The sequence below is a fragment of the Saccopteryx leptura genome, chromosome 9 (assembly GCF_036850995.1).
Source record: "Saccopteryx leptura isolate mSacLep1 chromosome 9, mSacLep1_pri_phased_curated, whole genome shotgun sequence".
In the NCBI taxonomy this organism is placed as follows: Eukaryota; Metazoa; Chordata; class Mammalia; order Chiroptera; family Emballonuridae; genus Saccopteryx; species Saccopteryx leptura.
Window position 1 is genome coordinate 72,197,985 of NC_089511.1, and position 119,169 is coordinate 72,317,153.

At 52.8% G+C, this 119,169-nt stretch overlaps 1 protein-coding gene across 2 annotated transcripts; it reads left to right on the forward strand.

Annotated features, from left to right (window-relative positions):
* Positions 1 to 13,559: 13,559 nt before the first annotated feature.
* Positions 13,560 to 98,377, forward strand: UNC5B (unc-5 netrin receptor B). 2 transcript variants are annotated; one of them, XM_066348423.1, is made up of 17 exons: positions 13,560 to 14,098; positions 80,839 to 81,063; positions 84,965 to 85,108; positions 85,576 to 85,679; positions 86,963 to 87,143; positions 88,031 to 88,198; positions 88,896 to 89,060; positions 89,241 to 89,273; positions 90,791 to 90,985; positions 91,297 to 91,686; positions 92,303 to 92,387; positions 93,227 to 93,395; positions 93,507 to 93,740; positions 95,184 to 95,333; positions 95,904 to 96,068; positions 96,542 to 96,723; positions 97,554 to 98,377. In XM_066348423.1, the coding sequence occupies exons 1-17, from the start codon at positions 14,020 to 14,022 to the stop codon at positions 97,717 to 97,719; spliced, it is 2,835 nt and encodes a 944-aa protein (XP_066204520.1). In that variant the 5' UTR covers positions 13,560 to 14,019; the 3' UTR covers positions 97,720 to 98,377. The 2 variants fall into 2 exon arrangements, with proteins under 2 accessions (XP_066204520.1, XP_066204521.1); XM_066348424.1 differs by lacking the exon at positions 89,241 to 89,273.
* Positions 98,378 to 119,169: the final 20,792 nt, after the last annotated feature.

The window sequence follows — 119,169 nt, forward strand, 5'->3', positions numbered from 1 at the left end:
CTAAGTGGCTCCGTTGGTAAATCTACCAAATATGTTAAAAAAGGAATAATATCAAGCTTACACTCCTTTCAAAACTAGAAAAGGAGGCCATACTTCCCTACTCATTTTATGATACCAACATGATGACCCTACACCAAAACCTCACAAAAATATCACAAAAAAATGACAAATTAATGTCTCTTATGACATCGATGAAAACATCCTTAATAAAATATTAGCAAATCAAATCCAGAAATATATAGAAAGGATAATATATTATGACTAATTGTGGTTTATTCTAGAATACAAGGCTAGTTCCACAATTGACAATAAGTCATCATTATTTACCACATTAACAGAAAAACAAAGAAAAATACATGATCATCTCAATAAATGCAGAGAAAGAATTTGACAAGACCCAATACCCATTCATGATATTTAAAAAAATCTCAGCATAGTATAAATAGAAGAGAAAAGCACTTCCTAAATATGATAGCAGACAACTATGAAAATCCAACCATTAACATCATATTTGTGAAATATGAATACTTTCTCCCTATGAGTCAGAACAAGTGAAAAATGTTAATGTGACCATTTCTATTCAATATTGTATAAAAGGTTTTAGTAAATAGGGAAGAGAAATAAATACAGTTCGTAACAATTGGAAAGGAATAAGTAAAAGGAATTTTATGTATATATGGTATATGTATAGAATCCGAAGGAACTGAGACTAAAACAATTAGTACTCATAGGTGAATTTATTAAGTCACAAGGTCACTATGCAAAATCAATCATATTTATAAATAAAGAATTATAAAATGAGATAAAATCATTTTAATAGCACAAAACCCATTAAATATACAAAAATAAATTTAATAAGAATGTACAAAGCCTCTACACTGAAAACTATAAAAGAGTGCTGAATGAAATTAAGAAAATCAAGAGACATGCCTATTTGTGGATTGGAAAACTCAATAGTAAGATGCCAATTCTCCCCAAATGAATCCATACATTCAATACCACCTTATCAAAATCCAAAAGTTTTGTTTTGTTTTTGACAGAGACAGAGAGAGAGTCAGAGAGAGGAATAGATAGGTACAGACAGACAGGAAGTGAGAGAGATGAGAAACATAAATTTTTCGTTGCGGCACTTTTAGTTATTTATTGATTGCTTTCTCATATGTGCCTTGACTGTGGGGCTACAGCAGAACAAGTAACCCCTTGCTCCAGCCAGTGACCTTGGACTCAAGCTGGTGAGCTTTGCTCAAACCAGATGAACCCTCACTCAAGGTGGTGACCTCGGGGTTTTGAACCTGAGTCCTCCACGTCCCAGTCCAACGCTCTATCCACTGCGCCACCGCCTGGTCAAGCCAAAAGGTTTTTTTTATGTATGAAAATTGACAAGCTGATTCTAAAGATAATGAAAATGTTAATGATCTAGAAGAGCCAAAAGAATATTGACAAAGATAAACAAGGTTAGAGGTCTTAAAGGTTCACTGTAAATCTGTAGTATTAGAGATGATGTTGTACTGCAGTAAGAACGGACAGATTAATGGGACAGAATGGAGGATCCAGAAATAGATTCACACTTATATAGTCCATTGATTTTTATAAAGGCAGCCAAAGTAATTCAATAGGGGAAGAAAAGTCTTTTTTTTTATTTTATTTCTCAGTTACAGTTTACATTCAATATTATTTTGTTTTAGTTTCAGATGTATAACAAAGATTAGACAATCATATGTCTTACAAAGTGATTCCCCCAAAATTTCAAGTACCCACTTGGTATCATACATAGTTATTCCAATATTATTGACTATATTCCCTATGCTGTACTTTAACATAATAGCTTAGAAATAAACCTAAACTTATATGGTCAATTAATATATGACAATTAATATACAACATACAATGGGGTAAAGACAGTCTATTCAATAAATGATGTTGGGAAAATTGGACAAATAAAAGCAGAAAAGTTAAACTAGACCACCTTCTTTTACCATATACAAGAAAAAACTCAAAATGAATTAAAGACTTAACTGTTTAAGACTCAACCATAAAACTCCTAGAAGAAAACATAGACAGTAAAATCTCTGACATTTCTCTTAGCAATATTTTTTCTGACATATTTCCTCAGGCAAGGGAAACAAAAAGAAAAAAATAAGCAAATGGCACTACATCAAACTAAAAATATTTTGCACAGCAAAGGAAACCATTAAAATGAAAAGACAATCTACTAAATGGTAGGAAAGTCTTTTTAAAAAGATGATGCTGGAACAACTAGATAATCATGTGGAAAAAAATGAACTTGAACTTCTACCTCACACTACACATTAAAAATAATTCAAGATGGGTAGATGTAGGGAGGTCAAGAGGTATAAACGTACAGCTATAAAATAAATAAGTCATGAAGATACAATGTTCAGCATGGTGACTATGGTTAAGAATACTGTATTGCATACTGGGGACCATCAGGTTATGACATAGTTCCATTCCTACGACAGTGACATAACCCGAATTTTGGTGTACTGTAAGTCGAAACGCACCCTAGCCTAAGTCACTTACCTATCCTAACACAGTTGTAAAATCATAATCTAGAACATAAAAACACAACTGAGCCACAGAAAAAGGAAAAGAAGATAAATACACTGTACTGCACACTGTACTGTAGTAACAGAAAAAATGACAAAAAATAAGTGTAAAAAAATTGTTACCATTATTTCTGTAGTTGGCTTGCACACTGGAAGGGGCATTGCAAGGTGGGAGAGAGTGACCTATTGGGAGGAGGAAGCTGGAGAGGCAGGAGAACCTGCAGAAGGTGCTGGAGACACTGGGTCAGGTGAATCAGGATTGCCTAAGGAACATGCAGGAGACGCTGGAGATGATTCTACCTGTACTACAGGTGTTTCATCTCGAGAAGCAGCTGATGTGAGGGCACAGGATCTGTTGCAGACCTCTCTGCCTTCTTAAAGAATTGTTCCAGGCTAGTCTGGAAGGTTGATGAGTTCTCTTCCAAAATCTGCCTATAGCATTGCAAGGCATCCATAACAGCTCTGTAGGCCTTACTGAATCTGCCATCACTATACGACACTAACAGCGTAAGCCGAAACACTCACGTCTCAATTTTTTTAAAGTTTTTATGGGAGTGAGCATCGTAAACTCTAAACATCGTATGTCAAGACTGTCGTAACCCAAGGACCCCCGTACCTGAAAGTTGCTAAGAGTAGATCTTCAAGTTCTCATTGCAAGAAAAAAAATGTAACTTTGTAACTTTGGGTGGTCATGGATGGTAACCAGACTTATAGTGGATCATTTTGCATTGTATACTAATACAGAATCATTCTGTTGTACACCTGAAACTAATATAATGTTAAATGTCAATTATACCTCAATTTTAAAAAGATGCATAGACTTAAACATAAAGGCTAAGTACCATAAAACTTTTGGAAAGAAACAGGAGACTATCTTTATGGCACAAAATGTAGTAAGTATAAAAGGAAAAATTGTAGGATTGATTTTTATCAATTAAAAAACTAAAACATTAGCTATTTGTAACACATTGTTAACAAAATGAAAAAGCAAACTACAGACACGAAGAAAATATTTTCAATGCATGTCTGACAAAGGATGTGTAATCAGAATATTTAAGGAACTCCTACCAATCAATAATGAAAAGACAAACATCTCAATAAAAATTGGGCAATAGGTTTGAACGGAGCCTTCAGAAAAGAAGGTATACAAATGGCTAATAAGCATATAAAAAGGTGATCAGTGTCACAAGTCATCAGGGAAATGGTTTAAAAAACTAAATTGAAGCCCTGGCTCTGCTTAGAGTATTGTATTGATACACCAAGGTTTCAGGTTCAATCCCCAGTTAGGGAACATACAAAAATCAACCAATAAATGCATAAAAGGGCAGAAAAACAAATCTTTCCCTCTCTTTCTCTCTCTCTCAAAAATTAAAAAAATTTTAAAAAAACCTAAATTGAGATACCACTTCACACCCACTGGCTAACATTAACGAAACTGACAGTGTCAGGTGTCTGGTGAGGATGTGGAACAATTGGAATTCTCATATATTGAAGGTGGGGATATGAAATGTTACAGTAAGTTTGAAAACAATTTAGGCAGTTTTCTATAAAATTAAACATATACTTTTTTGTTGACCCAGTAATTTCACCCTTGGGTATTTACTACTAAGAAATGAGAACATACGTCGACACTCATACAGATTTGTTCAAGAATATTCATGGCAGCTTTACTCATACTAGACTAAAATGGAAAACAATCCATATGTCCATTATAAGAGAAAGAATAAACAAATTATAGTGTGTTCAAATAACTATTCGGTAATAACAAGGAATGCAGTTCTATGACCACAACACAACAACCTGGAATAAATTTCAGTCATTATTCAGAGCAAAAGAAGCCAGTCACAGAAGATGACATATTATCTGATTTCATGTATGTGGCATTCAGGAATGAGCAGAACTGATCTATGGTGTTACAAATCAGAACAGTGGTTGCCTGTGCAGGGTGACAACTGACTGGGAAGAAGTAGGAGGGAATTTTTTGATATGATGTATATCAGGGGTCGGGAACCTATGGCTTGTGAGCCAGATGTGGCTCTTTTGATGGCTGCATCTGGCTCGCAGACAAATCTTTAATAAAAAATAATAACGTTAAAAATATAAAACATTCTCATGTATTACAATCCATTCATTTCCTATCGCTCATGTTCATGGTTGCGGATGGCTGGAGCCAATCACAGCTGTCCTCTGGGACAACATCAAATTTTTATTGGATAATGCGTAACGTCAACGGGTCATTGTATGGCTCTCATGGAATTACATTTTAAAATATGTGGTGTTCATGGCTCTCTCAGCCAAAAAGATTCCCGACCCCTGATGTGTATGTTCATATTTTGATTGTGATCAGGGTTACTAGGTGTTATCAAATGTTATTGAACTTTACACTTAAGATCTGTACATTTACCATATGTAAATTTACCTCACTCAAATTTTTAAAAGGAGAGAGGGAAGAAGCAGCACAGGGCAGAAATATGGGTATGCTAGTTCTTTACTTTTCCTTCCCCAACCTTGACCTTCACCACTGTCCATTAAGCAACACCAACCAGGCAACATCAGTGTAAGTCCTGATTTCTGCACACATCCTTGGATGATGATGTTCTGGGCAGTAATCATTGAATTTTTTATAGCTCTCTTAATTTAGAGCAGAAGTTTTCACTTGTTTAAAAATTGCTTATCATACAACTTGAAAGAACAGGTAAAATTATGTCAAGAGAAAGTATATATCTCTGTATACACATATAGACAGATAACCTCGAGTTTTGCTTAAAATATGCCAGCAATGACAGAGTCACCAGGAACAGCAGATATAGAGGCAACCAATGAAAAGCTGAATAGGTCCAACTTCATAGTTCAGGGTGGAATCGATTTATAGCAAAAGAGCTGAATGAAGAGAAATCTAAATATTCAGAACCAGATGAATTGACTGCTGATGTTACAAGAAAGATAGAACAGAGGATCTGACAAGAAGCGCTCCCCATCTGGCCCTTCATCAAGGAGTCAGTATTCAAAAGACAGTTTTTCATCATTCCCCTACATGCACACACACAAAAATGCACACACTTTCTACTTTGCTATCAGGTTTCTTTCCTCTGCCTCTTCCTACAATTAAGAGCTTTGTTGTCAATCATCCAAAAGAACCTGCTACTGAAAAATCCAGACCCACAACAAGAACAGAGGAATTCTGTCTCCCAGATTAATTCTGAATTAGTTTATCATTTTTAGTTTAACCCTTTGAGTAGTACGAACACTCATGTATGACCTCATTCCTCTTGACCATCCACAGTATGATCGAACGAAAATTTTTACTTTAAAAATGTGTAAGGCAATACTAGAAAAAGGCAAATGTATGTTCTTTATTTCCATAAGTTGGTTATCAAACAAACATGATTTTAAGTTAATAAAACTGTAATGAAACTAATTTCATTTTTTTGAAAAAACAAACAAACAACTCACTCCTGGGGGTCAGCGAGCATGAATAAAACTCACTACTCACCTGACCTGTGGTGGTGCAGTGGATAAAGCGTCGACCTGGAAATGCTGAGGTCGCCAGTTCAAAACCCTGGGCTTGCCTGGTCAAGGCACATATGGGAGTTGATGCTTCCAGCTCCTCCCCCCTTCTCTCTCTCTGTCTCTCCTCTCTCTCTCTCTTTTTCTCTGTCTCTCCTTCTCCTCTCTAAAATGAATAAAAAAAACCCCAAAAACAAAAACTCACTACTCAAGGGTTAAGGAACTGCTTTAACATAAGTGATTATACTTTTTGTCCAAATGAAAGTCTTACAGAATTACAATGATCAAGATAGTATTTTGTAAATAAACTTGATTTAAATATAAATTTCACTGAGTGAATAACTTGTATTATCTTGTGTTTTACAAATAGTATAAATACTGTGTTTAATTTGACTAACAATCCATTATGACATGACTGGAAGCATCACATGAGCAATTCTGAAATTGAACATATTTGAAATGGCAAAGGCATTTTTTATATGCCAAGTTCTGTATTATTCTGGTGTAGAGACAAATGTGACACCCCAATAAATTCAATTAAAAAACAAACAAACAAAAAAGACAAACGTGAAGTGCCTGGATGTTTTTATCAGATAAAGTGATATGATATTTACTTGAATACACTGAAACTGCAATGTTTAAAACAATAGAATAGGAGAGAGTTTGAAAGGTCTATGTTGTGACTTTAAACCCTGTTAGACTGTCCCGTCTCCCCTTCTACTTACCCCAGTACTGATAATTCCCCACTCCAAGCAGGGCCTGGAAGACACTGGTCCTGTGGACTGGTCATAAGAATGTGGACTCGGAGCCGAGAGTCAGTACAACAGAATTCCTCTGTTCCCCCTCAGTACAGCTGTCGCTTTTCCTGTGGGAGCCTCAGTTTCCATTTTAATGAGTCCATGATTAACACCTACCTCCAAGAACAATGGAGATGAAAATGGGGAATTGGGTCAAGATGAAAAGAACTAAGCACACCCAGAATTTGAACCTGGCCGCTGTTTCTAGCTAAGCTGGGAAAGCTGAGGTACTGTTTTCCCATTTTTCAAATGGGGAAAATTATATAGTATCTGCTTCGTGGGTTATAATGGAGGTTGAGGAGCTAATTCACAAAGAGCTGCTGGAACGGCACCTGGTGGATTATAATTGCCCAGGATACATTAGCTGGCCCTGTTATTTTTTAAGACAGTGGCCACTTCTATAAGCACTGGTCAGTCCTGCATTCACAGCTGTGTGCTGGGAAGTCCACAGGCACCTCTAACTCACCATGTCCAAACCTAAATTCTCCATCTTCTCCCTAACCCACCCTCTTCCTCATCTCTTTCTCCCATTGGAACTCCCTTCCTCTGCTCCCCTTTCATCCTCCACCCCAAGTCCCCACTCTCAGTGAGGCTCTTTTCCTCTCTCACAGAGTCCCCGGGCGCCATCATCTGCAGCTCCGTGCCAGGATCTTTGGGAGGCAGAAAGAAATGTCACTTGCCTCCCCTTCCGCTCTGCACTGTCCTCCTGGGTCTGCCCCACACCCCAGCCTGCAATACGCCCCGCCCTGCACAGCTCCCAGGCGTCCCATCTCCAGCTCAGTCAGCCCCGGAGACTCCCACTTACTACACACTCACTCTCCAGCACAGCAGCCCGTGCCCTCCCCGAGAGATTTCCTCTCTTACCCTCTCGGCCACTTTATTCTCCAGTGGACATGCTGTTGGAGTGGAAGGATCAGGACGTGGCTAGCCCCTGACCACACCATCCACCTCCTGACCCTAGGCTTTTCTCTTCTCACACTGTTCCTTGTGCCTGGAGTGCATCCTCTCCCATGGTTATGGCTTCCTTCCCTCCCCTGGGTCTAGCTTCCAGCTGTCTTCAGAACACAGAACTCACCGCGCCTGTCCCCCTCAGTACAGAGCATGCTGGCCAGTCTGCAGCATGGCCCACACCTGGCTCCACCTGCCTTTTTCTGTGCCCATAATTTGTGGGACCCAGAGCAAAGTTATTTTTAACAGGGACACTTGTTCAAAAATTATTAAGAATTTTAAGACAGACAAGTCCCAATTGAGAGACAGTCTACAAAATACCTGACCAATAATTCTCAAAACTGTCAAGATCATTAAGGTCTAAGAAACTGTCAGAGCCAAGAGAAGCCCTTGGAATCCTAGCTACTACGTGTAATGTGGTATCCTGGGTGGGATCCTGGAACAGAAAAAGGACATTAGGTAAAAACTGAGAAAATTTAATGAACTTTAGTTCATAATAAATATATCAATATTGATTTATTAATGGTAGCAAATGTAGCACCTAATGTAAGATATTAATAATGGGAAAACTGGATGAGGAGTAAATGGAAATTTTCTATACTATATTTGTGGTTCTTCTGTAAATCTAAAACTGTTCTAAAATAAAAAGGTTATTCTTAAAAATTAACAACAAAAAACATTTTTTTTTTATCGAGAAGGCAACAGACAGCACAGTGTATTGTCTAAGATGCAGTCAGGATTTGAACCTAGATCTACATGACCCTGAGGCTCTTGAACACTAGCAAGAAAGCTCTCCCCTGCACGGAAGAGAAAAGAAGTATTTGGAGGTGGGGAATGGGAGGAGGAAGGTTGTCACAGTATTTAGTAAAAATTATGATTCCAAGCTGGATGACACAGGCCACATAGTGTATGATTGCATTTATATGAAATTCCCAGAATAGGCAAAGCCACAGAGACAGAAAGTAGATTCTTGGTCCCCAGGGGCTGGGGGAGGGGATAATGGGGAGTGACTGCTTAATGGTAAGGGGATTTCTTTTTGAGGAGAAAAATGTTACCAAAATTAGATAGTAGTGATGGTTGAACAACATCATGAATACGCTGAAAAACAGTGAGTTGTATACTTTAAAATAGTTAAAATGGTATATTTTATGTAAATTTTGTCTTAATTAAAAAATAAGAGTACAAGCTTAAGATCCAGCCTGTATGCATTAGATCAGGGGTCCCCAAACTACGGCCAGTGGGCCGAATGCGGCCCCCTGAGGCCATTTATCCGGCCCGCTGCACTTCCGGAAGGGGCACCTCTTTCATTGGTGGTCAGTGAGAGGAGCATAGTTCCCATTGAAATACTGGTCAGTTTGTTGATCTAAATTTACTTGTTCTTTATTTTAAATATTATATTTGTTCCCGTTTTGTTTTTTTACTTTAAAATAAGATATGTGCAGTGTGCATAGGGATTTGTTCATAGTTTTTTTTATAGTCCGGCCCTCCAACGGTCTGAGGGACAATGAACTGGCCCCCTGTGTAAAAAGTTTGGGGACCCCTGCATTAGATTCTCCACTGCTACATTTACTAACTGAATGCTACATTGGGCAAGTTACCTCACTGCGCCTCAATTCTCTCATTTAATAAATGGTTGTAATAACGATACTTACCCCACAAGATTGTATCAGAATTTAGGACCTGGTACATAGACTGCACTCACTATTACCTATAATAATATTATTAGAAAGAGGAGGCAGAGGGTCAAGGATTTCAACCTCACATGCCTCCCTCCCCAGGGTCCAGGGTTTGGCATCCATTCTGGACAATAGGTGCGGGCGGGGGGGGGGGGAGCATTGTGAACTCATCCTCAAATCTTGCCACCCAAGATCCTGTAAACCCAGTCATCTGAGAGCTCCTCCCCAAGACAATCCGGGGGCTATGACCCAATCCAGAGTGGCTCCCAGGTGGAAGCCGGGAACTCTTTTCCTTTCTGGACCCAAGGCCTCAGGCCGGAGAATGAAGCTGCCACGGGAAGGTGTGAGCTGCAGCGCGCCGCCTAGTGGCACCTGTGAGCACACGGATACCGGCCACAGAGGGAGGCACAGCAAAAAGCCTCCAGCGAGCCTGAAGGGAACTCTTCATTCATAGTCTTCGTTCATAGTCTGTATCTGGCCAAAGAAGGGGATTTCTGTATATTATTTTTAAACCTATGAACTATGTTCCCATTTTATGACTAAGGGAACCAGTACTTGGATAGGCTCAACAGCCAGCCCAAGGCCTCCCAGCAGGTAAGAGCAGCCCAAATCGTGTCATCTTTCAGCTCTGAATTCCAGAACTCCGTCTCCGATACACTCTTCTGGTTTGGGGAAAATGAGGAAGCCTGTGGAAGCATGTGCAGTCCCCACTATGGGTCAAAACTAACTCTGTGACTGATTTCAAAGCAGCTCTGTTGCAGGGGTGCTGCACCCAAGGCCGTCCCACCTCCAGCCTCAGCCCTCCACCCCTGCCCAGTCCCAAGGGGCAGAGGGAGGCTCTTTGTGGGGCTCACAAGGCAAAATTGTAGGTTCTTTGACCAGTAACCCCTTTCTCTCCAGCCTCACTGATGAATCCTTTCAACCAATACTAATGTATGCTAATTATCTGCAGGACACTGTCTTAGGTACTGCTTATATAACGGTGAATAAAAATGAGGGGCACCTCTGCCTCCAAGCAGCTCACTGAATCCTCCTCTTTCCTAACTGACAGCAGGGCCCCCTCGCTGTCAGTTCTACGGCTCTGGATTTGGGAACACTCTGGTATAAGTCTTAGTCCAGCTACTCCAATGTGTTGACCCAGAGTTGGACTTTGCCTATTCTTCACCCATCTGAGTGAAAGGTGTGGGCTCAGGGGAAACTGACTCCCTCTGAAGCCCTCTCCCTGGACATAGAAGATGTCCAGGCTGCAGAGCAATCCCATCTTCAGTGGGTCATTTGGCTGCCGGTAGCTGGGGAAGGAGCATTCTCCCAGACACTTGAACAGCATGGGAGGGGTACCGGGGAGTTACGGAGAAACACCCAACTTGGTGAGTCCCCCACTCTGATGCTGGAGTCCTGGAAGGAAAACAGGGTTCGGGACCTCCCATGGGCAAATTTCAGGAACTGAGAGAAGTTTTAGGCTGGAGTGGGAGTAGTGGGCAGGGACCTACAGGGGAGGGGAAACGACCACTCTTCTTCTGCTTGCCCTCCCCCAGTCTCCCATCTCTCCAGCCAGTCATTAAAGTCATGAAACCTGACACTTGGCCTAGAGGCCTGCCTGCTGCAATTACTGCTTGAATAGGGCTGGAACTTTTCTGAAAAATCTCCAGTATCCCACTGGCCTTCTGAGAGAGAGAGAGAGAGAGAGAGAGAGAGAGAGAGAGAGAGATTCAGGCCAAGTCCCCACATGCTGTGTCTCTGCTGATGTCCCAGCTGAGTTATTCATTATAGTTAGTGCCCTTGACCATATGCCTACATCCAGGCAGATGTGGGTCTTGATAACTGTGTCCCTGTAGGAGTTTCCTGGTGATAGTTAAGTATCTAAATATCTATTTGTCTTTAGTGTTTTCTGCCTAAGAGTATATTTGTGCTTTTGGCTGTGTGTGCCTGTGTATGTGTTTGTGTTTGTGATGAGGTATGTGTACGTGCTTTTTTGAGTCCTGTGTTTTAGGTATGTGGTTGTCTCTGCGGTTGGGTACCTGTTTGTATAATACATTGATGATTCTGGGAGAGTCATTTCCCACCTGTGTGTCTTTGTTGTGTGTTTACTTGTGTGTACCTTTGTAGGTGTGTTTCAGCCAGTTGTGCCTTGTATCTGTGTCTCGGGGTGTGTGTGTATGTGCTTGTAGCTATGTGGATAGGTGGAGCTGGCTAGATACGATAAGCTCCTGACACTCTCACCCACTGCCCTTGCCTGGGCTGTCCTGGGCCAAGCTAAAAATAACCCACCTACCTTTGCCCATAGGGCCCTTCCTCAGTTGGCTAAAGTTCTTCCCTTGGGAGTCCCATTCTGTCCATATTCACCCGGGCGTTCAGCGGGTGAGAGTTGCGGAGGTGGACTGATTACATACAACCTCCACCAAATGCTCCAGACCCCAACTTTATCTCTTCTTTGGGGAAATGGCTGGGGCAAGCCCTTGTTTCTTTACATCCACTAAGTCCCCTTCCTGGCCCCAAGTCTTTTCTCCTCCAAAGTAGGAGGCACCCTTGGGGTGCTTGGCCCTATTCCAGCACTCCCTCTACTGGCTCCTGGGCCTGGCAGACTCTCTGATTTTCTTCAACCCTTCTTGGAGCAGCCCACTGCATCTCCATTTGAGGAATGATTCTCTTAGACCTCAGCTCCAGAAAAATCCCAAGTAGTGAACAGATCAGGGCTAAGTGGAAGAGGCAGTTCCACCCACTCCCAGCCCCTTCTTTTCCCAAAACACAACTGGCCCTTCTCTTCCCAGCACAACTGACCAATACACACCTACAAAGGTACACACAAGTAAACATACACAAAGACACACAGGTGGGAAGTGACTCCCTTTCCAGAAGAGGCATGGGAGCAGAGGCTCTCCAGCTCAGAGGGGTTCTTTTCAAACCCATCTCTTCTGCCTCTTTCACTCACTCACTCACTCACTCACTCACTCACTCAAAGCTGTGTGCTCTTGGGCAAGTAACTTTATGTCTCTGTGCCTCGGTTCCATCATCTGTAAAATGGGCATACAAATGATACCGCAGAGAGTGGTGAGGATTCACTGAGGTAATGCATATAAAGTGCTTAACCCCATGCCTGGCACCTAGAAGGTCTCTGTTGACCCAACCTTTCTGATCTCTCTCTGGGTTTCAATCTCATGACACCCATCCCAAATTCCACCTATCCCCACATGCCCCTTGGCCCACCCTGGGTGGCCAGGACTTTCCCCCAGGAATCAGACTGGCTGGGAGGGGAAATCTTAGAGAGATTACTAACATTTGTGCTGCAGTTTCCATACATTTTTTTTCGTTCTATTCTACATTCCCTTATGAAATAGCTATTATCTTTAATCTCCGTTTTATAGATAGTGACAAAAGGAGCATCAAAATGGTTAAGTAACTTATTCAAGGTCACACAGCAAGTAAGAGGCAAAGCCCAAATTTCCATTGAGTCAAAAATGGCTGCTCTCTCCCCTTTGCCCCTCTGCCACTTGGGAGGCTGGTTTTTTAACGTCCCAGGACCTGAATGCTGGGAAGATTCAGAGAGCTCTGGGTAAACAGTTCTGTCCAAGGTCATACAGACAAGTTGGGCCAACCAGGATAATCCAAGTCTGTGCCCAAGTTCACATAGCTGTAAGCCTCAGCTTCACCAGGACTTGAGTGTTAGAGATTTTCTTACTTATGGAGCCCTTTTGGAAAGACCTCCACATGTGGGAGGCATAGAACTTAATACACACCAGGGAACTAAAAGTGAGAGTCTTAAGTTTGCAGAAGACAGCTGACATAGCCGAGCCAAAGGAGAGCACCAAGATACATTTGTTTATCTTTAGGAAGAGAAAATTGAGCAGACTCCGCTTCCAGCTATGATCCAGAGACCAAGTTTTCCAACGCCCCGGGCCCTGCGTCTCGCGAGGTTCCCCCTGAAGGGCCCCCCATATTGCCGCGTCCGCGCCCAGGTGGCCATCGGATCCCCCCTTGCCAGGCCCCCCCGCCGGCTCCTCCCACTTCGTCTCAAGCCCCGCCCCGCGGCTCGCGGTATCCCACCGCTCGCGGACTCACTCGGGCTAGCGAGCACAGCGCTCGACATTGTGGCAGGCAGCGGGGACCCGTGAGGGCGCGGGAGCCGCGTCAGCCGCGGGGCGCAGAGAGGCGCGCCACTCGGGGGTTTGGACGGCGCGGCGCTGGCGGCTGCGAGCGTGCCTGAGCGCACTCACCTTCGATCGCGCAACTTCAAGCCAAGGAACAGGAGCCAGGAGAGCGCTCGGAGCCCGGGAGCCTGAGGAGCGCAGAGAGGGGCGCGCCGGAGGCTGGCTTGGGAGCGGGCGCCCAGCACCCTTAGCGCTCCGAGCGCCAGGCAGCCCTCTGTGCAGCGTGGCTGCCGCTACCCCCACGGAGGGCACGGGCTGGCGCGGCCGGGCGCCGGGGAGGACGGCGTGGAGGCGGCGGCGGCGGAGGAGACGGCGGCGGCGAGGCTGGGGGCAGGGAGAGAGCCCTGGGGGAGAGGCGCCGGAGCCGGGCCACGGGAGCATGTGGGCTCAGAGCGGAGCGCGGGGCGCGCTGCTGCTGGCGCTGCTGCTCTGCTGGGACCCGAGGCTGAGCCAAGCAGGTAAGGAGCAATCGGATATGGAGGCGGGGTGGAGGGGACCCTTGCCCCTCATTCTGGTCAAAACTTGTGGTCGGTCGCGGTGTAGGTGCGCGCTGGGAAGCGGCAAAGGCGCTCAAGTTGGAAGGTGGATTTCTTGCCCTACCAAAGTGGGCGGTGGTTACCCACCTCGTTGTGGGGAGGGGGGGCGGCGCAATCTCAGGGGTTCAAAGTAAGCCGAAAGCCTGCTGCTCGCACCTGTAAGGGATTGCTTGTTCTACGTGGAGCCGGTGTCCGAATCCGGGTCTGCGCCTCCGGGAGGGCTCGCCTCCAGGGGACCCTGCCTCTCCGCGCGCCTGGCGGCAGCGCCTGAGAAAAACTACCGCTGCCTGGGCTAGGTGTGCGCTCGCTAGCGTTTCGCTGGCAACTTCCTAGCCCGGATCCCGGCTCGCCCCGGAGAGAGGGAGGGAGACCTGCGGAGCACGGGAAGCGCGGGTCCGCTCCGCTAGCCGAGGAGGCCTCTGGAACGGCTTTGGCTACTGAAGCGGATAGGGGCTGAATCCTGCTCGTACAACTTTCCTCGATATCATGGGACCCACAGGTCTGGAAGGATTTTTTTTTCTGGGTGTTGTTGGTGTTTTGGTATTTTGTGTGGGTGGGGGTTGGGGGGAGGGACGTAATGAACCTGCCGAAATTTATTTCAAATGGGTCACTGACATTCTCCCCGCCTGGGAGCAGACAAGGTGCGCTCGGCCCGGTACAGCTCCTGCTCTGGACTCAGCGAGATGCTTTGAGGAGGTTGGTGGGCTCCTAAAATAAAGTCCCTCCCCATGCCCCCCGCCACGGATGAGTACACGTCTCGCTCGTCTGTGGCCGGGCCCCGCATCGCTGACTGGACTACGTCTTCCCGGGGGTCGGAGGACGCACGCGAACAAACCTCTCTGGTGCGGAAGGAGGTGGGCTGCCCGCGGCCGCGGGACGCCTCAGCTCCTGGGGCGGAGTGAGAGTGAGGGGGCATCCTGGCCAGAGTCCTCCGAGTCTAGGCAGAGAGTGGGGCAGGAAAACTGGGGCAGAAAGTGCATGAGATGAGGAAGCTCTCCCTCCTCCACCTTCCTCTGTGATGTTCACATCTGCCCCCACCATCACCCAACCCATATAGATTCCTCACTTGGGAATTAATGAGTCCCACCGCCCTGGAGTAAGGGCTTGGTTTCAGCAGCCCCCTACACACACACACACACACACACACACACACACTTTTTTTTAAGCCCTGTGTTATAAAGTTACGACACAATCATTTGATCCAAGTTAATTATGATTTGGGCAGTCTCTGGTATTTAAAGCACTGTTTTGAAGTTGGAAGGTAATGATGGGGGTGGGGGGCAGGCTGCTGAATGACCAACCTTATTACAAAGAGTACATACAGTTGGATGTGGGAGGTGCTGGGCTGGGGTGTTGGTTTCTGGTTTGAGGATGTTTGAAAGGAGGTGATTGAAGGGTAGGGTGAAGTCTCTAAATGGCACCTGGGCAGGGTTGAGTCTGGGCAACTGTTTTTGTAGCAGGGCAATGGGAGCGGGAATAAATACTGAGGTTAAGGGGGTAAGGGGTTTGGGGAGGCAGGAGAAAGGCAAGACTGGTTTCCCTAGAGTTCTCTGGAGCTGCAGAGTAGTCTGGCTGGTGGGGGGCAGGGGTGGCTGCCTCTCCTGTTTAACAAGGCACCCAGCCCCCACCTCCCCCAGAAGAAACCCCAAGCCCAGGGCTTTGATGGATTTGGGCGCCAGTGGTGCCCAATCAGAACTGGCTCTAATACTGGGCTTTGATTTCTCCCTGGCGAGCAGCACTGGTGTTGGGACTGTGCTCATTACTTAGCACGGCAGGGGCTGCCTGCACACCAGCCTGGAGAGGGGCCACCTGGTAGAGCTGACCTGCAGCCTTCCCTTTGCCCAGAATGTGCCGTCCTCAAGAAACCTGCTTTCAGGAGGGAGAATGTGCCCCTTCTTCCTCCACAACCCTAATACAAAAGGCATCTTTCAAAATGCTCTTTGGGTCGTCCGAGTGAAAGCCCATGTCACTGGTGAAGAAAACCAAGGCTTTCTTCAGATCTCGCCTTCACTTGCTCGCAGATCCAGATCACAGACTTGTAAGCAGGGCTCCTGTTCAGTAGCCAGGTTGATCCAGGCCACGTTGGACTCTTCCTCGGGGCCCCACCCATTTCTCTGCCAAGACCCTGAGATAGACCCTGAGATTATGTTGAGGCAGAGAAGGCTGTCCCGCAGGCTTCTTCTTGGCAGTGTCCCCCTCCTTCCAAGTGGCAGGCTCTCCTTTCCCCCTCCCCCAGTGAATATGAGAATTTTTTAAGGCATGAAGTTGGATGCTGCAAAAATCAACCCAGAACCATAAAATCCCAGACCCTTAGAAAGATGTGTCAGCCAGAGGCTGGCCAGTAAAGGCCGCTTCACAGCTGAGTTGGTCTCCTCCCAGCCCACCCTTTGGCCTTTCCTGGAGCTTTTAATGAGCATTTCCTTGGCCTCTGGCTGGGATGGTTGAGAAGGAATCGAGGTGTCATGATAACACTTCTTTTTAAGGTACAATTAAAATCGGAGTTTTCCTAGTGTCTCTGCTGTGCGTGTGTATGTGTGTCCTTGGCTCCTTCCCTCTGCTCTATAGCAAACACCCATCTCATTTAAACAAGTGGAAAATCAAGAGTGTCTTATTGGGTTTCTCATTAAAGTCACTGCAGGGGAGGAATGTTGGATGTAATCTCTCTCCTTCCTTCTCTTCTCACCCCCTAACTGGGAATTCTATAGGACAAAATAATTCCCCTGTTTCCTACCCACTTATTTAACTACTGAAGCTTGGGGACAGGCCCTGGCTTGCCCAGGGTTACACCGGGGCTCAGGAATAGAGCTGGTATTAGAACTCACGCCTCACAAAACTCAGAAGCCCTTCTGGTTTCTTCATTCCACCCGGGCAGCAGACTGACCCTCAGGGGCCTGGGACTGAGATTCTGAAATCCAGCTACTTCCTGAGAGAAGTGTGGTTCAGCTGTGTTAGATGGACTTGTAGCAGGGTGAGGAAAGAGGGGAGTTGGGATCAGGGACCCTGGAGAGGTGGGAAAAGGCAGGGTGAAAGGACAGAGGTGAGGCCCTGAGACCAGGCAAATGCCCAAGTATAGCTCCCCCTCTGGTCCCCAGCACCTGTCTTCTCAGCAACTGCCCCACCTGGCCCAGGTGAGATCAATCCCAGGCCACGCTTCCTTGGGCCCATCTTCCTCCCCCACTCCACCCTGTTGTTGAGTTTCTCCTGGACTGAAAGTATTTGACCTTGTTTCTGGCTGTCAGGCCTAAGACGAGGTCTGCCTCCCCCTATACCCTTCCATTCCCAGAGTTTAGAGAACAGGTTCGTGGTTCTGAATGCTCAGCCCTGTATCCTCCCCCAGGGCCTGCCGGCTAAACATACGGTCTCTTCACCCACTGGGAGTGGGTTGGGGGAGCAGGAGACACCTTGGAGCCCACCAAGGCCTGTGGGGAAGGGCGGAGAGGCAGGGTTGTGGTCGGGACTGGGCCTTCCCCACTGGGATTAGGTGGTCTGGGGAGTCAAGAGAAACTGCTGCCTGGGCCGGATGGTCCCAGGGGGAGAGGAGGAAGCAGGCGGCAGGCTGAGCTGGGCTGGCGCTGGCTCTTCTCCTGGCCTCGCGCTGGCTCTTCTCCTGGCCTCGCGCTGGCTCTTCTCCTGGCCTCCTCCTCCTCCTCTCCAGTTTCCTCAACAGCTTCCACAAGGGGAGTCATTAAAGCTGTGAAGACAAAATGAAACCAAACAAGTGTACTCTGTGCTTTTCTGTTATTTGCGATTTTTAAAAAGGAATATTTTAAATTCCATAATTAGAATACTACAGGGAAGGGCAGTCTCTGGGGGCTGCAGGGAGTCGCGCACTGCGCCCTTTGAGTTGGGGCTGGGCACCAGCTCCTGCCCCCTTGGGGCCTGTGCTCAGTGCAGAGCCTCCGGAGTTTCTCCACGACCTGTGCATTTTGGTGAGCCTGGGCCAGAGGGAGCCAGGTGAATCCCTCCGGACTTTTTGGGAGATGTCTGGTATCCTGTAGCTGGCCTGCTCCTTGCTGTCAGTTGGGGGGTACACTCCATTGGAACACCTCCTGCACCTACCTCCCCAGCTACTGCACCCCACCTCCATCCATCTGGCAGGACTCACAAGCCCAGGGAGGTCAATCCACGGGTCCCTGCTGTACCTCTTTATCTCTGGTCCTCAGCTAATGGCAGCATCGAAAACATGTGCCGAAGTGCAGGCATAAATCAGCTGCCTCCCCACTATCCTCCAGCTCCCTACCCATCTTGTTTCCTCTTCCTCTTGCCCAAAGCACCGGGTTGCCACGGTTGCCGAATGTACCCTTGCAGACCTAGCAGTCCGATCGGCATCTCCATAGCTCATGCACTGCTGCTGTGCCTGGGATCTGCGTGAGTCCGGAGCACCTGGGGACCACCTACCTCCTCCTTACCCCTTCCTCTCCTGTGCCCCCTCACTTCCCTCATTCCCCTCCCCCTGCTCCCCCCTCACCCCTCCCCTCACCCCTGCTGAGCTAAATCTTTCTGTTGGAGCCTGGGGAGCTCTCACACCACCTCCAAAGGAGCGAGCGCCCTGAGCCTCCCTCCTTCTCACCTCCCAGAACAGGCTGCCCCAGCACCTCACAACTCCCCCACCACTGCAGACTGTGTGTGTGTGTGTGAGGGAGGTGAGAATATGTATTAAGGAGGTGGGTGGAGGTGGGAGTGTGCAGTGGGAGGTGAGGGTAGTGTAGCGCTGGGGTATCAGTGTGTGGAGGTGATGTGTGCGGGAGGAATGGATGTGTGTGTTGAGGTTGTATATTTAGTATACAGGATGTGTGATACAGATGGGTGTGTGTGTGTGTGTGTGTTTGGGTGTGTGGGGCATGTGTAATGTGTACACAGCACAGCTGTGGTGTGTTTGTATATAAATAGAAATGAGTATGTGCGTGAGGGGACCGTGAGTCACCACAGGCAGGGGAAGCTCCATCACTGCTTCCCCTGGTTGGGGATGCCTCTCAGAGATGGGACCCAGGCCCTTTGCAGCTTCAGCCCTGAGCTCTCATTTTCCTCTGCACTGTGGGCTGTGAGCAGGATCTGGTCCCAATGCCAGGTTCTGGAATTGGAGGGGCAGAGGCCAGCTTCCCTGCTGAGGGCAGATAGGATAGTCCTGCCCGAGTGTGTGTTCTGCTGCTCCACAGGGAGGAAGGTTGGCCATAGACTGGCCGGAAACCAGCCCATGAGCTTGGCAATTAACTGCTCCCAGGAGGACAGGGATCTGAGTGAGTCCCGGGGTCTGCTGCAGTCGACTTCCAGCTCACCCAGAGCATTGGCAGGGCAGTCTCCTAGAACTTGCTGGGGACGAGTCAGGCAGAACTTGAATGAGTGACATCCCTAATGAAGAGTAACTCAGGCATGACTGAGATCTCTGAGATCTTCATGCACAGACACACAGGACTCCACTGTCCTTACCACCTCCTTGGTCATGAAGAATTCCCTGCTTTCTGACTTCATCCCATATGAGGACTGCTATCCCTAACTCTAGGGTAAGATGTGCCGTTATGGAGCAGGGAGACCTATAAGAAATGACACCCCCACCAATGTGCATATTGCTTTACAATTTATCAAACCCTCTAGTGGGTGGGACCTCACTTGGTCCTAGTTAGAATCCCATAAGGAGGTAGATATCTACTTAGGAAGTTGACCTCGGTCCCAGGTCAGAGCCAGAGCATCCCTGACACCACCCCTCAAGCAGGTCCCTGTCTGTGTGTGTTGCTGCTGCCTACTCCAAAAATGGTAAAGGACATTCAGAGAGTCTGGGACGCCAGGTGAGGGCAACAACAATTATGCAGGGAAGAGCACAGCAAGGTTGAACCTTCTAGGCCTTGGGCTTCCTGGAAAGGGTGATGTGAGCCCGACCTTGCCTTTCTCCTAAGAGCGCGTCCTGAAGAGAAGACGGAGTGGGGGCTAGCTAGCTAGAGCACCAGGGAAGACGTGCCTGGCCTCAGACCTCCCCCATGCTCAGGAAATTGGTCGGCATCTCTTTGGCCACCATCTTGGGTGGGCACCAACCTGTGGTGAGCCACCCCCGGCTGTGTTTCTACTCCTGGTCTTGCAGGCTCAGCTGGAGGGGTGCGCCTTGGGGACCTGCCCCTCTCAGCTTCCTCTGACTGTGGGCTGGAACCTGAGGCAGGGCCTCGGGAGGAAAAGACTCTTATTCGTTATTCTCTCTGTGTGGCTCTTGAAGGTGGAGTGAACCCAGAACATACTTTCTAAATTCTCTTGGCAGTGGGGCCAGGGAGAGCTGTGCTCCTCTGCTGTGCTGCCATTAGAGACAGAGTGGGTAAGAAGGGAAGGGCAGAGTCTGCAGCCCAGCCACCTGCGAGCCAGAGGGAGAAGGCTCACTGTCATCACCACCTGTGAGCCCCACAGCACCTCTGCACACCCCTCCTCACAGAAGCCCCTCCCTGGGGCCTCAGCTTCGGGTGCAGAATGAGCGTGGCACGGCCAACTGGAATTTTGAGAAGGTTAACATAGCCTCTGAGCATTGCCGCTTATTAGCTCTGCGGCCTTGGGCAGCTCACCTAATGGCACTGTGCCTCAGTTTCCTCATCTATAAGTGAGCAAAATAATATTGTCTTCACAGGGTTGTTTTAAGGATCACATGGCCCGGTGTACAATACAGTACTTAGTGAGTTCTTGTACATGAGTGCTCAGGCAGCGCTGAGGACAGTCTCAGGAGAGAGCCGTGTGGCAGCTGAGACATCTTCCTCCAGGCGAGCTGGGGGTGGGGGTGGGGGGATGCAGGAGGGCTCAGACACTGGAGGCCCCACAGCTCCTGCCCTGGGCGCTCCGAGGCTGGTTCTTGCCTTTCTTCTGCCGTGTGACTTTGGGTCAGTGCCTTCCTTTGCTTCTGTGTGTTCTGTTTGGTCTCCCTACCTGTAAGTTTGGGGTGGGGAAAGGTAGAAGATGATTCTCAAGGGCTGTGGTATCTTTGGATTTTTTTGGGGGGTCTGGTTTCATCTGAAGAGGCCCCAGCAGCCAGCAAGACACAGATAGCAGAGGTCCAGAGCCACTTGTGTTTACAGAGGCCCCTCCAGAAAGTCAATATATTGACTGAATGCCCTTGTGAGCATTATGTGGCCCTGTGTGTGCGCGTGGATATGTGTGTGTTTCTCTCTTTGAAGCCACGAATCACCCCCGGGAGCCCAGTCCCTTTTCTCTGCTCCGTAAGCATCTCCTGTCTCAGAGAGCCCAGATACCGAGCAAGGCCCAAGAGGCAGAGAAGGACCCCATCAGCAGAGGCAGCCTGCACACACAGGAAGGGCACTTATCCCCTGCTCGCCACCCTCACCGAGGCTCGAGGAGGCCCTTGGAGGATGTCGCAGGAACAGGTTGCCCAGACCTGGCTACATCATTTTTTTTTTTTTTTAACAGAGACAGAGAGAGAGAGCCAGAGAGAGGGATAGATAGGGACAGACAGACAGGAATGGAGAGATGAGAAGCATCAATCATTAGTTGTTTTTTTTTTTTTTTTCTTGTATTTTTCTGAAGCTGGAAACAGGGAGAGACAGTCAGACAGACTCCCGCATGCGCCCGACCGGGATCCACCCGGCACTCCCACCAGTGGCGACACTCTGCCCACCAGGGGGCGATGCTCTGCCCCTCCGAGGCATCGCTCTGCCTCTACCAGAGCCACTCCAGCGCCTGGGGCGGAGGCTAAGGAGCCATCCCCAGCGCCCGGGCCATCTTTGCTCCAATGGAGCCTTGGCTGCGGGAGGGGAAGAGAGAGACAGAGAGGAAGGGGGGGGGGTGGAGAAGCAAATGGGCGCCTCTCCTATGTGCCCTGGCCAGGAATCGAACCCGGGTCCCCCGCACACCAGGCCGACGCTCTACCGCTGAGCCAACCGGCCAGGGCCAATCATTAGTTTTTTGTTCCGTATTGCGACACCTTAGTTGTTCATTGACTGGTTTCTCATATGTGCCTTGACCGCAGGCCTTCAGCAGACCTAGTAACCCCTTGCTTGAGCCAGTGACCCTAGGTCCAAGCTGGTGAGCTTTTTGCTCAAACCAGATGAGCCCACGCTCAAGCTGGTGACCTCGGGGTCTCGAACCTGGGTCCTCGGCATCCCAGTCCAACGCTCTATCCATTGCACCACCTCCTGGTCAGGCCCTGGCTACATCATTTACTGTTTTATTTCTCAGGGGTGGGGAATGAGCAGTCCTACCCCCACGTTGGGAGTTAGAACACCAGCCCAACCCTACAACTTGGTATGTATGTGCATTCATTCAGTCTGTATAGGTACCAGGCTCTGGGGTCAGAGGTGGGGAAAGCACAGGCTTGACCCTTGAATTGATGGGCTTTGTTGCTTCTTGAAGCATGAGCCAAGCGCCAGGCCTGTGATGCTGGTTCAACAGAGGGGACCTTGTTCAAGGACGAGCCACATGTGTATGCCCTGGGTGGGATTAGATACGGTGCCTAGAGGTCAGGCTGTGCAGACAACTTGGGTGCGAATCCTGGCTGTGCCACCATCTGCCCGTGTGTCCCAGAGCAAGTTGCCTTCCCTCTCAGAACTCTGGTTTCTTTATTTGTAAAATGGGAGTCGTAATAGCACCAGTCTCATCAGATTGTTGAATTCGGTAGAGATCATGCATAAAGTGTTTTACACATTCCAAAGTGCTTGATGACATTTACTCTTATCATCGTTGTCATCATTATTGGTGCCAAATATTGTGTGACATGATAGGAAATGATCAAACTGTTAAGAGAAAGCTCCTGTGGGCCTGGGTGCCTGGTCAGGGGCAGCTCTCTGGAGGAAGGAAGGGTGGCGTTTGGCCTTTGAAGGATGACCAGAGTTCGGGTAACAGAGAAGATGTTCCTGGTAGGGGGTGTGCATGTGTGAAGGTATGGGGTGGAAATGTCTGGTTCGTCCACCCAGGAAACGAATTCCAAAATCAGCCACTGAATCATATACAGGACTTGTGGGGCCACGGGTTCATTGTTAGCACAGTGAAAAGAGCCAAGGCTTTGAAATTCAAAGGAATTTGACTCTTACTGAGTGCCTGGCCAGGAGGCACAGTGCTCTGAAACTCAGTATCCCCACCTGAGGTGGATAGCAGCCCAGCACTCACCAGCTGCTGGTGTGGCGTGAGACAGACGTGCGGTCCTGCACAGAGCAGGTCGGTGCCACTGATTTCCATTGCCCGCCCTCCTTCCTGCTTCTCCCCTACTTCCTTTTTTTTACTTTTCTTTTTTTTTTTTTTAGAAAGTTAAATTTAATGAGGTGACATTGATCAATAAGAGCACATAGGTTTCAGGTAAACGTTTCTGTAGTATTTGAACCGTTGATTGTGTTATATACCTATCACCCAAAGTTAAAGCATTTTCCGTCACCATATCTTTATCGCTCTTTATACCCTTCTCTCCTCCTCCCCCTGGTAACCACTTCACTTTTATCTGTGCCCATGAGTGTCAGTTTTATATCCCACCTATATGTGAAATCATGTAGTTCTTAGCCTTTGCTGATTCACTTATTTCACTCAGAATAATGTTCTCAAGGTCCATCCATGTTGTCATAAATGTCACTATTTCATCATTTCTTATGGCTGAGTAGTATCCATTGTATATATGTACCACATCTTTATCCAATCCTCTATCGAGAGACACTTTGGTTGTTTCCATGTCTTGGCCACTGTGAGTAATGCTGCAGTGAACATGGGGCTACATGTGTCTTTCTGTACCAATATTTTTGAGTTTTTTGGGTAGATACCCAGTAGGTAGATTACTGGGTCATATAGTAGTTCTAGTCTTAATTTTTTGAGGAACCACCATACTTTCTTCTGTAATGGCTGTATCAGTTTACATTCCCACCAGCAGTGAATGAGGGTTCCTTTTTCTCCACAGCCTCTCCAACACTTGCTATTACCCATCTTGTTGATAACAGCCAATCTAACAGGTGTGAGCTGGTATCTCATTGTAGTTCTGATTTGCATTTCTCTGACAGTGAAGATGAGCCTCTTTTCACATGAAGACATATGTCTTCATCTCTCCCCTACTTTTAATCTGGCTCACCCTTGGGTTGGGCTGGGCCCTGCTTCTCTCTCTGTACAGCTCTGGGCAGGAGAACAAGGGGACAGAGCCCCAGGTGGCAGTTTCCAGGTTAAATAAAGAGCGAAGAGAGGGGCAGGAAAGGGGAGACTACCTTCTCTGGTCCCTGGTGCCCACCAGGGTCTAGTGATACCAGGGGGCATTTGTAAACTCTGGGAGGAACGTCTTATCTTCTGCTGAGATCATGCAGGAGCCTGCAAGCCCCGAGGCCCCGAGGCTGTCTGGAGGCATTACAGGCCAGGAGGCAGAGCTGAAGGAAAGCAGCTCTGTAATGTGACCAGAGGTGCCTGCCTGGCCAGCCTGGGGCTTAAACACCACAGAGCTTACGAGAAGGTGAGTCAGAAATTCAGGAAAGTTGTTACTGGCACCCTCCCCCAAGCCAGCTTTGGCCATTCTCTGACACAGCAGGGCAGAGTGAGTGCAGCCTTTCACTCTTGCCTTTTCTTGTCACCCTAGGGGTGGGAAGGCAGGGTCAGTGGTGGGAGCAGGATGGGGTTGAAACAGCTAGTGATGGGACAGCGGCTGTGCCACTAGGTGACTAGGGAGACTGGGTCTGATTTGCCTGAGTTTGCTCACCCGCATGTTGCTAGTACCCAGCACAGTCCCTGGCACTCAGAAGGTGCTCTATAAATACTGTAGAATGGATGAATGAGGGACTTATGGTCAGACCTTACTCACCCAAGGGGTTGCTGTGATTCAGTCCCTATTGCATTGGACTTGCTTCTGCGAATGAGAACTAAAGAATAATAAGCTTCTCACTGCTTTGCTTACAGCTTCCCTTCCCTCTGTCTTCATCGTCTCCTGCTTTCTGTCTTCAAGCCCTTACTATGTACCAGGCATGATGGAAGTCAGAGTCAAGTCTTTAGTGTCAGAGCTTCTAGGTAGAAAAGAATTTATCCACTGAATCCAGTGGAGCCACAGAGACTTAGTCAAGCATTGCATCCATGACCTTGGCCCCTTGTGTAGAGAGAGTGGACTGGCAGACCTGTGCTGGCCCCTGTGTAGGGAGAGCAGACTGGCAGACCTGTGCTGGCCCCTTGTGTAGAGAGAGCAGACTGGCAGACCTGTGCTGGCCCCTTGTGTAGAGAGAGCGGACTGGCAGACCTGTGCTGGGCTGGTCCACTCTGCACTTACCTGCAAGGTGGCCTTCACACAGCATAGACGGTCCAGGCCCTTTGAATATGTCTCCTAATTATATTCCCAAGCCCACTGATCATTCCCCTCCACCTTGCCTTCTTATGGCTCAAAAGGATGCCTGTTGCATGGACTCTGGCCCTGAGGCCTGGGAGCAGGTGTGGGCTGAAAGGATATATTTGAAGGCCCATAGGCAGGTCTGACCACAGGCCTTAGTCCTCTAGCAGTTGCCACCAGCTTTCTGGCAGGAGCTGGACTTAGTTCAGAGGAGCAGTTTTGTCTGCGGGGTTGGGCTAAGCCAGGCTCTCCCTAGCCCTGCGTCCAACGCTAACATTCTAGGAGCATCCCTGGCAGAGTGAGTGCAGCCTTCCTCCCCCACTCACCCTGGACCCACAGGCTGGTCTGGAATTCCTGCCTGGAACCCAAGACAGCCTGGGTTGTTGGGCATAGTGACCCCTGCTGTAAATCTGCCCCCACATTTTCCTGTTGGTGCACTCTACTTCTTAGACACATGTACACATAGAGGAGACAACAGAAAAAGGAACCCCGAGCTGAGGATTGGGAAACCTGGATTCTGATTCCAGCTCCACTGCTGTGTGGCATAGAGTTAGCCCCTTTCCCTCTCTGGGCTTCAGCACCCTTATCTGCCCAAATGAAGAGAGTTCGCCCTGGGATCAGAAAACTGAGTGAGCTCATTTCTGGCTCTGTCACTAACCGAAGCTCCCTGAGCTGCATCTCCTCTGGGTAAAATAGGGGCCCTGACCAATTGATGGGAGATCGAACCAGTGGGGCACCAATAAGAGGGGTTCAGTCAGTAAAGGTCAGTTTCCTTTCTGCCTGGGAGGAAAGAAAGCCACAAGTCACTGGTTACATGTCCTTTCCTTTTGACAAGGGGAAGATTAGAAGCATAAGGTTCACAGTGGCCCACAGGGTGACTTGGTGATCCCTCTTGGGGTTGGTCACAGGGAGGGGAAGCCTGCATGGTCCTATTCATTGGGAAAGAGCGCTGGATTGGGACTGTCTGGAGGCTTCAGCTCTAAGGCCAACTCTGTGATAGGCAAGTCACTCACTATCTTTGAGTCTCAGTTTACCCATCAGCAAAAGGAATAAAAGTTGAATGCTTGGTAGGACCAAGGGAAAAAACACCTCGAGAGGTGCTTTGGGAACTGTTCTGCAGACCGCAGGGGCCCCCGATCCGAGGCAGAAGGAGTCCGGCAGAGCACGTCTGTTCCTTCAGGAACTCTGCAGTCAGTGCAGAGAGCTGTTTGCTGTGGGGCCGGGCGGGGCGGGCCCACACTCCCATTTTCCTGGCTGGAACCTGCTGCTGGTGTGTGGGCCCTGGCATCTCCTCGTGGCCTGGCTGGCCATGGCTTTTGAGGGAGATGACACCAGTTTGGGTCGCTTCCCATCCCTCTCCATGCTCCACACGCCAGAGCAGAGGAGGCCAGGGTGCCACGTCAGGGAAGGTTAGTGTTGGTGCTGGGTTTGATGTGTCCGGGCCAGCACACCATCTGCCGTGCCCACCAGAAGTTACATAATCCCTCGGCTAGCTGCCTGTTCTTAGAAAACAGGGCAGGTGGGACCAGCAGGGAGTGGAGGGTTCGGCTTTTCTCCTCTGCACTTTGTTCCCTTGCAGCCCACCATCACCCTGGATCGGTCTTTGTTCTCCAAGTTGCTTCCACACTATGTGGAGCCTGAGACATAAATGCCAGATAAAGTGAGGCTGAGATTAGGAGGGCACTGGGGGGGCCTCGAGGACTGCTTGCTGCCTTGCCTTGCAGACTGGCGGCCCGGCACGCTGTCTGCTGACGGCACACCGGCTGGCTGTGCTCAGTGGCCCCTCACACTGTTCTGAGCTCGGTGGGGGGGACTCAGGAGGGCACTTCAAGCCTCTGAGAAGTAAGGGTAGACCCTCCCTCCAGATCCTACAGAGATGTTCCCCATCCAACATCTTATCAAATAATAAGCATTTTAATATATATAAGTAACAGCCAAGTAATGCTGCCCACATATTACTGAGACCCAAGATCCAATCCTGTCTCTATTATTTGCTAGCTGTGTGATGTTAGCCAGGCTACCTTACCATTGTCAATCTCAGTTTCCTCATCAGTGAAATGGGGATAATAAAGCCTGATTCGCATGGCTATTTTAAGGACTGAACCATGCTTTATTACCGATCTTAATAGAATATATGTAGAGGACAAGAAAATTGTTCACTAAATGGTAGCTGTCATCATTGGTGTCCAATCCCATTCTTTTTCTTTTTTTTTAAAGACAAGTTAATACATGACCAAATTTATTCTAGGAATTCAAGATTGGCTCAAAATCAACCCATTAAAATTAATTTATTAATATTAATAACATGCCAAATTGATATATACATATTAATGAATCTAAGTAAACAAAATATGTTTGTCTCTGTAAATGCTGAAAAAGTGTTGGACAGAATTCAACTTCCATTCATGGCATAAACGCTCAAGAAAATGGAACATAAGGGATACTGTTTGATAAAATAGATATAGCTAGTCCTAGAGCCAGTATCTTATTTAATGGGGAAACATTAAAGACATTTCTATTAAGATCGGTAATAAAGCATGGAAAGCCATCCGCTCTTCTCCCATTCAACACTGGCTAGAAGTATTACCCAATACAATTAATGAAGAGAAATCAATGCATAAGAATGGGTAAAGAAGAAGTAAAACTATTCCTACCAGATATTAAAACATACTATAACACCTCTACAATTATAGCAGTGTCAACTGGTGTACAAATTGGTTAAAGATAAGAGAAAGAACAGAATCAGACCCAGAGGCACATGGAAATGTATATGACAAAAGTAGTAACTTAGAGCACTGGGATAAAGACAGACTTTTAAGTAAATGGTGCTGGGACAACTGGGTAGCCATAGAAAAGAGAGAAAATTTGCTTCATATTTTACACCATGTGGAAAAATAAACTACAAGTGGACTAGAGATTTAAAAGTAAACAGTGAAACCAGTAAGTACTAGGTGAATAACTAGGTGAATTGCTCTTCAGTGTTGGGGTAGGGAAAGCTGTCTAACTATGATTCAAAGTCTAGAGGCAATAAAATATAAAATGGATAAATTTTTTACATAAATCTTTTTTTAACAAAAAAAAAGTACCTTAAAGTCAAAAAACAAAATATTTGACAGACTTGGAGAAAATGTTAACAAAGAACTAAGATCCCTAATTTATAAAATACTCTAAAATACTGAGGGCCAAAGGATCAAAGCCTTGCTAAAAAAAGGTGGGAAAAAAACAAACAGACAATTCATAATGTAAAATAACATTGACCCTCAAACACATGAAAAAATGTTAAAACTCACTTGTAATTAGAAATATGCCAATTAAAACAATTCTGAGACACCACTTCTCACTTAATAAGACTGGAAAAAATTTAAAGTGATGACCACATACTGTGTGGAAGAGGCTGTGTGAAACAGGCACTTTCAGACATTGCCACTAGAAATGCAAATTGGTACAGTCCTGTGCACAATAGTTAATTTGGCAATACTTAACAAAACTATGTATATGCTTTACTTTTTGTCCCAGCAATCTCACTTCTAGAAATCTTCCTTTAAGATACACCTTCAGCAATGCAAAAATACATACGCACAAGGTGGTTTATGGCAGCATTGTCTGTAATTGCAAAATATTGGAAACAACCTGAATGCCCTGGTACAGGAGATGAATAACCTGTAGTGTAGCTACACACTGGAGTACTATGCAGCTACGAAAAAGAACGAGCATCTCCATGAACTGTTATGGAGAGATTCCCAAGACATACTGACAAATAAAAGAAGTAAGTACAAAATAGTATCTATAGGATGCTGCCTGTTGTGTAAGAAATAAATGGATGTGAAACCAGGCCAGATCCAGACCTTTCTTCTCATTGTCTTTTCATGGCCTCTTGAATACCTTCTGCTTCCTCATCAGATGCCCACTGAGCTTATAGAAGCAAACAGTGAACCCTGTATGGGGGACACATTCCCTGTGCTTTCCCCTAGCTAAGATGGAGAGAGGCAGGAGCCATAAGTGCTGTCCCTGTCTAGGCTTGAATTGTGACTCCCAGCTCTTTGTGGTCCTGGGACTCGATTTCCTCTTCTGTAAAATGGGAGACAATGAATCCCACACTCCTCACCTTGCAGAAAGGAAGTGGTGAGCAAAGGGCTTTGCCTAATGTAGGGTATGATGTTATTTATTTACCTACAGGGTCTGCAGCTTGCTCCTTGGACCTCAGATAAGCCTTGGATCTCCTTTTTTTTAGTCCCTGAAAAACACACGCACGCGCACACACATTCTCTATGAGCTACAAAGCTGTGGAAGATGCTGAGGTGGCTGCATAATTTGCTGTCACCTTGACTTATGAGGGTCCCATTGACATACACTCCACCTGCATGCCAGGTGTGTAAGAGGTGCCCTGAGCCCATGGCCTCCCTCTGACTCTGGGCCTGCTCTCATGCGCTTGTGAACCAGTTTGCTCACATTGTTTCATTTAGTCCGGGGGTAGTCAACCTTTTTATACCTACCGCCCACTTTTGTATCTCTGTTAGTAATAAAATTTTCTAACCGCCCACCGGTTCCACAGTAATGGTGATTTATAAAGTAGGGAAGTAACTTTACTTTATAAAATTAAGAAAGCAGAGTTACAGCAAGTTAAAGCATATAATAATTACTTACCAAGTACTTTATGTTGGATTTTCGCTAAGTTTGGCAGAATAAATCTTTATAAAACAACTTACTATAGTTAAGTCTATCTTTTTATTTATACTTTGGTTGCTCCGCTACCGCCCACCATGAAAGCTGGAATGCCCACTAGTGGGCGGTAGGGACCAGATTGACTACCACTGATTTAATCCTTATAGTGACTGGGAGGAAGGTCTTAAAGAGGACCAAAATGGGGTTGGGGGCAGTGAAGTGACCCACCCTGATCTCCCAGTTTTTGTATCAGAGCCTAGTTTACATATAATCTTAGTCTCTGGACTCGTTTCAGTGCTCCTCCCAGAAGCCCACTCTGCATCCACTCCCCAGGTCTGGGGCCAGGTTCTTCCCAGCTCTGTACCTCCCTGGACGTCCTGGTGAGTGCTGGCTGTTCTGTGATGATGTGTGGAGTGATCACATTGTGGGTGAACAGAAGAACTTGGGACTGCTGTAAAATGCAGACTCTCGCTGATGTGATTCTGGTCTCCGTAAAGAGCGGTTGATCGATGGACAGAACTGAGTTTTTCCCACAGGCCTGTTAGAGCCAGCATCAGTCAGCCTCTTGTTCGCTGGCCTGTGTCATTTTAAGCACTGGTCTGAGAGAGTGTGTGTTCACATGGGACCGGTGGGGAGGATCATTAACAGCCCTAGAGCCGTCTTGGAGCCCTACAGGAGCTTGTGTGACCGCCTCAGGCCCCTGCAGGTCTGACTGGCCTGGGGAGGGGGCTGAGCTGGACCTTAGCCTGCACAGAGCAGGAGGGGCCCTGGGCAAGGCGGTGGAGGGCTTGATTGCTGGAAGGTCATGCTCCAAGCCCTGAGAACTCTGCTTGCCAGTCAATAAATTGTTTTATTATACCCCTGCCAGAGTTCTCCTCTGCCCCCTGCCACATGCACACACTTGCAGAGGGAAGAGCAGGGCCAGCTGAGGGCCTGGCCTCGCCAGGGAGAGGACCTCTGTGGAAGCCCAAAGGAAGCCATCCCTCCACCTCCCATCACGGCCCCTGGACCAGAGTGCTGGCCCTATCCCCTGGGGGCCCTCATCACTGCTGAAAAGAGCTGGCTAAGCAGAAGTCCCTGGGTGCTTGGGCAGCTCCGTCTCATTGCCCCGGATTTCCTTTCCAAGGCCCCTTCTTGGGAATTATAGTGCTGATGGAGGAGGGATTGCAGTCCTCAGAGCTTCTCAGGGACTCATACAGCCTGAAAGACCCTGTTAAGGGGCACATGAGGGCCTGATGTCCCCTTTGCTTGGGTGAGATCTGGTATCTGGTCATTAGAATTACCTCTATGCCATTTCTGGCTTCCTGCTCACCAAATGACACGGTGGCGCCCGTTGCTCATATGCATGGAGCACTTCATGCAAAAAAGCACCTTCACAATGCATCTGAGCTTCTCTACAACCCTAGGAGGCCGTCTGGAGTGTTTTCACACCTCTCTTACAGATGGGGTGATCGGCCCAAATTATCTCCGGACTTGCTTTGTGGCTGCCTGATTCCCCCCCCCCCCCCCCCTTACCAGGCCCTCTCCACTCCTGGCTGGCTGAGAGAGATTATGAAATGAAGCATTCTGGACTATTCTAGATTTTTCCTTTCAGGGCACCCTGCCTTGCCTCCAGGTTTAATTTACCTCCATCCTCCAGAGAACTCAGCAGGAGGTTGGGAGGAGCAGTCAGGACTTTAGCTCTGATTGGTCAGAGAGGGTAGGTGTCCACCTTTCTAGAAACAGGAACTCTTCTTGACTCTGTCCAGAGAAGTAAGCTCCTGACCCCAGAACACATAGCCCCTGGCCTCTAGCCCTCCTGGCCGCTCCACACTCAAAGGCAGGAATCAGAGCTGAGCAAGAGCAAGCCGTGGCCACTTTTAGTGGCATGTCCAGAGCGCCCTGGAACTCAGCTTGCCTCTCCTGGGCAGGATGTTCCAAAGACAGTGAGCTACCTTCTCTCCGTCCACGCTGCCCTCGCAGCTGCATTAGGCTTCTGACCCCAAGTACCTGGCCACCCGTCCCCTCCCTGGGGCATGTCATACCCTTCCCTTGATGCTCATCATGGGTGGACAGCTGGGACAGGCCTTCCCCAGAAGGGAAATTCCAGATTCCATTAAATTCCAAATTCCACAGCCTTATCTGGCACCATTCTGTCTGGCCTTTAATGGGTTTCCTGGTGTGGGAGGAAGGACCTCCCCACCCTCAGAGGGATTATGGGGCCTCCCACCTTCCCACCACCAGGCTCCCTGGGTGTGGCAGGGGCTTGTACCGTGGCTGGGACACACAGGTCGTTTATCCAGAGAGCAGAAACAGCAGGGCATTTGGGGGAGGGGACAGCAGACAATGGGCTTGACCAGAGCAAGCCAGCTCCATAGTGGAGTCACTGTCCCACTCAGACATTTCAGAGCTGAGGTGCCGCAACCAAACCCAGCCCCACCTCTCCCTTAGCCTGTCTTCCCATCTGTAACTGCGAGGTTGGACTGCTGACCGCTGAGGTCCCACAGCCTTCAGCTGTGCATTTTCTGAAGTCCCCTTAGCCCAGCAGACTTAGAATTTCCTGAGTGCCAGAGAAGGCAATTGTGACACCACTGATGACTTCCCAGCATTTCCTGTCTAGCCAGGCCCCTGTAAACAGAGGGTTGACCAGAGTGTGGGTTCTGCAGCTGACGGGAGTCTGCAGCTCCCACGTCAGTAAACAAGCCTCTGGGACGAGTGTTCTCTCCACTAAATTTGGTATGGCTGCCTCTTCCTGTCACCCAGGCCCCAGCTCCGTTGTCGCTTCTTCAAAGAGCCCTTCCCTGATCCCTGTGCCTCTTACTTTTCTTCCAGCACTTACGACCACCCAGAGTTACTACGTGTGTGTGTACTTGCTAGTTTATTTCTGTCACCCCGCTAGCGCGTAAACTGCATGAGCGCAGGGTCGTGTCACTCACTTAGTACTGTATCCCCCAGTGCCCCGGCCAGTACCTGGCACAGAGTGGGTTCTTGATGCATAGGTCTTCAATGAATGAATAATCAGGGTTGTATAGAAGAACCTCTTAGAGATTTTCAAAATCTACCTGCCTGGCCTTCACCCCTGAAGATTCAGGTTTAGAAAGTCTGGGCATATGGATTTGGACAAGACACTCCAAGTAATTCAGATGCACACCTCTTGTTAAAAAGAGACAAGCTCAGGCCCTGGCTGGTTGGCTCAGTGGTAGAGCGTCAGCCTGGTGTGCAGAAGTCCCGGGTTTGATTCCGGCCAGGGCACACAGGAGAAGCACCCATCTGCTTCTCCACCCCTCCCCCTCTCCTTCTTCTCTGTCTCTCTCTTCCTTTCCCACAGCCAAGGCTCCACTGGAACAGAATTGGCCTGGGTGCTGAGGATGGCTCTGTGGCCTCTGCCTCAGGCGCTGGAATGACTCTGGTTGTAACAGAGCAACACCCCAGATGGGCAGAGCATCACCCCCTGGTGGGTGTGCCAGGCGAATCCCGGTCGGGCGCATGGGGGTGTCTGTCTGCCTCCCCATTTCCAACTTCAGAAAAATACAAAAAAAAAAAAAAAAGAGACAAGCTCAGAGGTTCTCAACTTGAGCTGAACAATGAGGTCCCCTCTGCCTAGGGGATTCTGACTTCATTGGTCTTGAGATCTGGCCTGGGCATTGGGAACTTTAAAAGCAACCCAGGTGGTTGTTTTGCACCGCTAAGGTAGAGGGGCCCCGGACCCATCATCGCTAAGGCCTCTCTGGTCCAAAGTCCTATTCTTGGAAAGCCCGGTAAGGTTAAGCCACTCTTGTTTCCATGTGGCAAACCCAAACCTCCAAGGGGGGTCAGCTCTTTTCCCCGCCCTCCTGTACAGAGTGACACCCTGTCTGACTCTCAGAGATGAGATGGGAGGGTGCTCAGGGCCCTGCAGCCCCTCTCCAGTGACTTCCCAGGGTGGCTGGTGGCTCTCTGCACAGCCCCTGCACCTCCTTTTCTTGGCAAGACAACTGAGCTGAGTTGGAACCTGTCTGTCCCCCTCCCCTGATAGCACAGTTTTAAATAAGATCTTCATTTACCAGAAGTTCACACCACAGTTTATGTGTTATGTGAGAACAGCAATCTTGCGTTCATGGGGGAAATGTTCTGAGTCACAGTCAGGGGGCTGCAGGAGAAGCAATGGCAGAGGGGTGTGTGCGGGAGGAAGCCGTGGAATCCGAGCTGGCGCCCGGCCCCAGCCCTGGCACTGCCATGTTCCTCTTGGCGCAGTGTGTGGCCAGTGGGGGAGGTGCCACCACTGTGCAAGCTGACTTGACGGCTGCCGGGAGGCTTGGAGCTGGGTGGGGGTGTGATGTCACCACCAGCTCCGCCAACCGGCACCCCAGTGCTGCTCTGGGTCATTTCCATGTCTCCAGTTGGTTAAGACCATGCTCTTGCTGTCGACTGCTTTGTTGCCTCCTGCCTTGCCTTGGAGGCTGTGATGAGGAAGGGACTTGGTGGCCAGGGACAGACACCGCTCCCCCCACGGCCATCCTGCCTTACTTCCTCCCACCCCAGAACATGAAGCATCTAAAGCAATAAACACATTCCAGTTGTCCGGGACTTTCCAGTTACAGGGTCTTCTCATGCAGTCCTTCCATCTGCCCTGTGGTATGGTGTGTGCTTCCTTGTTTGTGCAGAGGAAGAAACTGGAGGCTCCAGGGAATCTGGGGACCTCGTAAAAGACTCCTGTGGCAAAGCTGTGACCTTGGGCCAAGATTCCTGTTGGCTCTGCCTGGACCTGGTGGGGACTGGAGATCAGGTCACTGGCACACTCTCAAATGGGGTCTGTGGTACTTTTACTCCAGTGGCATCTATCTGTGCTGGTGGCCTGAAAACCAAGAGATCAAGGATGGAACGCCAGTGGGCCTTGTGACCTCGAGCAAGGCTGCTTCTCTCTCTGAGCCTCAGTTTCCCCAAAGGCAAACCAAAAGAGTTGGATTAGGTGGTCTTTTAGGAAGGTACTACCTCTCAGCTCTTCCCTGAAGGTTTTCAAGTGGGCCCTGGCAGTGAGGCTGTGGAGGCAGAGGGTGTGCGGTGGCCCCGTCACAGAGCCTGCGGCCCAGGGCTGATGCGGAGGGTCTGCGGTGGCCCCGTCACAGAGCCCGCGGTCCAGGGCTGATGCGGAGGGTCTGCGGTGGCCTCGTCACAGAGCCCGCGGTCCAGGGCTGATGCGGAGGGTCTGCGGTGGCCTCGTCACAGAGCCCGCGGTCCAGGGCTGATGCGGAGGGTCTGCGGTGGCCTCGTCACAGAGCCCGCGGTCCAGGGCTGATGCGGAGGGTCTGCGGTGGCCCCGGCACAGAGCCCGCGGTCCAGGGCTGATGCGGAGGGTCTGCGGTGGCCCCGGCACAGAACCCGCGGCCCAGGGCTGATGCGGAGGGTCTGCGGTGGCCCCGTCACAGAGCCCGCGGTCCAGGGCTGATGCGGAGGGTCTGCGGTGGCCTCGTCACAGAGCCCGCGGTCCAGGGCTGATGCGGAGGGTCTGCGGTGGCCTCGTCACAGAGCCCGCGGTCCAGGGCTGATGCGGAGGGTCTGCGGTGGCCTCGTCACAGAGCCCACGGTCCAGGGCTGATGCACTGGTAACAAATAACTGAGGGGACAGATGCTAAGCTGCATCCCTCGCCTCAGAACAAATAAAACCTCGCCCAGAATAACAGCTTGGAAAATGCTGGGGCCTTTCTACCGGCCATGCCTCTGTGGCTCCTGCTCTCGCCCCTGCTAGCTCCCTCCCTGTCCTCTGTCCATGACTCACTCCAGCCCCCAAAGCTAGGCAGCGTGGTCCCAGGCTGGTTTTAGTTCATGGCTCTGCGCTTGCCCTGCACCCCCGCCAGCTGCCACAGCAGCTAATGAGCGCCAGTCTCTGCAGATGACAGCTGGGGGCCAGGCTCGCCCTGCCCTCGTGGGGCTGGGTGGGGGAGCACAGGGGAGTGTGCCTTTAATCCCCGGAAGGCCTTCTTTCTTTGTCAGGCGTTCCCTGGCATTTCCGCTGGCATTTCTGGCCAGAGCCTGGGAGATGAACTAGACCAATTCCAGCAGGAGGCTGTCCACTCTGCCTCTGGCCGAAGCGACGAGGAAACTAGGACCAAGGTGGGCACAGATGGCCCCAGAATGCCCCAGGATGCGTGGGTTACACTTAATTTGATGTTTCTTTGACGTGTGTATAAGTGTGTATTTCCTGTCTCTTGTTCAAGTTTTCAGGAGCAGAGACCCAACTGTTAGGTCAAGCACAAGGTCACAGAATGTTAGAGCTGAAAAGACATCTCCCTCACTTTACAGATGAGGAAACTGAGGCCCCTGAATGGGAGGAGGGAGTGAGGACACCTGCCCAGGGTCAGACAGCCAGAAAGTGGCAGAGCCTAGATTTGAACCCACATTGCAAGCCCTTAACCCCCACTGCCAATGCCCTCCTCTGGGGTCCTTTGCTTTGTACAGAGAGATAACCCCTCATCCTGGGGATAATGCCAGCACCAGAGAAATCTAGGCCAGGGGGTCAAAGCTCTTGGCCCCACTCTTAGTTTATGGACCACCCTGGGAGAACAGCACCCATCAGAAAACCCGCTTTCTGCTCTGCGGAAGTTACCACTGCCACGTTGTGGGGTTTCACTGGAAGTCGGAGGCCTGTCCAGGAAGTGAAGCCCCCTCTGAGTCCTTCCTTTGGGTTCCCAAGCTGCGTGAGAGCCAGCAGGGAGGCCTCCTTCTGTGGGAGGCTCAGAGCACCAGGCAGAACCCTCCCTGTTCACGGACCTTCGTGTTTTTCACATGGTCTCTCCAGGATCCCAGTAGTTCTGTCTGAGAGGCAGCGGGGGTTTTCATCCCAGTTCTACAGGTGAGAGTGCTGAGGATCGGCCGGTCAGGAACCTTGGCCAGAGTCTCGACTGACCTCCGCCTCTCCCTTATTATCTGTGGAGGTCCCAGGACCGGTCTGAACATGTGGGGCCCGAGAGCTGGACTGGGGAGGGGGAGATTCGGTATCCAGACCCCCGTCCCGGGCAGCCAGAGTTGTCCTCAGGCTTCCCCAGCCCAGAGCAGACCGTCCTGTCCCCTCCTTCCCAGTGTGCCCAGGGCACGTCCCTCCCCCATCGCTGGCTGCAGGCGCAGGGCCTCTGCTGCAGGACTCCTGCCTCTGACATTCCGCCCCAGAAGATAAGGATCCTGTCTGGCGCCTGAGTGCTTTTTTCTTCCTTCTTTCCGAATCTGTTGCCTGATTATCTGCAGACAGCCCCTCACTAGGGGGCCACCAGAGAGGGCTCTAGACCACAGAGGAAGGGGGAGACCCCTGGAGGCCTGCAGCCACCAACAGGCCCTGCTGGCCAGACCCTGCTGGCCCACCTCACCCATCTGGGGGCTTGACAGCCATTTCCTAAGCCCCCACTACAGCCTGAGCCCCCAGCTTAACAGAAGGCTGAGGACTGGTTTCCCTGGTAGACTGACCACTTCAGTGGGGAGAAGGGGTATGTGGACTGGAGTCCAGGAGGGAGGTAGAGGGTGGGGTCGCTGCCATGGTCAGCGTTCCTCAGCCTTGGACCTGCACTATGCGTAGTGGGGGATGTGGTTGAGGCTGGAGCCAGCCAGACGGCCACATCCTGTGGGAGCCACTGGCCCTCTCCAGGTCAGATGGAGGCTGAGGACACTTAGGGACAGGGGAGGGAGCGTGCTAGAAGGCTCCCAGAACCCGGCCTTTAGCTCTGGGGACTGGTCTCAGTGGGTGGCCAGGGCTGGCATAGCCTCAGCCTGAAAAGGAGAAGTGGCTCTCCACCACCTGGGCCTAGGGCCTGGCACCACCGTAGAACCACAGCCTGAGAGTGCCAGGGCTGCCCCCAGAGGGTATCTGGTCACCTGCAGGCAATGTACACACAGGATGACCGGTTCACACCAAGAGGAGGTCAGCTCCGTCTCACCCAGTGGCAGGTCAGAGGCTCTTCTGTCTTCCGGGGATGAGGAGTCTGCATCTCGGTCCCCACTGCACTGGGTGTCAGAGCCCTAGATTCAGGCCCAGGCTTTACTTCTAACATGCTGCGTGACCTTAGGTAAGTTTCTTTCCCTCTCTGGGCCTCATACTTTAAAACTGTAAACTGGAGAGGCAGCCAGTGTGGAATGAGCACATATGGTTTTCTCTCTGTAGGGGGTAAAAGAAAACAGCAGATACCTGAGCCCACAGATACCACCTTCCCAAACCTTGTCAAACTTCCCAAGCTTGTGAAGATTAAATGCCATGTTGGAGTTGATACTCTGGCTTGAAGTAAGTGCCCTTTAAAAACAGGTACATTTAGCTGTTATCAGCTCCTGCTGCGGGAGGTTGGGCAGAGGAGTGTCAGGAGGCTGGGGGTCCGTCATTTCCCTCCCTGTGTATTTGCTTCTGCTGGCTTTCGAGAAGTCCCTGTTCTCAACCTCCACCCTCCATCCCCTCCCCCAGCTCCTAAAACCATTTGGGGGAAGGGAAGCAACGCAAGATCATTTTTTATGGCTTCCTGGCCCCGGAGCCAGAGGACTGAGAATCTGATGGTGTGGGCTGGATTCCTGAGCCTCCCCCTCTGAGCCTTCAGCTCGTAAATATGAAGCCCAGGGCTGGGGGGAGCTGGCCGTTAAACTGTCAGCAGAGCGCCCACTTAGAAAGTCATAAAGTGATTCTCGGAGCTCCTCGGAGCTGGGCCCAGGGCTCTCCCACCCGCCCCTCACAGGCAGTGGCCTCCTCACTGGTGGGTGCTGGGCTCCCTCTGCCTGAGCCCCCCTTTCTAGCCACCCGTCACTCCTGCTTCCTCCCCACTCTCACCATTATCTGTGCCTTGGCTTCTCTGTGCAAAGCAAGTCTGCTGTGCCTCTCCTCTGGGGGGATGGGTGAGAAAGCACCTTGGAAGCCAGTGGACGCTTCACATAGGCCGTAGAGGCGGTCTGCTCCTGATTCCTCCTCCTGAGAACTGTGAAGCCCCATTATTTCTAATTCCTTTCTCTGTGCCTAGCCTAGGGGGACCCAGAACCTGCCCCAAGGAACTGATAAAGTTGTGTGTAGAGAGAATGGATGCCTACGAAACAGCTCACCTTTTCTCTAGCTCAGAGGAGGAGGCGTCTCCAAGGCTAGGATGGAGGACAGCTTCCTAGAGGAGGCTGGAGCGCAGGCAGGACTGGGTATGGGGAGGATCAGCCAGGGTGGACGGGCACACTGGGCCTGCCTAGGATGGAGGACAGCTTCCTAGAGGAGGCTGGAGCGTAGGCAGGACTGGGTATGGGGAGGATCAGCCGGGGTGGACGGGCACACTGGGCCTGCCTAGGATGGAGGACAGCTGGGAGCCCAGGGTGGGTGTGGAAACGCAGAGGCCGAAGAGCCAGGACCTGACCTCGGGGGCTTTGTGAGCCACGAGCTCTGTGAACACACTCCACAAGGATCCCTCTCTTTTGGTCACCGATACTCATGCTTTACAGACAATCTCTTGGCAACAGAAGGGGTTCAAATCCTACCTTCCCCACTCCTTAGTCATATATCCTTGGACAAGTTAGTTAGCCCATCTGAGACTCATCTTTGGCCTCAAAATGGGAATTAATAGCAGTCTACCCCCATAATGTCCATCGGCATGATGTTTAAACGAGACTATGTAGAGAAGGGAATATTGTGCTCAGTGGTTAAGGTGTCTGGAGTCTGGTAGCCTGGATCCAACACTTGGTCCTGCCTCTTACTGACCATGTGGCCTTGGGTGATGACTTCCCCTCTCGAGGCCCCCGTTCTCCCATCTGTACAATGAGGGTGAGAGGAGCAAGGATTCTAGCCCCTGTTGTGTGAAGTGCGTGAGGAGCACCTTGCCCGGCCAGAGTATGTGCGCAGTCAAGTCTGCATTGGACGTCTCGGCCTCCGTCCGCAACCTGCCCCTCAAGGGCTGGAAAGGGGCAGTTTTATTGGCGGCAGGAATGATTTTTACTAGGGCTCCTTAAGTTCTTTTTTCTGCCTTGAAAACGTTTAACGCTTACCTTAAAGCAAGTAAAAACAATAAAACAGCAGCCAGTCCATTTTCCTCATTTGCGGTGAGCTGGGTGGGTCGGGGGAGGAGAGGGGTAAGCCGAGCTGGGAAGGGCGAGGAAGGTGGGAGAGGCCCTGGTAAGGCAGGTAATTGAGTGTGGTAGGGCCTGTCTGTCTTCCCACGGGGGGCTGTGGAGAAGGTGGCTTCTACTGTGTCGCCTCATTAACTTCACCACAAATAGCCTGTAACTCCTTTAGACAGAAATCCAGGGGTCATTCAGAAACTAAATAAACAGGAGTGTGATCATTAAAAATAAGCTGGCCCTGGTGTACAACCCCACCCCCACCCCCTGTGGAAAACCTGCTTCCTAATGAAAACACCAGTTTCTCTACATTTAAAGCCCCAGGAAGGGGCTGCTTGGAGAACTCCAGGGTAGACTTTCTGGAGAGTGCTGAAGACGACTGAGGACAACCGAGGACGGGAAAGCCGAGACACTGGTTGGCGGGTTGGTCAGGGCCAGCCCCTGGACTCGACTGCACGAGGCTTCCTGTGAGCCCCAGCTTGGCTGCTCACACTCACATCGTCCTCCAGGTCCTCCCCATTTGCCAGGTATACAGCGCCCCTGCTTTCTGTGGTTTATTTCCCCTCCCCGTTGCACTGGCATTCTTGTGGTGCGCTCCAGCTCTGACTTAGAAACTGAGATTCACGACTCCTGGCTTATTCCCCAGCCCTTGAGCTGTCCTGGATGGTGGGTGGTGGGAAAGGGGCTGGGTTCGGGTTTGAGCGGCCTGTCCTCTAGCCATCCTAAACACATCCTCTGCTCCTGCTGCCTGTCACCGGGAGAGGCTGACTTACCCCCTCCTGACACCTGGCAGGCTGGGTTTTGCAAGGTTGCGCTGGCTTTGGGGCTATGGGATGGGTTTTATTTGGCAGCAGCCCTAGGCAGGGCATGTGTCTTCATAACGCAAGGTCAGCAGTGACCCCTCCCCCAGGAGAGCCTGGTAAGGGGGAACCGGCTTCCGAAGCAGCAGAAATCAGGCACAGGGTGGATCAGACTGAAGGTAGTCATCTCATTTGTGGGGTCTCATTTGTGGGGTGGGTGGGCAAGGGGCTGTGGTTCCCCATTCTGCTGAGCAGATAGGAGCCCCCACAAGTGTCCCTGAGCAGGTCACTTCACTTCCCTGCCCACGCTCCCCTTACTAGTAGTTCCTCCCTCATGGAAGGTCCCGAGGACCAGTTGGGGGATCCTTGAGAAGTGCTCAGAAGTGCACACCATGCCCCTCCCAGTGCTGATACTAGTATTTGGAGCTAAGCTGGACAGGGCCCAGCCGAGAAAGCCAACTCCACACACCCACCACTGTTCTCTGTTCAGCAGTGCCAGAGCAGGTGGCCCCAGGTGGGCGATGGGCAGCAGGCTCCTGAGCCCTGTGTGGTAGCAGGTGCCAGAGGGTTCTCGGGTAAGCCTGAAGTCTGGATTCCACAGGTCGGCCTCACGGCGTTCTCTCCTGTTTCTCCATCTGCGCCCTGTACACACATATACATTGCCGGGCCTGCCCTCAGGGAGCCGCCCACCCCATGGCAGGGACTGGCCTTGGGCTTGTGGAGAAATAAACAGGTGCCGGATGTGGGGTGCTTGGAGGCAGAGTGGGTAGGCTCTGGAGGCTTTAGACAGGCCTCCCCTGCCGAGCCAGTCTGCCCTCTCTGTACCTGAAAGCTCTGACCCCAAAGAGCCCCAGAGACTGTGAACCCTTTTCACGTGCCACCTCCACTCCCCACTCCCACGCGGCGTTCTCACTCCCTTGCTATGTGGTTTCCTTCATTTTTGGACAACTTGGACAGATGTTGGTATCAAGCCCAAAGGTGCCTCCTCTGGCTTTCACCTGCTGGCCCTGGCCCAGCTCCTGCCACTAAGGATACTATAACTCCTCTGCTGACGTAATCTCGTGAGCCCTAATTCCCCTTCCCCCCAGCACTCCATCTCTCGTCCGCCTTCTGCTCCTTCTTACTGTGGCCTCTTTAGGGACTCACACAATTGCTTCCTGTTAAGGTCATGGCTAAGCAAAGGCCAACAGTAACAATTTCCTCCCTGCCCAGAGGACGCCTGCCTCCTCTCTGACCAAGATAGACACCCCCTTTTACCCGTCCATGTGCTGCCCACTACCCTTCCACCATGCAGTCTTCTTGCTAAGAGACAAGGGGAGAATGGGGCGGGGGGATTGGGCAGGGGAAAGCAGAGGCATATTCGACATTTCTGGCCATTTTCTCTCTGGCCTAAGGATGCCCGTAGCTGAGAAACCAGAAGAGGGTTCCTTTGCCAGTCCTTAAAAGTAAGAGAAGGCAGCTCCTTGGTGCTAGTCCACAGGGCCAGAGAAAACTTGGTGGGATTTCTGTCTGGAGGGGAGTTTGGGAAAGCCCACTAAGCTTCTTTTTCATTTGAGTCCATAATTCTATGATTCTCTTAATTTTAGACTGATGTTTTTAAGAGTCCATCATCATGGTAGCCTCCACTTATACACTGTACTTGTTGCCAACCGCATTAATCTTGAAACCCTCCCTGGGAAGGAGCTCTATCCCCATCTCCTAGAGAAGCTGAGGTTGCACAGCCTGGCAGCACGCCACAGACCCCACCCCCAGAGTCACTACTCTACTAGCGGTTCCTCCACCATGCCTCTCTGCCTTCTATGGCTGGAGGCTGAGTTAACATCTTGAGGCTTAGTTAGCTGTGCTTGAGTTCAGCTAGAGGGGAAGTGGCCCAAGCCTCTCTGAGAAGCCTGGTGGGTTACAGATGCCTCATGGGCCCCTGAGAGAGACTATTACTGTGTGGCTACAGAGAAGAACCCCACAGACGTCCTAAGTAGAGCTCAGCTTGTTGCAAAGGCATTTGAAGGCCTCCTCAGACACTCCACGTCTATACGGCAGCTTAACCCCCTAAAGCCACAGAACTGGCTTGTGCCATGGAACCTAGTGGCTGACCATGTCCAAGGTTGGTGCTGACTCCAGTGGCCCTCGTCTGCTCAGGGAACAAACCAGAGGCCATAGTGAGTACTTGAGCCCGAGGGCCAAGAGCTGCCCTTGGTAATGGCCTGCGGTCCTTGCCCACTGCTCCACTGCGCGGGTAACCTGGTATTATCTGAGGGCAGGGAGGGACGAGAAATGTGCTTATCAGGACTCTCTGGCTTTGTCCTGGGAGCAGGGGCTGGACTTAAACAATAACAGTCGTAACTGGAACCCAGACAGAAGGCCTGTCTTCTTGGCCTGGCACCTCACCAGGAGATCCCTATCTTTAAATCACAGGCTTTCAGAGCTGGAGGAGCCTCCCATTATCACTGCCCAAGTTGAGGCCCAGAGCCTCTAAGTGCCGCCCAAGGATCATAATGGTGTTCCCTGAGCCATTAGAATGGGTTAAGGCCAGGTTAATCTTAATAATTAAGTTTTAACAATGGGGATAATGACAGCCCAGGCCACGGCCCTCTCATCCTGTACCGATGAGATGACACCTGGAGGAGGCTCTGGGGCTGGCCTGGAGATGCTCAGTGAGAGGATGAGCACTGCTCGGTCATCCCTGACTCCGAGTGCTCCCCTTCCTGTGTGGCATCCCCTGACCATGTGCCAGGCACTGTGCTCACACACATGAGCTCCCCTGATCCTGCCATGGGTGAGACGGTCTCCTCTGTGCAGATGCTCAAGGGCCCAAAATACAAGACCAGAGAGGAGTGAAACTCACAGGAAGGTGCTGGGAGGTTCCCGAGCTCGTTCAGCCAGGAGAGGGAAGCCCACTGAGGGTGGAGAGACTGCACCGGGCTCCTGTGTGGGGAGGACTGCACCGGGCTCCCGTGTGGGGAGGACTGCACCGGGCTCCCGTGTGGGGAGGACTGCACCGGGCTCCCGTGTGGGGAGGACTGCACCGGGCTCCCATGTGGTGTGGGGAGGACTGCACCGGGCTCCCATGTGGTGTGGGGAGGACTGCACCGGGCTCCCGTGTGGGGAGAGACTGCACCGGGCTCCCGTGTGGGGAGGACTGCACCGGGCTCCCGTGTGGGGAGGACTGCACCGGGCTCCCGTGTGGGGAGGACTGCACCGGGCTCCCATGTGGTGTGGGGAGGACTGCACCGGGCTCCCGTGTGGGGAGGACTGCACCGGGCTCCCGTGTGGGGAGAGACTGCACCGGGCTCCCGTGTGGGGAGGACTGCACCGGGCTCCCGTGTGGGGAGGACTGCACCGGGCTCCCGTGTGGGGAGGACTGCACCGGGCTCCCGTGTGGGGAGGACTGCACCGGGCTCCCATGTGGTGTGGGGAGGACTGCACCGGGCTCCCGTGTGGGGAGGACTGCACCGGGCTCCTCCTGTGTGGGGAGGACTGCACCGGGCTCCCGTGTGGGGAGGGACTGCACCGGGCTCCCGTGTGGGGAGGACTGCACCGGGCTCCCGTGTGGGGAGGACTGCACCGGGCTCCTCCCGTGTGGGGAGGACTGCACCGGGCTCCCGTGTGGGGAGGGACTGCACCGGGCTCCCGTGTGGGGAGGACTGCACCGGGCTCCCGTGTGGGGAGGACTGCACCGGGCTCCCGTGTGGGGAGGACTGCACCGGGCTCCCGTGTGGGGAGAGACTGCACCGGGCTCCCGTGTGGGGAGGACTGCACCGGGCTCCCGTGTGGGGAGGACTGCACCGGGCTCCCGTGTGGGGAGGACTGCATCGGGCTCCCGTGTGGGGAGAGACTGCACCGGGCTCCTGTGTGGGGAGGACTGCACCGGGCTCCTGTGTGGGGAGAGACTGCACCAGGCTCCTGTGTGGGGAGGACTGCACCGGGCTCCTGTGTGGGGAGGACTGCACCGGGCTCCCGTGTGGGGAGGACTGCACCGGGCTCCCGTGTGGGGAGGATTGCATCGGGCTCCTGTGTGGGGAGGATTGCATCGGGCTCCTGTGTGGGGAGGACTGCACCGGGCTCCTGTGTGGGCAGTGCCTTCTTCGTCTGGTTCTTCAGCATCAGGTCAGGACTCCCCTCCTCCACCTGGGGGGTGGTGATGAGTACAGAGGGGCTACCATCTGCCTCCCCAGCACTCTGAGAGGGACAGACGCAGTGCATGTGGGCACCAAGCTCGCAGAGGGAATGCTTTGCATCTGGAACATGGTGAGTCTGCCAATGAGACACTGCTGCCCTGCAGAGGGCTGAGACTCCAGCCTGGCAGGCGGAAAGTTCCCGCTGCCCCCTCCCGCCACGACTGTTGCTGCAGACGCTGGGTCTGAGCTCTTTGTCAGGGGCTCCCAGGATCTCACACATATGCATAGGCGGCACCTCAGTGCGGCCTGGGTGAGGGAGAGCCAGCTGTTTGCATGACACGTTCTATCCGGGGCTTGCCACTGCCAGCTGCGGAGTGGCAGGTGGGACCATGGAACACCTGGTGAGGACCGAGCCTTCCACTGAGGAGTCTGGGGCTTATTTCAGGGTCAAGCAGAAAGAGCCTGGGCGTCAGGCTCAGTTTCCCCGTCTGTGCAGGAGGCCAACACCCTAGAGCAGCGCTGTCCGTTGGAACTTCCTGTGGGGATGGAGATGCTTTCTACCTGTGCTGTCCAGTATGGTAGCACCACTGCATGCAGCTGTTGAGCAGTGGAAATAATGGCTACACAACTAAGGAACTGAATATTTCATTGTAACTATTTAAAGATTAAAGAGCCACATGTGGCTGATTCCATTCATTGTGTATCCAGTACTGCGTGGCGGTCAGCTAGGGTTAGTCTTCTGTGCTTCCCAGACGGGCTCCTCACGGATAACCCCTACCTCATCCCACCTGAACGGCCAAGCAGGCAGCCCAGAGGGTCGGGTGAGGTGGCAGGCTGGAAGGCTCTCTGCTTGTTTCCACAAGGCTTTCTGCAACATGGAGGTGAATAGCAACCACAGCAGTGGTGATCACATTCCAGGGCAGCTGCTCTTCCAATCTCTTCTGTGCCTTGTAAGACTGACATTTGTTGAGTTGCTAACGAAGCTCACTGGACAGGACACTGCACAGGGCCTGTCATGTCGTATAACATTTGGAGCAAATCCGTGTTCTCCTCATTGTGTAGTTGAGGGCACTGAGGCCCAGAAAGTGAAGCGCCTTGCCTGAAGTGACCCAGCTTGTGTGCAGCATCACCAGACTCTGCCTGGGGCGTGTCTGTCCCCGGGCTCTGCCCTGTTCACAGCGTTATGTCTCTGCATTTATTTTCTCTCCACCTATTTTGCTGTGGCTAGTACTGGACCAGGCATCTTTGAGGACACAAAATTGCATAGTGCAGGGTCCCTGCCCCCCAAGTCTCCTTCCCACATCACTCCCTGTACAGAAGTGGTAAAGGATGCCCCATGCCCAGTCAGCAGAGGCTCCTGAGCCCCCGCCTTCACAGGGTGCAGCAGGTGTGTCCCAGCAGCCTGTGCCAAGGCCTGCAGGGAGAGGGTGGCTTCCCTTCCTGGGACCACTTGGGCTTTGTAGCTATGCCCTAAACCTGGATGCCGAGGTTTGAATCATAATCTCTTAAATGACACCCAGCACCCAGCAGTTTTCTGGCACTGTAAAAGTGGATATCGGTTAGATGAATATTCTCTAGAGTTCTGTCTCCAGTGAACCAGACAAGAGAATCACATCTCACTTTTCCAAGCAGGAAACTGAGGCCTGGAGAGCCTCCCTCGAGACTTGCTGTGGGTCCTGCCCCTGCTCAGGTCAGAGCAGGGTGGTCCCCAGCCCTTCTGCCACCTGCCTCAGGATGTGCTGTACCTCCTGCAGCTGCTTTTCTAGGATAACCAGGGAGCAAGTGGAAGGAAAACACTCAGCTTGCGTACTCTGAGATCATAAATATCCAAGAGGTGGAGAAGGGGGAGGAGGGAAGGCGGATGCTGACAGCAAGGATGTCCGCTTCCGAGAACCTGTGTTCTCTGGCCCCGCTGTGAGCAGGGCTCCTGCCGAGTCTCTGGGACTGCCCTAAGTGTGTGTGTGCGTGCACGTTTGTCTGTGTTTCCAGCTGTGCCAGGGGGCAGTGTGTGCTGGCGTGGCAGTGTTCCTCTGTGGGTGATCGTGGCACAGAACATCTCCCTCCGTGTCTGGCCCTCCCCAGCTCTCTTCCCAGTTTTCCGGCAGACAGATGTCTCCCAGATGTTTTTCACTTCCTGCCTGGCTCCGTGCAGTGCGTGTGTGTGTTTATTTTGGACAGCCCACTAAATAATAACCACTTTAAGAAAAGCTTTTATAACCCTGTTCCCACGAGGAGTCAGAGTTCAGGAAATAATCCCAGGTCCATTCACTATTGTCCCCTGGCTCTCTTCTCTGCTCTCCACTCTCCCCACCCTCGGGACCATGTCTGAAAGGAGTTCCTTTTATTCTACATGACGTGTCCTCTCTCCGTGACACTGGCTCTCTGGAAAGCTGGGCTGGATGTTCTTGAAGGAGGGGGTAAAGCTGCAGTTCAGAGCAGAGAACCCTTTAGAGCTTTGCTACTCAAAACATGGCCCCTGGACCAGCCTCACCTGGCACTCGGTCAGAAATGTGAAGTCTTAGTCCTACCCCGACCTCCTCCTGCATCGGAGTCAATATTTCTACAGGAGCCCAGGTGATTCATACCTACTTTGAGTTTGAGAAGTGCTGGCCCAGCCCTGCCTTACTGGTGAGATAATGGGGCTGACTCGGGGTGGAGGACCCTGCCATCAGACCTTGCGTAGGAAAACCCAGGTAGGGTCTGTGCTGATTAGAAGGCCCGGGAGCCCAGTGGCTGGATCCTGAGTGGGCTGGGGGAAGAGGCAGTTCAGCTGGCCCCTGGTGGGGGAGCCGAGGGTAGCTGTGTCTTAATGGCATCCATGCCAGCTTGACCACTTCTGGGCCAGCTCTGTCATCCGCTTCTTGGGCTCTTAGTTCCTGCCCTGCCCCCAACTGTTCTCTGGAGCTTGGTCAGGCCCACTTCTCCCCCAGGAGATCTAGGTTCTCAGGTGGGGTGCCACAGAGTCTGTGTCCCCCTCTCCCACCTTACCTGGCTTGTGGTCCTGCTTTCTATGAACACAGAGCAGATAATGTCAGCTCTGCATGCTTCTTAGGGGACCTACAGAGCCTGGGGCTGTGTCTGCTCCCTAAACTGTCAAACCCTACGCATGCCCAGTGGTTATACCCTCTCTCAGCAAGGGCTTGCTGAAGGCTTGCACACTTGGCTCAGGGTGGCAAAGGCTTCCCCGCACACAAGGCTAGAGCTGACAGGAGTTCCTTCATGGACAGGATGGGGTTGTGGGGGTGAGGTGCTGCGGGCTTGGGATGTTGGGGTTCTGAGGGGAGTAGAGAGGTCCGAGCACAGTGGAGACCCTGGGTCAGGGCATCCCAGCGGTTCCTTCCGGAGGGATGGCTTTGCCTTTCAAGCCTAGGGGGAGGCGGAGTCCTAATGGGATGGAGGTCGGGGTGGTGGGGGAGCCTCTCTGAAGGAGGTGGGCCGAGGCAGGAGAGCCCGTGTGGGCACTCTGAGCTCCTGGGCTGCAGAAGATGACCAAGTCACATGTCAGAGTAGGTACAGACTAAATACTTCATCAGTAATCAGTGCATGAATGATTAGGCGAGGGACTGGCTGGAGAGCAGAAAAAGAAAGAGGGAGAGGGACGGACAGTGTGTTCATGGATGGGTGGATGGATGGAAGGAAGGAGAGAAGGAGAGAAGGATGCAAGGATTAATATATTTACCCTAACACTCTGCATTTGCCAGAACCTCTTCACGCTCACCACCCTCTGACCCCACGCCTGCCCTTCGAGGGAAGCTAGGCCAGTCTTCCTCTGTGGGGTTGAGAAGACTAACCCAGACCAGAGGGAGAGGCCTGGGGCTGCCAACCAGCCAGTGCAGCCTTCTGATGCTGAGTGCTCTTACCACTGGTTTCCCTGCGCTCCCCGCAGTGGGCAGGGCCTGGCAGCTAGTCATTCACACTCCCTTGCCCATTCCCTCTGTGACCAGGGACCCACCCCACAGGCCGTCTGGACCCGTCTGATCATGTCCTTTCTGCTTGGAGAATGCTGGCGCCAGCAGCGTCTCAGCCTCCAGCCTTTTTCCAGATTCCAGCACCAACCAAAGAAGAAAGCCAGTGTCCCTAATTGTCCACCAGAGGCATGTCCAGGCCCAGCAGGTTGTCCAGGAAGCTCCTCACCAAACATTTATTGAGCACCAGCTGTTTGGCAGTGGTTCCCTGAGACAATCAGGGTAGTAGAAGTCAGTTCCTGCTTCGTAGTCTCCCAGTGTCTGAGCACAGACAGGTCGCAGGGAGGTGGCGGCTGCTCGGATTGTGGTATGAACATCTCCAGCTCGTCGTGAGGGGTGTCACAGAGCAGGTGCCTCTGGAACTGGGCCTGAAGAGAGGGTCAGGGCCATGTTCCATCTGGCTAGCCCTTCCCACAGTTCCCACCACCCAGCCTGTACCATGCCGGAAATGAGAGGGGAATCAGCAGGCCCGGCTGGTCTCTTTCCCACTGGTCTCCACTCTTGGACAGTCTCCGAGCCGTGGAGGCACTGTCAGCTGGTGGCCTCGCCCTCTTTGAGCTCCCCAGACCTGACTCTCTGCATGGCTAGCCTGATACCCACTCTCTAGCCCAGCAGAGTTGTTTCAGGAACCTGACTAGGCCTTCCTCACTGCTGGTCTCTAGCCCTAGGCTCTGGCAAGGATGTGAGCAGTGACCACAGCCCCCAAACTGGAACCTGTGTAGAGTTGGGAGTTCTGTGCCATAGTGGTCCATGAGACCAGGCAGCAAGGACAAGCAGTGGACACAGAGCCTTAGGAATGAGATGCTTCCTTATTTGGTTTGTGCTGGAGTCTGGTACCAGAGAAAGTAAGGCTCTCTAATGATTTGGGCTCTTACTTGTGTCCAGGAGACCCCTCTCAAGAGCTCAGGGAAAGGAGAGAGGACAGGGAAAGAGAGGACAAGGAACACCACACCTTCCTTTGCCAGTTCCCTTTCTTCTACATCCTTCCTCTTCCTCGTCTGTGTAATGAGGGGCAGACTCAATGACCCCTAAGCACTGCCTGGCCAGGCACGTGACATCTCAGGGAAGGAGATGCTGACTTCACCCTGGGAACCTGTCTGAGGGCCCTGGGCCCCTGGTCCAGCTCTCACCTCCTGGTGGCAGTGCCTCTGAGCTCAGAAGACAGGCTCTCCCTGCCACCAGCCCTGCCTAGGCAGGCAGCCTGACCTGTGGCCCTAGATCACTTCCCCAGACAGGAGTGCTCTGGGGAGCTGCAGCCGGAGGGTGGGAGGAAGAGAGAAGGAGGCAATACGGACAGAGCCAGGGAGAGAAGTTCTGGAGCCAGAGACGTCCCCTTGCTGGCCCCTCCTGGGGCCTGAGCGTCCTTCCCCCATCCAGGGAGGATGGACCAGTGGGAGACCTCACCCCACCCAGGGAGGATGGACCAGTGGGAGGCCTCACCCCGTCCAGGGAGGATGGACCAGTGGGAGACCTCACCCCGTCCAGGGAGGATGGACCAGTGGGAGACCTCACCCCATCCAGGGAGGGTGGACCAGTGGGAGACCTCACCCCGTCCAGGGAGGATGGACCAGTGGGAGACCTCACCCCGTCCAGGGAGGATGGACCAGTGGGAGACCTCACCCCGTCCAGGGAGGGTGGACCAGTGGGAGACCTCACCCCATCCAGGGAGGGTGGACCAGTGGGAGACCTCACCCCACCCAGGGAGGATGGACCAGTGGGAGACCTCACCCCAGGGAGGATGGACCAGTGGGAGACCTCACCCCATCCAGGGAGGATGGACCAGTGGGAGACCTCACCCCATCCAGGGAGGATGGACCAGTGGGAGGCCTCCCCCCATCCAGGGAGGATGGACCAGTGGGAGACCTCACCCCATCCAGGGAGGGTGGACCAGTGGGAGACCTCACCCCATCCAGGGAGGGTGGACCAGTGGGAGACCTCACCCCACCCAGGGAGGATGGACCAGTGGGAGACCTCACCCCATCCAGGGAGGGTGGACCAGTGGGAGACCTCACCCCATCCAGGGAGGGTGGACCAGTGGGAGACCTCACCCCATCCAGGGAGGATGGACCAGTGGGAGACCTCACCCCATCCAGGGAGGATGGACCAGTGGGAGACTTCACCCCATCCAGGGAGGATGGACCAGTGGGAGACCTCACCCCAGGGAGGATGGACCAGTGGGAGACCCGTCTTCTACTTCTTCCCCTGAGTTGGCACTTTTTTTCTCTGGGTGTGAAACTCAGCTCTTCTTCCCTTTTTCTTCCATTCCTGACTGCTTATTAAATAATTTAAATATTTGGACCTAAAGGGCTTCAGTTATCCTTTAATTTACATTAGTAATTTATGTATTAGGCAGAATGGACACGCGGTTAGTGTAACAGCCCCCAGTAGACCAGCTAGTATCTGCTACTCTCCATGTTCTGAAGAATCTCATCCTTTTCCTTTGCATCTCAAGGTCTTTGTTTGAAAAGTAGCTTCTATACACACACATGTACACAGACTCATGCACATGTCTGTGTGTGCACACAGGAGGATGCCTGAACTGAGAGTGAATGTGGACAAGCACCCACTTACACGCATGCTCACTAAGGCAGAGAACACAGGTTTTATACACGCACAATCACACATATACACACATGTAAAATGCACACCTCAGTGACCTTCAGTCTCCACTCCCACCTTCCTTACTCCTGTGGGCAGTGGTACACACGCACGCTTGTGCTTGTGTCAGTTGGCCAGGTGGTCCAAAACATAGCTTTTTCTGGCAAAGAGGCCAGTGGGCCCCAGATGACATCCAGGTGGCCGTGCCGTGTCCTGGTTATCTGCTCATCCTTGTGCAGTCCCACACAGTCACCTCGCTGACTCCTGGGTTCAGTGCATACAAGCAAGCATGATCATGGCCACTTCTCCAGCCTGTTCACATGCCACAGGCTGGCACCTGCTCTAGACTCCTGCGTGTCTCAGGCGTGCTGCCCATCCGCCTTGGCACCAGAGCCTGGCAGCCTGGGCGCCAGCAGCCAGAGCTCTTGCCTTGAACAGCCAGGCTGCCAAGGGGAGCCCATTCAGAATTGCCAGTTCCTGGCCCAGCTGTCCGAGCACCAGCCTGCCAGGGCCGGGGGCTTCCCAGGGAGTGGGGATAGCAATAATAAAGAGCAGTGTTCCTGCATGCGCATGTATGTTTCTGAGCTCACTTTCCGCAGAGATGGGGCCCTCGCCCTGTGGGAATGCACCTTGCTGCCCAGGCGAGGCTCTTTGGATCTAGAGGCGTCCCTGAGGGTATGGCTTCCCAGCTGTCATCCCGAACTCCAGGGGAGCCCCCTGGCATGATTCCTGGCCCCTCCCTCTATCACCCCTCATCTCTCCCCCATGGTCCCCAAGCACAAAATGGCTAGGAGGTGGGTGGTGGACAGTGCAAATGTCTAGTTGATAGGGTAATCCATTATACAGAGGGGAAAAGTAGGAGGTCAGGATGGAGTATTTAGAGAGTTCTCTGCTAAGGTCCCTCATCAGATCCCGGCCAAGTTTCCCAATGCCTGCAGGGCCTCTGGAGCCTACGTTTCTTTCTCTTCCCACCCTAGAGTTCAGTCTGTGATTCTGCTGTCTGAGATGGGACAGGGATGTGGTTCCCTTCCCTGAGCACATGTCTGGGCTCAGGAGAAGAGCCCCCGGGGGCCGGACGGACAGTGTGTGGGTTACAGGTGACCATCTCCCTTCTCCTTCAGAGAACTACTATGGCACAGGCTCCCTCCCACTCCTGAGCTGGGAAGGGGCACTGGGAGACCATGATATACCTGCTGGGCCTACCAGCTGCTAAGGCCTCCTACCTTGTGGGGGCCCCAGGCCTGCTCCCCATGATTCCCTTCACCGGGGACAGTGCCAGTGAGGCAGATATCATGGCCCCTTGTACCTGGCCCCCAGGAATGACCCTGACCCTCCAGATGTTCTGCTAGGTCCAAACCGGATGCTACCGGCCGTGGCTAGCTTGTCTCTGGCCTTCCTAGGAATCCTCACCATTGCCCCTTTCCCAGCCGTGGCCTCTCCCTCTTCCTCATACATCTGATCTGGTTGGGTGTTTGAGCACTTACTCATGTCCCAGTTTAATTCCTGCCTCTCCCGGAAGGCCTTTCCTGATAACCTCAGCCTCCCCAGGCCTGTATAGCCTGTACCTCAAAATCTAGGACAGCAATGACAGAACGGTTTATATTTCAGGTGGCTGTTTTGAAAGCCTGAGGGTAGGATGACTACCTGGTGTGGAGTGTTAAGAAGAATTCTAGGACCACATCTGGACTCATCTGTAAAGGTCAACATCAGTTAGTAATGTCTGCTGTGGGCATGAGATTGGAATGTGGTGGCACTGATTCCAGCCCTTTGGCTTCACAGATCCAGAGCTAAGTCACAGTCGCTATTGTTCTGGTAGTCTCATGAAGGGTTATTCCCCCTCCTCATACCCAGTGCCCCAAAATAGATGACAGCTTTTCTTTTGACCAGAACATACTTCTCTGTCTCCCACAGATTCAACATTGGGCTAAATATATAGTAGAAACTGAAGGTGGCAGTACTCAGGGCATGCTAAAGATGGAAGAAACTCTTGAGACCATCGAGTTTAGGGATGGCATTTGGCTTCCTCTTGCCTACTGACTTTGAACAAGCAACAATGACTTCAAGAGCTGTGCCTGTTCTGAGGCTAAGATTAGGTTCAGTTGGAAAGAGTGCCATAATCGATTAGTAATGTCTGTCATGGGCTCAGCCATGGCAGCAGTTGGACCACAGTATTGCTATCTCTGTTTTATTTCAGTCTTCCACAGATATTGATATGGATACTAGGACCCAGAGGGGGGTAATCTGTCAGAGGTTATTCTACTACTTGTTTGAATTGGAGAATCCTAGCTCCTGCCAAGGGAGTCAAGGTAAGGAAGGCAGGAGCTTTTCAAGCACATTCTCATGAACTTTCTCTTGTGCTTATATTATATACTTGCAGTCTCACTGAAACACACACAGCCACATACACACATGCCCCAAGTATATACAAACACACAACACACACAAAACATACACACTTGACTTTGCCTTACCCTTTGACAAAGCTCATTTTTTCTCAGCTGGTCAGTGAGACGCAGGGACAGCTCGAGGAAGCTTGAACTGACCCACCAGTGACATATGTCTGAGCAGATCTCTACAGCTGGAGTCTTCATAAGTCTTCATGCAGTTTTTAAACTTTTAAACTTTCACCTTTTACCCTTTGGGTTTTCTTCCGGCAGCTGTCCTGGACTTCAGACTCTCAGGCCACCGAGCACACCTCCCGATCTACGGGAGTGATTTTCCGTTTGCCCCGTGGTGGGAATGAGAAGCCATCATGTGCTGTTGTGCTGCATAGGTGGCCTGCACTCCTATCAGTTTCCTGTTAGATGCTGTCTCTCTCTCTCAAGATGGTTTTGCTCATGCAGAGTGATTAAAGTTGTAGAGTGTACATGGTCTCTGTGAGGACCCTGAGCTCTGTCCGTATCTCAACCCTCTGCCACACAGTTAGTCCTGGGCAGATAAAGGAGGAAATGAACCAAGAAATAACTCCTGTCCTATGTGCAGCTCACAGTTACTCAGTGAAGCACAGGCAGGAAGAAGTGGGGATAATATTTATTTTTCTTCAAGTTATTTTCCCCCTGAAAAATATCTACAGGCTGGGATGTATATATTAAGCCAGTCATTTCATTTGCTCTCAAACTGACCTTATTTCTATGGGCTGTTTTGTCTTTAAGTGCACCAGGTGTGCCGGTTTTGTAGGTAAATGAAGTGAGATACAGTGGGTTCCCTCCCCCAACAAAAGTAACTTGAGATCCGAGTTAAAATAAGTATCATATATATTACGTTTTCCCAATGTCTATACTTTTGGGGGGGGATAGTTAATGCTCTCTCCTGTGTTGTCTGAATCTTGAGATTTCTCTTTCCTAGTTGAGTTCCTTCCGAGTTGCTCACTTGCTCTGTGACTGTAGGCTGGTCTGTTGCCCTCTCTGGGTCTGTTTTTGCATCTGTCAAATGGGACAGCTTTGGGCCTGGAGCAGCAGAAACTGGGATAGGATACCAGGCTACAGCAGATACTCCCCTTTGTGGCTCTGTACCAGGGCCAGGCAGGGTCTGACCTGCTGCCTGCCAAGGGCCCTGAGAGCAGCAGCCTCCACCCTCAGCCTCGCCCACTGCTGTTTACAGAGTGTGTTCAGTCCTTCCTCTCTCTGAGTCTCACAATAGCCCTGTGAAGGCGGGACTTGTATTGCATTGTACAAAAGAGGAAACTGAGGCTGGAGAGGTTGCTAATAATAACAGCCACTGGCAGGTTTCCAGCCTTTACGATGTGTCAGGCGCTGTGCTGACACATCATGCTTCATTTCGTCCTCAGAATACTTCAAGATTTAGGCGTCATTTTTCCCATTTTGGAGTGGAGAAAACAGGCCCAGAGCAGTGAAGTGACCTCCCCAAGGCCAGACCCGTCATGGGACTTGCCTAAACAGTCCCCATGAGCTACAGGAGAGTGAAGGCATTGAAGGCCAGAGGGGGAAGAAGTGACTGAGGAAGCTCCAGAGACATGCACGGCCTGAGTCGGACCGGACCGGACCCTGGCAATCCATTCTCATCTAGGAAGTACAGGGTAGACGGGCAGGGGGACCGGAGTCAAGGGAGAGGAGGGGGGTTTTCCTGGAGAACTCAAGGGGTAGGAGGAGGGGGCAGAGCACAGGGCTCAGGGTCCCAAGGCATCTCTCACCATGTCCCTCTTAAGCTCTTGGCTTCCTTGCAGCTCCAACCTCTACCTCCTCCCCCCACACCCCATCCCTCAACAACTGTGGGCTCTGGGTCTGTCCCCTCTGCCCCCCACTCTTGCTTGCTGTAGACCCAGCCTCAAGGGGACCCCCGAGGCCAGACCTCCTCAGCCCTGAGCAGCAGAAGAACCACAGCTTTCCTCCACCCCCCAGCCTGGTGCAGGCCTGCTGGCCACCCCACTGCACGCAGCCCAGGTGCTGAGTAGACAGAGCCTGCGTTTTGGCCTCCTGCCCTTCTCCCAGCACCATGCCCCAGAGATCCTGATGCAAGGAGCGGCAACAACAGTGGCGGAGCTTCCCGGAATGAGGCTTCCTTCTGCGGCCTCCTTTCCATTGCCCAGGAAACAGCTGCAGCAGGTGGGCAGGCTGCAGGGAAGGCCGAGGGGGTAGATGTTGGGACTGGCAGTCTAATGTAGGAAACAGTTCTGTTTTGGACCAGGCTACAATGGTGGCAACCGTGGTAGTAGTGGTATGTGTGTGTGATTGTGAGTGTGTGTGCTGAGTCCACTCAATCCCTGGACAGCCTGGGGCTTTGCTTCCCTCTCCCTGTGGCCCTGACAAGCTCCCTGGCACCTGGTCTAAAGCATTTCCAGGGTTTCAGAAGCTCCTGCCTGCCCCAAGGTGGCTGAGGGGAGGAGGGGCAGGAGAGCTGGGCAGGGCCCTGAGCACTCTCCCCCTCCAGAGACCTGCCTGCCTCCGCCTGGGCTGAGAGGCGCATGTGCACTGGAGTCCAGGGGGCGCCCGGGAGGCCAGAGCATTTGGCTCTGGGACGTCTCCCTGAAGGCCTCCAGGGAGCAACACAGTCCCAGGTAAGGGTCACTGGGGTGGGGTGGGGGTGGGGGTTCCATGGACCCCCATTTTGCTCCATCTGTGTCCTCCCTGTCCACCATATCATGTCACCTTACCAGCAGCCCAGTCTCCAATTCAGCAGATGGGAAACCAGTGCCTAGAGAGGACAGACATTTGCTCCAGATCACATCATGTTAGTAGAATTGTTTGGACTAGACTCCAAGGTTTCTGGCTCTTGGTTCAATGATCTTTCCACCATAGCAGGTACTTATGCAAACTAATGTAAATTATATACAAATATCTATGTTTTTCTACTTCTAGCATGGTGGCAGGGGTGGGGAGTAGGGGTGCATCCTTGGGGGGCTCGTGGGGATCTTTTCTCTCCACAGATGATCAGATCCTGTAAGGCCCTGGGCTTATCCACCCACGGCCGGGGTCCAGAGGGACTGTGGTGATAGGGAGGAGTGTCAGCAGCTCTGGGACTGAGCTCCTGCCTCCCGCTGCTGCGGAGGCTCGGGGCTGACAACGCCAGGAAACAGCCAGAGGAAGCCTCCAGGACGGGCCCCCAGAGGCTGCAGGCGGCACGGGCCCAGCATGGGGAAATTTTCTCACGCGTCCTAGGAAGGCTTCTTACTCTCTCCAGGCCCCTCGGGTCCCCATCAATAAGCCCAGCTGAATGGAGAGGCTGGATTGGCGGTGAGAGTTATTTCCTGGCTTTGGAACCAGCCATCCTCCTGGTCGCCCACCTTCCTCCTGGCCAGAGAACAATGGAGCATCCTCAGACAGGCCTTCCTGGGCAGCAGGTGCATGGGGCAGGGTGGATGACCGCCGGCCCCACAAGCTCTCAGACCCTCTCTCCACTTCCAGAACAGCCACCTGAGGGTCACTTGCTAGAATCACTGGGACCCTTTAAAGAAACATCAGGCTTTGGCCTTCTCCTCAATACCTCTGGGTCCAAGAACTGTTTGTTTATAAAGTCCAGATCATGCTGCCATATTGCCCCAAATAATGGGAAATAAAATACTAAAAAATAATCAGCCATAATCTCACCACCCAGATCCAAGCACTACTTACTTATTAATATGTCTCCTTTCAGGCTCTGGCCCAGGTTGCTTTTATGATGTAATAATCAAAGTAGTGAATCAGGGCCCTGGCCAGGTAGCTCAGTCGGTTCGAGTGTTTTTCTGAAACGACAAGGTTGCAGGGTCGATCCCCTGGCAGGGCACACACAGGAAGCATGGGACAACAAATGAATGCTTTCCTTCCTCCTCCTCCCTCTGTCCCATCCTCTCTCTTTCTAAAAATCAATCAATAAATTAAAAAAAAAATTAAACCCTGGACAGATAACTCGATTGGTTAGAGCATCATCCCAAAGCACAGAGTTTGCCGGTTTGATCCCCGGTCAGGGCACATACAGGAACAGATCGATGTTCCTGTCTCTCTGTCTCTCTCTCCCTGCCTTTCTCTAAAAAAAAAAAGACAAAAAAAGTAATAAATCAAATATTTTATTTTTTACTCTGGTTCCTCACTTACCATGATTCTAATAACTCTTGTGATTACATAGACTTCCTACTTAGCATTGTTAATACCTGAGAATTACCCACCTGGGGATAGACTTTCATTTACTCAGCTTCCCCATGGTTGGATGTTTTCTCTGGTAAATTACACTGCAGCAAACATCTCTGTGCACGGTGCTTGGTTGAGCTCCTCGGGAGAGCTTGCCAGAAATGGAAGTTCTGGGTAAGAAGACACAGCCTTCTTGACACATGTGGCCATATTGTTTTATGGATTTGGAGCAAGAGCCAGCCCTGCCTTGTCTTTCTCAGAAGTCCCAGCAGATGTGCAAGGGCCCGGGAGATAGTAAAAAGTATTTCCCAGACAGCACAGACTTCCAAACTTCACCAGGTACCATGAATTCTGGGGGGAGGGAGTGTGAATTGGTGACAAAAGGAGCTCACTTACCAAACCCCTAACTTAGAAACACTGGGGGCCCCTAGGGACCTGCTTTTCGAAGAGGCCACTCCTTGTTAGTAATTAGCCGCCATCCATCTGCAGTGAGATCTGGAATGAGCAGAATTAAAGCAATTTGCTCTTTTAATATCACCCCTGTGATCTCATTTAATTTTCTCAACTAAACTTTGCTCACTGAGGATGCCAAAGGCTCCTGCACCTTCCAGCCCAGGCTGAATTCTCACCTCAACAACAGTGGGTCTGACTCTGAAGCTCTCCTGAGATTTGCTTCACCTGTAACAGTTTAGCTCCCAAGTAAAAGAGCTGTTCCTGCCCTGCTACAAAAGGGACGAGTACGGCGGGGTGTAAAGCTGTGGTTGTACACATAGGCAAGGCCACCACTCCCTGCTCTGAGCCCCCGTGGAGAAAGGCAAGCAATATTTTACCCAGTCACACTCCGGCATTTAGTGTGTGTGTGTGTGTCGGGCAGGATATCAGGTAATCATTCCCATGGATGCTGGGTCGGTATATGCTTACTCCCATTTTATAGACCAGGAAACTGAGGCTTTGAGTCTCAGTGACTTTCCAAAGTCCCTACTATGTCCCCTTCCTTGAGTGATCGCCAGGTGACAATTTGTAGGGAGCTGGGGTGCTGCTGTCACAGTGTCATACCCAAGAGGTGGTGAGGAGAGTGGCTGTGTGCCTGCCACACCCTTGTGCCACTGCCCCTTACACAGCCGCTCCAGCCTAGCCTTAGCTCCTTCAGGAAGGGAGACAGCTGAGCCAGCAGAGCTCCCAGGCTGTCAGCAGCGAGGCTGTGAGAGAGCAGTGATTTATGTTACCTTGTCCCCCAGCACACCCCTGGGCCTGGAATACTTACTAATGGAAGCCCAGCACAGAGGGAAATAATTCTGCCAGGATCTGGCTTCAGTGACAGGGGCCACCACCATTGCTTCGGGGCAAAATCAGACAAGAGAACAGAGGAAACTCGGGCAGAGGCCAGAGACAGAGAGAGACACATTGATGGCTCTGAGAAAACAGATGGAACTCAAGCAGGGACTCAGGGCTGCAGAGGGTGGCACCGCCTGGCAGCCCAGTCCCTGGACTAGCTTCTCTAGGGCCCCGGTAGGGAGCCGAGAGGTGAGCCAGGAGTCCAAGCTTCCAGATGCCCACAAGCCTAGAAGCCTGTACAGTTGGTGTGGGTTTTGATATTCGTACAACATTAGAGCTTCTCATCTAACCCCTCAATGACAGATGGGCAAGCAGGGGCCCACAGAGGGTCGGGGTCTTGTTGTTACTGAGCTGAGACGAGAGCCCAAGTCCCTGCCTCCCTGGGTTGTCACTAGAACACTTCAGCCATGGTGCAGCCTAGTGATGGGGTTGGAAGACCACAAAGAAGGCAGAGAGTGTGGAGTTGCAGGGGGTGGGGGTTTGGGAGGCAGTTGGGGTCCAGGGAGGAGGGTGAGTACCAGGATTAAGGACATTTCCTAAGGAGCAAACTGGGACAGCCCCAGTAGCAGGAGGGGAAATGGGTCTAGCAGCCACTGTGGACACCCTGGCAGGGGCAAGTGAAGGGGAACCTTGGAAAGCTGCCCCTCGGTGGATCCCCTCGTTCTTTGCTGGGCACTGAGGAGCAAGCAGGTGGAGAGCCGACAGCAGCCCCAGCTCTCACCTGGCTCCTCTCTGCTGGTGTCCTCTCACTGGCATGTCGGGCCTTGCGGTGGAGCTGGGAGAACCCTAAGGTCAGATCGCAACTCTGATACCAGCTCAGCATGTGAGCCAGGGCTGCCACTCAACCCCTGCTGAGCCTGTTTACTCATCTGTTAAATGGGACCATTCTGCCCACAGACCACAGAGATAGTGACTCAGGAAGTTTGGGCTGAGAGAAGGCTCTGGTCTCAGGTCAGGTGTATAAGGAGCCCTGTGGCCTCTCTTGGACCCTGCCCCCTCCACACCCATCCAGACCAATCTCGTAGGTGGCTAGTGCCTCAGAGATGTGTTCTGTCTGTGAAGTGGCCCAAACAGGGCCCCGCTCTGGGCTCCCTGCCCTGCTCCTAGCCCCTGGCTGGAAGGCATCTCCACTGGGCGGTGAGCTCCCACCTACTCACACCAGGTGCTGCGTGGAGGTGCTGTGTGGAGGTGCTGCGTGGGTTTGGAAGGTGTTGCCCCTGGCTGGGAGCCCAGCAGCCATCTGGGGCCTGACAACTAGAATAAGCAAGGAAACCACTGAGCCTGTTGCAGGGCAGAGACCAGGCGCTGACCCCTCCCGGGAGCCGGCGGGCTGTGGCCAGGTGTGTGAGGAGCCCTGCCAGGTCACCTGCTCCTGCGGCGTCTGTGCGTAGCTGGGGTGCCTGCTCATATGTGGGATCTCTTGGGAGTTAGGTGATGTCCTGGTAACCCACTTTACGGACAAGAAAACCAAGGCCCAGAAACTTGAAGCGACGTGCCGAGGACAACACTACTTCAACTGGAAACCATTTTTATGAGCTCACCCTAAGCCAGGCACCAGACTAAGTATATCACACACAGTAACATTTCTTCCTCCCGATTATCCTCTGGGCTAGGACTTGTTAATAGCCCCCATTTTACAGGTGAAGAAACCAAGGCCCAGAGAGGTAAAATCCCACAGCTGTCGATATTGAGATTGTCTCCTGGGTGTGTCTCACCCACTGGTGGGACATGGGGTACCCTCAGCTCTAGGCAGAGCCCCACCTCTTGGTCTCGGCTAAAGGGATCTAGGCGTTGCCTCCTGCTGCCTGCCTGCTGCCCAAGCCCTGGATGGGAGGAGAGGACTTGCAGATTAAGGACGCTGGGGTGAAGCTCTGATAGTGTCAATCACTGTTCTTCCTGAGGGTCCAGGAGGCCACCAAACCCCTTTCTAACCGAGCCCTGAGGCCGCTCCAGGACACTGGCCTCGGGCTGAGCTGTACCTTTCCTAGAACCATCCGCTCTCAAGCAGCCAGAGTAGCAGGATAAGCCATGTTTTGGAGAGCACCCTTTTAGAAGAAGAAAAAGGTCCAGAGAGAGGCAGGGACTTCAAGGTCAAACTTCTTGGGATATCCCAAGGAACCAGGGCAGGTGAAACGTGACGGGCTTTGCTCAGTGGCTCCTGCCCACGCTCACCTTCCTCAGGCTCTCAGAGTCCCACCCTGCCTCCACCCCACCCCAAACTGCCTTTTCTCTCTGGGTTGGTGGAGCGGAGCACCCCCCCCCCCAGAGAACTAAACATCCAAAGCCCCTCATTCTCCTCCCTGCCCGAGGACCCCCAGTCACCCCCCTGTCCAGGAGGCAGCTGGCAGACAACAGGGGATAGGTTGAACCTCAGAGCAGGCAGCTGTGAGGGCCATGTAAGCCAGATGTCACCAGTCTAGAAGTGCCCAGCCTTACCTCACGGACAGGGTAGAGGGAGGATAAGTATAGCTATTCATTAGAAAAGTAATACTGACTAATCTTAGACTTGGACAGCTCACAGATTATAAAGCCCTTTCATAGCTTTAAGAAGGCACTATTCACCTCATCCAAAGACTAAGAAATTGAGGCTCAGAGAGGTGAAGGGTCACACAGCCAGTTAGTATATGGGCAGGACTTGCGCCTAAACCAAGTTTTCTGAGTGCCCAGTCAGACCCTTTGCTGATCACTTTTATGTATGTGACTCTGTTTAGCTGTACAGCAGGCCTGGGGGATTCATGTAGATCTCCCCACTTTTGTAGAGGAAGAAATTGGGGTCCAGAGAAGATCTGTGGGGCACAGTGCCTTGGCCACAGCCAAGCACAGACAGCGTGGTGGGCCGGGGCCTTCTGTCCCCTCCTGACACGCAGGGCAGAGGCCCAGCAGCTCCGTCTGCCCATCTTGGATGCGGGAAAACAGTCTACTGGGAAGACACTGGCACAGAATGTTTGGGTTTGGGCCAGGGCCTCTAGGAGACAAACCTTTGTCGTCCCTTCCGCTAGAGAGAGTGGGGGCATGCTCTTTTGGGGTCGGGGTGGAGGCTCTGACGCCCATGCCCTCTGTGGCCCAGCATAGGGGTGGCCGCTGCTCCCTACCTACTGCCCAGAGGTGGCGTTTCCACTTCTGCCAGCTGTCTCTAGCACCCCTATTTCCATGTCTGAGATCTAAAATTCAGCTCAGAAAACCCCCTGTGAGATCCAGTGTTCCTTTCCAGGGCCCCCTATGGGCGCAGCGATCAGGGTCGCTCAGGGACCTCTCCTCCCCACAGCCCCGTGGGGGAGGTAGCAGTAGGTGGGGGTGAAAGATCAGGCTGAGCCTGGGAGTCTAGAGGCCTCTGATGGCACAGGGTGTGGCCTATAATCCCGCTGGCTGGCTGCCCTGTTCCCTAATTAAAGTGTCCTTTTGAAAATGCCCTCGGGTCCAGGACTGGCACTGCCAAGTGAAGCAGGCACCTCCCAGAAATCTCAGCGGCTTTTGCACCTTCCCTGGAAGGCCTCTGGACCCAGGATTTTTGTTCGTCGAGTGAGGCTGGGTGGTCACATAAAAGTGAGGGCCATGGAGTTGTGCCATCCCATTGTGGTCACTACCTTCCAAGACTCAACTCTTCTACACCCCTTGCTGAAGACAGCAGGTCATCCTGTTCACGTCCTTGGTCAAGAGCCGGGAGAGCCCTGATCAAAAGCACTATTGAAGAGGCTTGTCAGAACAGGGGCACCAGGGGCAGAAGAAGGAGGGTGGGTCACCACCGGCCAGCGGCAGGGAGTGGGCAGTGGGTGGCTGGAGCCCGCTCTCTGAGCTGGGATGAGGGCTCAGCCCAGAGGCCCAGGAAGGGGTGTGTGGGCAGCTCAGGGCGTGTGGAGAGTTTGTCACTGTTGCACTAGGACACCTCCGTGGGTGAGCAAGCCTGTTCCCCCGCAGTCCCTTACGAAAGCCACCTGGTCAGGGCAGCAGACTGGCCAGCTGGGTCAGTGCTGTGGGGAGGGGTCTGAGTCTTCTCCACACAGGAGGCCCAGAGTTGGCAGGTTAGCATCCAGGGAGACTGGTCATTAAGGAGTAAGAGCCACTCCATTATTAAGGCAGATCACCCCAACTCTCTGGGCCCTGTGTTCCCCTTGGGTTAACTGAGGGTGAGCAGGGACTGATCAGATCAGGAATGGAAACCTTGTTTTCATTGCTCGGTTGGTGTGGCTGAGTGTCGTCCGTGCTGAGGGGTCGGAGGCCCTGTCTAGGCATGCTACAATTGACTGACCAATGATGTCTGCCAGTCCTGGGCCGGGCCGGCTGCTGTGTGTTTGCTCCTGTACTCACGGTTCTCTGTAGCCATTGCGTCCGGACATCCTGAGAGTCTGAGGACGCTGAGCTCCCACGTCCTGCTCTGTTTCTGGATCCTGACATGCAGTGGAAATTGGAGTCTGAATTTCTCCATCTCTGAAAGGGAGAGGACGCAGTTGGACCTGTCCGGCTTTGACTTAAAAAACACAACAGGCCTGACCTGTGGTGGCGCAGTGGATAAAGCGTCGACCTGGAAATGCTGAGGTCACCAGTTCGAAACCCTGGGTTTGCCTGGTCAAGGCACATATGGGAGTTGATGCTTCCAGCTCCTCCCCCCTGTCTCTCTCTCCTCTCTTTCTCTCTCTCTCTCCCTCTTTCTCTCCTCTCTAAAATGAATAAATAAATAAAAATTTTTTAAATAAAAAAATAAAGTAGGGAAGTAACTTTAAAAAAACAAACAAAAAAACACAACCGTCTGTGGATTCACTGAGCCGTTCCTTCTGCCCCACCTTGTGCCCAGGGCAGTGAGGGGCTCGGTATGGAGTGTATGTGCCCTAGAACATCCCTTGGGTGGGCCTGGCTCAGGTCCTGGGTCTGCCTCTCACTGACTGTGGTGTGGGGCAAGTTAGTTTTGCACGGAACCTTGGTTAGTAAAATAGGGTCATGTCTGCGCTCGTGAAATACAATTGTGCGGAGCCCTGAGCCTGGCCCTGCACTCTAACATCCTGGGATCATACCGTGCTCAGCCCTAGACGGGGCTCTGATGAAAAGAAAACTCAGCTGGTTTCTTTGCCCATCCCTGACCTTGGCTTTGGATGGGAACTTTGACAAGGGCGGGGCAGGGGATGGTGCGAGGACAGTTTCAAAGCAACACAGGCTCAGACTGTGAGCTCTCCCCTCTCCAAAAACCGATGACCGCAGCCCCAGCCTGAGTTGTCTTCTCTGAAAACTCCTCACTCACTCCCTCCAATCAGCCCATAAAAAGGGAATGGGGCAGGAGGGAGTCCGGCTGCAGACTTTGTAATTTGGCTTGGAGGCGGCTCCTGTGCGTTTTAACCAGGTTGTAATTACAGCTGGCACCCGACACCCCTCATTACTGGAGCCTGGATGGAGGACTCTAATTATAGCGTGCGGGTCCCCGCTGCAGCAGTGGGGGGCATGGCAGAGCTGGGAGCCGTGAGGCCAGCAAGCAGGCCAGTGGAGTGGGGCTGCCCTGGGCTCTGGGTGCCTTTCCCAGGGCTCTGCATTTCTTTCACTTACAGAGCCATCTGTGGAAAGGGCGGAGCATAGACCCACCCAGAGGAGCCCAGGAGGTTTATGCATTCATGCAAGAAGCATTTATTAAGCACCTACTGTGTGCCAGGCTGGCACTGGGGTCAGCAACGGGCACACACGTGTAACCCAGCCAGGGACGGGTGTCTAGGCAGAAAGCTCCAAAAAAGTCACCATGCTGCTGAAATGTCCTTATGTACCCACACGGATGGCAGATGGCTGCTGTGCCAGACCTTGAGTGCCCCAGTTGCCCAGTCATTCCCCTGAGAACCCCTCCCTCAGACTCACTTGGCACAGCAGGAGCTCTAGGACTCTGCCCTAGAACCCACACAGATGGCTAAATGTTACTGTTACCGTGCTATGCCCCCATCTGGATCTGGTGGGGACCCAGATATTAAACAGGGAAATCTATAGAAGAGTATAGAATAAAAAAAGGTGACCAGGTCTATAAGGAGAAGAATAGCAGAGGAAGAGCTAGGGCCCCCAGGCGGTTGGGAGGGCACAGTCAGGGCCAGGCTCTCTGAGGAGGTGACCTTTAAGGTAAGATCTGAAGATAGGGATTCAGCCGGGTGAGGGGAGGGTGGCATTCCGGACCTCCACTGGAGGCCCAGAGGATGGAAGGCTTGCAGTCTGAGATCTTGCACTCTGAGGGGTCCCCACGCTGGGTGGCAGCATGGAGAGCAGTAGGATTTCTCCTACACATGGTGTAAAGAGCACTGGACCAAGTCTTGAAGTCCAAGTCTTATAGACTTGAAGTTCAGGCCCAGCTCTGCCAAAGTGCTGTGTGACCCTAGGCCAGGCACAGCCTCTCTGGGCCTTGACTTTCCCATCAGTCTACAGGGAGGTCCCTTAAGGCCACAAGCCCTCCCTCTCTGCTCCCACTTCTGAGGATTTGAGGAGACTTGGGCCAGCAAGTCCTATTTAAATGCTACATTTTGGGATGCCTAATTCTGTGAAGAGAGGGGCCAGGCAGCCAGGGTGGGGGTAGGGCTGACAGCTCCAGGCTGTCCCATCCCCTTCACTGAGTTATTAAGAGCCACCCGGAAGCAGACACAAAGGGAATTGTCCTGAGCTGGAGTCAGTCCCCAGCCCCCAGCGGAGAACAATTGGGGAGGAAAACCAAGGCCGTTTGTCCAGCTCAGAGTGCGGCAGTGACGGCGGCTGGGAAAATGCAGTGTTTCTCAGCTAAAATTAGCCAACTACTAAGCCTTCACATCAAGGGCAACCTGAAGCCTCTATTGTTTTGAACTTGGGATCCCAGGGGATGTGGGGGCAGGGGTCTCAGGAGAAGCAAGTGACCTTGTCCTCTCCCAGGGTCTGAACCAGATCAGCCCTCATGCCTCAAAGGTGCTGCTAAGGAGGAGCAGGCCAGGGACAGAGGGGGTCTGGCTGCCCAAGGTCAGCAAGTGTGGGTGGCTGACACAAGCTCTGGTTCCTTACTGGAGACATTCTCCCCTCACCAATGACACTGATAGCGCTGTGGGCTGAGCTTGGGGGTCTAGAAGGAAGTGCAGGAAACATAAACAGGAAAATAACTCCATCCTTTCCAGAGGAAGTGGCCAGAGTGGGTGTCTCGCTTTGCTCACCGAAGTCCCAAACCTGGTTTACCACCCTTCCTCTGCCACTGAGTGATTTTGGGCAAGTTATTTATCTCCCTGGTAACCAGTGGAGGGAGGTGAGCACTGGTACCAACCTCCCAGGGTTGCTGGAAAGATAATATAGACAGCAAAGGTAATAATACCAGCAATGCAGCTTATACTCACTCAGTAAGCCTTTGATGTGCCAGGCAGTCCTCTAAGCAATATGTGTGTAAAATGTGTTTAGTCCTTCCTAGAAACACTGTTACCCCCATTTTGCAGATAAGGAAACTTGAGGCCCACAGAGGCTAATTTGCAAGAACACAGGTGCAGATGACTGTCAGTATTGGCATTAGGTATTGCCACACACCAGGGCCTCGTTCAGGCTCAGGTAGCTGGCACCATGCTGTCAGGTAATTCCTTTAATTCTCTTTGAAGGTTCTCCAGCTGCATCATAGAAGTGCTCAGGGAAAGGGAGCTGGCCCGTGATGTTATATGTGCTATTTTATATCTCTATCAGGAGGCAAGAGAGCAGAGGGCAGCGGACTGGCCACAGCACCTGGGAACTTTTTAGAAATGCATGTTCTCAGGCCCTGCCCAGGCCTGCAAAGTGGGAAAGCCCAGCGACTGGGCCTTACCAACCCCAGGCTGTCTGGGTACATGGTACAGTTTGAGCACCACTGGCACAGAGGTTAGAACGTGTAGGCTCAGAGTTAGGGAGACCCGGATCTGAGTGCCGACAGCCCCGTTTAGCCTGTGGCTGTCACTGCTCCCCCTGTGACCTGCTAGGAGAGCTGTGCTGAATGGAAAGCTGCATCCGCACCTGAGTGCAGCTCCCCATCCAGGGCAACAGCAGAACCGAGAGCCCAGGTAGAAGAGGTAGCTCCACTCGACTCCGCACCCCCGCCCTGCGGGGCCTGGGGTCTCAAAGGCTGAGATGGATGTCTCCCACTGGCTGGTCCCTGTCCTTCAGGAGCCTTCAATATCAACCAGAGAGACTCAGGAACTGGCCGAGGCACTTTCCTCCTCCCCTTTCTCAGAGAAGGAGCAAACTTGTCTCCTGGGAAACAGCTTTGAGAATTATAATCTGGAGACAGGGTGACCCCAAGACCTTGGGCTCACAGGGCCGGGCCCTCGGCTACATGCAGGTGGCCTTTCTGTTTCTAGGAGTATGTCTTGGCCCTTGTTCTCCCACCTGAATGCTTCCGATGGCTCCTTGGAGGCCTCTGGGGAGCCGTGTGCTCCTCTTCTGTGTCTTCCTCCCCAAGAGAAGGTTCCTGGAGCCAGGCCGGGCAGAGAGCACAGCACAGGCCCACTGCCCCTCCCCAGCCTCTGGGAGCCCCAGGCCCCTGGTGAGAATCCCACCTCTTCTCCCCCACCCCAGCTGTCCCTAGCTCCCTGAACCACCCACATGCTTTAATATCCTGTTGCACTTTCACACCTGTGGTCCCAGCTGTCTCTGATGTTGTACCCATCTTACAGATAGACAAGCCAAGGCCCCAAGAGGTGAGGCAGCTGGCCTGAAGTCACCTTGAGCTGGTGGCCAGCCCAGGACTATTTTGGTATTTCTTTCCATGGAACCACACTCCTATCCTTTCTCTTTTCCCCTCTCAGCCTTCCTATTTGCCTTGAGAAATCCATGGAGAGGGACCAATTGGGTGCCAGTCATGTACCAGGCTCAGAGACATGGACAGCTTCCCTTAAGTGACACAGTGGCAGCGCTGGGGTTGACCCAGGTTCTGCTTACTCCAGGGCACTTGCTCGTCTTCATGCCACTTTTCAGGGTCTTTCCTGCCCTGGCTGGGCCTTAGTCACCCGTCCCCGGAGCAGAGCCCTCTCGTGGTGCGTGGGGCTCTGCGCCTGCCCTCTTACCCTGCTGTCCTCGAGCCCTTCCCCTGCTCAGAGGCTGCGGTGAACAGGCCGAGCCCTGAGCCAAGGAGGCCCATCGATTACATCAGCAGGTGCAAACAAGCCAGCAGCAGCAGGGCTCTAGTCCCCCAGGGCTGGGGGTGGGACTCCAGCCACCCCACTCAGTCTGTTTCAGTCCCACCTTCCAGCTTGCATCAGCTTTGTAGCTGCCCGTCATCACAGAGTGGGCAGGGCAGCAGCTGGGCAGGGGGAGCAGGGAGTGGTGGCCTGGCTGGCCCCCGAACCCAGAGGGAAACCCTAAAGCTAGTGGTCAGGATGTCAGCTAGTGCCCCTGGCAGCCCACCGTTTCCTACTGTGAAAAGCAGTAATCAAAATGAGCAAGTGCACAGGGCTGCCTAGCTGGCGCAATAGTTCCACTTTACTCAACTCAATGTTCCCAACAACCATGGGGGTGACGCAAGTAAAAGTGACCTGTTTTCTAGAAGGAAACAATGAGGCCCAGAGCAAAGTGGCTTAGCCAGGTTCACCTCATGAGCCAGTGGCAGCACCAGTGTGTTTCAGTTCAGCTCAAGAAATATGCGGGATTATAGGAGCTCAGAGACTGAGACATCCCTGCAGTAGTCAAGGTGGAAGTAGTCAAACCTACTTCGTGGAGGAAGCAGGCTGCTCCTAGACTGAGGAGGGAGCTACAGGCAAAGCTGCAGGTTTATTCCTGCACTGATGGGGGGTTCACAGGCAGAGGAATCGTCACAGGACTGCGAGACGAGGCTGCAGGCACGCTGAGCACGAGTCGCTCAAGCTGTCTGGATGCTTACCTCTGAGCCTCTGCTGTGAGCTTGCCATTGGCAGGACTGGAGCTCGGTCGTTACTCTCCAGGCCCCACCATAGGCTTGACCAAGGGGAGACACTCAGGAGATGCTTAGTTAAAGAACAGGGATGAGTCCCTGCCCACTACCCTGCTTGCTCCAAGGTGCACCTGCACAGCTACCTTTGCCAGGACCACCTGTCTCCTCCCATCTCTACCAACAGCAACTCCGCTCCTCACCCAGGCTCAGGCCAGGGTCTTCCCCACCTCTGGAACCAGAGGCAAAGGAAGAGCATTGGGCTGAGTGCCAGGATGCCCCTATCCAGTCCTAGCTTTACTTCCAACCTACTACGCGATCTGAGGCCAGTTACTCCTTACCTCTGGTCCCAGGGTAGTCCTGAGAGCCTGGGTCTTCAAGGTCTACCTTCCTAGCCGTGGGGAAGAGGCAGAGCAAGAGTGTGACTGAAGGCCAGGGGTGGGTGCCCACCTTCTTTCCTTGCCACCAAGGCTCAAACAAGAACCCAGTGGATTGCAGCTCCAGACACGCAGAGAGAAGCCTGTGTACGTCATCCACCACCCCGCGTGTGCTTCCAGGCCTCTCTCCCCTGTCCCGTTCCCCACGGCTCCCATCTCTACCTCTCTCTTCGTCTCCCCCTGCTTCTCCCGTGCCCCGTTTCACAGGTCGGCAAAGGCCTGTCTGGGTACCTCTTATTCTCTCTCCCTACGGTGTTTTCTTTCTGCCAGCATGATACCAAGATACCAGAAGTGCTGCAGCCACTGAGCTGTTTGGCCAGGGACAAGCTGTTGCCCCTTTCTGGCCTCAGAGTCCTCCTCTACAAGGGAAGGGTTGGGTTCAGGTGCAAGGCCTCCATCTCCCAGGGTCTGAGCTGCCTCCTGGTGGCTGCCAGATGGCCCACAGCCAGCGCTGGGGCAGGGTCTGCCCAGGCATGGTGACAGTGCTGATGGCAGTGGGGAAGGATCATAGTGTTTCCACTTGGCAATATGTTGGCCGTTGCCTTCGCTTCTGCAAGGAAAGGCTGGTCAGCCCTAGAGCAGGATGCTAGCTAGGAAGGCAGAGGAAATCTGTGCCTCGGGGCACTCGCGTACGAACACATACGACCCTGGACTTCCCGGGTGGCATGGGGACACCTCATCTGGAAGGGTGGAGGGATCTAGCTACTGCCCTGTCAGGCGGCCCCTGGGCCAGAGGCTGCACCTTGTGCATTTTGACTTTTTCAGAAGGTGAACAGGACACCGGGCATCTTTCTGCCCAGTGCCCAAGCATGCAAAGCCAGCCTGAGGTCATTGGCCAGTGGCTCCCCACACCAGCTCTGCATCCACCTGCTCTGCATCCTGCAGCTCATCCAACATCCCGAAATGCTGGACCAGGGGAGTCGGCCCAGCTGACCTGTGCTCATCTGACGGGTGTGACTATGCTAAGAGGGAGAGCTGCCTGGTACATTCTGCTGTGGTTTAAAATTCCTAGCAAACAGCCTTAGAAGGAAAACACAGAACACACGACTGTACGTAATGAGGCCCCTTTAAGTAACAAAATATGTATGCGTCTAAAAAAGGCAGAGAACCAATGTCTAGTGTTAATTCTGGTAAACTGGGGATGGAAATGGGTGATTTTTATTTCCATTCTTATTTTTTCCTAAATTGTAAACATAAAAGGCAAAGGGGAAAAAAAAGTGTTTTCATTAGAAGGAAAAGGTGGTTTTTAAAAATAAAGTCCCTATACCTTCCCCAGAAGCCTAGAGCCCAGTTTCTCTTACTAGCTCTGCTGCTCTGGCGCTGTGTGATCTGAGGCTGGGCCACACCCTCTCTGGTCTCTATCCTAGAGAGCAGTGATTAAATGGTCTCTGAGGTTTCATCAGTTGTGGCATCCTGCAGGATAGGGTTTCCAAGGGCAGTGGCTGCCCCCTCCCACACCCACCTGCCACCCCAGATATTTCCAGAGAGGTTGGATGGTAGAGCTGGAGACAGTCCTTTGTCCCTAGCAGGCCCAGATAAACAAGCAACCAGTATTTTCAGGTCTTCCAGGAGCTTGCCTTCCTTCCAGAGAGCAGACCTGTTCAGACCCAGGCAGTCAATTACAGGAAGAAGGTAATTTCAAAGAGATGAGCACTGTCCAAATAAAACAAAACAAAAACCCCAGGAAAATGTAGAGATAGCTCCAAAGAAAGGTAGAGGATGATTAATTTGCATTTGGTGGTTAGGGAAGGCCTCACTAGGGAGGTGGCAGGAGCCGAGATATCAATGACAAAAAGTCAGCCACAAGAATTTAGGGACATGATTGAGAGGTGCATCCCAAAATGAGAGAACAGCAAAGGCCCTGAGGTGGGCATAAGAGGCACATTCGTGCTCAAGGGGCAGGAAACATTCCTGGTGGCTCCTGTAGTCTTGAGAGTTCAATGGAGTTAGTACTTCATTCCGACACAAACGGAAGCTGTGGCGAGATCGCCTGGGCTACTGTGAGGAGAGTGGAGCAAGAGTAGGGAGCACAGCGAGAAGGGCTCCGGGTGGAAGGACAGGGCTTGGAGACCGGGAGAGGTGGTGGTGTGTGGCCATGCAGCTCGAGGCACGTCTTGAAGGGTCACCTGGCGGCATCCGGGTCCATCAGCACCGCGGGTTGGGTGCAGGGAAGGGAGAGGCAGGCCTCCAGGACTTAAACTGGGTGTTTGCTGGAGTCTGAAACTGCAACTCACATTTCCCCCATCCCAGCTCTGGATGGGGGAAAGAGAACCGGATAAAATAACTGGTCCTCCACAGGCCTGAGTCGTTGCCGTTGTCTTCCAGCATTGACATAGGCAGCCCTGAGAATGAGCCACTGTCCCAGCCCAGTTGGGGCTCTCCGGGTGTCCAGGGGAGATGGTTGTGGACTGTGACCTTGCATGGGGTAAGGCTGGGTCTGTTGTGTGTCTGAATGTGACTTCTTGGGGGCTGTACCAGGCTAGCAGTGGGCCCCTCCCAGGCTAGGATGAGTCTGTTGTCTGAGGCATCTCAGACAAGTCCCAGGATTTGTCAAGCCCAAAGGGGGAGGAAGACCAAGTGCTGGAGTTAGGGAGCTGAGACCCTCTTCCCCTCCAGCAAGCTAGTGACCTCTGAGAGACTCCAGCTGCTCAGCTGCAAAGCGGACAAGAAAAACCCTGCCCCCTGCTGATCCCTCAGGAGCATTGTTGGCTAAGGGAGGTTTTGTGGTTTAACTGGAAGGTTTGGGGTTTCTTGGTGGCTATGAGCCTGAGCATGTCTTCCACTTCTTTGAGCCTCAGTTTGCTCACCTGTGAAATGGAACACCTGCTTTGCCGGATTGTTGTGTGCTGGGTAAATGTTACTATCTGGAGTATGATAGCTGGGAGGGCTCTGAGCTCCTTGTTTGGGAGAGGAAAGGGAAGCAGAATGAATGCTCTTGCTCACAACCCGGACTTCCAGGCTCAGTGATACTCCAGGACCTGGGGCTTGGAAGGGGAACCAAAAATTAGTCCTGCAGGGACCCAGGCCCAGGCTAAGGGAGCACAGGGACCAGAGGAAGGAACTGGAGGGAGGGTCCAGCCGTGGATGTGGAATACAGCCTCCCCAGCCACCACTGAGAGCCTCGGAGTGGGCCGGGACCCAGGAACCCAGTGTCCCTCCCTTTCGAATGGGGCCCAGACTTCGGAATGTGGTCTGCCCTGTGGGCTGGTCCCCAGCCTCCCGCCAGCTCCTTCGCTTGTCCCCTGAGTCTTTCCAGCAGAGATTTCTCAGGATCAGCCAGGCGCCCCCTTCTGGATGCCCTCGCTAGCCATCAGGCCTCTTCCTGCACAGGGAGTGGTGTGAGGGGTACAGGCCGGTCTGCAGAGGGTATGGGAAAAGGGCCGAGCAAGGGGCCTCCTTTGTTAGGAATAACTCAGCCTCCCCCCAGCCCGCCAGCCCCCATTTGTCATCAGTAACTGCCATTGTAACCACCTCTGAGGGGGGCCCCAGCCTGAACCCCACATCCGCCAGCAGCCAGGGCCAGATGGAAGAAGGGCTTTGTGTTCAGGGAGGGGTCCTTCCATGTGGGATTTATGTGTTTTTAAAACATAATAATAAATGGGCTCCTCTCCCCCCACTCTCCCCACTCCCCACTGAGCACATCAGCCTCAAAGTGAATGGAAGAGATTTTCCATGCAGTAGGAGGTCAAGTCTGGCGAGAATTAGCCGGTGTCCAGGGGCTAGAGAAAGACTGTGATTGCCGATGATAAATGTGCCCAGCGTGGGGCGTTTCTCTCCCTCACCTCCCGCCCGCCCCCCTCCTCCCCGCCCAGTCCTGCCCCTCAGTGTGGGCACTGCCTGTGCCAGTCAGCCCTGGAGACACAGGCCTTGCTAAGCTATAGGTGCCTGCCACCCAGTGCTGAGCCTGGGGACCCAGGCCTGGTGTTGTCACCACCTGGGACAAAAACCAGTGGGCAGGGGTGTCTAGGCCCTCCCTGCCCAATCCCTGCATCCTCACTCTGAGGTCTCTGTCCTGGGCACAGGGCTGACCAGAGGCAGACCCGGCTGAGGTGGGGGTCCTGAGTTTTCATCCCAGACATGGGAAAGATGGGGCTCAGTCCTTTACCCACAGTCCCCCTCCTCCGCCCCAAACTGGGCACTGGTCCAGCTCAGCGGAGAACTTGCTGTGTAATGCTGTGTTAGTCACTTCCCTCTCTGAGCTGGTACCTACTTTCTCTGCTTCTAGCCCCCTGGGCTTCGGTTGTCTATAGATTGAGGAACCGCCAATATGGGATTTCAGGGTTTCCCACGCAGCACAGCCAAAGGTTTCCTGCCTGGTTCGTCCCGTGCTGCACGGGCACCACCCAGCCAGTAGAGCGTATTTCATCTCTTCTCAGCTGACCTTCACAGCCACACCTCAGATCTGACAGGGCAGCACCTGTTACCCCCTTTTCTGTGGATGGGGAAACTGAGGCCCTGAGAAGTGGAAGGAGCTTCCCAAGGTCTCAGTGGCAGTGAGCCTGTGAACCGGATCTGCTGGCTCTCTGGCGCCCCCTAGCAGCTGGGACAGTCTCCCACTCAGGAATGTCTGAGCACTGGTCTTAGCCTCTCCCTCCTCCCGCCGAGCTCTGGTAATACACTTTCTTCACCTTTGTCCTGAAGCCCCGCTCTCTACCTCCAAGGCCCCTGGCTCCTGCTTGTTCTAGTGGCTTAGATTCTGGCACCTCATAAACAAGCCTGTGGCCTCAACTTCCTTCCCATCAGGGCCTCCCACATGCCAGGTGGCAGCCTGTGTCTCCACATGGGCACTGCCAAGGCCCAGCCCCTAGGCAGGAGCACAGCCTGGCACAAGTCCTGCCGTTGGGTGGAGAGTGGGCTTAGGCCCCCTGCTCTGTCCTGCAAGCTCCACTCCTCTCCCCACAGGGGCGGGTACCCTGTCCGGGCACCGTGGGGAACACCATGAACAGGTGCTGTGCTTCCTGCCCTCCGGTAGCAGCTGCCGTCACTGCTAAGGAGCCTTTGAGCGGACAGAGCAGGAAGGTGCCCATCAGACCCCACCCTTTCGCTTCCCCTCCCCCAGGTTTTAAGTGGGTCGTGAGCAAACTTGAACTTGTCCATGAGGAAGCCAGGTTGGTGGGGAGAGGATGCAAAACTGTGTCTTGTGAATATTCAAGAGAAAGACGAGAAGGCCAGGGAGGGCAGGTTTCAGCTTCCAGAGACTGGGAAGCTGTCATGGGAAGGAGGAAGCACACTGTTTTATGTCACTGCAGAGGTTAAAATTGTAACCACAGCTGCAACTTCAGACAGCAAACTCCAGCTGCAAGTGAGGACGACTTTTCTGTTCGGTCTGTCCAAAGGCGATCCTAGCCCAGAGAGGCAGCGGTGAGCTCCGGCCCCTGGCGGTATGTGAGGCAAGGTTGGAGGAGGCGTTGATGGAGGATATTGTACCAGTGGCCCTTGAAGTGACCTCTGTCCCTGTGAATCTGTGCCAAGGGACTAGCTGACAAGAGACCTCACAGAGGCAGGTGCAGGTGAGTTAGAAGCGAGGGTTTTCTTGGTGCCCACAGGAAGTCTCACCCAGAGCCGCTGGTGGCTGCTTTGATCTGAGGCCTGGCTGGGGGGCTGGGGCCTGGAGGAAGCCCAGGAGCACATCGTTCCTCCCCGCCCTCCGGGGCTCTCTCTGCACTGTCTGAAGACCACAGGGTGTGCTGGGTCTTTGAGCAAAAATGCAAGTAACATGGCCCCACTTTAAGCAAATTAACTTCCTGAAGAAAACCTTTACACAATGGGACATCATCACACGTTAACAGATTCCCCTTAAAAAAAATCTTCAAATCTCGAAGTGTTAGAACTAGTTTAGGACTTGAGAGATGGACTCAGCCAACTTCCTGAGGTTACAGATGGGGTCTCCGATGCCTGAGAACAGGGCCACACAGCATGGCCAGCCCCCTGCTGGGTGCAAACCCAGGGGACCTGACTGCAGTGACAGTTCTTCTCCTGTGTGGTGTTAATTGTGGTGACACCTGTGCAGGGCTGTGCCCTCTATACCTCCATCTTCAGAGCATCAGGCCATTGTGTTTGGGGCTTTAAAGGCGATTGCAGTTCTGCAGCCATAGGTCCTAATGAGTTCTGCTAATAAAAAAACACACTTCATGTGGGATCTTCCCACCAGCAGGAAGCTCAGGCCGGCCTGGCGAAGGCGCGGTCTCCTCCCAGGCGGCTCTCCTCGGGTGTCTGTTCCCTCTGGAAGGAAAGCAGGGCAGTGCTGTCGGGAAACCAGGGAGGTGGGTGGCGGAGAGCCTGGCTTCCTCCCGCTGACCAGGTGGCCTCAGGCCCATCCTGACACTCCACGACTTCTGTGAAGTGGGAAGCTAATCCTCACCTTCAGGGTCACAAGAAGTAAAGTTGCAGAAACACCTGGCACCTAGTGGACATAAATGCCAGTGCCCAGCTCAGAAGTTCAATTCAGGGTTCCGACTGCCTGACTCTGTCCTCCCGCTCTGCTGCTTACGTGCATTACGGTCCCGTGCCAGTTACTGAAACTCTCAGGGTCTCAGTTTTCTCACCTATAGTATGAGGATAATAATAGTGCCTCGTGCATAGGGCTGTGATTCCAGCTGGGTGCCAAGGCACCCCTGGGTGCCACAGATCTTCAAGGAAACAGCAATCCTGGACAGCTGCCAGCCACCACGACAACTACTAGCTCAAGACAGCTTACAACTTCATCTCATTACATCACACTGCTTTTAGATGGCATCGTGTCTTTGCAAAGCTGGGACTTAGGCATTCGGGAGTACCCTGAGACAAACAGTGAGGGTGAGTGTCCACTCTGGTTCCGAGGTTTGAGAGCGAGCTTATGCAGTGCCCAACAGATGTGCACATCCCCATTAGCAAGTCGTTGTGGCTGTTTAGGAATGGCGTACAATATTATTTTTTTCTTTCAATTTATGTATATTGTTTTTCAAATGGCTACTAATGTGTTAGGATACCTGCACATGCATGCACACACACACACACACAAAACACAACAACAACACTGTTTGGACCTAACTACTTAATAAACAGAAGCATGAGGGATTTCTCCTGGCTTTGCAGTAAAAATTGCCAAGAAAAATTACTGGGTAAAAATTACCAAGATACTAAAGGTCAGAAAGGTTTGGGACTCTCTGTCTGGAGTTGCTGTAGGTTCAGTGAGTTTCTCTGAAATGCTTTCTGAAAGCCTCTGGCAGAGTCAGGACCCAGGACTCCACGTTTCTTCTCCCTCCAGGCCGGCTCCCACAGGCGGGTAGCCCTCCTCCCGGACACCTGTGGAGCCTCCCTCAGCCTCTAGGGCCGAGACAGGGCCAAGGAGGAGGAGGAGTGTCCCGCAGTTGGGGCAGGGGCCCAGCCCCTCGTCCCTTTATTCATTAGCACACACTGAGCACCTACTACGCTTGGTCCTTCTTCCTTGTCTCCTGGCAGCGTCTGCCCCCAGGACACCGGGGGGGTGGGGATGTTGGCAAGGGGGCAGTAGCCACATGGAGAGCCACCGGCGCTGACAAGACGGAGCGGCACTGATGAGGACGCCCAGCCGTATTCCTGCCAAGGCCAGAGACGAGTCTGTGTGCCAGGGCTGAGAGGAGGGGTGGGGCAGGGAGGGCGGGCCTGCTACACCGATGGATGTCTAATGTTTACTTTCCTCAGTCGCGTCTGTGCCTGCTTGATAAATAAGCCGCATTAGGGTTGTAAAACAAAGTCATAAATACAGCCTGCAGTGCTGCAGAGAAGCCATCAGCTGGGGCCAGGGACCCCGTGGTTAGAAAGTAGAGCAGCATACAATGGCATCCAGGGGCGCCCACACACCTTCTCTCATGGTCACCACCCCCAGAGGGAGGTCCAGTGCCCCCATTTCACAGATGAGGTGCCTGAGGCCAGTTGGGCTGGTTCAAACCCTGTGGTGTCTGAGTCGGAAGCCCAAGCCCTGCCTTATGCCCCTCAGGCCTAAGACTGAAGCAGGATGCTGGTGGGAGGATGCATGGAGCCCCCTCAGGCCTAAGACTGAAGCAGGATGCTGGTGGGAGGATGCATGGAGCCCCCTCAGGCCTAAGACTGAAGCAGGATGCTGCTGGGAGGATGCATGGAGCCCCCTCAGGCCTAAGACTGAAGCAGGATGCTGGTGGGAGGATGCATGGAGCCTGGCAGGTTCGCTGCTGCCCGCATGTCCTCTTAGCTCCAACTTGCTGTCCCCAGAATCGCCAGCCTGGCAGAAAGGCCACGGTGACTGGCTCTCAGGCCAGTGGGAGCCCAGTGTCCAGCTCCCTGGGCACTAGGCCAGCTCACCAGCAACTGCTCAAGCTCCCAGTTTAGCACAGAGAAGGTGCCTCCCTGCCTGGCAGAGGCACAGGAGTGTCAGGGAGCTCTGGCCTGACTCAGGAATTTCTCGCTGCTGTTGCCAGTTTGGCTGTCCACCAAGCAGCTGGCCTTGGGTCAGTCGCTTACCTATTTGGATGATCTTCAGTTTCCTCAGCTTTAAAACAGGAAGAATGATTTCAGCATTGCTGGACCATTGGTGAAAGAGCACCCATAGTCAGGGCCAATGTCAGAGTCCATTCGGATTTTCAGGGGACAGCCACAGTTTGTGGTGTTACGTCAGTGATAGGCAGTGTGGAGTCCTGAGCGACATTCCAAACACGGAAGCCTGTTTCTTGGGTCCAAACCTTGGCTCTGCCTCTTGCTAGCCATGTGCCCTTGGGCAAGTAGCTTAATCTCTGGCCTCAGTTTCTCCATACATAAACTGGGGACTAATATAACTTACCTTACAAGGTTGTTGTAAGAATTAGGTACGTTGTCAGTAAATTATTGAAAATATAGCACCTAATGTGAGGTGAGCATCCGTTGCTGTTTTCATACTGTGACCTGTCCCTGCTCTGGCTCCGCCCCTCCTCGGCCCTCCTGTGTATCTCAGCTGACCCTCCCCTCTTCACAGATGTTCATACTGTGACCTGTCCCTGCTCTGGGCTCCGCCCCTCCTCGGCCCTCATGTGTATCTCAGCTGACCCTCCCCTCTTCACAGGCGGGGGTTTTCATACTGTGACCTGTCCCTGCTCTGGGCTCCGCCCCTCCTCGGCCCTCATGTGTATCTCAGCTGACCCTCCCCTCTTCACAGATGTTCATACTGTGACCTGTCCCTGCTCTGGGCTCCGCCCCTCCTCGGCCCTCCTGTGTATCTCAGCTGACCCTCCCCTCTTCACAGATGTTCATACTGTGACCTGTCCCTGCTCTGGGCTCCGCCCCTCCTCGGCCCTCCTGTGTATCTCAGCTGACCCTCCCCTCTTCACAGATGTTCATACTGTGACCTGTCCCTGCTCTGGGCTCCGCCCCTCCTCGGCCCTCCTGTGTATCTCAGCTGCCCCTCCCCTCTTCACAGGCGGGGGTTTTCATACTGTGACCCGTCCCTGCTCTGGCTCCGCCCCTCCTCGGCCCTCCTGTGTATCTCAGCTGCCCCTCCCCTCTTCACAGATGGGGGTTTTCATACTGTGACCCGTCCCTGCTCTGGGCTCCGCCCCTTCTCGGCCTTCACGTGTATCTCAGCTGCCCCTCCCCTCTTCACAGATGTTCATACTGTGACCCGTCCCTGCTCTGGCTCCGCCCCTCCTCGGCCCTCCTGTGTATCTCAGCTGCCCCTCCCCTCTTCACAGATGGGGGTTTTCATACTGTGACCCGTCCCTGCTCTGGGCTCCGCCCCTTCTCGGCCTTCACGTGTATCTCAGCTGACCCTCCCCTCTTCACAGGTGGGGTGACTAGTTTGGAGGCAAGGGGCTCTCCCTGTGTCCTACAGAACATACTGGATGGAGTGGGAGTCACACCCCTTCTCGCTCACTTTTCCTGCTCTCCCCCAGAGATATCTCTCTCCCCACTGTCCCACGGGCCAGGGCCTGGTGCCATTGACCCATGCAGTTTCTCGGAGCTGCTGGTGCACATAGGCAATGTGGCTTAAGTGTGTCCATTGTGTTTGGTTCTGGAGGACAAGTACCTGATCCCAGGGCCTTATTGGGCCTCCAGGACCCCAGCCCCATGTGAGGCACTGGAGAGCTGGGACAGTGACAGGGCCGTAGCTCGCTGGTGAGGCCGGGGCACGTGTGGGCACTCCTGCAGCTTAATTTGTTGCTTCCTCTGAGCAGTTAGCAGAGGAGGACAGCCCCCTACTGCTTGTCCCCAGCCACCTGATCGTTTGGCGCTTGGCATCGGAAAGTCAGTTTTCCTGTGTGGATCGTGAACCAGTGGCCGGGCCTGGCTTGGTCCCCCGCCCCAGCCTGGTGCTGGGGCGCTGGCTGCTCTCCCTTCCTGTTTGTCTCACCTCCCGAGGTGCCGTTCTGTCCAGGGAGGTAGGCAGGGTTTCCTTTGGCCCCTTCAGGGAAGAGATTGACAGGCTCACCGTGTTCCCAGACTCTGAACTCTGAGGTTCCCTCATCCTTAGGGCGGAGGGTGTGGATTTGGCTGGGGTGGGAAAGGCTAAGGGATGGATCAGAGCCCCAGACCAGAGGAGGGAGACGGGGGGGGGGGGTGCTGCTGGGACGGTAGTCCCCCCTCCATGCTGCCACCTGCCTCGGGCTTCCTGGAAGAGGAGGAGGCCCGCCAAGCTGCCCCTGGGAGCCCAGACCCGGTGCAGCCGCCCGGCCTCCCCCCACCCATACCCCTGCGGGTCTCGGCTCTTCTCCCATTTCCATCAGCCCGACTGGCTGGGGCTCCAGAGGGTAGCTGTGGCTTTGGGGCAGAGCTGGCCTGGTGTGAGCCCCGGCCTCAAGCAGACCGTGGCATCACCTGGGAAGCGGGAGGGAGGCTGGCGAGCACTAGTGCAGGAGACACTGGGGAGGGCTGGAGGGCACACAGGTGTCCTTGCCTTGACGGGTCACATCGCCTGCCCAGGCCACGCACACAGCATCATAGAGCTGAGACTGGCTTTGCAGCAGAGCCTTCTAACAGCAGGGCAGGTTGGGGAAACCAAGGCCCGGGGAGCCAGGCCGGGGTCACAGAGGGAGTCTCTGGCAGGTCTCCCTGCCATGGGCCCCTGGATGATCAGGGGGTGCCTCCGGCCTCCCCAGCCTGTGGCCTCACAGAGCCCCCCTCTTCCTCCACAGGCTCTGAGTCAGGCAGCGAGGTGCTCCCGGACTCCTACCCATCGGCGCCGGCCGAGCCGCTGCCCCACTTCCTACAGGAGCCACAGGACGCCTACATTGTGAAGAACAAGCCGGTGGACCTGAGCTGCCGGGCCTTCCCGGCCACACAGATCTATTTCAAGTGCAACGGCGAGTGGGTCAGCCAGAATGACCACATTGTGCAGGAGGGCCGGGATGAGGCCACTGGTGAGCCGCCAGGACACAGGGGACACCCCAGGCCCCGAGGTGTCAGGGACACTGGGTCCTGGGCTTCACTCCACCCTAGACTCTGTTTGAGACTTCATGCAGCGCTAGCGCCCCTCTGGGCCTCAGTTTCCCCTCCATGACTCACCCTGTGGCAGCATTTCCCCAAGGGTTGGCTGCTTGTCCCAGCCTGACTTGGGGGATCGAATGAAATAGCAACTACTCCCTTGCCGAGCTGAGCACTATTCCTTCCCCAGTTTCTTTCCATCCTGCTCTTCCAGGAGCCAGTCCCGTCCGGGACCCGGCCCTTTCAGCAGCTCCTGCAGTGCCTGCGTAGCAGAGAGAGAGGCGCTGGCTCTGTCCGGAAGGCCTGGCCTTGCAGCACCTGACTGAGGATTCTAGACCACCTTAGTTTCATAGGTCTCCTCTCTGTGGGAGTGATCGAGTTTCCATTCACAGCAATGATACAATGTTTCCTTCATAAAAATTGTTTTAGTTTTAAAAAGGTTAAATTAGATACTAAGTAAATTATCATAGAGGTGGTGCTAGGATGTAACCCATCCTGAGGAGAGTCTGAAGCATAAACCCCTTGCTTTTGAGGGGTGAGGAGCAGGAGGCAGAGCTCTGGGCACTGAGCCGTGCCCACAGGGCGAGTGCAGGGCTGTCTGTCCCCAGGCCCATGGATGGTATAAAAGCCCACAGGGAGAGAAAGCCTTTACCGAGGCTCAGGACAGGGAGTGAGCCCCCACAGCCGCTCACCTGCAGGCCACCGGCGTTGGGCAGCCCCTGCCGGCCCAGGCTCAGGGTGGCGCCCTGGCCCACCTGCCTGCCTTGGCTTCTCTTCCTGATCCTTTCCTGTGTCCTCTCTGCCAGCCCCCTTTTCTCTGTCTCCTGCCTCTCCCTTCTTACCCGTCTCCTGGCTTTCCCCACGTTCTCTCCCATCTCGCTCTCCCTCCCACCCCCACTTCTATTCTCTTTTTCTTTCTCCTTCTTTCTTTCAGCCTCACTCTCTGTGTCTCCTCTGACATTCTCTCACCCTCTGTCCTTCTTTCTCTCTTCCCCAACTTGTGTTTTTCTATGAAAAGCTCATACATTTCAGAACCATCCAGGCTTAAAACTATACCCCATAATGTACTTAATACCACAGAACTAAAAATGATTAAAATGATAAGTTTTATATCATGTATATTTTACCAGACCGTTAAAAGTACTTTTAAAAATAGACTTGGAGTTGCATTCTCTCCCAAAATCTAAAAATAAAAAAAGGAATTTTTTAAAGAAAAAATATATACACCAGCTGCCCCCGCTCTGTGGCTGTGTGACCCTGGGGAAGTCACTCCACCTCTGAACTGACTCCTCCCTTTGTAAGCTGGGATGCTGATAGCAGGTCCTGGGAGGGTGGAGCAAGGTGGCGCCTGCTCAGCACTGCGCGCAGTACCAGGACCCAGCAGGCACTCCATAAATGCCTGCCTCCTCCCTCCTCTTTCTGGGTTTTCTTGTCCTCTCTTTACAAAAAACCAAAAACCTGGGCTTTATTCTCTGTCCTTCTGCGCCCCTCTGGCCAGTGTCAGAAGTCAGCCGTGGGGGCCCACGCAGAGCAGAGGGACAGTGTACCTGCTAAGGACTCCACAGCCCCTGTGATTGTTAGTACTAGTAACATCATGGCTCTTATACCCCCGCTACCAGGCACACAAGCCCTGCCAGCCATAGAAATTAGGGCACTGTTGTCCCCTTTGGCTACAAAGAGTGGACAGTGGTCTTGTGGGCCACTCCCTTGGCATCATGTGGCTGGCTCTGGTCAAGCCTCCTGCTCCCCACCCCTGCCATTACCTGGCACTCTCTGAGGCCCTGAAAACACAGAAGATGACAGCTTTGGGCCAGGACAGGCAGACTCATGCCAGGCTGGGGCAGGCAGCCCGGTTCTGTGTCATGGTCCAGGCACCGCCTGTCATCTGCCATCATACTGGGGAGGACACCTGGTTCTGGGGCCCGAGCCGAGGAGACCAAAGGCCCCATCATCCTCTCTGCCTGCCGAGACCATTACCAGGTGTCAAGCCTCCCGGGGCGATGGTTTCCCTCTGTCCAACTGGTGGCTGGTGCTGAAACCTTCTGGATGGGTGGTCCCTGAGAGGAACCGCTCTTCCCGGCTCCCCGCCTGAAAACTGAGGGTCAGGGACCTTGCTCCCCGGGCCCAGGCCATGCAGCATCACTTGTAGGCTGAACCCTACCACCCCCAGAACAGCCTCTTCCCTCCTGCTGCCCCCTGACAGCAAGCCCAAACCCCGGCCCGTTTAGATCCCTGACCACCAGGAGCGGCGGGCGCCAGGCTTGGCCTCTCCCCCGTGATGGCAGGGGAGTTAAGGCAATGACTGTATTGGGAGAGGTCCAGAGGGACGTCATACGTTAGGGGACAGAACTCTAACCTGGCAGGACACCAAGAGAGCTGATCTCAGCTCTGCTGGCAGCTTGCTGTGGGACTTCAGGCATGCCACCTACCCTTTCTGAGTCTCAGTTTCTCCCAACGTAAAAGGAAGGGGCTGGATGAGATCCAGGTGCGCTGCCAGAGCTGATGGTGTCCAGACTGAACTCTGTGCTGTGGCAGAGTAAGTGCCATGACTCACTGAGAGTTTCCCCTGAGTGTCTTATTATGAGGGAACTGAGACTAAGTAACTTAGTGAAGGTCACACTGATGGAGAATGACAGCGAGGCCAGGATTCAAACCTGTCCATCTGTCCAGCTTTATACTTAACAATCATACCACAGTACCACAAGGGTACAGTTGACAATACTACCTTCAAAGGGCTTATCAGAACCTATGTGCAACCATGCAAATGGGAGCTGGGACACATCATGGCAAGGAGGAGCAGCTTTAGGAATTCTAAGACAGGAGAATCAGGGAGGGCTTCCTGGAGGAGGCTTAACAGTTCTCCCACAAGCTTTGAGCGCCCTAATCCAGGAGGGCTTGCTTTTTACCTGAGCGTAGAAGGCTGAGTCAAGGGAGAGCTGGCAGAAGAGTGAATTATCTCCTCTGTAGGCTTAGTGGAAGCAGTTATCCAGGGAGGCCTCCAGGTCCTGGCCGGGACAAATGCGAGGTCAGGGGGCTCCCAGGAAGAGGACCTTCCTCTCAGCTCCAGCTCCACAGGCTCCTGAGCCGTGAATGGGGAGAGGACACATGCTGTCTTCAGATGTGTGTTGAGCCTCTCTTCTAGGCCACAGCAGTAAGCAGGCAGAGCCCGGCCTCATTCTCCTACAGGAGACAGACAGTTAACACATGAGCTCATCAATAAATAACACAGCTCCAGGCAGCGGTCGGTGCTGTGAGGAAATCGGACTGGGCAGGAGAGAGAACTGCACAGACCAATGTCCGGTATGGTGTGGGGGCATGAGCAGGACTTGGAGAGCAAGTGGGCGTGGACCAGGGTCCAGGGGCTTCCCTGAGGCCCAGCCCGAAGCTGATTGCAAGTTCATGACACCAAGAGGACAGAAGAGAGTTCCAGGCAGGGTTCTGGATGTGCAAAGACCCTGTGATAGAGGAGCCAGGGTTGCATGAGGGACTGGAAGATGCCCAGTGAGACCATAGTGAGGAGATTGTGCAGGGCCTAGGGGCTAGGTGCAGGACCCGGGTCTTCATGCCGAGAGGCCAGGAAGCATAACCCGGGGAATGACATGCCATTTGCACGTCTTGAAGGCACACACGGACTGCGGGGTAGAAAGTGTGTCAGTGGAGAAAGATGGCTTGTTTCGCCCTTGCCGCTTCCAGGTGAGCTGCAGTGGTGAGCAGGGTCAGGGTGGAGGCAGAACAGGTGGCAATGAGAGAGGAGCTCAAGGGGTAGGAGGGAGAGCTGTCGGGTATCCGACGCCTGTGTCTCCTGGCCTGCCCCCTGACGGTGTCTCTCTCCCCCAGGCCTGCGGGTGCGAGAGGTGCAGATACAGGTGTCTCGACAGCAGGTGGAGGAGCTGTTTGGGCTGGAGGATTACTGGTGCCAGTGTGTGGCCTGGAGCTCCGCGGGCACCACCAAGAGTCGCCGGGGCTATGTCCGCATTGCATGTATGCCACCCTGACACCCCGCCCCCCCCCCACTCTCTGGGCCCTGTTCCCTTCCCTACGGATCCCGGAGAGAGAATTCCACATCTGTGGGGATATCTGGCTGAAGACACCCGCAAAAGCGACATTGGGGCTCATGGACACTAGCTCTAAGAGGGCTTCTAGACCCAGACACACATTTGTAAAGGCCCATTTTCACCTATGGTCCTATATAAGGAACCTGGCAGCTTCCTCACCATCCCAGATCACCATGTACTAAGAATCCCATAGTCAAGGAGGGAACGCTGTTCCCGCAAATCCACCTGGTAAGGCCCCACTTTGGAGAAATGGGTATTTCCCAGGTAAAGGCCAGGCGTCCCCATGAATATTACCTTGGTATGCACTGCCACCATGTGGCTAAAAGGGGACACTGCAGTCTCCAGCTCTGCCTGGCTGGCCTCCCTCACTGTACCTTGCCTTCCTTTCCCCAGACCTGCGCAAGAACTTCGACCAGGAGCCTCTGGGCAAGGAAGTACCCCTGGACCACGAGGTTCTCCTGCAATGCCGCCCACCAGACGGGGTGCCTGTGGCTGAGGTGAGTGGTCACATGGGGAACCCTGGGCCATGGCAGAGGCCAGCCAGGCATGGTATCAGCCATGATGCCTCAGGCTTCCCGAGCCCTCCCCCTTAACAGAGAAGGGAACCACACATGCCCGACCCCATCTGGGCTCTCAGCAGGCACAACCTCACCAGGTGAGGTCCAGCTGGGGCAGGAACCCCCAGGGCTCCTTGGGTAGGCTGCAGGGTCAGACTCCTTCAAGGCAAGTGGCCACACACACCATCTCCCCCTGCGCCACCCAGAACCCAGTGCCCAGCCTTATGGACACCAAAGTGTCTCCCAATGTATGTTCTGAGTGTGTACTCACCCCACAAGCTGAGTGTGTACTCACCCCTTCCCCTTATCGTGTGACCTTTGCACCTCTGGGCAGTGCCCCTCTGTCCCCTCTCATCATCCCGGCTGTGTTCCAGATGTGCTGTCTCTCCCACTCCCTGCCCTGGAGGTCCAGGAGTTAGAGCAGAGCATGGGGGACAACTGCGCTTTGCTGCCAGGGATGCAAGCAGAACAGGGACCAGGGGACATGGGACCCCATGTTTGACCCCAAAACTTAGCTCTAACTACTTAGCCTCCCCTCGCTCATGTCCTTGTCTGCAGAGTGGGCTCAGACAGATACCCTGTACGACAGCTGTCTCATTGGGCTCCCACATATGTGGGCCACTTGGCACATTGGTCTTCAGAGCAGCCCTGCAAGGTGGCTGTCATCACCCCATTTTATGGCTGGGAAAATAGTGCTGGGGAGTGGGAGGGCGAAGTGGTCACGGTGACTAGCTAGTGAGTGGCAGAGCTGGGATTTGAACCCAGGGACCATGTTCCCAATCACCTGCCAGGCCTCTCACCCTCGCTGAAGGAGTTAGTATGAAGAGTCACGATGAAGGCGTGTGCTACTTGCTAACACTTATTTCACTCTTACTCCGAGCTGGGCACTGTGCTGTGCACTTGCCACATGCTGTCATTCGATCCTTACAGCAGCTCTGCAGGTTAGATGCTGTTAAATTCCACCTTGCATCTGATGACATTGAGGCTGAGTGTCCGTCCCTTCCCAGGGCCACCTGCCGATGGGTGGTCATCCTAACCACTGTGTTCTGTAGTGTTCAACACAGAGCCTGGCTGGTGGAGGGCCTGCCTCACTGTGGGTGGACATGGATGAAACTGATATCCTGTTGATGGGCAGACCTCCCGACCCCTCCAGAGAGGGCCCACTTCCCAGATGCAGGGGAGGAGGCACTGGGTCTTCATGCACCTCAACCCTGTTCCTGCAGGTAGAGTGGCTCAAGAATGAGGACATCATTGATCCCACCCAGGACACCAACTTCCTGCTCACCATCGACCACAACCTCATTATCCGCCAGGCCCGCCTGTCAGATACGGCCAACTACACCTGTGTGGCCAAGAACATCGTGGCCAAGCGCCGTAGCACCACTGCCACAATCATCGTCTATGGTGCGGTCAGGGTGGGGGCGGGGCAGCCAAGGGAGGGGGGGGCACACAGCGCTAGATGGCCACCTGCCCTGCCCTACCCAGGACACCAGCAGCACCCTAGGGAGTAGATGGGGAGGATGAAGCCCAGAGAGGAGATGCTGCCTACAAGGTTAAATAGCAAAGCTTGTGGTCAAGCCAGCCACCCCGAGTCTAGCCAGACTCACTCACCCCTTCTCAGACCCTTTTTCTGTCTCTGAGGGAGAAGACCCAGTTCTCTTGGAGTCAGAGCTGGGGCAGGGCCCAGTCAACATTCCCATACCCAAGCCTCTTGTCCTAGCAGAAGCAGAGTCTGCTGGCCAGGACTGTAGGCTATTCCTTGCTGTCCCCTTGGGTGGGAGGGGCGGAGCCACAGCTGAGATGCCTGGATGTTGTAGAAAGAACCCTGTACCCGGTCCCAGGTCCCCCTCACTCACGGTGTGATCCTACTAGCTAATACTTATTTCACACTTACTCTGAGCCGGGCGCTGTGCTCTGCACTTGCCACGTACTATCTCATTCAGTCCTCACAGCAGCCCTGCCGGTTAGATACTATTAAATTCCAACTTGTATTTGATGACATTGAGGCCGAGTGTCAGTCCCTTCCCAAGGCCAAGGGTATCAGCCCTCTCTGGACTTTCATTGGCCTTTGAGCAATGGGGCGGGGAATTGACGGTAACCTCAAGGGTCCCCTTTGGTGCTGACGGTTGCAGCCAGGCCTGCCTCCTGGTGTCTGAGTCCCTAGCCCTGCAGGCAGGAGGGATATTAGGACCAGCTTCAGCAGAAGACTCATCAAGGTGGAGGGATGAGGTTTGGGGATCCCCTGGGTCGCAGAGCCAGGCCAAGTGGGCTGACACCTGCTGCCCCTGCAGTGAACGGTGGATGGTCCAGCTGGGCAGAGTGGTCACCCTGCTCCAACCGCTGTGGCCGCGGCTGGCAGAAGCGCACACGGTCCTGCACCAACCCTACCCCGCTCAACGGAGGAGCCTTCTGTGAGGGCCAGGCCTTCCAGAAGACTTCTTGCACCACCGTGTGCCCGGGTAAGGCTCTGGCCAGGTGACACCGGGCCCATGCCCAGCTCCCAAGCTCTGTCGTCTGTGCTGTGGTATTTGCCAGAGTCAGGACAGCTGTTCTCTCCCCATCGTGGGGAAGAGCAGGTGCTCATCCCAGGGCCCACAGCTAGTTAAAAAGGCTGGACTAAGTTATACAACCTCTGTCCTCTTGTTCTTTCTTGGGCTGCTGGAGAGATGGAGGCAGAGGCTCTGAGCTGCGGTCTGAAGGGTGGGCTCTGCCCTCTGGGCTGAGGGTGTTAGCCCCCCGGGCCAGTGGCCCAGAGCTGCCTGAAGTTAGGGAGCCTGCACTTGACTGTGAGGCACACCGTGCAGCTGACCCCAATCCTCTCCTTCATCAGTCTTTGTCTAAGTGCATCTCCACTGTGGGTCTGTCCTTGCTTGTCTAGCTGTGTGCTTTCTTTGGGTGCATATGTGAGAGCAGGGTGATGTTTTCACCGTGGGTCAGTGTCCTTGTCTATGGGCTTGTGCAGTGGGCCGCTGCTGTGTGAATGACATTATGCATCTACTTGTGTTCTCTGCCCACCTGGTACACCTGACTGCCCAGGTGTGAGGCTGGGTGGATACAGCGTGGATTTCTCTGTGTGGCCTGCGTGGTGCATTGTGGATCTCTGTGCACATAGCTGTATGTGCGTGTTCCCATGTGCCCTGTGCTGTGCTCCTGCAGTGGATGGAGCGTGGACAGAGTGGAGCAAGTGGTCAGCCTGCAGCACCGAGTGTGCCCACTGGCGCAGCCGAGAGTGCATGGCGCCCCCACCCCAGAACGGAGGCCGGGACTGCAGTGGGACTCTGCTCGACTCCAAGAACTGCACCGACGGGCTGTGCATGCAGAGTGAGCCTCCGGAAGGCGGGGCCCGGGGCGGGGCCTGGAGCCAGATAGGGGGCCCAGCCACACCCCAGGCCTCAGTGCAGCCACCACATCCATTGTCGCATCCGTACCATTCTCCATTCCCTCTCTACCACCTTTTCCTGCCACCTGCATCATTGTCTTTCCCTTTATTTCCCTTGACAGATAAGAAAACTCTAAGTGACCCCAAAAGCCACCGTAAGTCCCATTTCATGGCTGTCCTCTTTCCTCTGGGGTTCTCCTGGGCTGGCTTTTGCAGGGTGTGGAGGGCAGGGCAGGGGAGTCGAAGGTGCCTCCCCGTCAGCCCCCCACGGGGCTCTCAGGACCTGATGCCGCGGGGTCACGGCCTCCACTACTCGCAGACAGGCAGACCCTGGGGCACTCTCCTGACCCTCCCATCCAGGGGAAGAAACAGTCTCAAAGACAAGGGGCCTGTCCAGGGATCCAGCCAGGGTTTGAACTGAAATGTTTTCCTGGCTTGTGATAATTAAACCACAGTTTCTAAGTAGTTTTGGAATCACAAAATCAGTGGTGGGCCCCCGAGCCCAGCTCACTGGGGGCCGAGCTGTTGACTGATTAGAGATTGTAAGTCTCCAGGTCAGTGGCCCCCAGGGGTTAGCAAGGACCTCAGGAGGCAGAGCCCAGTCCCAGGAAGCTAGAAGCCCCCAGAGAGGTGGGAGCCAGCCCGGAGGGCGACCGGGGTGCAGAAGCGGGTGAGCATCGTGCCCCGCCTCTTGAAGGCTCGGGCCGACCGTAGGGGAATGGGGCCGCAGCGATCCAGGCAGGGGAGGCTGGCCGACTGCCCTGAGGGCCCCGGGGGCAGAGAGAGTGGACAGGTGCTGCCTGGAGCTCCAGCGTGGGAGCCACTAGCCACGTGTGGCTATGTAGACTTGTATTTACCTGAATTAAAATTAAATACATTTTGAAATTCTTAAGTCTTACCAGCCATATTTCAGTTATTCAGTGGCCGCGTGTAGCTCGTGGCTGTCACGTGAAATGGCGCAGACACAGAACGTTTCCATCATTGTAGAAAGTTCTGCTGGCAGCCCTACGTTAGACCCTGACCCCTTCCTGCCTGGCTGTGTGCAGTTATTTCCAGCTGTGCAGCAGGCTGCCCTGCCCCCATCAGAGCTCGGTGTCCTCCAGCCCCGTGGCCTGCCTGGGGGAGGGGAGGGGAGCCAAGGGGAGCCACCCTGAGCCCCTTCCACCCCCTCCCCCTGCTCACCTCCTCTCCACCCCATTGCCCTGCATCTCATTCCCCTCCTGCTGTGCCCCTCATGCCCTTCCACAGCCCCCTCAGCACAGAACGGGGACAGCGGGTCAGAGCCCCACTTGCAGACATTGCCGGGGACCTGGCCCTCTGGTCACAGCTGGAGATCGCCACAAGCTGCAAGTGGGACTCTGGTTTTGATCCCAGCTCTGACAGGACAGACTGAGGCGCCCATGACTGAACCACAGGCCGTCTCCTCCTCAGCAGTGAGCAACGAGTTACTCTTGCCACACTGAGAGGGGAGCAGGGCCGAGGGTTGAGACCGTTTTACTTATACAGACTGGTGGTCAGAGAGGCTCCAGTCTTGCCTGTGGTCACCAGCCTGCCGTGGTGGGGATCAGACTAGAAGTCAGGCCCTGCCCCGCCCTAGGACCCTGGGCTCCCCGGCTCCTTGAAGGCCTGGGCCTCTGCCCCTGCCCCTTACGCAGCCCTCCTGTCCCTGCAGTTCTGGAGTCCTCTGGGGATGTGGCGCTGTACGCCGGTGTCGTGGTGGCCGTCCTCGTGGTGGTGGCCGTGCTCATGGTGGTGGGGGTGGTGCTATACCGCCGCAACTGCCGTGACTTGGACACTGACATCACCGATTCATCTGCGGCTCTTACTGGAGGCTTCCACCCGGTCAACTTCAAGACTGCAAGGCCCAGTAAGAACCTGGGAATACCTGGATTGGCAGGGGTGACAGGGCACGCAGTGGGCGTGGCAGACAGACAGACCAGCCAGATCAGAGGCTCTTGACTCCCTGGGGTTTTTCCAAAGTTTGTTCTAGAGTTAAGTGTGTGGATGGGTGGGTGTCAGATGCAGAGAGGAGAGGAGTGGCCAGGCTGTGAATCCCCAGAGCCTTTCACAGCAGGACGTTTGGGTGGGGTTTGCAACAGGAAGGTCCCCGGCAGGAGCAGATGTGGGACTGGGCCAGTGAGGCATGTCTGGGTCTGACTGTAGCCACCACCCCTGCAGACCACCCACAGCTCCTGCACCCCTCTGTGCCTCCGGACCTCACAGCCAGTGCCGGCATCTACCGCGGGCCCGTGTATGCCCTGCAGGATACAGCCGACAAGATCCCCATGACCAACTCACCGCTGCTGGACCCCCTCCCCAGCCTCAAGATCAAGGTCTACAGCTCCAGCACCACCAGCTCTGGGTCAGGCCTGCCAGGCGGGGCCGACCTGCTGGGGGTCCTGCCGTCCAGCACGTGCCCTGGCGACTTCTCCCGCGACACCCACTTCCTGCACCTGCGCAGCGCCAGCCTCGGCTCCCAGCAGCTCCCGGGCCTGCCCCGGGACCCGGGGAGCAGTGTCAGCGGCACCTTCGGCTGCCTGGGCGGGAGGCTCAGCATCCCCGGTACAGGTGGGTCCTTCTCCGCTTGGCTGTCAGCCTGGCCTTTGCACATCCTCTGGACAACCCCAGCACTAGGCAGCAGAAGAGCCCATTTCACAGATGAGGAAAGTTAGGCCCAGGGGAAGATGTGACTACAGAACAGAAGATCTGGGGTCAACCTGCTTCTGCCTCCAGAAATTTTGCCTAGCCACTTTAAACCTGTTCCTTCACCTGTTTAAGTAGGGGAGAATACCCTGTGTATTTCAACAAACCTTCAGTGCTGTCCTAAGCTTTGGCATCAGAAGGGCAGGGGTGCCCATCTCAGGTTGCGAAGCCAGCAGTTACCAGTTACCTAACTTCATACCCAAGGCTGGAGCCAGCACTAGGATCTTCTGACTCCAGGTCTTTGCCCCATCTCTAAACCCCATCGCAATGCCAGAGGCCCCTGTGCCACCCTCTGTGGTCAGTGGCCCGACCTCTCCTTGCACCCAATCTCCAGACCTTCTCTCCCCACCCCCTGCTGCTGGCCATCTGGAGCTCAGGAGATGTCTTTCCCTGCCCCAAGCTGGAGGCCAACACCCCACACCCTGTTCTAAGCTCCCGAACTCCCTTCGGCTCCTCCCAGCTGACCTCCCTCTCTCCCTAGGGGTCAGTCTGCTGGTGCCCAACGGAGCCATCCCCCAGGGCAAGTTCTACGAAATGTACCTCCTTATCAACAAGGCAGAGACCCTGTGAGTAGAGAGACCCCAGCCCTGGCCCAGCTGCCTCCTCTTCCTCTCGCCCTGCTTCCTGCCTACCCTGGGCTCAAATATCATTTCTCCCCTCCAAAGCCTGATTCTAGGGCCAGTTAGTCCTCCAAGGAAAAAAAACATTGATAGATCTTCTGACGTTCATACCTGAAACTTGCACACCCAGCACAACAAATCATACAACTTGACAGGCAATTTACAAATTGGTTACAATATGAAAAAAGGCTAATCTCCTTACTATGTAAAGAGGTTTTAGAGACCAATAAGAAAAATTTAACATCTTAGTGCAAAAACGGATGAAAAAAATGAATAAGTGATTTACACACACTATTATGCACATACACATACAGTGGCCAATAGGCTATGAGTAATTGTTCAAACTAATTTGTAGTCAAATAGTTCATTCAAACAGCCATGAGATATTGGGAGGGTTTTTTTTCTTCATGAGTTTGTAAAAGTGTTTTTTTTCAAAGACAATCCCCTCACACCGGCAAAGCCTGGGACACAGCCCCCGGGGCGTGCTGTGGGAGGGGGGAGCGGCACTGGCTCTCCAGAGCACAGTGTAATAACACCTGTCAACATCCCAGGAGTGCGAAACCTTTGGAAATGTGAGCCAGGATTTGGCTGTGAGAATGTCCTATTGTGATAGCAAAAATCTGGCCACAGTCTGAAGGTCTCTGCCATTTCTCTGCCTCTCCTTCACCCCTGGGAGCCCCAGGGGTGGAGACCTGCTCTCTATTACCCCAGGAGCAGGGGCAGAGGTGGGAGCCCAGCACCATCAGAGCTCAGGCCTCCGCTCACTGCCTCCCTCCTGTCCCCAGCCCACTCTCGGAAGGGACCCAGATAGTATTGAGCCCCTCGGTGACCTGTGGGCCCACAGGCCTCCTGCTGTGCCGCCCCATCATCCTCACAGCTCCCCACTGTGCCGAAGTAGCTGCCGGCAACTGGATCTTCCAGCTCAAGACCCAGGCCCACCAGGGCCACTGGGAGGTGAGGAGCCAAAGCTGGGGGCTGGGACCACTATCCGAACCTGCCAACCTGAGCAGAGCCCTGCAGGGCCTTGACTGGGACCTGTCTGCCCACCCCCACTGTCACCCACAGGAGGTAGTGACCCTGGATGAGGAGACCCTGGACACCCCTTGCTACTGCCAGCTAGAGGCCAGGTCCTGCCACGTCCTGTTGGACCAGCTGGGCACCTACGTGCTCACCGGCGAGTCCTGCTCCCGCTCGGCTGTGAAGCGGCTGCAGCTGGCCGTCTTCGCCCCTGCCCTGTGCACGTCCCTGGAGTACAGCCTGAGGGTCTACTGCCTGGAGGACACGCCCGTAGCCTTGAAGGTAGGGCCAGACCCCAGCGACCCACACAGCCCTGGCACCCTGTGGGCACGTCACCCCGGCCGGCCAGCTGCATGGCACCTCCTAGGGTCCCCCTCCCAAAGATCATGGTAACGGCCAGGCACCCTCCCCCACCCTCAGCCTCATTCAGTCATTCATTCCTCAGCCATTGAAATGGCATCAGACTCTCGAGATACAGAGGCAGACCAGCCACAAGCCCTGCCCTCACCAGTCTCCGGGCTGGAGGGGGAGACAGACAGCTGGTCCCTGAGGGTGGTCTTCCAGAGGGCCGGGGGGCACCAGCCTGGCAGGGGCTTTCAGGGCCAGGTTGATGGGGAGGGGGTCAGAGAAGGCTTCACAGCGGAGCTGGCAGGTTCCAAAGGAAAAGCAGGCACACCGGGTACAGGATGGAGGGAGACAGCAGCTTATGCAAAGGCAGGCTCGTCTCTCAGTGGGACCAAAGCGTGCAGGGGTGTGTGTGCAGGGGAGAAGGACTGGGCTGGAGAGAGGCGGTGCTCAGCTTCCCGACACTCCTGGGGCCATGCCCAAGAATTTGGAACTGGTCCAGCAGGCAGGGGCGTAGACCTGGAGGACACCTGTCCACAGGTGCTCTTTTCCAGCTCCTTTGTCTCCCATTCTCATGTGACTTCCCACAAACTCTGAGTTGCCAACTGATGCAACAGAGGTGAAAAGACCTCTAGAGAGTGTCTCCTGCGGGCACCACGCTGGCCGGAAATTCCAGGCGGCCCATCCCAGGCTGGAGACTCCTGGGAAATGGCCTTGTAGCCTGGATCTCTTGGTAATGAGGCATTGGCTAACGTCCAGCTTTGGTCAGAAAAGGGAGTGGAGATTAAAAAGGGAAGCTGCCACATTTTGGCATGATGGCATTCTTTGTTTACTCAGTCCTAATTGGTCTGTATATCCATTCATCTATCCATCCAACCATCCCTCCAACTTTCTGCCCATCTCTCTCTATACTCCTTTAATCAGCAGTCTGTCTGTCCATCCATACTTCACACATCTGTCCATTTACCTTTCCTTCCATCTGTCCTTCTATTTTACTCCCATTCATTTGTATATCCATCTGTATATCTATCTCTGTCCATCTTTATCCGTCTCTGTTTATCCATGTATCTATTCATCCATCCATCAGTCCATCAATCCACCCATTTATCTACAAATCCATTTATACATTCATCCCACTATTCATCCATTTATCTGTCCATTTTCTTCTGTCTATCCATCCATGTATCCACAAGTAAGCTTTCTACGAGCACTTGCCAGATGCTTAGCCCTGTGCTCAGGTGGGTCTCTGCCCTCAATGTTACAACCTGCTTCCTTCTGGCCGAATTTGCCCTCACCCCCCAGCTTGCAGCAGGAAAGGGCCCACAGGCCGAGTATGATGGGCTCCCCCTTCCGACTGCTTCCCCTACTCCCGACCCACAGGAGGTGCTAGAACTGGAGCGGACCCTGGGTGGCTACCTTGTGGAGGAGGCCAAACCCCTGCTGTTTAAGGACAGTTACCACAACCTGCGGCTCTCCCTCCACGACATCCCCCACGCCCACTGGAGGAGCAAGCTGCTGGCCAAGTACCAGGTGAGGGCTGGGCCGGAGGGGGTGGGCTGGGGCTCGGGTGCAGACGCTTGGGGAACTGCCCAAGGAAGACCACGTTCCCCTCCCAGGCTGTACTCCTCCCTGGGCCCTGTAACCGGCCTTCCGTCTCCGTCTCCCTCCTGCCCAGCTCTCCACGCGCCCTCCCTGGTCATCCTGAGGCTATCTCCACATTCAGCACCGTTGACAGCCACACTCACACTCCCCCATCACACATTCCCGTGCACAAGTGTCTGTCCACATCGTCTTCAAAGAGGCCTTACCATCTAAGATCACTTGTGCCTGGCAGGCTGTCCAAACTGATCTACGATGGTCACATACTCTGCCCCCACCTGTCTGTGACACCACTGAATCCACTGGCTTCCCGGCCCCAGGCACGCGTGCACACACGTACACTCACACGTCCAGACCTCCGCCTCCTTCTTCCCTTCCTCAGCTTGCTCTGCTCATCCGGGTGCAGAGGCCTGGGTTGCCCTCCTGAGCGGGCCCAGCCCTTTCTGACCCTCGCCATCCCCTGCCTCGGCCCCCACTTCCTGACCCTGACTCCTTCCCCAGGAGATCCCCTTCTATCACGTCTGGAGTGGCAGCCAGAAGGCCCTCCACTGCACCTTCACCCTGGAGAGACACAGCCTGGCCTCCACGGAGTTCGCCTGCAAGATCTGCGTGCGGCAGGTGGAAGGGGAAGGCCAGATATTCCAGCTGCACACCACCCTGGCGGAGGTGAGGGCTCGCAGGCTGACGGGCCGCAGGCAGGGCCCCGTGCTCGCCCCGCAGCTGAGTGGAAAGGCCATCTCCCACGGACAGGGCCCCTCGCGCCCAAGTCTGAGTTGGGACGGTCACTTTTTGCTAACAGCTATCATTGTTGAGTCCTGACCCTGTGCTTGACAAGCGACAGATGATCTCACTGAATCTTTACAGCTGCGGCTGAGGCTCCTCACAGCATTGTGATCTTGAGGCTGCATTTGCCTTTTCCCTGAGTGCACCCTGCACGCAGGCAGGCAGCCCTGGCCCCGGGGAGCTGACCCTCCGGGGGAGGAGGCTGGGGCCGGTCCGGAGCAGGTGGGGACGGAGCAGGTGGGATGGACGGGGCCCCACGAGCTCACTGCTTCAAGCAAGGAAGGCTGGAGGGGCAGGTGCCCCACACCATGCCTGGGGGAACCCTCTGCCCTTCTCACCCCTGTCCCCCCTTCTAGACACCTGCTGGTTCCCTGGATGCCCTCTGCTCTGCTCCCGGCAGCACGCTCACCACCCAGCTGGGACCCTATGCCTTCAAGATCCCACTGTCCATCCGCCAGAAGATATGCAGCAGCCTGGACGCCCCCAGCTCGCGGGGCAATGACTGGCGCCTGCTGGCGAAGAAGCTCTCCATGGACCGGTAAGTGTGGGGCCAGGCCTGCCCCGCCCCCGCAGCCCACGTCTGCCTCCCTTCCGCCCCCCGCAGCCCACCTCTGCCTCCCTTCCGCCCCCCGCAGCCCACGTCTGCCTCCCTTTTGAGTGTGCTAAGTCTGGGATGCCTGTTCCTTGAGAAGCATTGTGCTCATAGGACTGGCCTGTGACAGTCAGATAAAGCCAGGCACAGCTAAGTGTGAGCACCATCAGCACCCCAGTTCTCAGGACGGAGCAGGAGCTCTGGAAATGCTGTGGAGGGACAGAGGCATCTTGATGTCAAAACTTTTCTGGAGAACTTACAATGCTGAATAAATACAATGACAATAATAATCATTGCTGTGATGTTATACTTATTGAGAAACCATTGAATAAACCTGCACTGAGCAGATGCCACTCCTAAGACATCTACTAGAAATGGGTGGGCTTTACAAAGACGCCTAAGGCTTTCTTCCCACTCCCAGGAGTGCACGGGGCGAGAGCAGGCAGAGAGTGAAGACGGGAGGAAAAGAGAGTGGAGCGCTAGATTTCAGCAGTCTCTCCTGGGCCAGGGCCTTTCAGTGACAATCATGAGATGATGAATGATGATGAGCAAGACAGTTTCCATTTTAGAGCTGAAGAGACTAAAGCTCAGAGAGGTACAGTGACTTGCCCAGGGCCACACAACACAACCTGCAAGCAGAAAGACTGGGACTCAGACCCAGGACGGTGGGAGCCCAGAGCCCACAGCCTGCCCACCTCCCCGTCCTCTCCCCACACCTGGGCTTCCGGGAGGTGTTGAGCTTTTGGGCAGCCCAGTGTCCTTCTTCCCTCCACCAGTTACCTGAACTACTTTGCCACCAAAGCCAGCCCCACGGGTGTGATCCTGGACCTCTGGGAAGCTCTGCAGCAGGATGACGGGGACCTCAACAGCCTGGCAAGTGCCTTGGAGGAGATGGGCAAGAGCGAGATGCTGGTGGCCGTGGCCACCGATGGGGACTGCTGAGCTGCCCCGTCACGCGGACTGGCGGGGACTGGCAGGAGGCGGTGCAGCGAGGGCCAGGCAGCCTCCTGCGGGCAGCTCAGCCTCCACTGGCCCCGCTCACAGCCAGAGCCACCCCTCCTTTCGCCTCTTGCCCCACCCCCAGACCACCACCAGCCTTAGGAACTCCACATTCGCTGGTGTCAGGAGGACCTGCGGTTCCTGCTTTACCCCCTGCCGTCTCCCCTGGCTTCCGACCTCTGTGCAGAAACCAGCGTGGGGCTGAGGCCTCTGCAGCAGTCAGGGGAGCGAGGGGGCGCCGCCCTCCTCCACCACCTCACCCGCAGCCCGGGGACCTCTGGGTTAAGTTTATTTTAGTTTTGTTCTTCATTTTCTTCCTCGGCTATCGATTTCTCTTTCCTCCCTAAGCCCTCTGTCTTCACACCACTTTCCTCTTTGAAGAGTCAAGAACAATTCAGGCAAACTGCTTTCTCCTGTCCAAAAGCTAAAAGGAAAGAAAGGAAAAAAAGGTTCAGACTGCTAGGAAGGCTCAAAGAAGAAGAAAAACACCAAAACCACAAGGGAAAAGAAAAACCCAGTTTCTTAGGAAACGCAAACGATTTATTATCCAGATATTTGGATAAGTCCTTTTTAAGAAAAGAAAAAAAAAGAAAATGAAAAACAACACACAAAAAAAATAGAAAACTCTTTTCTTGAGTGTGGATGAGTGTGGGCGTGCTTGCGGTTCTGGCCAGGAATGAGTGTGTTTGTGTGTGTGTGTGTGTGTGTGTGTGTGTGTGTGTGAGAATCAGGAATGAGTGTGTTTGTGTGTGTGTGTGAGTGTGAATCAGGAATGAGTGTGTTTGTGTGTGTGTGTGAGTGTGAATTAGGAATGAGTGTGTGTGTGTTTGTGTGTGTGTGAGTGTGACTCAGGAATGAGTGTGTTTGTGTGTGTGTGAGTGTTAATCAGGAATGAGTGTGTTTGTGTGTGTGTGAGTGTAGATCAGGAATGAGTGTCTGTGTGTGAGTGTGAATCAGGAATGAGTGTGTTTGTGTGTGAGTGTGAATCAGGAATGAGTGTGTTTGTGTGTGTGTGTTTGTGTGTGTGTGAGTGTGACTCAGGAATGAGTGTGTTTGTGTGTGTGTGAGTGTAGATCAGGAATGAGTGTGTGTGTGTGAGTGTGAATCAGGAATGAGTGTGTTTGTGTGTGTGTGTGTGAGTGTGAATCGGGGAGAGAGACTGAACAGGGAACATTTTGCTGTTGATTCCATCTTAGACTGATTTCTTATAAGGCCTCAGTTTCCCCACTTGGACAGGCTCAGGTGGGGTGCTAGCTGTGGAACGTTTCCCTCTAAAATCTTAAGTGGACACCGAATGCCAAAGCCGAGGAGCCCTGAGCTCTGGAGTGGGGTGGGTTCTCCCTTCCCTCCCTGTCCCCGGGCAGACGCTCCACGGGTTTCCCTGGGCCCTGGGGTGGAAACTGGGTGCCAGGCCAGCTGTGCACCGGGGAGACTGTTTCCAGCGCCAGACCATGGCGGCTCCTGGGGAGGGGGTGTGGCCCAGCAGTGGTCCCCGAGCAGAGAAAGAAGTGAGAGATGAGAGACACCCCATGGACACCTCTCAGCTTCACCCTGAGGTGGGGCAGCCAGGACACCACCTCCCAGCAGCCTCTAGAGCAGGTAGGTTGGAGCGGGTTGGCATTTCCTTGAACCCAGGAATTAGGACGCCCTCCCCAGCCTGTTTCTCCTCCTGTAAAACAGAGGGGCAGACGAGGGGCCTCCAGCGGCAGCCCCCTGAGCGGGGCCCCGGTATGGCTTTGAGGAGCCTGTTAACAGCGCCCTGCAGCCTGGGAGGCTGGAGGTGGGTGGCCTGGCTGTGCTTACCTGCCTGCCTGCTCCCCCCACACTGAGGAGGAAGGGCGGAGGGCAGTTTTCCCAGCTCTGATCTCCACAGGCATCTCCCTTCCTCTCTTCTCACCCTCCCTCTGTAGTCTGGGAGACTTGAGGTGGGCAGCCTTTGAACAGGAAGGGTTGCCAGAGTGGAGGGGCTAGCGCCCTCACCATCCTATTCCAGGATGTCCTGAGGGGCTAGCGGGGTCCTTAATTGGGGAGGGAAGTGTCGCTATCCCTTTTCAGCTGTCTGACAAAGGCTGGGACCAGTCTCTCGCAGCTGGCACAGAGAGCTCATCAAAAGCCTCTTCTTGGCAGCCAGGCAAAGCAAGTGCCAGCTGCCCTGACAGCTCTGGGCACTGACCCCGGGGCTTGCCCCAGCAAGTCCATGAGCAGCCGGTGGGACCAGCTGGGCGTATCCTGGCCTTTGAAAGTCTGGTCTCCTGGGAGGAGGGCAGGCGTGGGGCTGCAGGCCTAGCCCCGTCCCTGGCCTGGCTTCCCTGCATGGACTCAGGTGCTCACCACCCTCCTGGCCCTTAGGGTGTGGCTCAGCCACGGGCAGGTGAGGCCCTGCGTGGAGGTTTGAGAGGGGACTGCTGAAGGAGACAGGCCTGCCTCAGGGGCTGAGCCCCCAGGGCTGGGGTCCCAGCTGCATGTCCCAGTGCCTATGTGGGTGCTGCCTCAGGCAAAGGGCACGGAGCTCAGGCTCCCTGCTCACTCCTAGCTCAAGCCCTGGGGCCTCTGTGAGAGCTCGGAGTGGAGGGCAGGGCAACCAGTGCCACCAGGCTCTTTACTGGTGCCATTCCCATCACAAGCTCCAAAATGCTCACAGGCAGCTGGAGTCCCAGACCACCTAGTCATCAGCTGTGTGACCTCAGGTGTATGACTGACTTCTCTGGGCCTCATTTCCTTTTCATACCTAGAAGGCCCCACAGCTGCTGTCTGAGGTCTGACAAAGGGTCATTCTAGACTTTGTATGGGAACCCTAGAGGGGGCAGCAGTTAGCATGGTCTGCCTGCCCCACCCTCAGATGCTCATGTGCTCAGTGCCCAGGACAAAAGCTTTTTGTGGATGAGGCCAGGCCAGCCATTTCTAATCTGATTTCTAGAAATTGTGGGCCAGGTTTTGGCACACAGAACCAATTGGTTGGAGCCTCCTGGGAACGTTCAGACTGTCCAGCTTTATAAGAAAAGACAGCAAAAGGTTTACCGGCTCCGTCAATCTACCGAGGCCGTGTGACTGCATCCCCACTGTCCGCTTCAGGGTGGGATCAGGTTTTTCTTATCCGGGCCTGAGGGCGGCCCCACGTGGCCCGTGTGCACAGAGTGGCAGGTCAGGTCCCGCTGCAGAGCCTGTGTGGTCCTCACGTGGGTGTTTATGTCTCTCTCATCTCTGGGGTGTGTTTGTGCCTGTGTGTGTGTGCACGTGCTCCGTACCTGTGTGTGCTTTTGTTCACACACGGGCACATCCGGGCTCCCCTCCAGAAACGCGTCTGCTCCTGTGTGAGAGTGTGCCCTCCTTGAGTCCGAAGTTGGGACCTCCAGAGGCTGGCATGCCTGTGTTCTGCCCTCTCTGAGTCCACAGGGTCAGTGGGTGTATCTTCCACGTGCCTCTCCCTCTGCCTTCTCTTGAAGTGCTCCAGGACCCAGAGTTCTGGGGCAGGGTCCTTCTGAGGGCATGAGACCCTCTGCACCTCCGGGTGACCCAGGGCCCTCTGGTCCCTTGCCCCCTGGCAGCTGAGCCAGGCCCCTTAGCAGGTCTGAGGGGAGGTGACTCAGGAGCTTGGGGTCAGGCCACAGCTCTCCTGGGGGCAAAGGGTTGGACCCCTGCCTGGGCTATGGACATGCTTATATGTCTGGGGGATACAGGGCTGCCGGAATGGCCCAATCCCACCTCTATCTGTTCTGTAAACTACAACCTGTAAATAACATTTAGCATTCCTATTGTAACAAAATTAATTTTTATGAAATAAATTATATTTCCTAGTCTAATAATAAAAAGAAAACTCCAGGTTGTATTCTGCTGTCTTCTGGACTGCCTTTCTGTCAGCCGTGAGGAATGACCTTCGCACTTTCTCAAAATTCCAGGGGCTTAGGGTAGGGAGGCCCGTGTCGAGACTGAGCTCCTGGAAGTGATCGAGCTCAGCTGCCTCGTGTTACAAAGAGAAAACCCGCCCGCGAGGGGCATGGGCTTCCCTGGGGTGGTCACACCGCTTATCCGTGCCGGACCGCATCTCGGGCCCTGCTCCCTAGTCGTGCGCTCAGTGCAGAATAATTCAGGGAGTGTGCTCAGGGGTCAGTCATTGGAGGCTTCCGTGGACTCAGTGATGAGTGGGAGGGATAACAGAGGTGAAGTCCCCACGGTTCCTGTCTGCCTGTGAGAAGCTCAGAAGCCTGTATCCCAGCTGGGACTGAGGCCAAGTTCACAGCTCTCACCTGGGACAGAACTCACATGGGCCGAAGGAGAATGATGAGCAGCTAGGATCACGTCACTTGGGACCCAGCACTGCCGTGCATGGTTGGGCGGGTTACAAGCTGGACAAGAGTACCTTAGATAGGGGGAGAGGGGACCAATCCCACAAGCATTGTCGACTTGTGAACTCACTATGAGATGTTTCCAGCAGGTGGCAGTAAGGGATCTTGTTCTAATAAAAATCATTGGTGTTAATCCCACCAATGGAAGTGGGTTGAGGGAGTTTTCGCTTCTATTGTGCATGAAGGTGTGAAGTTGCAAAGGTATGAGAGGACTGTTTCGGCTGGTCCCCGCGGCCCTGTGGGCCTCAGGCCTCCGAGTTGGGTCTGGTCCCAGCACTTCCCACACACATTGCCTGCTCTGTGAATGGATTCTGGGTCCCTTCCACTGGTGGTAAGCACACCCTCTGGCCCTATCAGGGAGAGCCGCCATGTTCGTCAGCACACTGCAGGCCCTGAGAAGTCCCGCCTTAAAGTCTGGTGTTGCCCTGGCCGGGTAACTCCATCAGAGCATCAGCCCGAAGTGCAGAGGTTGCCCGTTCAATCCCTGGTCGGGCCCGTACAGGAACGAATTGATGTTCCTATCCCCCCCCCCTTCTTCTCTGGCTAAAATCAATTTTTAAAAATTAAAAAATAAATAAAAATAAAAGGCTGGTGTTAGTACAGGGTGTCCCAGATGTATTTGGTTCTTTTTTAACGTGTTCATGCTCTGAAGTATGGGGTACCTATGGGCCCTGCCGGCCCTGACTTTCTGGAACCTGTCTCTGGGGTGTGAGCCAGGTATCACCTGGCTGTGCCCCTGGGGGTAAGGGGCACCTGTGGGCTGTGTCCTCTGGGAACGCAGGGCCCCCTGGGGCAGGCAAGTTGTTGGCACATAAGCACACACAGCCCCACCGGCCAGATCATCATCATTCCCTGGGGACCCAGGGAATCTCCCTCCCAGTGGCCAGTCAGTAAGGGGGGTGTGTGTGCGGGTGTGTGTGTGTGTGTGTGCGCACACGGGTGTGTGTGTGTGTAGGCGGGGGTGTATGTGGGGGGGTGTAGCCTGAAGTGAGAGCAGCAGCCCAGAGGTGGTGGCAGAGTTAGCAGGAGCGTGGAGCAGTTATTTCATTCAAGTAGCTCCCACAGGCAGGCAGCTGTGGGGTCCTCCCAGGAGTGAAAGGTGCCCGTTTAAGTCTCCTAACCCTCTGCCACTATGCCCTGCCCCTTGGTGGGGTTCAGAGTTCTGGCTCAGGAAGCAGGGACTTGAGTTCTAGTCCTGATTGCTTGTGGGTCACCGTCCTGCCCTCAGCCTCAGTTTCCCCATCCATGAAGTGCAAGCCGTCAACCTGCAGCTCTGCGAAGGACGTCTGGCTGGTGGTCCATGATTTAGAGGGTCCTGGTTCTAGTCAGGGGTGTGACAGCCCCACTCCTTGGGCCCTCCTTTGTCCTAGTCCCAGAAGTAGACAAGGAAACCCCAGTTGTGAGCCAAAGATGGGCTGGTCCTGATCCTGTGACCACGTGCTGCCCAGTGAGGTGACAAAGCTGGCACACATGCCCAGCCAGTTGGCCAGCCAGGCACAACCACACTCAGTCTACCAGATGTTGCTCTTGAAGGGTTGACGGGTGGGGTGGGCAGCTGGCTGCCCCCTCCTCCACTGGGAGCCGAAAGAAAAGAAACTCCACTTCAATCCCATTCTAAGGTTGGACCAGCAAAACCTCATCCAGTTCTGTTTAACAGGTTTTTTTTAAAACTTTCACCCATTTTAATTGAAAATATAATACATGCCTGTGGAATAAAAAATTCAAAAGGTTCAAAAGAACAGATGAAAAGTAGATCCCCTCCCACCTTCCCTCCCTGAACTCTGTCCTACCTTCCCCACAGAAGCACCTGTTACACTTCTATATCCTCTCAGGAAGACCTATGCAGATACAAACATATTTGTACGTGTAAATATTTAAATATAATGGATTCAATCCAAGTCTCTCAACCCTTTGAGATACAGACATGAAATAGTTTTATTTTTCCAATAACTGTTTGGAGCTGCATTTCGCCGACACTGACATTGGCTTTCCCACCAGACAGCAGACTCCCTTCACAATGTCTCCACGGAGGTCTCTAAGTGTTCCCTCCATGCTGTCTCATTTTGGTTGCTAAGGCTCAACCCATCCCTCTTGGAACTCTGATCTCATCTTTCAAGTCCTTGGTGTTCCCCACACAGGCCACTGGGAGCTGTGGCGCCTGCTCTCCACACCTCCTCCCTGCCTCCTTCTCTTCACAGACTCAGCCAACCACTGCCCCTGCCCAACAGTGGGGCATCTTCCATCCTCCTGACTGCCTGCCCTATCACGGAAAGGCTGCCATCAAACCCGTTGTCACTTCCTGCACTGGCACAGGCATCTTACAGCAAGTCTTTTTTGAACCAGATCCCATAGAATTGAGACCGCTCTCAAAATGATGCCATTTCTAGCATAATCCCTGCCCTGGATACAACATTCCAGGAACAGGAGGAGCTTGAGATTGGGGACTCCCAAGTCTTTGTTTTCAGACACACACTGGCAGGGCAGGGGATGGGGTTCCTGGCTCGTTGTCAAACTATTGACTTGGCACATTGTGCTGGCACAGAGGATGGGCACACACTGCCCTCAGAGCCCACCATCTAGGGAGGAGACAGGAGAAAACGGACGGTGGGAGGCATGAGCGCTCAGGAGAACCCGAGTATGCTGGGGTCCAGCAAGGCTTTCTAGAAGAGATGCTCATTTAGAACATGAGTTGGTTTCTCTGAGATATAGTTCCTCAATTATGCGTTTTTGTGGGAGACACTTTTAGGCACAACTTTGCAGTAACTTTCTTTTATGGAGTTTCTTACTAAGAGAAGATGCTGATGCCCTTGTAGCAGGCGATGGTCCAGATGTGCAGACGCTATGCTGACACAGTCTAAGGGTGCTGTCTGGTGAGTCTGTGGGTGTGTGCGTGGGGGGGGTGAGTTGGTGTCCTCTCAGTGACCCTATGCTGGGACACGGGGGAGTCTAGGCGAGGGGCACCTGTGAGTCAGACCCAGTCCAACAGCCATGTGGGCCAGCCCAGCCCTGGCCTTATTGTGGGGTGCTGAATCTGCTCACCCCAGTTCCTCAGCCCCAAGGAGACAGTCTGGGATACCTGAACGTTCAGTCAGTATTTATTGACCTAATGCATAGATGGGCACAGCCCAGGGGCAGGGCTTGCTGAATCAGGCCTAGGCAGCTCACAAGCAGCTCGCAGCAGACTAACAATCCCATAGCTGGTATCCAGGACTGACCAGAAGCAGCCACCTGAGAGTGGTAGCAGAGCACCAGGGAGCAGGAGGAGTGGAGAGGGACATCCCAGCTGGCCCCCCTTGAGGCGGCTGTACTTGGGCAGGTGGAGATGGGGTGCACATGGAGGGCTGGGTCCAAGGGACCACCGGGTGGTGGGAACAGCATAATCGCAGGTATAGGGGTGAGAAAGCTACACAGAGTCAGAAACAGTGCGTGGCCAGGCTGAAGGCAGGGAAGGACAGAGGCGCCTTGCTGACCCAACCCCCGTAGGGGTGTGGCTCTTTACAAGACCACCCACTTAGATTCACACAGATCTGCTCCTCCATGATGTAGGCCTCAGGGCTTTGTCCACAGACCAGGGGTCAGAAACAAAGGTCTCTGGGATCCAGCCTGCTGGGTCATGTGAATGAGAGAAGCAGCCACATCAACACTTCACTGTCAAGAAATTGTCCCTCTTGGCTGTTTCCTTAAACACAAGGCTGGCTCAGCACATTGCTTGCCTCCTACTGTTGTTGGCAGCATGGGTCTGTGCTTGAATGAAACAGGAGGATAAAGGCTCTGTTAAATGGCTTCCCACATTTCACCTCAGTGCAATAGGGGAGTGATAGGGAGAAGTGGGGGCTGTGGCTAAATGGAGACTACGCAGACCTCCAGAAGGGGAAGGCCTGCATTACCGGCTCAATCAATGGTTGCCAGGCAGAAGTGAGTTCCAGACTGTTCCATCTTCCTGCTTTGAGAAATGAGAAATCAGGATTAGAATGTACCATATTTCCCCATGTATAAAGACATTTCCATGTATAAGATGCGCCTTAATTTTGGGGCCCAAAATTTGAAAAAAAAAGTATGACATAAAGTTATTGAACTCATTTTATTCATCATAAAATTCATACAACTCCTCATCACTGTCAAGACTCCCATCCAGCCCTGGCCAGTTGGCTCAGTGGTAGAGCGTCGGCCTGGCGTGCAGGAGTCCCGGGTTCGATTCCCGGCCAGGGCACATAGGAGAAGCGCCCATCTGCTTCTCTAACCCTTCCCCTCTCCTTCCTCTCTGTCTCTCTCTTCCCCTCCCGCAGCCAGGGCTCCATTGGAGCAAAGTTGGCCCGGGCGCTGAAGATGGCTCTGCGGTCTCTGCCTCAGGCACTAGAATGGCTCTGGTTGCAACAGAGCGACACCCCAGATGGGCAGAGCATCACCCCCTGGTGGGCATGCCCAGTGGATCCAGGTCGGGCGCATACGGGAGTCTGTCTGACTGCCTCCCCGTTTCCAACTTCAGAAAAATACAAAAAACAAACAAACAAACAAAAACAAAAAAAACACCCTCCCATCCAGCCTGACCACACAGTGGCACAGTGGATAGAGCGTAGGACTGGGATGTGCAGGAACCAGGTTCGAGACCCCAAGGTCGCCAGCTTGAGCGTGGGCTCATCTAGTTTGAGCAAGGCTCACCAGCTTGAGCCCAAGGTCGCTGGCTCAAGCAAGGGGTCACTCGGTCTGCTGTAGCCCCCCAGTCAGGGCATATGTGAGAAATCAATCAATGAACAACTAAGGAACCACAACAAAGAATTGATGCTTCTCATCTCTCTCCCTTTTTGTCTGTCTGTCCCTATCTGTCCCTCTCTCTGTCTCTCTGTCTCTGCCACACACAAAAAAACAAACTCCCATCCATTAGCTTTTCCTCATCTGTGTCTGATGACAAATCACTGTCTTCATATATTGTCTCATCCTCAGTTCCATCTATGGCATTTGAAATGCCACAACCACTGTATAAGATGCACTCAGTTTTTAGACCCCAAATTTTTCAAAAAGGGGTGTGTCTTATACATGGGGAAATACGGTATATGTGAAATCATTCCATTGGTAATTCTTGGCTTAATTCTTTGAAACATTGTGTAAGGCCAAACCAGAGCCTCCCAGTTTGTGATCCTCTGGGCTGTGGGGACCTGAGACAAGGTTTTGAAGGAGGGGAGGGTCAGGCTCGGAGCTGCTCTGGTTCAGGGCTTCGCTGGCTACCACAGGGCCCCAAGGCCCTCCCTGCACACTGCTTTCCCGGGGTCGCAGCAGAGGGACGGGAGCACTTGCCCAGCTTCCTCTTGCATCCCTCCCTGAGACGGTGGCTTTGCTGGTCCGCTTCCCAGGAGCCTCTTCTCTGCCTGATGAAACCCAGGGTGGGGCGGGGCTGCCAGGCCCCACCAGGTCCCAGCAACTCCCCCCCCCCCCCAGGTGCCCAGGGACAAACGCCCAGTACTCACACCAGTAAATACTGTGATTACCTGACGGGCTACCCTGGGCAGAGGCTGTGGGCTCTCGGTTTCCTCGGGACCTATTTCACAGACTTTCTTGTCTGTTTATTTTTTAGAATATTATTTTATTTTTAGTTGAATTTATTGGGGTAACATTGGTTAACATAATTATACAGGTTTCAGGAGCCCAATTCTACAGCACATCCCTACACTCTGTATTGTTTGCTCACCCCCACATGTTCTTCCATCACCATTTACCCTGCCATACCCTCCTTCGCCTCCCCTTGCTGCAACCACCACATGTTGTCCATGTCCATGAGCTTTTTCTTTCTTTTCTTTTTTTTTGGGGGGGGGGTCTGTTTTTTGCTCAATCCCTCCACCCCCTTCACCCAGTATTTCCCAGACTTTGAGGTTGGCAGAGGTGAAGATCCTTGGCCACTATCTAATCCACCTTCCCCAATGCCAGAATTCCCTCCACAATGACCCAGACATGGGTTTTTAAAGTAGCTATATGAATACTTCCAGAGACGGGGAACTCACTACCTACAGTAGTAATAATAATAGCTGGTATTTATTGAGTACTTAGTTATTTTCACTGTAGGGGCTGATTTAATTCTCCAGAATCAATAGGAATAAGTCTAACTCTTCCACTTTCTGATACTTTTTTAAATATTTGAAAACAGCTCTCATGGTCCATCCTGGAACCGTTTCTCTCCCCACTAAATGCTCCCAGTTCTCACCGAGCATGGTTTGTGCCCAGGCGCCCTTTTGTGCTCCCTCGGGTTCCTGCTGGCCTGCCCCTCTACCTTCCACTCCCACGGGAGACAGTGAGGGAGCCGTCATCACAGTGTATGCCGGGCACTGAGAACAGGGCTCAGCACTGAGGATTCTCAGGAAATAGCACCTGCTATTATCCATGGTCCCAATTCAGCTGCAGATTGAAGAGAAAAAGCTTTGGGATCTGCCCGACCTCGCTTTAAACCTAGATTCCATCATCTGTTAACCACGTGACCTTGAGAAATTGCATAATCCCCTGGGACCTCAGATAGTTAAACAACAAAATGGGGATGACAGGCCTCTCTTCACAGGTTTATTGGAAGAATTAAACGAGACAGTAAGTGTAAATATTAAGAGCGTAATAAGTATAAGTCCTTTTCTATCCTGTCAGCATCAATAGCAGTTGCAGGTATCACTGAACTTTTACTATCACCTCCTTTATAATGAGCTTTATACATCTATTTACAGAGCCTACGCCTCCCCTATTAGATGAAGATAAGAAGGAATAGCTCATTGCATCTGCAGACACCCGACATCACCAAGCTCTTTCAAGTGTATTGCCAGTGGTGCCCCATGTTTTTCCTTCTCGTGTAGCCAGGTGGCCGACGAGCCCCTTGGGTAGAGCCAGCCCTCCTCTGACTTGGCCCAGGGCTCTTGCCACAGCCCCACACAGTAGGGGAACACAGCGCAGCAGCAGCCTCGCCTCCCTAACCTGCACCAGTCCTACCATCGACATACCCTGTGGCCTTCCTGAAACACCTTCCTACCAAGCTCCCTGGTGTCCGAAATCAACCTCTGCCACCCCTCTGGATGGACAGCTCAGGGACTCTCCTACTGGCTTTCTAGACGGGCAACACAGACCCAAAGGCACAGTCCTGGGCTCCTTCCTCTGTCCTCCTGGTTTATCTTACCCACACCCACAGGTCCAACTACCAGCCAGAGCTGAGACATCCCACCTTAGGCCTCCAGTCCCGCCTCTCCCTGGAGCTCTGGAGATGTCAGGAGCCTCAAAGGTCCCTCAAACTCCACATTCCATTCCAAATCAGACTCACGATCTACCCCCAAATCTTGGCTTTGCTAGCATTTCCTGTCCTGGTAGAAGCCCCATCATCCATCCAGGTGAGCAAACTGGGACCCTAATCACCCCAGCCCCTTCCACCTGACTCTGCCCTGCCTTCTATCCATTTTCCATTCTATCTCCTCAACATCTCAGATCTTCCCAAGGACATCGGGTCCTGTTTGTGCACATATTCAGCCAGTCATTCAGCAATCACTCGCTCTGGGCCGGGCAGTGTGCAGGCCCCGTGCTAACAGGTAAGCCTGGCATGCTGCTCTCCAGAGCGCTGTGGATGGTAAGCCAGCTTCGGTCGCAGCTTGACACAACCCCAGTTACATTAAGCAAGACTTCACAGCTCTAATGGTGGTGAAGGGAGACAGTTATAACTGGGCAGAGAAAAAATGGGAGCTGGCAGGGCAAACTTGGTGCTGAGAAATGTGGATTTCCTCTCTGGTGGCTTCTTTTTTTCTTTTTTCTGTCAAATAGGAGGCAGGAGGCAAGACCATGTTGGGACAGGTGTGTTCAGGGGTGAAGGCGAGGGGAGAGGGAAGGCAGCAGCAGTTCCCATGGAGAGCACATGTCATGGACTGCCAGAATGCTGGAGACCCACCTCGGGTTGGTGACCATGAGTTGACGGGGAACCAGCAGCCTGCTGGGGACTTTCCATTGAGGCTCAGTCACCTGGGTGTGGGTTTGCCACCCAGGGCTGGCCACCAGAAGACAACAGACATGCGAGTGTAGGGTATTGCTAAAATGTCACAAAAATGATGGACCATGGGATCTAAACGGGCTCAGGATGAAGGGAAAGATGCCTGATGCCCGCAGGGCAGATACAGGGGTCAAGGACTAGCGTCTCCAGAAGGCCCAGAACTCTCCCGGGGGAGCAGTTGAACACAGCGAGAGGAGGTGGTTAAAGTCAGAAGGGGGCTTGATTAGTGATGTGGGAGCAGATAAATATGGGTCAGCATTTATGGATGGATGACTCCTTATCTCCCAGGACCCATGTGCCCTGCTTGGGGTCTCAGTCAACCCCTGAAAACAGGAAATCAGCCCCACTGAGCCAGCCTGGCCTGTGAGCACGGCAATGACAGAAAAGAGCCACAAGATGGCACCATCGGCCCACAAAGCCTGAGCCTGAAGGGCTCAGTATCCACCCGGCTATTTTTTTTTAAAAATTAATTTTAATGGGGTGACATTGATAAATCAGGGTACATATGTTCAGAGAAAACATCTCCAGGTTATTTTGACATTTGATTATGCTGCATTCTCATCACCCAAAGTCAAATTGTCTTCCGTCACCTTCTAACTGGTTTTCTTTGTGCCCCTCCCCTCCCCTACCCCCTCCCTCTCCTCCCCGTAACCACCACCCTCTTGTCCATGTCTCTGAGTCTCATTTTTATGTCCCACCTAAAGGGGATTGCTTTTAATTTTTGCCCATTGAGTATGATGTTGGCTGTGGGTTTTTCATAGGTGGTCTTTATCATGTTGAGGTATGTTCCTTGTATTCCCACTTTGCTGAGAGTTTTGATCATGAATGGGTGCTGAATTTTATCAAATGCTTTTTCTGCATCTATTGAAATTATCATGTGGTTTTTCTCCTTCCTTTTGTTTATGTGATGAATCACATTGATTGATTTGCAAATATTGTACCAGCCTTGCCTCCCCAGAATAAATCCCACTTGATCATGGTGTATGATTTTTTTCATATATTGCTGGATCCAGTTTGCTAATATTTTGTTGAGGATTTTAGCATCTAAATTCATCAGGGATATTGGCCTATAATTTTCTTTCTTTGTGTTGTCTTTGCCTGGTTTTGGAATCAGAATTATGCTCGCCTCATAAAAAGAGCTAGGAAGTCTTCCTTCCTCTTGAATTTTTTGAAATAGCTTGAGAAGGATAGGAGTTAGTTCTTCTTTGAATATTTGGTAGAATTCACTTGTGAAGCCATCAGGTCCAGGACTTTTCTTTTTTGGGAGTTTTTGATAACTGTTTCAATCTCATTTGTTGTAATTGGTCTGTTTAGGTTTTCTGATTCTTCCAGATTAATTTTTGGAAGATTATATGTTTCAAGGAATTTTTCCATTTCATCTAGGTTGTCTAGTTTTTGGCATACAGTTCTTCATAGTATTTTCTTACAATATTTTGTATTTCTGTTGTGTCAGTTGTTATTTCTCCACTCTCATTTCTAATTTTATTTGAGTCCTCTCTCTTTTTTTCTTGGTGAGTCTCATTAAAGGTTCATCTATCTTGTTTACCTTTTCAAAGAACCAGCTCCTGGTTTCATTGATCCTCTGTATTGGTTTATGAGACTCCATGTCATTTATTTCCGCTCTGATCTTTATTATTTCCTTTTTTCTACTACCTCTGGGCTTTACTGGCTGTTCTTTTTCTAGTTCTTTTAGATGCAGAGTCATGTTGTTTATTTGAGCTTTTTCTAGCTTCTTAAGGTATGTCTGTAATGCTATGAACATCCCTCTCAGGACTGCTTTTGCTGTGTCCATAAATTTTGAGTTGATGTATGCTCATTATCATTTGTCTCTAGGAATTTGATCTCAATAATCTTAATAATCCATTCATTATTTAATAACATGCTATTTAGTTTTCAAGTGTTTGAGTATTTTTCAGTTTTTCTGTTGTGGTTGGTTTCTAGTTTCATGCCATTGTGATCAGAAAAAGTGCTCAATATGATTTCAATCTTCTTAAATTTGTTGAGACTGCTCTTGTGCCCTAACATGTGGTCTATCCTAGAGAATGTACCATGAGCACTTGAAAAGAATGTATATTTTGCTGCTTTAGGGTGAAAGGTTCTGAGGATGTCTGTTAAATCAAGTTGATCTAGTGTGTCCTTTAAGTCTGCTGTTTCTTTGTTAATTTTCTTTCTTGAGGATCTATCTAGTGAAGGTAGTGGGGTATTGAAATCCCTTACTATTATAGTATTGCTGTTGATCTCACCCTTTAAATCCATTAAAGTCTGCTTTATATATTTAGGTGCTCCTATATTAGGTGTGTAGATATTTATAACGGTTATATCTTCCTGTTGGATTGCTTCCTTTATCATTATGTAGTGACCTTCTTTATCTCTTACTATAGCCTTTGTTTTAAAGTCCATTTTGTCTGATATAAGTATTGCTCCCCCAGCTTTTTTTTCATTTTCATTTGCGTGAAATACTTTTTTCTATCCTTTTATCTTCAGTCTATATGCATCTTTTGTTTTACGGTGTGTCTCTTGTAGACAGCATATGTAAGGGTCCTGTTTTCTTATCCACGCAGCTACCCTATGTCTTTTGATTGGATCATTTAATCCATTTACATTTAAGGTTATTATTGATATGTAGTTGTTTATTGCTATTTCATTCTTTAAAACTGTATTCTTCTTTTGCTATATTCTTTTTCCCCTTTGATCTGTTTACAACAGGCCCCTTAGCATTTCTTGCAGCCTTGGTTTGGTTGTAGTGAATTCCTTGAGTTGTTGTTTTTTTTTGTCTAGAAAGCTTTTTTTTTCTCCTTCAATTTTAAACGATAGCCTTGCTGGATAAAGTAGTCTTGGTTGTAGGCTCTTGTTCTGCATTACTTTGAATATTTCTTGCCATTCCCTTCTGGCTTTAAGTGTTTCTGTTGAGAAGTCAGACGTCATCCTTATGGGGGCTCCTTTGTAGGTGATAGCCGTTTTTTTTTCTCTAGCAGCTTTTAATATTTTCTCTTTATCACTTAGCTTTGGTATTTTAATTATGATGTGTCTTGGTGTAGATTTCTTTGGGTTCTCTTTAATGGAGTTCTCTGTGCTTCTTGAACTTGAGAGATGTTTTCCTGCCTTAATTTAGGAACATTTTCAGCTATGTTATGTTTGAACAAAGTATCTATCCTTTGTTTCTCTTCTTCTTCAGGAATCCCTATGATGCAGATGTTATTCTCTTCATGTTGTCACAGAGCTCTCTTAGAGTTTCCTCAGACTTTTTGAGTCTCTTTTCTTTTTTCTGCTCTGCTTCTGTGCCTTTATTTATCATGTCCTTTAACTCACTGATTCAATTCTCAGCTTCATCCATCCTGCTTTTAATTTCTTCCATTGTGTTCTTCATTTCTGATATTGTATTTGTCATTTCTGACTGATTCTTTTTTATTATTTCAATGTCCTTTTTTATATTTGCTATCTCTTTACTTAGGTGTTCATAATGACCATCTATTGTTGTTCTAAGATCTTTGAGCATCCTACCAATTGTTATTTTAAACTCTGCATCTGGTAATTTGGTTATAACTGACTCATTCAGGTCCTTTTCTGGGGATTTCTCTTGATTCATTTGTGTTGCATTTCTCTGCCTTCTCATTTTGTCTGTGTAAAAGAAGGTTTTGGCCACTGGGGTCCACTGGGTGTGGCCTCTGTGTTCCCTAGGTGTGGTCTGTCTGCAGGCCCGCCACCTCCTCTGCTGCTGCTGCCTAGGGTGTTTGGGAATGGGCTGACTTTTTTGAATATTCAGGCTCTTCTATTTTGTAATCACCTACAGGTCAGCAGACTTCGGGTGAAATAAGGGGTTTGTGTGACCCCTACAACCAAACACCTTTGATGGAGCCCCTGACTGGGCTCTGGAGGCAGAAAAACATTGATATGAATCTTGACCCTGCCACTTACTAGCTGTGTGACTTGAGCAAGATGCCGTGTAGCCCACATTCCTCATATGCAAAGTGAGGCTACCCAGAATGCCTACCTCATGGGGCTGCATGTTGGACTTAAGGAGTTGATGGTATGGGGGCGGCAGCCAGGGCAAGAGCTCAGCGAACACTCATTCCTTACAGCAATCAGTACTAATTGGTCACCTATTCTATGTCTCATAGAAGACTGTTAGGTTGGTATTATCAGATATGAAAGATGAGGCTTGACTTCCCAGGTATGCAGAATCAGCATCCAAGCCCAGGCCTATCTGGCTCCAGTTCTGGCCACCACACCAGGTGGCCTCCCTGGCAGAGGCAGATTTAATGGCAGGCGCACCAGGTGCACGCCCTGGGCCCCGACTTCTGAAGGGCCCCGCAAAACCTCAACTTTACACTTTTTCCTAATGACACCAAGTTTGGTTTCATATGTGCAATTTTAACATTAATAGTACATAATATTTTTTATTTATTTAAAAATACAGTTAACATGTATTTTTATTTTCCCTGTCTCTGTCTTTTTTTTTAAGGGGCCCAATATTTTCTTCTGTGTCTGGGGCCTCAACCAACCTTAATCTGCCTCCGCTCCCTGGCCAGTCCTTGGTATCGCACAAAGCTCCCTGGGGCCAGGAACATGTCCCTTTATAAATGGGAGATAGTGTCTGGCCAGAACTCAGAAACTTTCAGGACATTTCCAAGCCAAGCAGTCACAGACAGGATGCTTTTCTCAAAGGGCTGAGAGTTGAAAAATATCAACCCAGTGGGAATGCTTTGTCCTGAGTTTTAGTTCCTTCCTTCTCCTGTCTTCCTCTCTCCCACTCCCTCTTTCCTTCCTTCCCTTCTCATTCTTCCTCTTCCCCTCCCTTCCTTCTCCTACTTCTTCTTGTTCTCCCCTCCTCCTTAGCCTTTTTTTCTTTTTCATGTGCATTTCCAGTGCCCAGTGGGTGTGCATCACTTGACTATTTACAAATTCTCCCTGACAACACTTGCAAACTGGTGGGGTTGTCATCAACCCCACTCCATTGCAACGCCCCGCACTCCTCATCTCCACCCTGGATTCAGAGTAAGGGACCCTAAAGGCAGAAAAGTGTGGCCACTCTATTCCTAGCACTAATTAAAAGGGGCTTACATGGACTGATCACAACAACGTCAAGCCAGGGGACAGGGACCATCCAGTCACTGAGCCTGTCCACACCAGCCATGCCATTCTCATCCCCTCTCTGGTCCTGGAATCGGTCCACTCTCAAGTCAGTCTTGTAAAAACACTTGATCTGTCTCCTCTCTACCTCCCCTTCCTGACCTTGTCTCTATTTTTGTTATTATCTGTCAGGGATGTTTTCACTACTCCATCACTGAAGTGCCCTTGGCAGGGAAGAGACTGACTCAAGATCAGTCAGCTGGGCAGAGGTGGGACCAGTATCAGAGACCAAGGCTTCTAACCCCTACTCTGCGCCCCTGCCCTCACACCCCACAGCCTCGAACATTTCCTGGGAAGCTGAGTAGGCTCCAAGCTACCTGCCTCATCTTGTCCCCAAGTTGCCATCTGTCTAGATCCAGGAGGAAAGGACAGCCCACACTGGCTGGGAAGCAGCCCAGTGAAGCATTAGCAACTTGTTTCCTCCAAGTCTTTCTGTCTTAATGACAGAGTTATGTTTGAACAAGGTCTCTATCCTTTGTTCTTTCTCTTCTTCTTCAGGAACCCCTATGATGCAGATGTTATTCTCTTCATGTTGTCACAGAGCTCTCTTAGAGTTTCCTCAGACTTTTTGAGTCTCTTTTCTTTTTTCTGCTCTCCTTCTGTGCCTTTATTTATCGTGTCCTTTAACTCGCTGATTCAATTCTCAGCTTCATCCATCCTACTTTTAATTCCTTCCATTGTGTTCTTCATTTCTGATATTGTATTTGTCATTTCCAAGCTCCTCTCAAGACTTGGTCCTAGCAGCCAGCTCACTGCCAAGTGGCCGGTACCTCCTCCACTGGAGAAAGTCCCCAGCCTCCAAGCACTAAAGGGAGGCTACTGATACCTCTGGCTCTCTCAGTAGCTTTCTTGAAACTGTCTCACTCCTTCACATACATGCATATTCTCCAAAATTAAAATGACTGCATAACCCTCAGGACTTTGAGTGGAGAAAGCAGTCAAGTGACAAGCACTGAGGCACCAAAGACATAAAGTCATGATTTGGGGGCTGGACCAGGAATAGCCCTTAATTCCCTGCCCTGACCTGACTCAAGGACTTTTGTCACTCATGCTGTCCCTTCCCTCCTCAGCCTTACCACCTGCTTGGTATGAAATACAGAGCCTTGGCTGTTGGGCATGCCACTCCATCGCTGCCAGCTCTGGGTCCTAGGAAGCCTCTTTGGCTTCCGTTACCTCATCTGTAAAATGGGGACAACAGTCTTGTATCACTGGGTTGTGGGGATAAAATGAAAGTTCATGAAAAAAGTTTTTTTCAAATATAATGAAGGCTAAATTTAAGGCCTTAGTACCCCCTTCAAAATAGGCTCTCTTCCTTGGAAGTGAAGGAGATTTGCAGTGAGGGTCCGGCATCTGCGGCCTCAATTAATTCGCCCAATGGCCCCACTTCGACATTGACTTTCAGAGAGGTTTAATCATTTTATCATAATCCCTCAGGTAACAAACAAGTCTGGAGCCAGGATTTACACAAGAGGCATCAAGCCCTTTCCCGTCTTGGGCTGGGGGCTTTCTGGCAATTTAGGGATCAGCAACCCAGGGAAGACCCCCCCCCCAAATCTGGGTGCATACCAGAGCCTTTTCTGGTCAAGCCAGTGTTCCGGGATGCTGGTTACAAGGCGCAAGCCTGGGGCAGGGCCTGGGGGTGTTCTGAGAACCTATCCACACTACCCAGGGCATGACCTTCAAGGGCACTGTGTCATGGCTTAGCCCTGGGGTGACGACTGCAAGGACAGGCCATCTATGGTCAAGGACCTTAAGCCCTGGCCAGTCCTCCAGGTCCCTGCTCTGAACTGGCCACCTGGGTGGGGGCCCCAGAGGTCAGGAAGCTTCTTGCTTCCTTACTGGGACTGCTCTGCCATCCTTCCAGCAGCAGGCGGAGGTCAGCATGTGAAGGCTAGCATTTCAGACTGTGGCAGCAGTCTCCAAGCCAGGTTCTGGGTTCCCTGAAATCATCCGCCCTGCCCGGGGAGGCAAGTTTAGCCTGGGTATTGGTCCTACTCTACCTCCTGCCCTTGCCTGACCTCCCTGAGCTTTGGAGGGGATCTGTGGTGCTCCAGTAGGAAGCTGGCAGAAGCCCGGGCATGAGGCAGTGGCACCTTTCAAGACCTGTCTGAAGCAAGAGGGACCTCCCTCCTCCCCATTCCTGTCAGGGATCTTCCCCATCTGGGGAACGGTTTCAGTCCCTGCTACAATCCCTAGCTCCAAGCCTCCCCTTTGGGTTCATATCATTCCACTGTGAACAGTGACCACTTTCTTGACTGTACGTGAAGTGTACATAAGAGCATCTTGGGGAAATCTGGCTGGCTGTCTGGTCTGCATGTCATAAACTAACCGGAAACAGCAAGCTTGCTGAGCAAATGTAGATTTAAGACAAGTCTTCTGCCTTCCTCCCAGCAACCACCTGGTGGCCCCAAATATTCTGAAATAGTGTCCTAAAGCCCCTACAGCACCCTCCTCCTGCCCACCTTCTTCCCCAGCTTCCAGTAAGGTCCGGGTATTCTGGGCTGGGGCTTTGCAAATTGCATTGACCCAGGTAAGAGAGCTGGGTAGGAATCCAGGGTGATTTTAGGTCTAAAAGGAATTAGATAAAAAGTGAAAACTGAAAATGTGAGCTGAGCTTGTTTTCTTAGGCTGGACAAATAAATCAGATCCTACAGCCAACTGGCCCCAGACTCTAGTCTCCTGTCCTATCTGTGGTCACCAGTCATCTCTCTAAAATCCCGGGGTGGGGGTGGGTGGTTGTCCTCTTCTGAAGGATGAGGCAAGTGGGATGGGGAAACTGAGATGGATAGCTGAACAAATTGGCAGAGCAATTTATAGCCAGATAGTAAATTGCAAGGTCTTATCTTCCCTAAATAAGGACACTTAGGAGCTAACGGTTCATACATTCCAGACTTGCCTTGGTCCTTGTCCCTCTTCATGACATTCTTTGAAGGTAAAACTGACCAGAGAATGACCTGACCCCCTCTATAGGCTCATTTTGATGAATCACATCTGGAAAGCTGAATATTCTATTGAGTTCCTTCCCTGAGAACTCCCCTAAAATTCCTACCTTTAGAAAACATAATAACCTTGAGACAAAGAAGCCAGTGTGAGCTCTCTCCCTTGAACACAGCTGCGCCCTTCCTTCCTCAGGTGTGTATCCTTGCTCTCTTTTTCCTATGCTCTGAAGGTCCTGATGAGACTTGCACCCAGTGGAGCAGTGGGTAGCAGCAGCTCATCCTGGGCTAACCCCCAAACCTGTCTCCAAGGGCCCTCCTTTTGCCCAATTTTTCAGTGAGCCAAAAAGCAGCTCCGCCTGGGCTCGCTCCTGTTGCCATGACCTTGCCTCTTCTATCTTAAGCCCTTCCTTTGTCTCACTGTCCTGAGCATTAATAAATGTACTCTCAAAACCACCTGTACTCATGTTGTGAAATCTTTCCTGCACAAGTCAAGAACCCATATATTCCAGACCATGCCAGGGCAGACCTGCCTCAGACTCAGTCCCTTTCTGGTGACACACACACATTCTAGCTCTTAGGGGCCATCCTAAACCAGGGCCAGCCTTTCTCACAGCCTCACCAAGTACATTCCACCCTCCAAGGACATGTCACCATTCCCACCTCTACCTTTGCTTAAGCCCTCTCTCTGCTCTTCCTGAAGCTCCTCCCAGCCCTTCTCAATGGGCCGCAGGCGTCCAGCCCCCTCCCTCCCTGAGGTGGGCATAGCGCTGCAAGTTCCAACCCTCTAATCCCTGGATTGGTCTCTCAGGCATGACCAGCCCCCATCCAGAAGCTACTTAGGCTCCACCAGGTATCATCTCATTAGCATAAATTGGGGGGGGGGATTGTTGTGAATAGCAAAAGACACTCCCATCACTCCTGTCACTCAGGAAATTCCAGCGCTCTAGACGCTCTCTGTCAAGGGCTGGGACGGACCAAGTGTATG

Bases quoted from the DNA above. Each gene is read 5' to 3' on its own strand.
- UNC5B (XM_066348423.1), top strand. From the start codon at position 14,020: ATGTGGGCTCAGAGCGGAGCGCGGGGCGCGCTGCTGCTGGCGCTGCTG. The intron at 85,109-85,575 runs GTATGCCACCCT...TCCTTTCCCCAG, and splicing joins GGGCTATGTCCGCATTGCAT to ACCTGCGCAAGAACTTCGAC. The intron at 89,274-90,790 runs GTAAGTCCCATT...CTGTCCCTGCAG, and splicing joins AAGTGACCCCAAAAGCCACC to TTCTGGAGTCCTCTGGGGAT.